This window comes from Emys orbicularis, chromosome 17 (assembly GCF_028017835.1).
Source record: "Emys orbicularis isolate rEmyOrb1 chromosome 17, rEmyOrb1.hap1, whole genome shotgun sequence".
In the NCBI taxonomy this organism is placed as follows: domain Eukaryota; kingdom Metazoa; phylum Chordata; order Testudines; family Emydidae; genus Emys; species Emys orbicularis.
The window spans coordinates 26,336,127-26,478,671 of NC_088699.1; the positions used below are offsets into that span (position 1 = coordinate 26,336,127).

The 142,545-nt window shown below is 51.9% G+C and overlaps 2 protein-coding genes across 2 annotated transcripts; both read right to left on the reverse strand.

The window, feature by feature from the left end:
- Positions 1-18,224: 18,224 nt before the first annotated feature.
- Positions 18,225-37,917, reverse strand: TBL2 (transducin beta like 2). Its single transcript, XM_065418302.1, has 7 exons — positions 37,800-37,917; positions 34,749-34,879; positions 33,160-33,344; positions 32,053-32,204; positions 20,570-20,696; positions 19,378-19,530; positions 18,225-18,795 (listed from the first exon to the last, which is right to left on the reverse strand). The coding sequence occupies exons 1-7, from the start codon at positions 37,915-37,917 to the stop codon at positions 18,339-18,341; spliced, it is 1,323 nt and encodes a 440-aa protein (XP_065274374.1). The 3' UTR covers positions 18,225-18,338.
- A 4,576-nt stretch (positions 37,918-42,493) lies between these two features.
- MLXIPL (MLX interacting protein like) lies at positions 42,494-107,979 on the reverse strand. The gene is made up of 17 exons (XM_065418402.1): positions 107,684-107,979; positions 87,628-87,734; positions 87,220-87,302; positions 86,039-86,128; positions 84,899-84,943; positions 80,802-81,000; positions 79,119-79,199; positions 66,282-66,481; positions 65,479-66,049; positions 56,633-56,706; positions 50,385-50,559; positions 48,990-49,102; positions 48,624-48,743; positions 48,024-48,151; positions 46,587-46,710; positions 43,559-43,688; positions 42,494-42,615 (listed from the first exon to the last, which is right to left on the reverse strand). The coding sequence occupies exons 1-17, from the start codon at positions 107,977-107,979 to the stop codon at positions 42,494-42,496; spliced, it is 2,658 nt and encodes an 885-aa protein (XP_065274474.1).
- Positions 107,980-142,545: the final 34,566 nt, after the last annotated feature.

Below are 142,545 nucleotides of genomic sequence, written 5' to 3' on the forward strand. Positions count from 1 at the left end.
CTTTGCGTGACGGAGAATCGCCCCGGGGGAAATCGGCTCCTCGCGGGGAGGGACGTGCCCCCCTCTCCGCGGCGGACAAGGTAGAGATACTGCTGAGGGTTGAAAGGTCAGAGGTCATCGCCCCACAGAGCTCCTACCCCAGCAGGCGGGCAAGGGGCTGGTGGCTGCTCTGAAGTGATCCAGCCTGGGCTGGGTGGCACCTGCTCCCCCGACGGGCCAGGCCGGCGGCTGCCGCCTACCCAGCCTGTCCCCTGTTGTGGGGCACGGAGCCCTGCGCGGCAGCCAGCCCTTCCCCGGCAGGGCAGGCCGTGCCCGTCTCCTAGCGCCCAGGCAGACACTCGGCAGCCTCCAGCCGAAAGCAGAGCTGTTTCTCCTGTGCAGGGCACCCTTCTCCAACAGAGGGGCTCCATAGCCCAGCAAGCGTCAGCTGCAGTCGACTCAGAGCAACCCATTTCCAACAACTTGCTTCCTTCCCGAGTCGGTTAGCAGGGCAGCCACAGCAAAATGCCCCCTTCGCACGGCCTTTCAATGTGTCTGCTCAGGGCACCGCCCAGGGCACTTTGACCATGTGGTGGCTGGGGCCAAAAGCTGTCACACACCTAGGAATACACCAATGGGAATCCATCGCTTCCTGCTAATAGGTCCCATCTAGTCCAGGGTCCTGCTAGCGATGTGTTGTTCTCTGATACCTTTGTCCAGTTTTATACCTCCCCGTAATACACTAAAATCACTTGTCAAGTTGTGGGGCTTGTTCAGACCACTTACTGAGATCACATTTCACAGACAGAGCAAGGTTCACATAATTAAATTCTACAGCAGTTATAGAGGTGCTGTTCTCTTACCTTCTATTTCAGCTCATGAGGAAATTAGACAGTCTCACTGACAAGTAGAGTCCTCTGAGCATGGAAGTAGGGAAATTTTTTACCAGGCTGCATCATCTTTTTTGGTCAATAAACACGGTATTGTCACTTCTTTCAAACAGTGTACTAACTCTATAGCTTCACATAAAATCCCAACTTTAGCTGCAAGCACTGTGGGTCTAAGGGTTGTATATTGCCAGCATCCTTAGGATCTTGCTATTTTTACATAAAACGGAGCAAATTGAAGCCACCCTAATTTTTAGTAGGACTCACCGAAACTATAGTTGCCAACCATTCCTCTATCAGCAAATATCTGTGAAACCCACTAGCAAAGAGTTCCATATCCCTTTACTGCTGGTCCACAGAGCCTACCACTGCTATCAGTCACTTACTAGCTCAAGTGGCAGAGGTTGGGATGGCAGCTGTAAAGGTTTAAATCCTGCTACTGGACAATATAGGTGTCAGTATGATGGCACATGATGGAATTTGTTTTTTTCACGTTGCTGTTTTTAAAAAACTAGGAAATTACACACAAAGAACTACATTAAAAACCATTTAGTTTGCAATGTCACATACCCCAAAGTTAAGAAATATCAAGAGTTAAGGTTGCATGCAGATGCACAAAGCACACTTAACTCTGGCATTTCCTAACTTTTGTATGCTTGACTTTGCAACCTTACTGTTCCTTTCATGTAGTGTGTGTGTAATTTCCTAGGTTTTTAAAAAAGCAAACTGAAAAAAAAAGTCCATCACATCATATTGACACCTACATAGTTCATCCTATTTCCTAATTTTTGAGTGCTTGACTTTGCAACTTTAATGTTCTTTCAGTGCTCTAGAAAACTGTGTGACTATGTGCCTTTTGCTCAAAGACTGCTTTGGTGATAAGGCACAGTAAGTAACGTAATAGTTAGGGCTGTCTGTAGGGGGGTGTGGGGCCTGGGGCGGAAGTGACGAATGCATCACTTCCGGGACTGATGTGTCACTTCTGCGACTGACTGCACTAGCCAATCGCACTGGCCCGTGGGGACCCCCAAAGCACGGGGCCCAGAGCGGTCACCCCGATTTGCCATACCCTAGGGCCGGCTCCGATAATAGTGACTACTTAGTTTCTCTCCGCTATTCTAGCGGCAACATTTACAAAGGAAGCTGCGAGAACACTTTCCGAAGCAGCTGAGTGCAAAGCTGCACAATTTAGGATTACACTGTTTACAAAGCCTCAATTCAGACTAGCTGCCATCTCATATCCAGTCTCCAGGATTATTGATTGCTGCTATTTCACATATTTAGCATGACAAGCATTTCTTCTGCGAGCAGGAGCTTTCTGTCCTTTAAGAGCTGCAGGAAACAGCTCTCTCAGACACTCTTTAGGCACAAGGCAATTCTCTAAAAAGTCATATTTTTGGAGTTTAATGTACCTACCCTACACACACCTACATCATGCATCATTTGAAAGCTTATTTTATGTATGCTTAGATGAGGAGTGATGACATAGAGTTGTCAAGGGGTGTTATAAGCCTGTAGGTGAGGTGAAACAACGGTACCCAAAATGAAAAAGTCATTTTTTGCCAAGGTCTAAAAACACTGCAACATGACTACAAGTACAGTTTTTACTGTTGAAGGTAATTTCAACACCTTAAGGTGGTGTTTGGTCAAAGTTATCAAACCACAATGTATTAAAAGCTTTTATTTGCAACCTCATTCTCTAAGTGTCCCTAAGCCTCTAACTGCCAGAAGCTGGGATTGGAAAAATTGCCGTTCTGTTCAGTTCATTCCCTCTGCAGCATCTGGCCCTGGGCACTGTCAAAAGACAAGATACTGAACTAGATGGACAATTGGTCTGACCAAATATGGCCATTCTTAATAATTTCTGAAAAGAAATTGCTTGTTTAGCATGTGTCAAAAATGGCAAATATCAACATTTTGCAATATTCTATTCTTAACTGTCAAAGTATCTCACAAGTGATATAATAGTTTTCTATATTTTCAATTGAAATTTGCTGACCAGATCAGTCTCACACTGTAGGTAGTGAACCAGTAGCAGTAGATTGCATGCCCATAGTTTGTACTGCATAGTGGGTAGATATAAATGTATGTTAATTCCTAATGCAGTGGTTCTCAAACTTTAGCAACCCGAGGACCCCCATTTTGATTTAAAAATTTTCAGACCCCCCAAGCCCCTCGCTCACCCCAGGCCCAGCCCCCAATCCACACCTTCTTCCAAAGCCCCACCTCACCTCTTCTCACCCCCACTCCACCCCTGCCCCCTCTTTGCACCCCTCTCCCTCCCTCCCAGCACCTCCTGCATGCCACTGAACAGCTGTTCCGCAGCATGCAGGAGGCAGTGGGAGGAAGAGGGAGGAGTTGATCAGTGGGACCAGCGGCCCCAGACATGATTCCATCCCCTCCCTCAAGCATGCCCCATCCCTGCTCCTCTCCCTCCTGCCCAGCACCTCCTGCATGCCGCTGAACAGCTGTTCCACAGCATGCAGGAGGTACTGGGAGAGGAGTTGATCAGCGGGGCCCACAGACCCCATGGAGTACCCTCGCGGACCCCAGTTTGAGAAACGCTGTCCTAATGTAATGCTTCTCTATTTGTAAGCTTTTGTACATACAAAACAGCATCTAGTGTGCCTGACAGAAGGTTTTGATTTGTAATTGTGTATGCATGCAGCACTAGCCTTTGAAATATTCTAGAAACTCTTTTAAATTCAGATACTTATGCATAGGTGCCGACTCCATGGGTGCTCTGGGGCTGGAGCACCCACAGGGAAAAATTGGTGGGTGCTCTGCACCCACCGGCAGCTCCCCGCCCCGCTCCTCCGCCCCAGCTAACCTCCGCCTCCGCTCCGCCTCCTCCCCTGAGCGCGCCGCTTCTCCCCCTAGCTCCCAGAGCTTCCCGCCGCAAAAAAAACGGTTACTTACCTTTCTGTAACTGTTGTTCTTCAAGAGGTGTTGCTCATATCTATTCCAGTTAGGTGTGTGTGCGCACCGTGTGCACGGATGTTGGAGACTTTTACCCTAGCAGCTACCCGTCGGGCCGGCTGGGGAGCCCCCTGGAGTGGCGCCGAAATGGCGATCTATATAAGCCCCTGCCGGCCCGACCCCCCTTCAGTTCCTTCTTGCCAGCTACTCCGACAAAGGGGAAGGTGGGGGGGAATGGAATAGATATGAGCAGCACATCTCGAAGAACAACAGTTACAGAAAGGTAAGTAACAGTTTTTTCTTCTTCGAGTGATTGCTCATATCAATTCCAGTTAGGTGACTCCCAAGCCTTATCTCGGAGGTGGGGTCGGAGTCAAGGAACCGCAGATTGAAGGATCGCTCTGCCAAAGGCTGCATCATCCCAAGAGTGCTGGACGATGGCATAGTGGGACGTGAAGGTATGAACCAAGGCCCACATGGCAGCCCTGCAGATTTCCTGGAGAGGAATGTGTCTAGAAAGGCAGCTGATGACGCCTGAGCTCTCGTGGAGTGAGCCATAACAGCAGGCGGAGGGACATTTGCCAGGTTATAGCAAGCATGAATGCACCCAGTGATCCACGAAGATATTCGTTGAGAGGAAACCGGGGCGCTTTTCATCTGCTCCGCAATGGCGACAAACATCTGGGTTGTTTTATGAAAGGGCTTTGTCCGGTCTAAATAGAAGGCGAGTGCCCTTCTAACGTCGAGAGAATGGAGGCGTTGTTCACGTAGGTCAGCATGCAATTTTGAGTAGAAAACCGGTAGGAAGATATCCTGGCTCACGTGGAAGCGGGACACCACTTTTGGTAGAAAGGCTGGATGAGGTCTTAGTTGGACTTTATCTTTATGAAAGATGGTACAGGGCGGCTCACACGTAAGAGCCCGTAGTTCGGAAACCCGGCGTGCGGAAGTGATGGCCACTAGGAAGACGACCTTCCAGGAGAGATAGAGAAGAGAGCAGGTGGCCAGTGGCTCGAAAGGAGGGCCCATAAGGCAGGAGAGGACCAAGTTAAGGTCCCATGCAGGCACGGGTGGCTTCGTTGGAGGATGGATTTTCTCCAGGCCTTTGAGGAAACGCCGCACGACCGGGTGTGCAAACACCGAGCGCCCCGCCGCGCCCGGGTGAAATGCAGAAATGGCCGCAAGGTGAACCTTAAGGGATCCAAAAGCTAGATGCTGGTCCTTTAAGGACATCAGGTAGTATAAGATGCACGGAATGGAAGCCTGGAGTGGGGGCACCTGCCGCTGAGCGCACCATCTGGAAAACCTCTTCCACTTAGCCTCGTAGGTAAGCCTAGTTGACGGCTTGCAACTTTCCAGAAGCACCCGCCTTACCGAGTCCGAACAGGTGCGTTCAGCCTGGTTCAGTCACGGATCCTCCAGGCCGTGAGGTGGAGCGACTGAAGGTCCGGGTGTAGGAGTCGACCGTGGTTCTGGGATATGAGGTCGGGGTCGAGAGGAAGACATGGGGAGCCTGAATTGACAGGTCCAGCAAAGTCGGGTACCAACACTGACGTGGCCAGGCAGGGGCTACCAGTATGACATCTGCCTTGTCCCGGCGGACCTTGAGGAGCACCTTATGAACTAGCGGGAATGGTGGGAAGGCATACAGCAACTGGCCTGACCAGGTGATCTGAAAAGCATCCGCTAAAGAGCCGGGCTGTGACTCCGGAAGGAACAGAAGGCTGGGCACTTTCTGTTGGTCTGCGAAGTGAACAAGTCAATTTGGGGAAACCCCCAGGTGCGGAAAACGGAATGAATGATATCTGGGCATATGGACCATTCGTGAGTCAGAAAACACCTGCTCAAAGTATCCGCCAGAACGTTTTGGACACCCGGCAGGTACGAGGCCTGAAGGTTGATGGAGTGGACTAAGCGGAAGTCCCACAGAAAGAGGGCTTCTTGGCAGAGCAGTGATGACCGGGCTCCGCCTTGCTTGTTCAGGTAGAACATGGCCGTGGTGTTGTCCGTTAGGATTGCTACGCAGTGGCCCCGCAAGTGGGGAAGAAAGGCTTGGCACGCAAGGCGGATCGCCCTGAGCTCTCTGATGTTGATGTGCAGCGACAGCTTGCTCTCATGCCATAAGCCCTGCATTGTCAGGCTGCCGAGGTGGGCTCCCCATCCCAGGGCAGATACGTCTGTAACCAGAGTCAGAGTGGGTTGGGGGGATGGAACGGGACCCCGGCACCCACCATCTGAGGGTCCAGCCACCACTGCAGGGAGTCGAGCGTGCACTTTGGGACCGTGAGGACCATCTCTAAGCTGTTGCGTCCTGGTCGATAGGCAGACGCCAACCACGTCTGAAGCGGCCTGAGCCTTAGCCTGGCATGTTGCACCACGTATGTACAGGACGCCATGTGACCCAGCAGCCTGAGACACTGCCTTGCTGTGGTGGTGGGAAACTTGCAGAGGCTGGTAATTATGCCTGCTATAGCCAGGCACCGTGCTTCTGGAAGGAAAGCCCTCGCTTGGTTTGCGTCTAGGACTGCTCCTATAAACTCTATTATTTGAGTAGGAGCGAGGACGGACTTGCTGAGGTTTACCACGATACCCAAGCGAGTGAACGTGTCCATGAGTAGGTTTACCTGCGACTGGACGTGATGGTGAGACCAGCCCCGTATAAGCCAGTCGTCTAGGTACGGGAAGACGTGTATGTGGTGTTGGCGAAGAAAGGCAGCCACGACCGCTATGCACTTGGTAAACACGCGGGGGGCTTTGCACAAGCCGAACAGGAGGGCTGTGAACTGATAGTGTGTCTTGCCCACCATGAAACGGAGGAAACGTCTGTGAGGCGGAATAATCTAAATGTGAAAGTACGCGTCTTTCATATCGAGGGCGGCATACCAGTCTCCCGGATCCAGTGAAGGGATGATAGTGGCTAAGGAGACCATACGGAACTTCAGGTTGACAGTGTACTTGTTGAGCTCCCTGAGGTCCAGAATAGGTCTTAGGCCTCCCTTTGCCTTGGGGACAAGGAAGTAGCGGGAGTAGAAACCGTTGCCCCTGAACTCCTGAGGAACTTCCTCCACTGCCCCTAGGGCAAGGAGGGATTGAACCTCCTGGATGAGGAGTTGCTTATGAGAAGGGTCCCTGAAGAGGGACGGGGAAGGGGGGTGGGAGGGAATGGAAATGGATAGAATATCCCATCTGCACCGTGCGGAGGACCCAACGGTCCGAGGTAATATGGGACCAGGCATGGTAGAAGCGGGATAGACGATTTAGAAAGGGATAACTGTCCGGGGTTAGAACTAGTAGTCTGTCCTCTGGCGCACCTTCAAAATGGGCGCTTAGGGCCCGGGAGTGGCTTAGACTGCCCTTGACCTTGTCCAGAGGGGGGGCAAGACTGTCTACATCGAGAGTATCTACCTCTGCGACAAGAAGGATCCTGCCTCGGTCTAGGAGGGAAAAGGACGTTGATGGGTGGTCTGTGGCCTAAAGGGCTTCCTCTGGTTAACCAGGGTATGCATACCTAAGGACTTAATGGTGTTTCTCGTGTCCTTTAAGGTATGCAGGCGGGAGTCAGTTTGAGCCACAAACAAGCCCTGGCCATCGAAAGGGAGGTCCTGGATGGTATGCTGAACCTTGGGCGGGAGGCCGGAGGACTGAAGCCAGGCATTCCGCTGCATAGCGATTCCCGACACCAGGGTGCGCGCAGCCGCGTCCGCAGCATCGAGGGAACCCTGGAGAGAGGTCCTGGCAACCAATTTACACTCCTCAGCAATGGCCCCCCAGTTCTGTACAAGCCTCTGCTGGGAGGAGATCTTGGAATTTGAGGACCGCAGATCAAGAGTTAAAATTGTACCTACTGAGGATCGCCAGCTGGTTAGCAATCTGCAGCGAGAGACCCCCAGTAGAATAAACCTTTCTCCCAAAAAAGGTCCAGCCGTTTTGCGTCTTTTGATTTGGGAGCAGGCCCTTGCTGGCCCTGTCTCTCCCTGGCATTTACCGCGTCTACCACAAGCGAACATGGGGCAGGGTGGGTAAAAAGGTATTTGTAACCCTGGTGGGGACAAAAGTACTTTGTTTCTACCCCCTTAGCTGTAGGGGGAATGGAGGCCGGGGTTTGCCAGAGAGTCTTTGCATTATTTTGGATGGTTTTATTCATGGGAAGGGCCACCCTGGAGGGCCCTGGAGGGCCTAGAATGTCCACCATGGGGTCCTCATCCTCCACAGCCTCCTCAATTTGGAGGTTCATATTGAGGGCCACGTGCCTCAACAATTCTTGGAGGACCCTAAAGTCCATCGGGGGGTGGCCCAGACGTGGACGTGCCAGCCACAGCCTCATCAGGGGAGGACAAGGACGACTCCACTGGGAGGGCCGGTGCGGATGTTGCAACCTGATCGGACATGGGTGGCTCCTCCTGGGGAGCTGGGGTAGCCTCTATCGCAGGCGCTGGCTCCACAGTTTGGTCTGGGTCAGGAGGAGGGCGGCTGAGAGTTGCCTCAGGAGGCCTGGCGCTTGAGCGAAACAGCAGCCGGGCAATGGGGAGAGCGCCCTGGGCTTGATGGTATGCCCCGGATGTCCAAAATTGCCACTGAGGTTGCCAGTGGGTCGCTGGTGGAACTTGGCCGAGGCTCCCTGGGCCAGAATGAGGGATTTCTGAGACCCCTGAGGCTCTCTCCGACCTGCCAGAAGGGGATCGGGACCGCGAAGGCCAAGGAGGGGCGGTGCGGGAGTGGATCAAAGCAGCACCGAGTCTCTTGGAAGGCGCAGGTCATGCAGGGATCGGCGCCGTGAGGCTGATCACGACCAGTGCCGTGTTGGGGAGCGGTGCCGCGATGGCGATCGGTGCCGATCGGTAGTGGACTGCGGACCGGTGCCATGGCGATCGTGACCTGGACCTCGAGCGGGACCATGTTCGCGCAGTTGAAAGCAACCCCGAGCGGGAGTGGCTCCGAGGTTTGAGACTGCAGGACCAGTACCGCGAGTCAGACCGAGACCTGGGGCGGTGCCAGGACTCAGAATGGCGCTGGGACTCTGAGCAGGAATGAGATGCTGGTCTGAGAGCTGACAGCCCGAACATTGCCGACTTGCCCTTGGATGGCACCGGGACCCATGCTGGGGCCGGTGCTGGGACCGGAGGCACCGGAGCCGTCATCTCTATGAGACCTCTCGCTGCCTCGAAGGTGTCCGGCATAGACGGTAGAATGATCTCTTCTACTTGCACCATCTCGTGTGGAGGGGTGGCCTGAAGAGATCTAGGTATGGTGGCCTGCTTAGAGGTCTGGCCAGGGTCTTGTTCCGTTCGGACCGTGGTAACTCTCTCGCTCCTAAGAGGGGGTCCTCCCACGGCTTCCTTCTTAGCAGCAACCGGGGAATGGGAACGGTGCCGAGGCGGGCATTTTTGGGGTCCGGGAGATCGCCAGTCCCAAGATGAGCGCGGGATCTTCTGCGGTGCCGGAGCCGGTACCGCTAGAGGGGCGCTCCGCACCAAGGCGCTCGGGCCCGTGTCTTGAGAGGGCCGCAGGGCCGACTCCATGAGGAGTTGCCTAAGACGAAACTCCCTCTCTTTCCGCGTCCAAGGTTTGAACGCTTTACAAATTCTGCACTTGTCTGCTTGATGGCCCTCCCCCAGACACCTGAGACAGGAATCGTGGGGGTCGCCCATAGGCATGGGCCTGTTGCAAGACCTGCAAGGCTTGAAGCCTGAGACGGCATGCCCCAGGGCCCCGCAGGGCAGTCGTTGACGAGACTGCCCTCAACAGCTAAACTACACTTAATACTATAGAAAAACAATTAACACTTACTAACTACTAACTATTTACAATGAAGATAAGAGAACGCTAGGGATAAGTGGAACACTTGAAAAGACAAGAGACCACTGTTCCAACAACGGTCACAGGCGGTAAGAAGGAACTGAAGGGGGGTCGGGCCGGCAGGGGCTTATATAGAGCGCCATTTCGGCGCCACTCCAGGGGGCTCCCCAGCCAGCTCGACGGGTAGCTGCTAGGGTAAAAGTTTCCAACATCCGTGCACGCAACATGCACACACACCTAAGTGGAATTGATATGAGCAATTAAAGAACAGCTGTTTCGTGGCGGCAAGCGCTGGGAGGAGGGGGAACGTGGTGCGCTCCCGGGGAAGAGGTGGGGCTGGGAAGAAGTTGGAATGGAGGCGGGGGGGGGGGGGGCGTGAGCACCCACCAGTGCCGGGAAAAGTTGGCGCCTATGCACAGGTCAGTATTAGTGTTAGAGATGACAATACACAGCTTCATATTGGACTTCAATCAAAGTGCTCACTAAAGAAAAATGGCGATTTTGATACATATAGTATCATATATATAGTGATACTAACATATCTAACTTTAGCACAAGACTGTATAGTTGTACAAAAAACAGTGAATGCTAACAACATTCTTTGAGAACTTTACCTCTAGAATGGAAGTTACAGTCTGAGATGACAAGCCCCTTAAAGCTTACATCAAAAAGAAAAACCTCTCCACAAACGTTGAAAAATATGTTATTTGTCAAGAAAATCAAAAGAATGCAAAACTGTAAAAAGGCCCCACTGGTGGACAGATTTCTGGGATGCTCGCAGCAAAAGCCAGGAGAGATGAATTATATTGGATATCTACTGGATGAATTTTCTAGTTCAGATGATGTGCCACCAATACCCTATCCCGGGGGTTGCTCTCAGAAATACATAAGCAAGTTGAATTTGGCACATGTCAGAGTTGTACTGAATCCAAGGAAGACAAGACTCTGAATCTGATCAGACAGCAACACGTTCACCTGCTTCTACAGCCACCAGAGCAGTCATGTCCTCCAGCAATTGACCCTGTTGCATTGTTTACTTGAGAAAAACAAGACCGACAAGAAACTTCATAAAATAGAAACATTTGAGAGAGCAACCAATCTAAGGGACGTAGCCCTTCAGAGAGGAGATGACATGTTGCGCAGACTAGCTGTGGAAGTCTTGATTGCTAAGGATCCAATTTATCACTCAACATGCCTTTCTTGCTGCTTGAGTAAAATAAATCTTAAAGCAAAACCATCTAGTTACACTGCAACAATAATCACCTTATGCCACTGCATTTTATCAGCTGATGGAAGATATAGACTATGATCTTGTACAGCAAGGTTTTTCTCCTGCCCAAGCTGCTACAAAGATATAAACACTACTCCCCTCAGATGTAGAAATTGCAAGCTTTTCCAAATTACAGGTAAGATTAAAAAACACCACTATGGTTCTACAATTTCATTCCATGCAGAGCATGGACAAGGCAAATCTACCATTGCTTCGTGCAGAAAAACATTAGCTGAGGCTATCCAAGTTGCTAGTAAGCAGAAGCAGGAACTTAAGTCATCCACATGTTTTGTGAATGTTCTTCTGGTGCATGAGCCTGATGAACAGCTTTCAAATGAACAAGTGGTTTTGTATAATGCTGCTTCAGTCCTTTGGTCTGAAATATCCAAAATGAAAGCCTTAGAATATTATCCAAAGCAGGTGATTGTAGCTTCCAGGGATCTGCTACTTTTGTCCCCCAGTTGGTACTGGAGTTTGTCCTTTGGTCAATAAAGAGGCATATAATTCAGACAGCAGAGATATCTTTCAGAAGATATTCAAAGAAGCTGACATGGCCATGGTCTATACTGCAATGCTGAAATATAAGCAAATGTCAGTGCTGTAGGACAGCAGCATGCCATTCAGAGCATGGATCAGCAGCTGTGTGCTGTTGCTCAGCAAGTGAAATGGACTCTCCCTAATGAACTCGGTACACAGCCTATGCTGTTTTATTGCACATATTGGAAAATTTTGGGGAGGTGCAAGCTTGTTAGACCTTTTTGTTGATTCTGATTGTCCCTCCCTTGCCAAACTTAAATTTGGTGGTCTTGGCCATGTCAGCAAATGTTTTGATGCCAGATTTCCTGATTGGGCTGAAGAAACTACATGTTCCATCAGAATCATAGAATATCAGGGTTGGAAGGTTCCTCAGGAGGTATCTAGTCCAACCCCCTGCTCATGGCAGGACCAACCCCAACTAAATCATCCCAGCCAGGGCTTTGTCAAGCCGGGCCTTAAAAACCTCTAAGGAAGGAGATTCCACCACCTCGCTAGGTAACCCATTCCAGTGCTTCACCACCCTCCTAGTGAAAAAGTTTTTCCTAATATCCAACCTAAACCTCCCCCACTGCAACTTGAGACCATTATTCCTTGTTCTGTCGTCTGCCACCACTGAGAACAGTCTAGCTCTATCCTCTTTGGAACCCCCCTTTCAGGTAGTTGAAAGCAACTATCAAATCCCCCCTCATTCTTCTCTTCTGCAGACTAAATAATCCCAGTTCCCTCAGCCTCTCCTCATAAGTCATGTGCTCCAGCGCCCTAATCAATTTTGTTGCCCTCCGCTGGACTCTCTCCAATTTTTCCACATCCTTCTTATAGTGTGGGGCCCAAAACTGGACACAGTACTCCAGATGAGGCCTCACCAATGCCAAATAGAAGGGAACGATCATGTCCCTCGATCTGCTCGCAATGCCCCTACTTATACAGCCCAAAATGCCATTAGCCTTCTTGGCAACAAGGGCACACTGTTGACTCATATCCAGCTTCTCGTTCACTGTAATCCCTAGGTCCTTTTCTGCAGAACTGCTGCCTAGCCATTCAGTCCCTAGTCTGAAGCAGTGCATGGGATTCTTCTGTCCTAAGTGCAGGACTCTTGTCCTTGTTGAACCTCATCAGCTTTTGGTCCGATCCTCTAATTTGTCTATGTCCCTCTGTATCCTATCCCTACCCTCCAGCCTATCTGCCAGTCCTCCCAGTTTAGTGTCATCTGCAAACTTGCTGAGGGTGCAGTCCACGCCATCCTCCAGATCATTAAGAAGATATTGAACAAAACCGGCCCCAGGACCAACCCTTGGGGCACTCTGCTTGATACCAGCTGCCAGCTAGACATGGAGCTATTGATCACTATCCATTGAGTCCGATGATCTAGCCAGCTTTCTACCCACCTTATAGTCCATTCATCCAGCCCATACTTCTTTAACTTTCTCCCACAGTATTCTTGCCAGCCTGTATCAAAAGCTTTGCTAAAGTTACGAAATAAAACACATCCACTGCTTTCCCCTCATCCATGGAGCCAGTTATCTCATCATATCAAGTGCACCTCTCACAAATCTCTCAATTTATTCTTTACCAATTTCTGCTATTTTCAGTAAAGACTCTTGTACACCTGATATTACATGCAATCCAGTAAACATGCTGGTAAGCACCTCTGGCTGTGATTCAGGACTGAATGGCTTTGTCATATTATTGATGACATGGTTGGTAAGACCAATAACATACTCTTCATCCCCATTCAGTGCAGAGGCAAGGAATTTTGTTGATTTTGTGTTCACTACTTGTTAGGCCACTTCTTTCTCTTGTAGCTTTTGCATATTTACTCAGGACTTTTCTGGCTTCTCTCTCATCAGTCCTACAGTCCCAGTGCGGACCTCTGAGTCTTTGAGGACAGTTTTCTCTAGTCCCATGTGACTCCAAAATTCCACTGAAAGAACCAGAAGTTGAACAGACAGCAAATTCCCAGATTCAGAGGCACTGTGTACTTCAGGCAGCTTTAACATATAAAGAATGTAGATTATTATCCACCTGGCACAGTTGTGCCTATTTGGACTAAAAAGTATGGAAACATGGCATGCTGTGTGTGTAGGTGAAGTTTCCAATCACACACACGCTCTGTATGAACATTCTTCTTAGCGTATGCGCAACATGCCTCAGGTGGCATGTGACCAGGACTCATCACTGAATTTGGTCAGCTGGTTGGATCATTAGCTTGCCGGGTACTGACAGGGAGCGCAACATGAATGCTGATCCATGCCCCCCTGCATGGACATTTAGAAGTAATATCTGCATAACTTGGCGAAAATAACCCCCAAACTTGAATGTAGGATACTGGACATACCCCCCATTTGAAATCCCGCAGTACTGGTAGCATATGCTGAGTTACATCATCATCAGACTCTTTAAGGACATGTAAGAACTTAATGTCTTCAAACGCCTTTTGAGTGATAGCTAATGTTTGCCAGACAAATGCTGGAACTACATGAGTACTGCTCACACCATTTAACAAATGATTAAAGTTTCAGAGCATTCAGAGCCTCAAATGCAGAGTTAAACTATGTAGAGTGAATTGCTTCCCAGTAAGCATTTGATCTGCACTGCATATTGACATGGCCAAGGCCACCAAATTTGTTTGGCAAGGGAGGGACAATCACAGCAGCTATCAGTCCAGAAACTGTTTTCCGCAGAGCCCTGTCCTTAGCGAGACAGAGATGATGTTTCAATGGCAACTGTTCTTAGTCACCCAATAGCACTTGTGTCTATGGTCCTCCTCCATGCTGATGGAACAGTTAGAAGAACAGACAGAGCTGAATTAGGGCATCAGCTGGAAGTTCAAGCTGAAAAGAATCCATGAGCTAAGAGCGTGTAACCAAGAAACCACAGTGTACATCTGAAATGCCATTGCTATCGTACAAATTATGGCTGGAGACAAATTCCACACATTTGATGAATTGGTTACTGAGTACTTGGAGGCAGGTCCTAAAATGACTCGACAAACTAATTCTTTAATTGAAGTTTTTGACAGATATGTTAACAGTAACTCTGTAAAAACTGCAGAAAGACAGCACCAGAGAAGATCTAAGGCTGGATGCAAGAAATGCCAAATGATTGGTAGATGCCCTGTGCCTCCACAGCAAAAGGTTTCTAAACATGATAGCCAACAAGCAGTCACTTGTAAAATTTCTCTGAATATACAGTTCAAAATGTATCTGAGCATACCAAACACAAACACTGTTTGCTGGAGGCTTTTCCAGTTGTGAAGTAGCAAAGTCCATCACCAGTAGAGGTGTTGAAGAGGCCCAAGATTTGCACAGTACTCAAGAGGAAACAGACACAAGGATGCTTCTGCATACTGTATGTGCCAATATGACTTTTTGGGTCTCTTGATGTCCAAGGAACAATAGTAATTCGATCACGTGATACAGATATTTTGGTCCTTGCTCTTCACTGCTTTCCAAAATGGAACACCCAGATGATAGGTGGACTGAAACAGGCACCATTACCAACACAACTGACAAGCATAGTTTCATACTGTGCATGCAATCTGTGATACACTCACTCTTGACTTTGCAACATACTTCCTGTTGTACGCACATTAATAGAATGTGACTGTCATCCCTGTTTGGTATTGGGAAAAAGTCTGTGTTTAGTGCTGTCAAAACAATGGGAGCTTACCGCTTCAGAGATCTTGCAAAATTGGCAGAGTGTGACAGCCAAGCCACTCTTTCTGTGGCAAGGAAGTTGGTAGCAGTGATGGATGAGTAGAACAAGGAAAAAAAAAAAAGAGCCACAAAGACCTGAATTACTTGTGCCTCTATCTACCATAAAAAAGGACAAGTCACTGGCCTAACTCCATCCATGTGAGGACAGTTTTGAAGAGTATGTCAAAAGACCATCTTGACAAACAAAGATTTGGATGTCTTCACACGTAGGTAAACCAGATATTGGATCACCAGTGCAGCTTGGATGGAAAAATGTAAAAGATGAACTACTTCCTGTATTCTTCAAGGATCCAGTGGCATCTGAGCATCTACCAGACCTTATCTGTGCCTGTCCAGTAGGGGTCATTGCACAATCAACTGTGTCTGTAGTCAGAACAATCTTCCCTGCACAGAACTGTGTACATGCCAAGGCATTGAAGACCGTGGTGACCCACACACTTTCAACAGAGATCATAATGATGAACAAGATCATGTTGACTAGAAATGTCATTGTGACATTCCCCTCTGGTGTCATCCGGACCGGTGACCTACTGGGTCACCCCAATCCTTGACTCTAGGAGCCAGCCTTACCCTGCTCTGCCGTGAGAACCCCCACTCCGGGGCTGTTCATGCACAGCCTCTGGCATGTAAGCTGCTCCCAGCTACTTGCAAGCAAATGACACTAGCCAATATCTCGGGTCCCAGACACAACCCTGGAACCTCCGTCTTGCAGGGTCCAGTTATGCTCACTGGACGCTGCAAGCTTATGAGAGTTCGTCAATTTAACAAAGAAATTGATATGTACTAAGCTTGTTATCCCAAGGGGAGCCTCTGACATGCTTCAAACCAAACGCACTGCTTCAGGTAGAACAAACAGATTTATTAACTATGAAGATAGATCTTAAGTGATTATAAGTCAAAGCATAAGAAGTCAGAGTGGTTACCAAAGGAAAATAAAATATAAGCATGCAATCTAAACTCTCAACCCTATTAGACTGGGAAGCAACTAGATTAAGCTGTTTTTCTCACCCCATTGGATATTGCAGTCCTTAATATACAGGTTTGTTCCTTAAACCTGGGCCAATCTCCTGTGTTGGAGTCTTGTCTTTTTCTCAGTGTCCTGGTTGCTTGCAGTAGAGGTGGGGGCAGGAGAAGGGCCTCATATGTGTCCACTCTGTTTTATACCCTCAGTCCATGTGCTTGTGGAACACAAGTCCAAGCATATCTGTGGGGTATTGCTGAGTCTCTCCCAGCAAAGTTGAGCAATTCCCCAGGTGAGGCCTCGTGCAGGTGAGTCATTGCATTGTAGCTCCCTTGCTGAACAGCTGTTCATGGGTTGTTTCACACCCCACCCGGGCTTTGGTTACTTTCCTTGCTGTTGCCTCTGGGGAGCTAATCTGGCTGATTCCCCCAATTTACAGCATGTTTTAGTGACAATCAATCATAGAATATCAGGGTTGAAAGGGACCTCAAGAGGTCTAGTCCAACCCCCTGCTCAAAGCAGGATCAATCCCCAGACAGATTTTTTTACCCCAGTTCCCTAAATGGCCCCCTCAAGGATTGAACTCGCAACCCTGGGTTTAGCAGGCCAATGCTCAAACCACTGAGCTATCCCTCCCCCCCCATAGAACTGGAAGGGACCCTGAAAGGTCATCAAGTCTAGCCCCCTGCCTTCACTAGGAGGACCAAGTACTGATTTTGCCCCAGATCCCTAAGTGGACCCCTCAAGGATTGAACTCACAACCCTGGGTTTAACAGGCCAATGCTCAAGCCACTGAGCTATGCCTCTCCCCCCCCCCCCCCACACAAATTCTTATAACTTCATATGCATTAATGATACACATCTATGGATAGAGAAATGACTTTCAGCAGATCATAATCTTTCCCCTGATATCTTACAAGGCATGCTTTATATGCAAGATCACGATTATATGAAAATGAGGAATATGGGGGTTACAGCATTCTCCCCCCCAAGGTATAGAACAGGGGTAGGCAACCTTTCAGAAGTGGTGTGCCGAGTCTTCATTTATTCACTTTAATTTAAGGTTTCGCATGCCGATAATACGTTAACGTTTTTTAGAAGGTCTCTCTAAGTCTGGGGGGTGTGTGGAGGTGCAGGGCAGAAGGCTGAGTGTTGGGGGGAGGTCAGGGCAGAGGGCTGGGTGTTGGGGGCGACTCGAGGTCAGGGCAGAGGGCTGGGGTGTGTGTGGGGGGTGCAGGGCAGAGGGCTGGGGTGCTCAGCTCGTGGGGGTGCTCCCAGCCCCCCGCCCACCGCTCTCCCCTGCGGGGGCAGGAGGCAGAAGCTTGGTCCTGCGGCAGCCAAGCTTCCCCCCTCCCTGTTTCTTCCCCCAGCGTGGCGCTTTCCGGCCCCTCCTCCTCCTCTCACCGGGCAGGCAGCGTGCCACTCAAAATTGGCACGCGTGCCGTAGGTTGCCGACCCCTGGTATAGAATGTCACAGTCACCCAATGCTATTACATTTCAATACTTGTACAAATTTATTCAATTTTGTTTGCCCTTTAAATTGTTTTTGTGAAGCTTAGAGGTCACAAAGAAATCCAATTTTATGTCTTGAAAGAATACATAGAGTCATTAAACTAACAGAAACAAATGCAAATGTCTATTAAATGCAGCTCCTCTCCATTCCCTCTCCCCCAGGAGAAAGCTGTATGCATAGCATGTGCGTGTGTGGGTTAGTTAGTGAGCTGTGTGTTGTTTGGGAAGACGAAGTCAAAGAAATGGGTCTTGCATTTGAACAACAGCTGTACACATTTCTAGTTCTTGTGAGAGTTCAACACAGTCTGGAGCAATCCCCTAAGAAGGCCCATCTCCTGCATGGACGAGCTTCACCTCCGACAGACAGTTCCATTGCTCCTGAGGAGTGGCACTGACAAGCCCCTTCTAACTTCCTCACACAAAACCAATCCTCCATTTGGCACAAAATCTCTCACGCTGTGGCTCAGGCTTGAGGTGCAGTTTATTAGTAGTCTTCCTTCTCTCAGTTCTCCTCCCCAGGCAGCTAATTCGCAGCACGGAGCCCCACTAACCCCCCCAGACGAAGTAAAAGGCACCAGCCACTCAGCTCTGTAACTCTCCATTCAACTCTGTACAGAAACAACACAAGGCAACCGCAAGGAGGGGTCAGGCTGTCAGTAAACTCTTTTATTACAACTCATTCAGTTATTAAAAACCCACCACGCAGAGCATGAGGCTCCCTGACCTGGAAGAGTCTGCACATACCCATTTCCCAGAGAAGTTTAGTCCTTCTTGGCATAGATACTGTCCAGCGCATTCTGGGCATCTGTGATCTGCTGCTGCAGTCTCTCTCTGGTAGCCTCATTAGTAGTTTTTTTCAGCATGCCTTTCATTTCTTCCACAACAGCCCGATAACCCGCCGTGTTATGGAACACCCGGATGGCCCGGTCCCCACAAGACACAAGGTAGCGACTGTTAATGTCGAAGGCTAAGTCCGTGATGTACTCTCCATGGACGTTGACAAAGTGCTCCTCCTTCTCCCCCCTCCGGGTGTTGTACACAGTGATGCTGGTGCTGCTAGAGATGGCCAGCACACGAGCATCAGGGGACAGGGCAATGCGACAAGGCTCCATCACTTCACATTTCCCTGTCAGGAGCAGATAAGGATCTTGTTGCTTCTTGTATTCTACATCTGTGTCCCACAGCTTCCACGTGCCATCCTTCGAAACGGTCACCATCCTATGGCAGGAGAGAGCACACACGTCACAGCTGCAAAGAGACTAGGCGGCACCATTCCTCTCTCCACCCTCACAAACCACAGCCCCTGTTATGGAACAGAAAGAAGGAACAACTCTCCTGAACAGTGCAGACTGCAAGTAGAGAGCAGCTGACCCCATTATCTGGGGAGAGGGGAAGGTTAGTGCTCATAAAAGCAATTCCCTTCAAACATGAGCATATGGGCCTGTCACCAATTGGGTCAAAACTGAAAGAACAGGAAATCTCAAATGTTAATATAAACGAGAGTTTTCATTCTCCATCCAAGTGGGGAAGAATGGCTATGTACCAAGGTTAGTGCAATCTGTCTGGAGTGGGGGAGGAAGAAGTGGGACCCTGCCTGGTGCAGTCTCCATGCTGGCTCAGAGATTTGCTGCCATGGATTCCTTTTCCCAAGCTTCCTATTTGTCAGGATGGACAGAGTTTTGGGGCACACTGCCGAGAAAGGGGAGTCCATACAGGCTTACTGCTCCTATACATTAGGAGGGGCCAGCTAACAAGCCACAAGGGCATGGGATACTGATATTTTTCAGGGTAGCTCCTTACCGTCTGGAGTCATTGGAGAAAGAGAAGGAGTACACGCCAGCAGTATGGCCCTTCAGCTCAAAGGCCCTGGTCACCTCCCGGAAGTCTCCTCCCTTGCCAAAGCACACCTCCCATACCTTCACATCAGGGGTGAAACCACATGATGCTACAAACCTGGGGAGGGGAGAGAGAGCATGTGTGTTCATCAGTTATGCCAGCCCAGTCACTAAGCATCTCCCAGGCCTGTGACAGCGCCAGCATGATTCCATTTTTGGATCCCTCCTAAACAAACTGAAGGAATAAAAAGCAACCAGCTGGGGGTGCCAAAAAGTGAGTGTGTATAAGAAAGCATTCAGGGTGCTGGCTGATCCTGTGTGGAGATGTGAATCACAGCTTGGGTCACACGGAAAATTAATTTCACCTGCCACCAAGAAGTCACTGCAGTGACAGGTGAATGGCAATCCCAAGGGGTCAGTATGGGACAGGACGATGCAGAGAGACTGCTCCAAATAAAGGAAATCCTGGCATTGCATGTTTCTAGCCCAGTGAAAGGGGAGCCCAAACACCTGCCCTCAGGGGTCAGGATCCTCTAGTGCCTAAGCTTGGAGGCTGATGAGCTCATGGCCTCACTGGTGAGAGATCATTACAGAGTGATCTTGGTTAATGGACAATGTCCACTACGAAAAATCACATTTCCATCAGAAGATTTGGTAAAAGTAACCCCTACAATGTTCTTAAACTTGAAAAAAAACCAGCAACACATCTGCACCTCTGACAGCACAAGTCTAGTCAGTCTCAGATCTGATGACATACTGCTAACTACGTTCTTGAAGACTGGGAAAGAGTGTAACAGCAGCAGCAATGCTGAAGGTGAACAGGCAGCAAGCAGGTGTAGAAAGGGAAGGAAAGATGAGCCAGAACATGCCTGGTGGTACCACTTTTAGACCTGCCCAAAGGCCCTTCTAAACAAGCAGGGGAACATAACCTTCCATAACTTCTCAAAAGGTTTTTAGGAGTAGGATGTACTGTTTAAAAGTGGATCTATTGAAATTTAAAAATTAATCAACTGCAAACAATTCAAGTTGATGATGCCCCTTTGGGGAAGGAGTGAGGCTCCTAGCCTGTTTTATTTCTTGTGCCCCTCACACTCCCCGATGGGAGCAGATAGCATCCTGATCCCCCATTCCCTTGGCAGCAGTCTTGTGTTCCTCACCGCCCACAAGGAGATACAGCTGCAAAGGCGTTGTTCATCTGGTTAGTGTTGATGTTGGCCAGGACTTCACCCTTCAGGTCCCAGATCAGGATGGTTGTGTCACTGGAAGCTGTCATGATGAACTTCCCTAGGGAATGAAGGACAAAGATTAGTAGTCTCCCAAGTCTAGTGTTAGTCTAGCCACACAGAAGAACATGCTAGCAGCCAAGCAGTCATATCACTCAAGCTTCCTGTGGGCTGTCCCACCAACCACCAGGAGAGGAATGTCTAGTCTAGAAAGTGATCCATTCCCAGACATCAGGGAGGGGAAGAAAAAAGCAAAAGAACTCCCCAATTCTGAGAGCTGTGGGGTGGGGGAGAGATCCACTCTGAGCTCCCCTCTTCCTGGATGCAATGGCAGAGAGAGGCACAAGGCTGGCAAATGCTCATTGAGAGGCAGTTTCAGCTGCTCTTGGACCAAAACTCTCCCCTCTGAGGAGGACCCCTGCACTTGACTGGGCTTAACATTTTTTTGGAGCGGGGGCAGGAGTTGTAAAGAACAGGGCAGGAACTAAAGGTCCCAAATGCTTCTGCCCCTGGGCATGCTCCTTTTTGTAGCTAAGCAGACCATGGGGTTTCTGCATTCAGCCAGATAAAGCTTTCCCATAGTGCACAGAATATGCCAACCAGAGTCTACAAGCTTCAGTGACATAAGGCTTTAAGTGTGTCCTCCTTGCTCATCAGTCTTGAAGATCACTTGCAAGAAGGCTCAGTCCCTGAGTCTGCATTGATACTCAGTCCCTTTAGTTTCCACAGGGTGCACCAGGCTAGGAAGGGTTGACTTTGAAATAAGACAGTTACCTTTGTCCATAACGTGTTCTTCGAGATGTGAAGAACTTAGGTGTGTGTGCTCGCCACATGCACCGGTGCCAGAAGTTTCCCCTCAGCAATATCCGTAGGGGACCGGCTCTGGCGCCCCCTGGAATGGCGCACACATGTCACAGTATATAGGGCGCTGCCAGCCCCTTCCACCTTCAGTTCCTTCTTTCTGGAAACTCCGACAGTGGGGAAGGAGGGCGGGTCATTGAACGGACATGAGCAACACATCTTGAAGAACACCAGTTGCGGAAAAAGGTAACTGTCTTTTCTTCTTTGAGTGATTGCTCACATCCATTCAACTTAGGTGACTCCAAGCAGTACCCCTGGAGGCGGGTAAGGAGTTCACGGACATGTAGATTGCAACACAGCTCTGCCAAACCCAGCATTGTCCTTGGCCTGCTGCGTGATGGCACAGTGGGCCGTGAACGTGTGTACCAAGGACCACGTCGCAGCTTTACAGATGTCCTGGATTGGAACACGTGCCAGGAAGACCTCTGAGGATGCCTGTGCTATAGTCGAGTGGGCTCTGACGATCGGCAGCAGCGGGGTCCCTGCCAGCTCGTAACAAGTCCTTATGCAAGAGGTAATCCAGTTAGAAATCCTCTTCATGGACACTGGGAGACCCTTCATCCTATCAACTGTAGAGATGAAAAGCTGAGTCAACCTACGGAAAGGCTTTGTCCGATCTAGGTAGAAAGTCAGGGCCCTTCTTATGTCCAAAGCATGGAGGTGCCTCTCTTCACTAGTCTCATGGGGCTTAGGGCAGAAGTCCGGAAGGAAGATGTCCTGGCACATGTGGAGAGTAGACACCACCTTGGGAAGGAAGGCCGGGTGGGGCCGGAGTTGGACCTTGTCCTTACAGAAGACCACGTACGGCAGTTCTGAGGTCAGGGCACGCAGCTCAGAAACTCACCGCGCTGACGTCACCAGGAAAGCTATCTTCCATGATAGGTGAGACAGGGAGCACAAGGCCAAAGGGTGGGCCCGTGAGCCTGGACAGAACCAAGCTGAGATCCCACTGAGGGACCGGGGACCGAACTTGAGGAAAAAGTCTCTCGAGATCTCTGAGGAACCTGAATGTCATGTCATGGGAGAACACCATCTGCCCCTGGACAGGTGGATGAAAGGCGGAAATGGCCGCCAGATGCACTTTGATAGAGGAGTGTGCCAGGCCCTGGTTCCTCAAATGAAGCAGGTAGCCTAAGATCGACTGCACTGAAGAATGCGAAGGAGAGATGCCCCGTTCAGCCGCCCAGTGGGAAAACCTCATCCATTTTGCTGGGTAGGTCTGTCTAGTCGAGGGTTTTCTACTCCCCAGGAGGACCTGCTGGACCCCCTCCGAACAGGTCCATTCTTCAGGGTTCAGCCACGCAGCATCAACTTGCCGGCAAGTTAAAGAAGTATGGGCTGGATTAATGGACTATAAGGTGGATAGAAAGCTGGCTAGATCGTTGGTCTCAATAGGTGATCAATGGCTCCATGTCTAGTTGGCAGCAGGTATCAAGCGGAGTGCCCCAAGGGTCGGTTTTGTTCAATAATTTCATTAATGATCTGGAGGATGGCGTGGACTGCACTCTCAGCAAATTTCCAGATGACACTAAACTGGAAGGAGTGGTAGATATGCTGGAGGTTAGGGATAGGATACAGAGGGGCCTAGACAAATTAGAGGATTGGGCCAAAAGAAATCTGATGAGGTTCAACAAGGACAAGTGCAGAGTCCTGCACTTAGGACGGAAGAATCCCATGCACAGCTACAGACTAGGGACCGAATGGCTAGGCAGCAGTTCTGCAGAACAGGACCTAGGGGTTACAGTGGACGAGAAGCTGGATATGAGTCGACAGTGTACCCTTGTTGCCAAGAAGGCTAACGGCATTTTGGGCTGTATAAGTAGGGGCATTGCCAGCAGATTGAGGGATGTGATCGTTCCCCTCTATTTGACATTGGTGAGGCCTCATCTGGAGTAGTGTGTCCAGTTTTGGGCCCCACACTATAAGAAGGATGTGGAAAAACTGGAAAGAGTCCAGCGGAGGGCAACAAAAATGATTAGGGGGCTGGAGCACATGACTTATGAGGAGAGGCTGAGGGAACTGGGATTGTTTAGTCTGCAGAAGAGAAGAATGAGAAGGGATTTGATAGCTGCTTTCAACTACCTAAAGGCGGTTCCAAAGAGGATGGATCTAGACTGTTCTCAGTGGTAGCAGATTACAGAACAAGGAGTAATGGTCTCAAGTTGCAGTGGGGGAGGTTTAGGTTGGATATTAGGAAAAACTTTTTCACTAGGAGGGAGGTAAAGCACTGGAATGGGTTACCTAGGGAAGTGGTGGAATCTCCTTCCTTAGAGGTTTTTAAGGCCCAGCTTGACAAAGCCCTGGCTGGGATGATGTAGTTGGGGATTGGTCCTGCTTTGGGCAGGGGGTTGGACTAGATGACCTCTTGAGGTCCCTTCCAACCGTGATATTCTATGATTCTATGACGCGAGGTCAGGGTGCAAGAGGCAACCGTGGTCCTGTAACAGCAAGTCTGGCCGGTCCAGAAGGGGCCACGGGAAGACCGCTGCCAAGCTCAACAGTGTGCCGAACCAATGTTGGCGCGGCCACGTTGGAGCAATCATAACTTGGGCCCTGTCTCTCTTGACTTTCGCCAGGACTCCGCTGACAAGCGGGATCGGAGGGAATGTGTACATCAGGCTTACCACCCAGGATAGGAGAAAGGCATCGGAGAGGGAGATCCCCACCTCTGGAAGATTGCGCAGGCTACCTCTGGGTGGAGCGCCCACTCGTGGTGAGAGAAGAAGTCCCTGCTTAGGTGATCCGCTAACATGTTCTTGACTCCCGGGAGATGACACGCTTCTAGATGGATTCCGTGGTTGATGCAGAAGTCCCAAAGATGGAGTGCCTCTTGGCATAGGGCTGAGGCTCAAGCTTCCCCCGTGTGTTGATATAGAACATCGAGGCTGTGTTGACTGTCAAGATTGTGACCACTCTGCCCAACAGGTGAGGAAGGAAGACTGCGCACGCCCTGCGGACCATCCTGAGCTCTTTGACATTTATGTGTAATGTCATCTCTTCTGGGGACCATGTACCCTGAGTCTGGAGATCGCTAAGGTGTGCCCCCCAACCAAGATCCAAGGCATCCGAGACCAACTTGGCCGAGTTGGGAGTGCTGTCGAAGGGGACTCCTTCCAGGACATTCCCGGGGTCGGACCACCATGGGAGCGAGGTGAGTATCGTTGCGGGAATGGTGACAGACTTTTCCAGGTGGTGCCTGGACTGGGAGTAGAAAGTTGCCAACCATTGCTGCAGGGGTCGCATCCGGAGCCTGGCATGGCGCACAACATACGTGCATGCCGCCATATGACCTAGGAGGCACAGGCAAACCCTGGCTGTGGTCAGGGGAAAACGCAGAGACTTCTGCAATGAGGTCCGCTAATGCCCTGAACCTCGCCAGCAGCAGGAACGCTCTGGGGGAGGCTGAGTCAAGCACCGCTCTGATGAACTGCGGTCTCTGTACCGGAACTGACGTGGATTTTGTGTTGTTCACCAACAGCCGAGGTGATGGCACGTGCCCACAGCACTGCAACGTCCCCTTGGACCTGGAGTTGCCCTTGAGAAGCCAGTTGTCGAGATGCAGGTAGATCTGGATATCCCAATGTCTGAAGTAAGCCGCCACCACTGGCAGGCACTTGGTAAATACCCACGGTGCTGTCACTAGGCCAAACGGAAGAACCGCGAATGGATAGTGATTGGGACCTACCATGAACCGAAGGAAGTGTCTGTGTCCCTCAAAGATGGCGATATGGAAGTATGCATCTTTCAGATCGAGAGCTGCGTACCATTCTCCCAGATCTAGGGAGGGGGATGATGGAGGCCAGGGAGACCATGCAGAACTTCAGTTTCGCTAAGTAGTGGTTCAAGCCCCACAGGTCTAGTATGGGCCACAGACCACCCTTGGCCTTGGGGATTAAAGTGTATCGGGAATAGAACCCCTTGTTCCTGTACTCCACAGGAACTACCTCCACCGCACCCAGCTGCAGTAGACCCTCTGCCTCCTGTGCGAGAAGACTCATGAGAAGGGTCCCTGAAGAGGGAGGGTAGAAAGTAACTGAAGGGTGTAACCCTGCACCACCATACTGAGGACCCATCAGTCCGATGTTATAGACGCCCATGCAGGGAGGAAGGAAGAAAACAGAGGGGAGGAAGGATCCGGGGAAACAGGCCGGAAGGTCGCCCTCAGGCATACCCTCAAAACGGGTACTTGCCCATCTGCTTACTGCGGGTCGAGCCTGACTGTGATGTAGACAATGGTTGGTGGCCAGGGCGCCTCTTGTAACCCCTGGATTTTTTTTACGGGGAGGCTCCTGGCAAGGGTGGCTCCCCTGGCTCTGAGGCTGCTGCGGCTTAAACCGCTTGTGGGCAGGGCCAGGGATGTAAAGGCCCAGTGTTTTCAGGGTCGTGCGGGAATCTTTCAGGCCATGAAGTTTATTGTCTGTCTGTCTTCTGCAAACAGGGTGTGCCCGTCGAAAGGGAGGTCTTGCATTGACTGCTGAGCCTCCGAGGAAAGACCAGAGAGGAGCAGCCAAGAAGCCCTGAACAATGAGATGGCCAATGCCATGGTACAGGCGGCGGTGTCCACTGTGTCCAACACCGTTTGGAGAGTTGCTCTGGCCACAGTCGAGCCCTAATCCAGGATCACCAGAAACTTCTTCCTCGAGGCCTCAGGAAGGGCGCTCTTGAAGTTGGTCATGGCCTGCCACATATTAAAATCATAGCGGTCTAGGAGGGCCTGATGGTTGGCCACCCGCAACTGTAGACTGGAGAACAAATAAACTTTACGCCCAAATAAGTCTAGTCTCCTTGAGTCTTTATTCTTAGGGGTAACCCCCGGTTGACCCTGTCTCTCCCTGTGGTTGACTGCCTCTACCACTAAAGAATTGGGAGTAGGGTGGGTATAAAGGTACTCGTGACCCTTGGTTGGCACAAAAGTACTTGTGCTCTGCCCTCTTGGAGATCGGAGGCAAGGAGGAGAGGGTTTGCCAGAGGGCATTTGTAATTTTTGCGACCCCCGGATGTAGGAGCAAAGCTACCCTGGCCGGGGCTATGGGGCAGAGAATATCAAAGAGGGAGTCTGCGGGTTCCTCTAACTTCTCTGCCTGGAGGCTCAAGTTGGCAGCGACCCTCTTTAACAGCTCCTGATGCATCTTAGCATCATCCTGGGGAACAGGTGGAGGGGGCCCCACTATAACCTCGTCTGGCGACGATGAGGAGGAAGCCAGTACCAAGGGTCCTCCGCAACCAGAGGTGGTCCAACAGCTTGCTCGCCCACTTCCTCCTGTGCCTTCGGGGTGCCTGCAGCCGAGGCCTCTTGAACTAGAGGGGAACGGGGGAGGGAGGTAGCCAGTCTCTCCAAAGCTCTGGATACCGAGCAGGCAGCCTGGGAGGGCTGAGTGAACCCCCATGAGTTCCATGGGTACCACTGTGCCGGCCACGGAGTCGGAGGCCACGGGGCCAGCTGTGGTGCTGTCAATGTAGTCTGCACCGTAGATATCGGAGCTTGTCCCGCAGCTAGGGAACCTTGCTCCGAACCTGAGCTAGAGCCGAGCGGTCGCACCCTGCGACCAAGACAGGGCTGAGAGGTGGCTCTGTCCCAATCGGTACCGGTCCCCCTCCCGGAGTTGGATCTGGCTGACTTCGACGAGCGCCTGGATCGGGGCCTCAGCGACCGGCAGCACTCGGTGGATCCGCAACGGCCCTGGGCTGGCAATCTACACCTCACGCTTGATGAGCGGTACCGGGAACCAGAGTGGGCTTGGCGTCGTGAAGATGCAGCCGCATGCAGTGATGCTGCCCTGGAGGATCAGCAACGGTCCAGAGAACGGTACCATCAGTCCCTCAAACTGTTCCTGGAGCAGTACCAGTGCTGCGGAGATTCTGGGCACTGACTCTGAAACTCCTGCTGTTGACGCGTGCCTCCAGAGGTCTGCACCCAGTCACTGGCGAGCTGCACCTCGAGTCTCTCTGCCCTTGTCCGAGGTCCGGAGACCAGATGGGGCTGGAAGCTTCTGCCTATCATGGTCAGAAGCGTGTCGGCTGCAATAGGGTGACCGTTGGCGGGATGTCCCCCGGGATGGGGAGTGTTGCCGTAGAGGTGGAGACTGTAGTGGTCCAAGCATGGGTTTTCCCTGTGACTGGGACCCCACAGGGGCCGGAGTGGGAAGCATGGGGAGGGACAATCTCTTGCACCGCTTGCAGGGCCTCCGGTGTGGATGGCACCTGGAGCTGACAAGGACCTCCGTCGCTATCCAGGGTAGCCAGCGGGAAGCGGGCTGGGGTACACCACTCGACCTGAGCTGGGGCCTGAGATCCCGAAAGGGGTGAAGAGGTGCCCGAGACAGGGCCTTGATCCACCCCAGACTTGTCCTTTCCATTGCGGGAAGCTGGAGACCTTCTTTGCCCCGTCTTCTTGGGCTTCTTGACTGGAGCCATGTAAGGGGACTGGTGCCGGCTCACAGATGGTACTGGCAGGGCACTGCACGCCGAGGTCATGGTGCTTGGTGCCGAATCGGAGCGCTACTTCAGCATTGGGGTAAGGGCAGACTCCATAAGGAGTGCTTTCAAGCAAATGTCATGCTCCTCCTTCATCCTGGGCTTGAAGGACTTGCAGATTCTGCACTTATCACTAATGTGACCTTTGCCCAAGCACTGTAAACAACTGTTATGTGGATCACTAATGGGCATGGGCCTTTTACAGCGATCACAGGGCTTAAAGCCTTAATGTCCCATCCCGAGGTGAAGTCCCGTTCGAGACCTACTAAGTCTCTAACTAACAAATAGGAAAACTAAAACTAGAGGGTAACTATATACAATAATATACAAGAGGTAAATGGGTTCAAACGAGAAGCAACAGCACTAGCTGAAGCAGCAATAGTTCTATGCACCGTCACTGGCGGCAAGGAGGAACTGAGGATGGAGGGACCCATGCTACTAATGCACTGCAGATTGCTGCTGATGCCATTTACTTTGTGTATTTCTCTCAGCTTGGACACAATGAATGTTTCCCATTTGTTCAGAGACAAAAGGTGGGTGACATAATCGCTTTTATTGGACCAACTTCTGTTGGTGAGAGAAATAAGCTTTTGAGTTTACACATAGCTCTTCTTCAGGTCTGGGAAACTTACTCAGGCCAGGTCTACACTTAGAACGCTGCATCAGCTCAGCTGCACCACTGTAGCACTTAAGTGAAGATGCTCCTACACCAATGGGAAAGAGCTCTCCCATCGGCGTAGTTAAACCGCCTCCCCGAGAGGAAGTAGCAGCTCTCCCATCGACATAGCACTGTCTACATGGAGGGTTAAGGCCAGTGTAACTATGTCACCCCCCTGAACAACTTAGTTATACTGACATAGCTCTGGAGTGTAGACCTGGCCTCAGAATATCGCAGCTAAATACATGGTGGAACACATTGTTTAGGGTTAAGTAGGTACTTAACCCAAGGGACCATTCAAGGTGAAGTGGCCCATTAACATCCCTCCAATCACAGGGAGGCAAGGAAGGGTGGGAAGAGCAGTGGGGCTGGGGGGTTTATTAGTGGTTTGGTTATAGATTGTTATAAGCAGCCATAATAGTGTCTAGTAGACTTATGATTTTAAGCTCACGTTTTCAAAGTGTTGTGTAGGTTTCCTTTGAGGATGAGGACTGACAGGTCAGACAGTGACTGCTTTGTGAAAAGTGTTCACCCATTGGTGAGAGGTTTTTTTTTTTTGTCTGTTACCATTTTCCCATGTGAGTTTATTTGAGAGCAGTGATTGTCTACTTTGCCCCAATAGCAACTATGTGGATGACTTAGTGCACTGGATGAGGTACACCGCGTGTTGTGATAGGCATGTATAGGACCATGGATCTTGAAAGGTGTGTTGTGGGGGGTTGTTGATCGCTGTAGCAGTGGAGATAGGTCTGCAGGTTTTGCATCTGTTGTTCTGGCAGGGTTTGGTGCTGCTCTGCGTTGGGAGTCCCCTGGGCTGGGGGGAGCTTGTGTCTGATGAGGAGCTTGGAGAGGTTATCTGAAGGCTAGAGGAGGGGGTTCAGGAAAGATTTCTTTCAGGATGGGGTCCCCATCGAGTATGGGTTTAGTTGTTTGACATGGATTCTAGTTTGGGGTGGTAGATGACAACTAGGGGGATGTGGTCAGAGGGGTTTTTATTTCTGTATTGAAGCAGGTTCTCTCAGAGTATTTGGGTGGCCCATTCCATGATGCTATCTATTTCAATGGCGGAGTGTCCTTGTTTGGTAAAGGCAGTTTTGTGTGTGTTAAGGTATTGGGAGCATTTTCTGTAGTCTCCGAGTGCCTGGCTGTAGATAACAGACAGCTTCACCTTGAATGGTCCCTTGAAATAGATGCTAACTACTTATGCTATTGTATTTAGCTCAGACACTCTGGGTATGGCTACACAGCAATGTAAGCCTAAGCCCCCTTGCATCCACCAATAACACCAATTGTTAATCTAAGGCTCAAACCTAGGGTCCCTGGACCCTACAGGGCTAGAGGGTCTCTGAGCCCTATTGCTTTCCTGTGTGTACGTGGCCCCAGAGGTCCTCTGGATATAGCCCAGAGTTCCTTGGGGCAACTTCCTTAGTCCTCTTCCTGCCATTGCACTCTATTGCAGCAGAAGCCACACCTCCCTCTGCAACTCAGATCAGTGTTCAGCAGACAATGGGTTAACACCAGTCTGCAAGCACACTGGCAGGGTTTTCAATGCAAAGAAGCTTTTAGCAAAGAGAGCTGCTCCCTGGTCACAAGAGCACAGCCAGATTTTGATGCATGACCTCAACACCCTGGCCCACTGTGGGGGTGGTGAGTAGGAGCCAGCCCAGAAACCTCCCTGCAGCCTCCTGTGGTGGTGGCTCCAGCTTCTCCTTGCTGCTGCACAGCGCTTGCTCGGATCAGGGAGCAAAGCTGACCGGTGGGAGATGGCTCCCAGCTGCCAAGGTACTGGGGGTCATCCCTCCCCCAGCATGCTCCTCCTTCTTGCAGGGCCGCTGCTTGGTGCCGCCTTGCTCCTGGGTCCCCCTACCCTCCCTGGGGCTATGTCCAAGGGCACCCACGCAGCGTACCCTGTGAGGGCGGTGAGTGGGAGCCAGTCCCAACACTTCCCCACAGCTTCCCAGGGATCCCTTATCCCTACCTCCCGGGGTGCGGCAGAGATAAGGGAACCCCGTGGGTGCTGGAGTACACTGCACCCGAAACCCTGGGAAAGCTCTTCACCTCTCTGACAGCAGAGAGGTGAAATCTACATTTTATGTCAAACTTGAAGACAGACAAAAATAAATAAAAAGCCAAACAAAAACAATTTCACTAGACATCCCATTTTAAAAATTAAGAATAGCAACGTTTCATTTTAATAGTTTGACAGCCCTGGAGATTGATATGCCAATTATCCCCAGACAGGTGCACACGGGCATTTTCCTGCCAATGTGACTCAGCCTAGAGCTGGAGAGCCCAGTTCTCACGTTAGATGGTAGCTCAGTATAAAGCCACCTCGAACTGCAGTCATTCTACTGAGACAGCCACCAAAGGAGCTAATTATGCAGTTATGTGCTCCTTATGGCACCAGAGTCCCATCAATAGCACCTCACAGTTAGGAAACAGGGTGGGCAGCAGAGTTTTCCCACAGTGAAACACATTCATAGGGATAGGGTTACTTTGACTTGGGTCTGTGCACTGCACAGCCCTCGGTTTGAGCATGGGACAGAAAATCCCTAGTTTAGGGTTAAAATACAGTGTAGATGCTCAATCCCAGAGTTCTCCGATACAGGTCAGCTGACTCGAGTCCCACTAACTCTAGGCTTTCATTGCTGTGTAGACATACCCTCTAAGTTTCCCAGACTTGAAGTAGAGCTCTGTATAAGCTTGCAAGTTTGTCTCTCTCACCAACAGAAGTTGGCCAGTGAAAGATATTACCTCACCAATGAAATCCAATGAAAATACTCATTTCACTCTGGAGTCACACACAGGTCAACAGTGTCCCTTGAAATGCTAGGGCTCCTACAAACAATGATGTGACCTTTCTTGCAGCCACAACTCTGAGCAGGGTCACAAGACATTCAGAGGTAAGTCTTAATCCATCAGGACCTGTGTGGATTAACAGTACAGCAGCTGAGGTCCCACCGTTGGGAACAATGTTTTGTTACATGGATCCCAGAAGCTCTCGGTGAGCACTCCCTTCCTCATCCTATCAACCTGCACTTGGAGAAATTCTTACCAGTTAAAAACACATCTGTGTGTCAGAACACAGCATGTACAGTGTTAGAGACCAGTCCTTATTAGAACCTCTTTGCAAGCAGAATCTCTGAAGAGTCAAGAAGGGAGAACATATGCAATGGGAAGTGAATTTGAATGTTCCTGGCTGTTATAGGAAGAACTCTCTTTGTGGACATTAAATATATCTACTTAACACATGAGAAGTGGAGACAAGTGTTAAGTGACTTCTCCAAGGTCACTCAGTCAGTTACTGGGCTGGAATTAGATCCGAGGTGTAACCAATGCTCAAACCAGCAGCTGTTGCTCTTCAGAAAGTACAGGGCAGATGGCTCACAAGCCCAGATGAAAGGGGGCAGCCCTGTCTCTGTACCTGTCTCGGCAATTCCGATGTTGATGATGGGGGCTTTGTGCTTCTTTGGGAAGTCCTCAGGGGCTGCAGTGAAAGTGAAGTTGCCATCCTCCTTCTTGGTCATTTTAAAGACACGAATGGTCTCTCCGTTTGCCAGCCAGGTGATGAAGGCTCTGAATGAAGGAAGGACAGTCATTTCCTGTAGCCAACTCCCTTTGTGAGAATGCAAAGTGTGACACCTAATGCCCATTTTGATAGTGGTTTTTTGGTGATGCAGGCACCTGCCCACTGGGTATTACACCAAGACCCCCAGCTCATTCCATACAGGTCAAACAGTCAGAAAATAACTTTTGATCCCTACAATCTGGGCTGGATTCAAACCAATAAGGCTACAGCTACATGTAATCAGGCACAACCTAGGAGAGATGGCTGGGGTCATTACTGCAGTTAAGGGGTTTGGCCAGTTTTTATATTTAAAGACCACAGCTTATCATGCTGACCAATATTCTCTTTGTTTCCTTGGGTACAGAGAGATGGGAATACACCTCGCGTCTCGTCTTGCACTTCGATTGTAAACCCCTTGAGGCAGAGACTGTCTTTTTGTTGTTTGTACTGCGCCCAGCACAATGGGGGCTGGGTCCATGGCTGGGGCTCCTAGGAGCTACATTAATACAAGTCAAAACAAAGACTCCAGGATCATTTGCCACTTTCTCAGCAGGTTTACATCACGCAAACAGCTGCAGCTCTGCTCACAGCACTGGCCTGAAAGCCTGGGAAGTGCTGCAGCTCGCCGGCCTGCACAGTTAACCTCCCACTCAAATCCATTTTCCTGTTGCCAGGCCCAGACGGTGGGGTGAGGGAGAAAGAACCTGAAATAGGAACAGGCCAATTCTGAACTCACTAAACCCTGTGAAAAGAGGAACTAATTTTCAGGTGAGGGAATTTACTTGTTCAGATCAGCAAGGATCTAATAAATCTTCAGGGGCAGTGTGCTGGACAAGATCCTGCTCCCCCACTTAGGCCTTTGTAATAAGAAGGGCTATCCTGTCAAGCTAGGAAAAGAAAACCCTTCCTTTGTAAGTCTCCTGCTTTGATTTCCCGGCCCCACCCACAGCAGTCACTTCTCACCTGGAATCTGGGCTGAAGCAGACCAGTGTGGCATGGTCCAGTTCCACATTGGCTCGCATGCAGCGGTGCTCACGCTCCAGGAAGTCTTTGGTGCTCCAGATCCGGACAGTGCGGTCATCAGCGCAGGACACCAAGTACTTGCCATTGCTACTGAAGTCGAGGCAGGTTACGCTCCCACTGTGACCCTGCGGAAAACCAACATGATTAGCACCAGCTTTCTGTGTGATGAATGGAACAGGTAATCTGCCTGTTCCATCCCAGGGTTCCAAGGCCTGCTGAAGGGACCACTGGCCACAGCTGAGACACAGAGAGAGAAAAACATGTACATGAATCCCATCTGCTTCAAGAGCAAAAACCCACAGGACAAAGACCCCCTTCCCGCCCAAACATAGCAACGACCATCCCTAGGTCCTCACACCCATTCTCCTTCCCCCTGCTCTTCTGCTGTTCCAGGGCATACCTTTCACAGCTGATTCTCCAGGGCACTGGGCAAGTGAGTCAGAGGGAATGGACACAGGATTGTGTGTGAAGAATGAGGTGGGCTACAATAGGAAGAATTATAATAATTCCTAGCACTTACACAACGCTAGATCTCAGAGCACTTCCAAAAGGAGTTCGGGATAATTATCCCCATTTTACAGATGGGGAAACTTAGGGTACGTCTTCACTACCCACCGTATCAGCAGGTAGCAATCGATTTATCCGGGATCGATATATCGCATCTCGTTAAGACGCGATATATCGATCCCCGGACACGCTCACCGTCGACTCCGGAACTCCACCAGAGCGAGCGGCGGTAGCGCAGTCGACGGGGAGCCGCGGCCGTCGATCCCGCGCCGTGTGGACCCCAGGTAATTCGATCCAAGATACTTCGACTTCAGCTACGCTATTCGCGTAGCTGAAGTTGCGTATCTTGGATCGATCCCCCCCCCCCCCCAGTGTAGACCAGCCCTTAGGCACAAGGAAGTCAAGATCACTAAGCAGGCCAGTGTTAGAACTGGAAACTGAACCCAGGTCTCCTGAGTCTCAATCCAGTGCCCTCTCCACTAGGCTATATTGCCTCCCAAAAATACCACCAAGCTGTTGTATAGCATTTTTCATATCATGTCATGCTACCCCTTGCCTGTGTGACTGCCTACAGCACCTTCCTGCAGCTTGATTTCAGGAGGCAGCTACTGACAAAAGGAGAGACATTACCCATCATTAAGAAACTCTCAGCATTTCAGTGGGGACTGAAGCAGCAGAGAAGAGCCCAGCAGAGGAATGCGGAGGCACTGAGCTCTGTGAGGAGCTGCAGCAATCACAGACTGGGATGGGGACAGGGACATGACAAGAAGTGTTCATTTTCCAAGTTCCCAGGAGGAGCTGCTCAGGGGTCGCAGACATTAAACAAAGCAATCCCAAAGAAGGCACATCCTGGAACGGGCAGGGAACTTGTGCCTCATGCTTGAATGGCAGATCTCTGAGCAGGTGTGTGCAGATGCATGGAAATCTGTTGGTACCTGTCCCCATGCATAATAGTAGGTCAATGTCCATTGCCAGGCAAAAAAAACCAGGTGCTGATGTTCACCAACTGATATGCCAGTTACCTTGAGAGCAGCAGCTAGGAGTGGATGTATGAAGTTGTGTTGCTGGGGCTTATCCTTGCGGCTTCGTTGGTGCTGCTTCTGTCTCTTTAGTCCCGATGTCTGTCTTACTGCTTCCCCATTTACTTTCTGGTCTAGATAAAAACAGGAGGAGGGGGAGAGGCATCAAGGTGATTTCCTGACGTCTGTATCTCATTAGGAAACAAAGACAGACAAATCGAGTAAACCAGACCCACCATGCACAGTGGGACACATGAAAGAGTTATGAAGCAGCTCTGATGCTAAGGCATTCCCTAGAAAGCCAGCTCCCTCCTCTTTGCTAAAAGATTCTCACCTGATAGATAGACAGCCCCTAAAAAGATATTCTCATGGTAAAGCAAAATAAATCAGTTGTTCCTGGGAAGGGTGTGGGAAATTAATTGCCCCCTTAACTTGCCCTGAGTTGTCTAGGTATGAAAGCTTGTACGTAACATAAGGAGCAATTGCTTGCACCACTTATTGTTAGAAACATAAAACTGAAACTAGTTAACATACCATGCTATATATATAATATGCTGGAGTTAGGGTTGAGAGTTTTTACCAGTAATTTACAGATGCAAAGCTGTAGAAGAACATTATAGTTATATGAAAAAAATCACCACTAGGAACTCAGCCTAGATTCCCCTTCCCATGCTGACTGTATTCCACCAGTCATCCTGCACTCATATCCCTGTCCTTCTCCACATGTGGTATGAGAAAAAAAAAAAAAGGGGGCTCTTGGATTTCTACTTGAAGCAAAAATATAACTAAACGAGTCTACTGGTCTCTTTTTATCCTGGACACTAAGGCTGTCCCTAAGCAACAAGAGCAGCGTGTATTTACTGAAGAAAAGAACACAAAACAGGATTATAATGTTAGCGAATTAAACATACACCACTATTCCTAAGAGTCACCTTGCTCCAGGGTGTGATGGAAACGATTTAACTCAGGTTTGCCTGGTACATTATCCTGCTCCACAAGCAGTGACTGAAGCTACATCAAGCTGACATACTGCATTCCCAATTATGAGGACTGACATTAATACTCAATAGCTTCTGGGGCCCAGACCCCAGAAACAGATAGAAGGCTTCTCTCCAGAAGGAAGAAAGCACTCACACCCAGGCCAGCAGATCTGGATCTTCCTACAGGTGGGTCATGACACCCAGGCCCAGCCACCATCAGTTCCTGGCAAACGTTTACTCTTTTAAGCAAAAGGATTTGGCTAGCGCCAGCAAAACTACAGATTCCCACCAGAGCAAGAATGCATTTTGGGGACCCCAGGAAAAGTACAATCCTACTAAGAGTGCAATCAGGAGAGGGCAGAGCTACAGTGTAAGGTGGTGTCTCAGAGGACTAAAACATCTGCACGTGATGCCCTTTTGCTATGAGGCTTGTTAATGTAGTGGGTTTAGGCCTTGTCTACACTTAGAAGTTTTGCTGTTTTAACTATAGTTAAAGCAGAAAACCCCCCATAATGTAGATGCAGCTACACTGGCAGTTAGTGGTATAGCTCATTCAGGTTTGGCAAAGCACAATATACCAGTATATCGGCATCTACACTAGCGGCATGCTTTGGTCTGAATGCTGCTGTTACCAATCAGGTGGACAACAGAAAGTGGATTTTTGAGTTCTGTTCTTCATCAAAATCTGCTGTCCGTTGTAGAGCAGTGGTTTTCAAACTGTGGGTCACGACCCAGTACTGGGTCACAGCAGCTCTGATCAGCACCGCAGACCAGGCCATTAAAAGTCCTGCGGCGGTGCCGCCTGACTAAGGCACCATGCTGTGTCCCGGAAGCAGCCAACAGGTCTAGCTCCTAGGCGGGGAGGATACAGGGCTCCGCATGTTGCCCCCACCCCAAGTACCGGCTCCACACTCCCACTGGCCGGGGGCACGGTGCCTGCAGGCGAGAGCCACAAGGGGCCACTTGCGTGCCTCTGCTTACGAGCCGGACGTGCTGCTGGTTGCTTACGGAGCACAGTGAGGTCTGTAGTGCCAGAATAGGCGGGAAGCTGCTGACTAGGAGCTGCTGGAGGTAAGCCTGCGCCCCAACCCCCTGCCCTGAGCCCCCCTCAAACCCAGAGCCCCTCCCTGCACCCTAAGCCCCTCATCCTCAGGCCAAAGCCCACACCCCCAGCCCAGAGCCTGACCCGCTCCAGCACCCCAACCCCCCACCCCAGCCCTGAGCCCCCTCCCACATCCTGAGCCTTCATTCCCAGCCCCACCCCACAGCCCTCACCCCAACCCTGAGCTCCTCCCACACTCCAACCACTCATCCTCAGCTCTGTTGGGCCACGGGCCTCAACAATTTTCTTAACTGGGTCGCTAGAAAAAAAAAGTTTGAAACCCCCTGTTCTAGAGAGCTTTCCTGACCTGGAGACCAGGCTTGTTTCACAGAGCAGGGTGATTTTAGGGCTATGGGTACACTGGCAGACAGACAGAACTTGGGGAGAAGGATGGCACTGGGGCTGAGGCACAGAGTTAGGGGGTCGGAAACTCTAGTGTCCCAATCCTGGGTGACTAGAAGAGCCCGTGTCTCTGGCTCCGGGCCGGAGGATACCCTGGCTCGGCCTGCCGGATGTCTGGGAAGCGCTGAGAGGACACAGCGCCCTGGCTTTACTCCCTGCAGCTCCCAGGCGGCCTTCGCCTCGCCATCCCGCTCTGGCTCTGCTTCCGAGCCGGGCGATCCCGCACGCCGGCCGGGCGTACCCAGTCCCGTTTCCCGGGCCGGTGCTGAGCAGACCGGGACCCGCACCCACCCCGGCAGCCCCGCGCTCCCCTCAGCGGGAGCTGGCTCCCCCGGGGGTCGCCCGGGTCCGCTGGCCCCCTCGGCAGCGCCTGGCCCGGGCCGCTCTCGCAGGCAGACCGCTGAGCTGGACGGACCCAGCCTGGCTGGGCATGGAGCCGCCTCCACCAGCCCGCCCCAGGCCCGCGGGCTCCCGGCCTTGCCGGGCTGGGGCGAGCCGCCCGCTGAGGGGCCGCGTCCCGCGGGGCTCCGGGCACGGGGCCCGATCGAGGGCGGCCCCAGCCCCGCTTACCGGCCGGCTCCCCGGTGCCCGGCTCCTGCGGCGAGCCCTGTCCCAGCGCCGCCAGCAGCAGCAGGACCAGGGCGCCCAGGAACAACGAGACCCCGATCAGCACCGCCGCCGCCTCCATCTTGCCGCCACCTCAGCGCACGGGGCCGAGCACGGCGCGGCGGTCACGTGCACGCTGAGACCACGCCGGCGGCATTGCGATTCAATGAACAGCAAGAGGCACGCGCAGTTCTCGCATAGTCTGGGAAGAGGCATGTCATCATCAGGGGAGTCGTATTTACGCATGCGCAGAGACGCTACTCTGGGTTGAGCCGCTCATCCCGACCAGTCCTTGCAAAGCAACCCCTGCTGAGGGAGAGCTGCATTGCAGGCAATCCCCTGTACGCATGCGCTCTGGAGGCAATGGGTAGCCGCTTGCTGCGCGGCTAGGCCCTGTGCGGGCCGAAGTTTGGAGCCCCGGGTTCGAATCCCAGCTCCGCCGCAGACTTCTGTGTGAACCTGGTTGGGCCTGTCCCCTATCTGCACCGATGGGGAAGGGTGTCGTGTGGTTCTTGGCAGCAGCGCCCTGCGCCCTTCCCTCACCGTCCTGCACAGCACTCTCCCTGGGAGGCTGGTTCCATTAGCCTTGTTTGGCAGATGGGGAAACTGAGGCACAAAAAGATGACATGACTAGCCACCAACCCAGGAACAGAACCCAGCACCCCTGTGTGCCAGACCAGTGTCACAGTGGGCCACCAGAGCCACTCTACTGCCTATTGTTTTCTAGCTTCATGCCCTTCCCTCTGCACACAGAGATGGTGGTAAAAACTGCAAACCCACGGTGATGTTGCACTCCATATGTTTTATGGAAATATGTTTATAAATGTGAATATAATTTAACTGGAATATGCTTTATGCAAAAGGTCTCATTATGTAGGTATCATTACAAAGTGTGTTCATCCTATTTGTATGAATGTATCTAAAACTAGAAATATGAAGTATTACTCTGAGGTCCTATTGTAAGTATGCAAAGTGTGGGCCATTAATGTGGTTTAGGATCTTGATGGCTCCCACTGACTAGGACAATTGGTTGTGAATGGGTTTATTTACCTGCAAGCCTTCCATGAGGTCTTACAGTGACATGTGACCATGTCACATGATACTGGAATCCATCTTAAACCTGGTGCTTTTCCATTTAGAAGGAGGGGTGGGGACCCAGAGAGACAAAGGATCCCCGCCTTGCATAAGTGCCGACTCCGTGAGTGCTCTGGGGCTGGAGAACCCGCGGGGAAAAATTAGTGGGTGCTCTGCACCCACTGGCAGCCAAGTGCCCCGCCCCACCTCACCTCCTCCGCCAAACAGCTGTAGCAAGCTCTGGGAGGGAGGGGGGAGGAGCGGGAACGTGGCACGCTCAGGGGAGGAGGCGGGGCCGGGGCGGGGATTTGGGGGAGTCGGAATAGGGGCAGGGAGGGGGTGGAGTTGGGGCGGGGACTTTGGGGATGGGGTTGGAATGAGGGTGGGAAGTGGCAGGGTAGGGGTGGAGTCAGGGCCTCTGCCGCCTTATGCCAAAGCTATAAAAGGGGGTGGAGCAGGACAAAGCAGTCCCAGTCATGAAAAAATCCCTGCTTTTCACCTAAGATGTCTGCTGGAACTAGCAAGGAATTACCAGGGGAAAGAATTGGGCCCAGACTAGGAAGGAGTCTAGTCTGTGAAAGAAGCTTATTGGAACATCTCTGAGGGTGAGATTTACCTGTATTCAGTTTCTTAATATATTAGGCTTAGACTTGCGTGTTTTTGCTTTATTTTGCTTGGTGACTTACTTTTTTCTGTCTGTCATCACTTGAAACCACTTAAATCCTACTTTTTATACTTAATAAAATCACTTTTGTTTATTAACAAACTCAGTGTATTTGATTAATACCTGGGGGAGCAAACAGCTGTGCATATCTCTCTATCAGTGTTATAGAGGGCAGACAATTCATGAGTTTACCCCGTATAAGCTGTATACAGAGTAAAATGGATTTATTTGGGGTTTGGATCCCATTGGGAACTGGGGTCTGGGTGCTGGAGATAGGTAACCTGCTGAGTGGTTTTCAATTAAAGCCTTCAGCTTTGGGGGGCATGGTTCAGACCTGGGTCTGTGTTGCAGCAAACTAGTGTGTCTGGCTCAACAAGGCAGGGTTCTGGAGTCCCAAGCCATCAGGGAAAATGGGCTCAGAGGTAATTTGAGCATGTAAAGTGACAGTCCCAAGGGGGTCTCTGTGACTGAGCCCATCACACCCACCCCGGGCTGTTCTCAGGAGACGCCGGGGGGAAACACCAACCCTGTAGGCAGCAGTGCCAAGCAAGGGGAGCTCTGGGGGCTCCAGCAGGGGGGTGGTGAGTGTGGGAATGAGGCACAGTCCAGGAGGGAGGGTGCAGGGGTGCATCACTACTGGCGGAGATGGCTCTGCTCTGGTGAGTGGCTTCCCCATCCTACTGCCCCGCGTGTGGCCTGCGTCCCTGGCTCCTCCCCTCCCAGAGCCCCTGTAGTTGGACTTTTCTCCCTTACATAATATGGGAGCATTTCCCCCACTTCTTACAGAGGTTGTGGCTCCAGCTCTTGGACCAGCAGGTCGTATGCAGGCACAGCAGCTGGAGACACCTGCATAGTCATAAGCACCTGAAACCTGCCTGGGGCTGGTGCAGGTTACTATGCACTGCTCCTTTGCAAACCATCTATTCACAGTATGTTTCCCTTGGTCTATTACAGAGCCCAGGGAAAGGAGGAATCCTTTGGTGTGGGCTTTTGGCAGCAGGAGCCCCTGTTGCTCAGTTCTGTGTATTTTTCCAGAGGCAGCAACAGGGTGAGAAATGCTGAAAAACTTAAGAAATACACTATCAAAATGGGAGGGAACAAAGTCTCTTTATCACAAAGGATCTGCCATTACTTACAGAGCCAGGGCATGCATGGGATATAGGAACAGGACATTCCTTTGGCAACATGACATCAAATAACGTTCATGGGAAAACTCCTGCATTCTAGAACATCCTAAAACTAAAAGACAGAACATTTGCTTGGGAAACACCCATGAAGGGGAAATCCAGCAGCTGCCTTTGAGCTACTGTTCCAAACATGAGAGACAAGAAGATACATTGCTCACATTACAGGAAAAGGAGCAAAAGGGCAACAAAATGCAGCAGGAGACAACCGAGCAGCCCAATTATTCAGCTGAGCACAACAATATGAACAAGAGCTTTCTGTTGATTTGTACAGTATTCTCCACTCCAGAAGCCAGCTTCTGAGTTCAAATTGGACTGAAAGGGAGGTGGGGATTCCACCAGAGATATGACCAGAACAACCACTGCTTAGAATTTAACACCCACCAGCCAGAGTAACCACTCAGACCTAGTGTGGACGTAGGAGCTATTAATGGGCTGGAGACTAAAGCAAACACTCAAAGTCTGGATAGAGTTGGTTATCCAGAGTCTAGGCCCTCCCATACTGAACGGAAGTAGCCATATTTGTGAAGATAAGGCTTGGGCAGTGAGAGATGCTGACCTTCTCATGGGGCATCTTCCATGGAACCACAAAGAGCTTCATGCACTAGCCTCATTGTTGGCAACTCTCCAGGGGCACTTCCATCCCTAGGACAGGTGGGGGATGAGGAACTAGCATCTTGTTGCTGAGGTGGGCTTTTCTGCAGCTCTTGTAGTCTCCCTGTCCCTTGATCTCCGGGGATGCAGTACCAGGTTCCATTGCTTGCTTCAGGGAGACTGAAGACCCAAATCCTTCTCCTCAGGAGCCAGAGGCAGCTGAGTGATTCCCTCCCATGGTCAGTGGTTGCTGCCTCTAGAGCTGAGCAGTGAGTTGGGGAAGGCTCTCTCCTCTCAGTGGGCACCCTGGGCTCCTCTGAACCCCTTGGGGCCCTGCTCTCACTGGTCATCATCATAGCTTGTCACTCCAAAACTGCAGCCAAGACCTGGTGTTCTCACTGATCTCAATAATTCCTTGGGAGTACAGGACATTGCCGGGGCACTGCATCAGCCAATGTTCAAATGTTTGCCTAAACTCTCCACATTCGGGGTTGTCCCTCAGCTTCCACTTAGAATAGAATCATAGAACATCAGGGATGGAAGGAACCTCAGGAGGTCATCTAGTCCAACCCCCTGCTCAAAGCAGGACCAATCCCCAGACAGATTTTTGCCCCAGATTCCTAAATGGCCCCCTCAAGGACTGAACTCACAACCCTGGGTTTAGCAGGCTAATGCTCAAACCACTGAGCTATCCCTCTCCCTAAAGTCACCAGCCTTTGCCACTTCGCCTCTTGTTCAAGTTAGAGTACACCAGTGTTTTAGTTCGAGGTCAGCATCTGGAGGGAGTCGTTGTGAAGGAACCAGGTTCTCCAAGACCATCGGCATTTCCCACCATTGTGTTACTCTGTAGCCTTGCACAGTGCTATTTTCAGGTAAGGGATTTTCCGAGGCAAAGCTCTTCTGGACATCAGCATCTTGGGTAGTGGAATGTGTCCATATAGCACGTGTCCTGGATCATGCACTGATTTTGTCTCTCCTTTTGCTGACGGCCTCCCACCACATGGATGGGGGTGCAGTCCCCGGGAGGCAGTATGGCGACGGCGGGACTGAGACTGCAATAGGAGACTCTTGCTGGTGAAGGTGAGTGGCTGTTCTGCAGCAATGGAGCATCTTACCAGGTGTGAGGGGCTCCTCCCTTGTAACTAGGAGGAGTTGTTGCTGGGGTCTGTCCCCATCACTGCCTGGGTGGCCTGCTCGGGTACGCAGGCTGGGTTGGTCAGGATAGAGGTGGAAATGCTCAGCTGGCGGAGAGAGCTCAGGACAGCTGGGGAGACAAAACCGAATGGGACGAGTCAGTGTCCTCTGCTGATAGGCTCTGAGCTGCGTCAGGCAGCCTGTCGGCTTGCCATAGGGCACAGGGACCGCCGTGCCTGGCCATCTAACCCATACCCCGGCTCTCACACTGGCCTGGGCCAGCTGCTGCACAGGAAGATCCCTGTTTATAGGCAGCTATGGCATAACCTGCCCCAGGGGAGGTGTCCTCCTAACCCCTGGCAGGGCTTAAATCCTGTCCCATGTACCCATGGCGCTTCTCATTATCTGCACCTTTGTCCGATCCCCTATTGAATCCTGCTAAGTTTCGCCTTGGGGAGCTCATGTGGACGGGAATTCCACAGGCTAATTGTGTGATGTGAAAAGTATTGCTCCTCCCTCTGGGTTTGCAATGCGCAGCCTTTCCCTTTGCCCACAGTATGAGACTGGGAAACCATCAATGTCTCTTGCTGCAGCTGCAGACCAGGAGACTGTACATCCAACAAGCCAGTCTTCCCCTCCCCATCCTTCCAATCCTGACCTTGCTCCCAGAACCACATCCCAGTTTGGCGGGTCCCTGCCCCTAAGCCCCATCTAATGTAGAGATTGGACCTCCCTCTGGCAAGCTCAGGAGCAGGAGAACCAGGGCGGAATTGAGCTAGGAAGTGAATCCCTTGCTGACCCCAAGGCAGGGGGGAAGAGCATTGCCAGAGCAGCTTTGGGCAACTCCAGAGCTGGCCCTGAGAGCGCCACTCCCCCGAGACAGCATCCCCCAATGCAAACACAGCCCCCTCACATGCCCCCATCACAGTGCAGTTCTCCTGATCACGGCACTGAGACGACCTCCCACCCAGCTCAGGCACGAACAGCAGGGGCTGCAAGCTGGGAGCACATGGCAGGCAGGGCCAGCCCCTGCCTTCTCCAGGGCAGGCAAGGGACGAAGTGGGACTACGTACTAGGCCGAAGTGCTGGGAGGGAGCAATACTGGTCCAGCCAGGCTAGTGACGTCTGGCTGAGGCTGTCCATGCTGGCTGTGGAGACCATGCCATTGAAGGATTCAAACAGAGGCCGGATGATGATGCTGAACTGATGCGAACAGAGCAGTTAAGGACTCCCCATCACAAGGCAGAACTGACTGACCAGCCCCCATGTCCCTCACTCTGCTGCTGCCCCTTTCCTGCTGGCTCCTGGCACTTGGGGAGCAACACAGCAGGCTGCAGAGTTAGTGCCACCCCACATGGTGCCAGACCAGGCCATGGCTCATCTGGAGGGCAGGAGCATGAGCTCTAAGCCCACAGCATCTTGCTGGGAACAAGGACAGGTGTCCTAAAACCAACACCGGGGGGACTACAGGGGATGTGGATACCAGGAGTGTGGGGGGTGTCAGGTGATACTCTGTACCCCATGTTCACCACTTTTGTTCTGATATATTTTGTACAAAGCATGCCTTGCGAAGTATCGTTTGAAAACTCATGATTTACTGAATATTGCTGTCCTGTTAACATGTGTATCATCATTGTGTAGGGAGTCGTGAGATTTTGCTATATGTTTGTTACTGAAACATGTTGTGAGTCTGGGGAATGCCCATAGACTAGGTCCTTAGAAATAACAAAAGGCCTTGCATGTCATCCCTGAAGATGCTTCAAACATCAAGAACACAGATGGAGTCAGCAAGAAATTTACAATCCACCTGAAAGGGGCTTTGAATCTCATGTACACCACAGAGTGATGATCTGAACCCCAGCCGGGGGTAGGTGTGCCTCACAGAGAGGAGGAGGATATAAAGAGTATAAGAGACAATGGCTTCCCCATTACCTTTCTTCTCCCACCTCCATACATGGAAGCAAGATCGTTTGAAAGTCTGAGATGTATCATTGAACTGTGGGAGGGGTCATAGGCACCGACTCCGTGGGTGCTCATGGGCTGGAGCAGCCAAGGGAAAAAAATGGTGGGTGCTGAGCACCCACTGGCAGCCCCCCCTACCAGAACCTCCCCATCCCACCCCAGCGCCTCCTGCCCACCGGCGGGCCCTGTCCATCAGCGCCTCCCCCTCCCTCCCAGTGCCTACCACCTGCCGCGGATCGGCTGTTTTGCGGCATCAGACTCAGGAGGCGCTGGGAGGATGGGGGGGAGGAGTGAGACGCAGCAGTCTCGGGGGAGGGGGTGGAACTGGGTGGGGAAGGGGCGGGGTGAGGGCGGGAAGAGGTGGGGCAGAGGTGGGAAGAAGCAGGGTGGGGGTGGGGCCTTGGGGGAAGGGGTGGAGTGGGGGCGGGGCCTGGGCAGATTAGAAACTCAGCGCCTATGGGAGGGGTTGTCCCAGGCTGAGAAGAAACAGCCTGTGAAATGTATTGCAGATTATGGTGAGACAACCATTTTTGCTTTTAGAACTATTAGCAGGGCCGGGTTAATGGAGGGGCTTTAGGGGCTGCAGTACAGGGCTGCGGGCTAAGGGGGGCCCTGCATGCCTGCAGGCCAGATGCGGCCTGCTGCTTCTTTTCATCTGGCCAGCAGCATGTCTCCGCACCGGCTGGAGCCGTGAGCGCCAGCTTGTCGATATGCCCCTGTGGCCCCTAGGCAAGGGGCGTTCAGGGAATCTCTGCTCTGCGCACTGTCCCCGCCCCCAGAACCATCTCTGCAGCTCCCATTGGCCTGGTACCGCAGCCAATGGGAGCTGCAGGGGCGGCGCCTGTAGGCACAGGCAGCGTGCACTGTGCAGAGGGGCCTGGCCCCTCTGCCTAGGGGCTGGACATGCCGGCCACCTCGGGGAGAAGAGCAGCACAGAGCCAGGGCCACCCGAGATAAGCGCCTTTTGGCCAGAACCTGCACACCGCACCCGCTCCTGCAGCACAACCCCCTACCCCAGCCCAGAGCCGCCGCCTGCACCCAAACTCCCTCCCAGAACCTGCACCCCAAACCTCTTGCTGAACCCCAACCCCCTGTCCCATCCCTGGCCCCACTCCAGAGCTCACCCACCCCCAGCTGGAGCTGCACCCCCTCCCGCATCCCAATCCCCTGCCCCAGGCTTGAGCCCAATCCCCCACTCTAAACCGCCAGGGGCCCCACAAAATCTAATAGCCCCGGGCCCACAGGAGAGTTAATCTGGCCCTGACTATTAGCCTTGGTAAAGCGTAGGAATTAGCTTGTGATTTTATCACTTTATTTCCTTTTGTAACCAATTCTGCTTTTATGCTTTTATCACTTAAAATCATTTACAATCTCTCTTTCCCTAGTTAATAAACTTGTTTTAATATTTTGTCCAAGACAGTGTGTTTTGACTGTAGTATCTGGGGAATCTCTACTCAGGTTAACAAAGGCTATGGCATGATCATTTCCTTTGATGAAATGATGAACTAATTAATGAGCTTACACTGGTCAAGGGGGTCTTAAGCAGTGTGAGATGCACATTTCTGAGGTGCAAGGCTGGGGCTGGGGGATTTGCGGGTGTCACCCTGTATACAGTTAATGAGTGGCTGTGGGAGCATTTGTGTAACTTTGCTGGGTGTGCCTTCACATGCTATTGGCTGTGTGAGCAGAGCCTGCAGGGGCTGCTTTTCACTAGCAGAGAAGTGTAAGAGACACCCTGGGCTGGAGCAGTAAGGGGACACTGCTGTTCAAAAGTCCAGCTTGGACCCTGGGGGCTGCAGAGGGGATCTGGAGACTAGCCTAGGGGAGCGGGCTTCAAAGTCTTAAAAACCTCCAGCTGGCTCCAGGGAGCAGGCTGATACCTGCGGTCCCAGTGCCTGGGGTGCGGGAGCAGGGCATAGAAGCCATGGACTCAGAGCCATTTCCCAGCAGCCAGGCTCTAGCAGGCACGGGTGTCCCTTGAGAGGTGATGGAAGAGGGGAGGGGCTGTGAGATGTCTGCCTCCAGGAGGCTGTCACCATGGTAACATCTTTGGCCCTCCTCAGCACCCCAATAAGCTGCAGGGGACCCCACGTGTTTGGGCAGGGGACAACGGGGTGGGGTGCCCGTCTCCAAGGATACAACCCAGAACTTCCAGTTCTGCAGCGTGCAGGAGCGGACGTACTCGTCAAACATGTCACGCATCTGGTCGAAGCGCTGGCGGGTGATGGGCACTCCTGTGGCGGGCAGCTGCTGCTGGCACAGGCTGCAGGGGCACAAGAAGATGGCATCTGCCTCGGTTGACAGGCACACACACAGGGAGATCGGCACTGGGGAGAACAGTCAATGTCCCACCCCCAGGCCCAGCTCTCCAGTCGCCTTCACCCCCTGCCGCGCCCCAGCCTTGTCCAGGAGGGATGCTGCGGCAGGGAGCGATGGACTGGCCCTAGGCATGGCCGAGCTGATCACCAGCGATTAGCGATTCCATGGCTGATGGTCACCTGAGGAAAGCCCCACTTCTGAGACGAGTCAACAAGAGGTGGTGGTGGGCAGCACCCCCATCCCGGGGGCAGCGAGCAGCTCCTGCCCACCTCCCTGTGCACTCTCTCCCGCTGAGGGCTGCCCCGTACTGATGACCATGCCAGGCTCTCTAAGAGGTGCCAGGCTCCTGGTGCCCCGCTCCACCTGGCCATGGGGGAGGAGATTGCCGGGGGCGGGCTATTGCTTGCATCCGGGTGAAGCTGGCTGGGGCCCACCCACTGCTCCCCATTCTGCCCCTGGAACCTGGGGCCCATTGGGGTGGGCTGGCAGGCTCCACAGTTCCCCTCAGGAGGGTGATCCTTCCCGAGACCCCTGTGTGTGGGCTCCAGGTTCTGCCCCGCTCTGGAGGGGCTGGCTCCCAGGACTGTAGCAGAGGCAGCCCCAAGCCCATTCCCTGCAGCCCCAGCCTCCCAGCATGACTACGTGGGGCATTTACAATCGAACCAGAGTGACTGAATTGTGGAGAGAGGAGCTGGGGCTGTATGGGGAACTGTGCCCACACGGGCTAATCCCCCCCCATTGGCACCATGGCAGGTTGGGCGCTTCATGGAAAGGGGCAGTGCGCCTCGGCTCCATTAATAATAACCCTGCATTGCTGGGGCACTCTCCATCTCCGGGTCCCAAAATGCATTACAAACATAGCGGGAAACCTCCTCCCACATGACTGATGTGCTGCTGCTTCTGGGGTGGAACACAGCAGCTGCTGATAGCACACACTGCACAGCAATGCTGCACCACCAGCCTCATGGGAAGGGCCCCCTTTTAGATGTGACATCTCATTCAGCAGACAGCAGCCCAGTGCCCCTTTGCATCATGCTGGGGGATTAAGTTCAACACTGTCAAGGGAAGAGCGCCCCCTACTGAGTGGTCACCCTTTGCAGCACACTCCCTGTCTGCTCCCCTCCCCTCCCTGCCTTTCCCCTCCCCAGCATGGCTCCCCTTCCCTCCCTGCCTTTCCCCTCCCCAGCATGGCTCCCCACCCCTCTCCGCCCTTCCCGTCACCTGACATGGCTCCCCTCCCCTCTCCCCCCATCCTACTTGATGGTTGCATTGAGCTCCTCGATCTGCTCCCGCAGCTGCTGCGCCTCGTCCTGCAGGGCGCCCCTCTCCTGCTGCAACTTGCAGATGTACTCTGCTGTCTTCTGCAGTGTGGTGGCCTTGCTGACCTGAGGGGCCAGATGTGGGGGCTGAGTGACGCTGATCTCCTGCGGCTGTCCCTCATCTCCCTCCCATCGCTCTGCCTCCCAGGAGGAAGGAGCTCCCCAGCAGGGGGCTGGGCCTATCAGGGTTTTGGGGAGACACGGCCTCCCCCAGCCGCCCCTACAGGGGCTCCGAGCTCTAGATGGTTGGTCAGCACAGAATGCCTGATTCCACAAGAGTCTGTAGCTGGGGAAAGGGCTGAGGGGGGCGGTTGGCTGGGGGCCTAGAGCCGCAGGGGCACCCAGGAGCTGCCTGGCCAGGGCAGAGCTGAATGACTGATGCAGCCCAAGCCTGGCACTCCCACTCCTAGCTCTGGGGACTCTCTGGGGGGGCTGGGGCACCGCGGTTGGTACTTTAGGCACTGGGTGTCCCCTGGGGAGCTGCCAGTCCCGCCCTCAGCGCCTGCTTTGGGGTTTGCTTCGCTACCCTCTCACTCACCTTGATGCTGGGCTGGGCACTCAGAGTGCTCACCAGCCCGTGCAGGGTGTCAAAGCCCAGCTTGATGTTGAAGCGTCTCTTCTGCTCGGCGGAGATGTGCGTGATGCGGCGGCTCTCTGTCTGCAGGGCAGGGGCAGAGTCAGGCACTGCAAGGGGTGGGGGGATACCCCCAGCACCCTCCACCTGAGCCAAGGCCAGGACAGACCCCTTGACATTGCAACAGGGGGAGCAGGTGCGATGCAATGGCAACACAAGGGGAGGGAAGCGGGCAGTCTGGAGCCCTGGAGGGGCGGGGAGGAGAGGGCTGTGCCCGTTGGGTGGGCAGAGAGGAGACAGTCTCCCTGGGAGCCCTGGACTGTTCCGTACCTTGCTGGACTCCAGCCTACCCCGGCTGGGGGTGGAGTGATGCAGCGAGATCCCGGCAGTCAGCACCCCAACCGGCACCGGGGAGACTCGTCCAGGCTTCAGCCAGTCACTGGCTGGAAGATAAAACGAGACTCTTTGGGTGGGGCTGAGTGGGCAGCACCTACTGTCAAAGCTCCCCGTGCTCCTTTCTGATCCCAACAGGCCTTGTCTTTTGACATGCTAACAGCATCGTATCCGTCGGTAGTGCTTTCCATCAGAGGAACCTCAGTGCTTTTACCGACTCTTCTCAATCCCACCAGGAGGCAGGCATGAGCTATTCTCATTAGGCAAGTTAAGTGATTCGCCCAAGTTCACACAGCAGGTCAGTAGTAGAGCCGGGAGAGACCCTACAAGCCTTGACACTAACCAGTAGTGGTGCCCCTAGTACTTTTCATTGCCCCTCGCTGCAATGGGTGACCTGATGTGGGCACGGGATCCCAGCAGGGGTGGGAAGATCCCCACCAATGTCAGAGCTGCTCAAAAAATGCCAGTTATGTTCCCTGAGTAATTTTGAACTTTTTTTTTTTTTCAAAAACTTCCAGCAAAAAAAATGTGGATTTTCAAGGAAAACCTGAAACAACGCAAAAAGGTTTGTTTAAAAAAAACAAACATTTCAGGCAAACATTTTTGGTTTTTGAAAACTAAACATTGAATTACTTTTTCCAAAAACCAAACATTTTAACCCAAGTTGATATTTTTACTGAAAGAATTGTGATTTCTTTTTTTTTTCCATTGTAAAAGCAGAACATTTCAAGCAGAATGAAGAGTTACTGCGAACATTTTCCATTTGGTGAAAGGCACATTTTTTGCAGAAAAAACATTGAGAAAAAGACTCCAACCAGCTGCCCTGGGTTGCCCTGTTGGCGACCAACCCTCCAGCATTTGGCACCAGTTCCCCCCGGAACTGCCCACTGACCCTGCATGCAGCTACCCACCAGGACCATGTCAGCTAAGTCAAGCTGGTTAAAGTTGTCCACATGGTTCTGCCCACTCTAGGACAACAGTACAGCAGCAGGGCTGGCTCTGGTGTCATGTCCCTGGTGTGGCTCCATGTCCTGGCTTTTCTGGATCTCTCTTTTCTCACCCGCCTGCCTAGTCTCTGCTAATCCCAATCACTCTGTATTGTCAACACCCACCCATCCATCTCTTGGGTTAATAAACAGAACTGAGGGGTGGATCTTCAAGAGGATCTCAGGGGGGCAGCACCAGCAGCCTGCTTGGCTCTGGCGATATAGGGGGGAGCCTTCTTCAGGTGGATTTCCCCCACTGAAAGGCTGCTGAGCCTGCATCACCTGCAGGGGCGTTTGTTCTCTCTGGTAATCAAAGAGGAGGTGTCAGAGACGCTGCACCGCTCACCACAGGCCGACGGGGGGGAGAGCTGCTCCGTCTTGGGAACAAGCAGGGATCCCGGCTGTGCCACAGCCAGTGTGATGGGGACAGACTGCGAAGGGCTGGAGCCAGGAGACAGCCCTGGACTCAGCTGGGCCATGCGGGGCAGGAAGCCAGAGGAGACTTCAGCAAGGCCCCCTGCCTGCAAAGAGAGAAGCCAGAGAGAAGGAGTTTGCACTCCAGCCGGCTCCCCGGCTGAAAGTCTCAGACCTGCAACCCAGGAGGCAAAGGGCGAGAAGGGGCCAGGGCCTTTCCCCAGCCAGCATACAGGAGACAGTCATTGAAGTACCTACAGCAGCTTGACTCTAGTAGACAAGGAGAGCTGGTCACTGCCCGTGAGGCTCACGGTCAAACTAGACCTGAGGGGACGGGGAGAAGGAAGGGCCCCCAACTCCTCACAAGGTTACAGCAACATGGCATGAGCCCTGGGGCTCCTAGGGACTGGACAAGGGACAGACCCTCTCCAGGGGAGCAGCGCCATGTGAGACGGCTCCCATTGGCAGCCAAGGGACTCTTTGCCAGCCCTGAGCCAGGCAGGGGGAAAAGGGATTTTCTTTAACCTCAGGAAATGCTCTCCACTTGGAAATACAGGGCGTAAAATATCATCCTGAGTGTCCCCTGAGCTTTGCCAGTGCCCCTCGCTCCTGCCCTAACCCACCCCCTGCTCGTCCAGCCCCAATTCCTCCCTGCTCCACCAATGCCCCTCGCTCCTGCCCTGATGGTGTCACCGCGCACTTTGGTTTCCTCGACCATGGAAGAAGGGCTGCTGAGCAGAGATGGGGTCCACCTGACTTGAAAGGGAAAGAGTGTCTTCAGACACAGACTGGCTAAGCTAGTGAGGGGCTTTAAACTAGGTCCAACAGGGGTAGCTGACAAAAGCCCACAGGTAAGTCTAGAACATGGAGACTTGGGTGAAGGATCTGAATCTGAGGGGAACATGGGAAATCACAGCATTGACAAAGGAGAGACCAGAGGGAATATAGAGGGGAAATGTAATAAATATCTCCGATGTAATAAATATCTCCAATGCAGGAAGTATGGGGAATAAACAGGAAGAACTAGAAATACTAGTGAATAATCATAAATAGAACAGAACTGGCATCACAGAAACTTGGTGGGATTGTTCACATGACTGGAATACTGGTACAGAAGGGTACAGCTTGTTCAGGAAGGCCAGGCAGGGGAGGAGGAATTACCTTGTATATCAAAGATAGCTACACTTGCACTGAGACTCAGACAACAGTGGGAGGCAGACCTGTTGAAAGTCTCCGAGAAAGGATAAAAGGGGTAAAAAACAAGGGTGATGTCATGGTAGGGGGTCTATTATAGAGCACCTCACCTGGAAGAAGAGGTGGATGAGACTGTTTTTTACACAACTAACAAAATCCAAAGCACAGGACTTGGTAGGGATGGGAGACTTCAACTACTCAGACATCTATTGGGAAAATAATACAGCAGGGCACAGATTATCCAACAAGTTCTAGGGATGCATTGGAGACAACTTTTTATTACAGAAGGTGGAGAAAGTGACTAGGGGAGAGGCTGTTTTGGATTTGATTCTGACAAACAAGGAGGAACTAGCTGAGAATCTGAAGGTGGAAGGCAGCTTGGGTGAAGGTGACCATGAAATGACAGAATTCATGGTTCTAAGGAATGGTAGGAGGGAAAACCGCAGAATAAAGACAATGGACTTTGAGAAGGCACTTTACCAGACTCAGAGAATCGGTAGGTAAGATCCCATGGGAAGCCAGTTTAAGGGAAAAAGAGTTCACGAGAGATGGCAATTTTTCAAAGGGACATCATTAAGGGCACAAAAGCAAACTATTCCACTGCGTAGGAAAGATAGGAAATATGATAAGAGGCCACCCTGGCTTAACCAGGAGATCTTCAATGACCTGAAACTCAAAAAAGTGTCATACAAGGAGTGGAAACTAGGTAAAATTACAAAGGATGAATATAAACAAACAACACAAGCATGTAGGGACAAAATTAGAAACGTAAATGCACAAAATAAGATTAAACTAGCTAGGGATATAAATGGTACCAGGAAAGTATTTTACAAATACATGAGAAGCAAGAGGAAGACCAGGGGCAGGGTAGGCCCATTATTAAATGAGGAGGGAAAGACAATAACAGAAAATGCAGCATTGGCTGAAGTGTTAAATGCCTTTTTTATTTCAGTTTTCACCAAAAAAGTTAGCAATGATTGGACGACTAACATAGAGAACATCAGTGTAAATGGGGCAGGATATGAGGCTAAAATAGGGAAAGAACAAGTTAAGAATTACTTAGACAAGTTAGAGGTCTTCAAACTTGATGAAATACATCCTAGAATACTCAAAGAACTGACTGAAGAGATCTTTGAGCCATTAGCAATTATATTTGAGAACTTGTGGAGGACGGGACAGATCCCAGAGGACAGGAAAGGGCAAATATAGTATCTGTCTATAAAAAGGGGAATAAGGAAAACCCAGGGAAATACATATCAGTCAGCTTAACATCTGTACCCGGAAAGATAATGGAGCAAATAATCAAACAATCAATTTGTTAAGCACCTAGAAGATAATAAGATGATAAGCAACAGTCAACATGGATTTGTAAAGAAAAAATCATGTCAAACCAATATAATATCCTTCTTTGACATGGTAACAAGACTTGTGGATGAGGGGAAACGATAGATGTGGTATATCTTGACTTTAAGTGAGGCTTCTGATACTGTCTCACATGACCTCATAAACAAAGTAGGGAAATACAACCTAGATGAACCTACTATAAGGTGGGTGCACAACTGGCTCCAAAACTGCGCATAGAGAGTGGTTATCAATGGCTCAAGTCACAATCAAGCTGGACGGGCATATCGAGTGGGGTCCCACAAGGATCTGTCCTGGTTCCGGTTCTATTCAATAGCTTCACAAATGATTTAGATAATGGCATAGAGATACACTTATAAAGTTTGCAAATGATACCAAGCTGGGAGGGGTTGCAAGTGCTTTGGAGGGTAGGATTATAATTCAAAATGATCTGGACAAACTGGAGAAATGGTCTAAAGTAAAGAGGAGGAAATTCAATAAGGACAAATGCAAAGTACTCCACTGAGGAAGGAACAATCAGTTGCACACATACAAACTGGGAAATGACTGCCTAGGAAGGAATTCTGCAGAAAAGGATCTGGGGGTTATAGTGGATCAAAACCTGAATGTGGGCCAACAAAAAAAGCGAACATTTTCTGGGCTGTATTAACTGGAGTGTTGTAAGCAAGACACAGGAAATAATTCTTTCACTCTACTCTGCATTGATTAGTCCTCACCTGAAGTATTGTGCCCAGTTCTGAGCACCATACTTTGGGAAAGATGTGGACTGGAGAAAATCCAGAGAAGAGCAACAAAAATGATTAAAGGTCTAGAAAACATGACCTATAAGGGAAGATTGAAAAAACTGGGTTTGTTTAGTCTTGAGAAGAGAAAACTGGGGGGGATATGATGAAACAAGGTGGGTGAGGTAATATCTTTTATTGGACAAACTTCTGTTGGTGAAAGAGACAAGCTTTCGAGCCACACAGAGCTCTTCTTCAGGTCTGGGAATGGGGGACATGATAGTCTGCAGGTACATAAAAGGTTGTTATAAACAGGAGGGTGATAAATTGTTCTCCTTAGCCACTGAAGAAAGGACAAGAAGCAATGGGCTTAAATTGCAGCAAGTGAGGTTTAGGTTGGACACTAGGAAGAAATTCCTGACTCTCAGGGTGGTTAAGCACTGGAACAAATTGCCTAGGGAAGTTGTGGAATCTCCATCACTGGAGCTTTCAAGAGGAACTGTCAGGGATGGTCTAGACAACCCCCGTCAGTGCAGGAGACAGACTAGAAGATGTCTCAAGGTGCCTTCATGCCCTACATTTCTGAGATCTATGATCTGATGTACCCCCTGTTCGTCCAGCCCCAATGCCCCCTCAGCTTCACCAGTGCCCCTCGCTCCTGCCCTGACCCACAACCTCCTCGTCCAGCCCCAATGCCCTTCCCGCTCCACCACTGACCCTGGCTCCTGCCCTGACCCACCCCCTGCTCGTCCAGCCACAATGCCCCCCCACCTCCACCAGTACCCCTCGCCCCTGCCCTGAAACACCCCCTGCTCGTCCAGCCCCAATGCCCCCCAGCTCCACCAGTGCCCCTCGCTTCTGCCCTGAGACACCCCCTGCTCGTCCAGCCCCAATGCCCCCCCAGCTCCACCAGTGCCCCTCGCTCCTGCCCTGAGACACCCCCTCCTCATCCAGCCCCAATGCCCCCCTGCTCCACAAGTGCCCCTCGCTCCCGCCCTGAGACACCCCCTGCTCGTCCAGCCTCAATGCCCCCCCAGCTCCACCAGTGCCCCTCGCTCCTGCCCTGAGACACCCCCTGCTCATCTAGCCCCAATGCCCCCCCGGCTCCACCAGTGCCCCTCGCTCCTGCCCTGAGACACCCCCTGCTCCTCCAGCCCCAATTCCGCCCCCAGCTCCACCAGTGCCCCTTGCTCCTGCCCTGAGACACCCCCTGCTCCTCCAGCCCCAATTCCGCCCCCAGCTCCACCAGTGCCGCTCGCTCCTGCCCTGAGAGAGCTCCTGCTCGTCCAGCCCCAATGCCACCCCCAGCTCCACCAGTGCCCCTCGCTCCTGCCCTGAGACACCCCCTGCTCGTCCAGCCCCAATGCCCCCCAGCTCCACCAGTGCCCCTCGCTCCTGCCCTGAGACACCCCCTGCTCGTCCAGCCCGAATGCGCCCCTCCTCCTCCAGGGCCCCTTGCTCCAGCCGTGAGAAACCCCCTGCTCGTCCAGCCCCAATGCCCGCCCCAGCTCCACCAGTGCCCCTCGCTCCTGCCCTGAGACACCCCCTGCTCGTTCAGCCCCAATGCCCCCCAGCTCCACTAGGGCCCCTCGCTCCTTCCCTGACCCACAACCTCCTCATCCAGCCCCAATGCCCCCCAGCTCCACCAGTGCCCCTCGCTTCTGCCCTGAGACACCCCCTGCTCGTCCAGCCCCAATGCCCCCCAGCTCCACCACTGCCCCTTGCTCCTGCCCTGAGACACCCCCTGCTCCTCCAGCCCCAATGCCCCCCCGATCCACCAGTGCCCCTCGCTCCTGCCCTGAGACACCCCCTGCTCCTCCAGCCCCAATTCCCACCGCAGCTCCACCAGTGCCGCTCACTCCTGCCCTCCAGCCCCAATTCCCCCCCTAGCTACACCAGTGCCCCTCACTCCTGTCCTGAGACACCCCCTGCTCCTCCAGCCCTAATGCCCCCGAGCTCCACCAGTGCCGCTCGCTCCTGCCCTGAGACACCCCCTGCTCCTCCAGCCCCAATGCCCCCCCCAGCTCCACCAGTGCCCCTCGCTCCTGTCCTGAGACACCCCCTGCTGGTCCAGCCCCAATGCCCCCCTCCTCCACCAGGGCCCCTCGCTCTGGCCCTGAGACACCCCCTGTTCGTCCAGCCCCAATGCCCCCCCAGCTCCATCAGTGCCCCTCGCTCCTGTCCTGAGACCCCCCTGCTCGTCCAGCCCCAATGCCCCCCTCCTCCACCAGGGCCCCTCGCTCCTGTCCTGAGACACCCCCTGCTCGTCCAGCCCCAATGCCCCCCTCCTCCACTAGTGCCCCTCGCTCCTGCCCTGAGACACCCCCTGCTTCTCCAGCCCCAATTCCCCCCCAGCTCCACCAATGCCGCTCGCTCCTGCCCTGAGAGAGCCCCTGCTCCTCCAGCCCCAATGCCCCCCCAGCTCCACCAGTGCCCCTCGCTCCTGCCCTGAGACACCCCCTGCTCATCCAGCCCCAATGCCACCCCAGCGCCACCAGTGCCCCTCGCTCCTGCCCTGAGACACACCCTGCTCGTACAGCCCCAATGCCCCCCCAGCTACACCAGTGCCTCTCGCTCCTGCCCTGAGACACCCCTTGCTCGTCCAGCCCCAATGCCCCCAGCTCCACCAGTGCCGCTCGCTCCTGCCCTGAGAGAGCCCATGCTCCTCCAGCCCCAATGCCCCCCCAGCTCCACCAGTGCCCCTCGCTCCTCCCCTGAGACACACCCTGCTCGTCCAGCTCTGCCTGTTGTTAGGACTGAGGCACACAGAAGCGACGTGTGATCTCACTGCCGTCCCCTGCGCACTGCTGCTTGCCAGAGCCCATGTCTGAACTCAGCATGCGGCGGTGAAAGGCCAATGCCCTCGGCTGCCCGGCAGAGGGTGTTGCTGGTGAGCTCTTACCGGGGAGGCTGGCGACGTGGGGATGAGGGTGGTACTGGGAGTGGACGGAGGGTCCAGGGCCAGCTCTGGTTTAGCTGCAAGACAGAAGGCAGCAGAAGGTGAGGACGCAGCATGAGAAGAGAGCCAGACTGGGGCTCCAGGACATCCCCTCCCACCAGAGTGAGCGGCCAGCACAAGGAAGCCTTGCAGGGAGATGCGGACTTACTCCTGCTGCCGCCTCCTGGTTCTCAGGGCAGAGGGTCCGGGCCCAACAGCCCCAGGGAGGTGCTGCAGGGACTGGCCAAGCCTGGGGAGTAGGGTGGGGCTGGAATGAAGGTTCCAGCCTTCGTTTCTTTGCAAATCAAGCCAAACAGCGAAGGGGCAGGGGGCTGAGTGCTGACACTCCACAGCTGATCTGGACTGTGTGGACCTACTCACAGGGACTCCCGGGACCAGGGTACCCGGTGTTACAGAGACAGAGATACAGGCCCAGGAAACTGCAGGGTTTGTCAGTAGAATGAGGCACAGCATCCAGGCAAGGCAGGGCTGGCGAGAGGTTTGACGTGATCACCAAATGTGGCAATCCGTGATCCCTCCCCATGCTGGCACAGAGCTTGTCATGTGCTCACAGACAGTCCCTGCGCTGTTAAGGAGGATGAAAGGCCCAGGGAAGGAGAGCAGTCAATGGGAGCAGAGGGAAACTTTCCCATAGTTGGGACCCTCCTTCCAGATTGTGTTAGGGTATCCCTGTTTTGCGAACAGGGGCTGCTAACAGGGAGTTTCACAAGGGAGTTCTCCAGGTGAAGGAGGAGCAATACAGCACCCTTTTGGGCGGACAGGGAGCTGCAGACGGGAGTTTGACAGAGGGAGGCTTACGATGGTTAGGAAGACCCGCAACACCTGTGCCAGCACTGCTTCTGTCTCCTCCACCTGCGCCTGTAGCCAGACAGAGCGCCTGAGCATGGATGCTTCTACCCAGATCCTGGTGTGGTTTTGCAGAGACTGTAACTTGCAATTTCCACTTACTGATATCCAGGCTGGGGGGACCATCCAATGTGAAAGGTGCCTGCTGGTGGAATCTCTCAGGCAGCAGGTGGGAGAGCTACAGGAGGAGGTGGCTAGGTTGAGAAGCATCCGAATCCACGAGCAATTCCTGGACAGTGTCCATGTGGAGACAGCTGAGGTAGCTGTCCCAGTACACAGGACTGCTGATACACCACTGGTGGAGGAGGAGATGGCTCAGGGTGGACACTGGCAGCTGGTTACTTCTGGCAGCAGGCAGTGCTCCACCTCTGCTCCGAACCCTCCCGCTGTGGTAATAGGTAACCGTTATGCTCTTCTTGATACAGGAAAGAAGGCATCACCCCCTACAGTAAAGGAGGAGAAGCCTCGTACCCCTAAGGCTGGGAGGTCTGCTGCCACCACTGCGAATAGGAAACGTAGGGTAGTGGTGGTCGGAGACTCTCTGCTGAGGGGGACGGAGGCGCCCATCTGTCGCCCTGACATTTCATCTCGGGAGGTATGCTGCCTGCCGGGAGCCCGTATCCGAGACGTTACGGAGGCATTGTCGAGGATTATCCAGCCCTCTGACTACTACCCCATGCTACTCATCCATGTGGGCACAAATGATACTGCGCGGTGTGACACTGAGCGGATCAAGAGTGACTACAGGGCTCTGGGAGTACGGGTGAAGGAGTTTGGAGCACAGGTGGTATTCTCTTCGATTCTTCCTGTCAAAGGTAGGGGCCCGGGCAGAGACAGATGCATCATGGAGGTGAATGCCTGGCTGCGAAGATGGTGTCGCCAGGAGGGCTTTGGCTTCCTAGACCACGGGATGCTATTTGAGGAAGGACTGCTAGGCAGAGATGGCGTTCACCTTTCGAGGAGGGGAAAGACCCTATTTGGACACAGACTGGCTAACCTAGTGAGGAGGGCTTTAAACTAGGTTCGACGGGGACAGGTGAGCAAAGCCCGCAGGTAAGTGGGGAACATGGAGACCTGGGAGATGGGTCGGAAACGAGAGGGAGTGTGGGCTATATTGGCAGAGAGAAAGGAGGGTCAGGACAAAACTGGGAGGAAAGATCAAACCAGTATCTTAGATGCCTATATACAAATGCGAGAAGTATGGGTAATAAGCAGGAAGAACTGGAAGTGCTAATAAATAAATACAACTATGACATTGTTGGCATCACTGAAACTTGGTGGGATAATACACATGATTGGAATGTTGGTGTGGATGGGTACAGCTTGCTCAGGAAGGATAGACAGGGGAAAAAGGGAGGAGGTGTTGCCTTATATATTAAAAATGTACACACTTGGACTGAGGTAGAGATGGACATAGGAGATGGAAGTGTTGAGAGTCTCTGGGTTATGCTAAAAGGGGTAAAAAAGGGTGATGTCATGCTAGGAGTCTACTACAGGCCACCTAACCAGGTGGAAGAGGTGGATGAGGCTTTTTTTTAAACAACTAACAAAATCATCCAAAGCCCAAGATTTGGTGGTGATGGGGGACTTCAACTATCCGGATATATGTTGGGAAAATAACACAGCGGGGCACAGACTATCCAACAAATTCTTGGACTGCATTGCAGACAACTTTTTATTTCAGAAGGTTGAAAAAGCTACTAGAGGGGAAGCTGTTCTAGACTTGATTTTAACAAATAGGGAGGAACTCGTTGAGAATTTGAAAGTAGAAGGCAGCTTGGGTAAAAGTGATCATGAAATCATAGAGTTTGCAATTCTAAGGAAGGGTAGAAGGGAGAACAGCAAAATAGAGACAATGGATTTCAGGAAGGCGGATTTTGGTAAGCTCAGAGAGCTGATAGGTAAGGTCCCATGGGAATCAAGACTGAGGGGAAAAACAACTGAGGAGAGTTGGCAGTTTTTCAAAGGGACACTATTAAGGGCCCAAAAGCAAGCTATTCCGCTGGTTAGGAAAGATAGAAAATGTGGCAAAAGACCACCTTGGCTTAACCACGAGATCTTGCAAGATCTAAAAAATAAAAAGGAGTCATATAAAAAATGGAAACTAGGACAGATTACAAAGGATGAATATAGGCAAACAACACAGGAATGCAGGGGCAAGATTAGAAAGGCAAAGGCACAAAATGAGCTCAAACTAGCTACGGGAATAAAGGGGAACAAGAAGACTTTTTATCAATACATTAGAAGCAAGAGGAAGACCAAAGACAGGGTAGGCCCACTGCTTAGTGAAGAGGGAGAAACAGTAACAGGAAACTTGGAAATGGCAGAGATGCTTAATGACTTCTTTGTTTCGGTCTTCACCGAGAAGTCTGAAGGAATGCCTAACATAGTGAATGCTAATGGGAAGGGGGTAGGTTTAGCAGATAAAATAAAAAAAGAACAAGTTAAAAATCACTTAGAAAAGTTAGATGCCTGCAAGTCACCAGGGCCTGATGAAATGCATCCTAGAATACTCAAGGAGCTAATAGAGGAGGTATCTGAGCCTCTAGCTATTATCTTTGGAAAATCATGGGAGACGGGAGAGATTCCAGAAGACTGGAAAAGGGCAAATATAGTGCCCATCTATAAAAAGGGAAATAAAATCAACCCAGGAAACTACAGACCAGTTAGTTTAACTTCTGTGCCAGGGAAGATAATGGAGCAAGTAATTAAGGAAATCATCTGCAAACACTTGGAAGGTGGTAAGGTGATAGGGAACAGCCAGCATGGATTTGTAAAGAACAAATCATGTCAAACCAATCTGATAGCTTTCTTCGATAGGATAACGAGTCTTGTGGATAAGGGAGAAGCTGTGGATGTGGTATACCTAGTCTTTAGTAAGGCATTTGATACGGTCTCGCATGATATTCTTATCGACAAACTAGTCAAATACAATTTAGATGGGGCTACTATAAGGTGGGTGCATAACTGGCTGGATAACCGTACTCAGAGAGTTGTTATTAATGGTTCCCAATCCTGCTGGAAAGGCATAACGAGTGGGGTTCCGCAGGGGTCTGTTTTGGGACCGGCTCTGTTCAATATCTTCATTAACGACTTAGATATTGACATAGAAAGTACGCTTATTAAGTTTGCGGATGATACCAAACTGGGAGGGATTGCAACTGCTTTGGAGGACAGGGTCATAATTCAAAATGATCTGGACAAATTGGAGAAATGGTCTGAGTTAAACAGGATGAAGTTTAACAAAGACAAATGCAAAGTGCTCCACTTAGGAAGAAAAAATCAGTTTCACACATACAGAATGGGAAGAGACTGTCTAGGAAGGAGTACGGCAGAAAGGGATCTAGGGATTATAGTGGACCACAAGCTAAATATGAGTCAACAGTGTGATGCTGTTGCAAAAAAAGCAAACATGATTCTGGGATGTATTAACAGGTGTGTTGTGAGCAAGACACGAGAAGTCATTCTTCCGCTCTACTCTGCTCTGGTTAGGCCTCAGCTGGAGTATTGTGTCCAGTTCTGGGCACCGCATTTCAAGAAAGATGTGGAGAAATTGGAAAGGGTCCAGAGAAGAGCAACAAGAATGATTAAAAGTCTTGAGAACATGACCTATGAAGGAAGGCTGAAAGAATTGGGTTTGTTTAGTTTGGAAAAGAGAAGACTGAGAGGGGACATGATAGCAGTTTTCAGGTATCTAAAAGGGTGTCATAAGGAGGAGGGAGAAAACTTGTTCACCTTAGCCTCTGAGGATAGAACAAGAAGCAATGGGCTTAAACTGCAGCAAGGGAGGTCTAGGTTGGACATTAGGAAAAAGTTCCTAACTGTCAGGGTGGTTAAACACTGGAATAAATTGCCTAGGGAGGTTGTGGAATCTCCATCTCTGGAGATATTTAAGAGTAGGTTAGATAAATGTCTATCAGGGATGGTCTAGACAGTATTTGGTCCTGCCATGCGGGCAGGGGATTGGACTCGATGACCTCTCGAGGTCCCTTCCAGTCCTAGAATCTATGAATCTATGAATCCTTTCACACTGAGGTTACCTCTGCGGGGCAGGGAACTCCAGTCACTAGGAAAAGGCAGGTGTTAGTAATGGGAGATTCGATCATTAGGAACATAGATAGCTGGGTTTGTGATGACCGGGATGTCGGAGAAAAACACAGTTCTCACTCTTTTGGTTGGGTACAGCAAAGTCAGATACTTCATTTTCTTAAGCAATTGCGTAGAGGGAGAGAGTGCTCCACCAGGGCCCACTTAGTCCTTAGTGAAGCACAGGAGCTGGTCCAAGAGGTAACTATAACAGAACTGCTTGGAAATAGTGACCATAATATAATAACATTTAACATCCCTGTGGTGAGAAGAACATCTCAACAGCCCAACACTGTGGCATTTAATTTCAGAAAGGGGAACTATGCAAAAATGAGGAGGTTAGTTAAACAGAAATTAAAAGGTACAGTGACTAAGGTGAAATCCCTGCAAGCTGCATGGACGCTTTTCAAAGACACCATAATAGAGGCCCAACTTAAATGTATACTCCAAATTAAAAAACACAGTAAAAGAACTAAAAAAGAGCCACCGTGGCTTAACAACCATGTAAAGAAGCAGTGAGAGATAAAAAGGCATCTTTTAAAAAGTGGAAGTCAAATCCTAGTGAGGTAAATAGAAAGGAGCATAAACACTGCCAATTAAGTGTAAAAATGTAATAAGAAAAGCCAAAGAGGAGTTTGAAGAACGGCTAGCCAAAAACTCAAAAGGTAATAACAAAATGTTTTTTAAGTACATCAGAAGTAGGAAGCCTGCTAAACAACCAGTGGGGCCCCTGGACGATCGAGATACAAAAGGAGCACTTAAAGACAATAAAGTCATTGCAGAGAAACTAAATGGATTCTTTGCTTCAGTCTTCATGGCTGAGGATGTTAGGGAGATTCCCAAACCTGAGCTGGCTTTTGTAGGTGACAAATTTGAGGAATTGTCACAGATTGAGGTGTCACTAGAGGAGGTTTTGGAATTAATTGATAAACTCAACATTAACAAGTCACCGGGACCAGAGGGCATTCACCCAAGAGTTCTGAAAGAACTCAAATGTGAAGTTGCGGAACTATTAACTATGGTTTGTAACCTGTCCTTTAAATCGGCTTCTGTACCCAATCACTGGAAGATAGCTAATGTAACGCCAATATTTAAAAAGGGCTCTAGAGATGATCCCGGAAATTACAGACCGGTAAGTCTAACATCAGTACCGGGCAAATTAGTTGAAACAATAGTAAAGAATAAAATTGTCCGACACATAGAAGAACATAAATTGTTGGGCAAAAGTCAACATGGTTTCTGTAAAGGGAAATCGTGTCTTACTAATCTATTAGAGTTCTTTGAAGGGGTCAACAAACATGTGGACAAGGGGGATCCAGTGGACATAGTATACTTAGATATCCAGAAAGTCTTTGACAAGGTCCCTCACCAAAGGCTCTTACGTAAATTAAGTTGTCATGGGATAAGAGGGAAGATCCTTTCATGGATTGAGAACTGGTTAAAAGACAAAGGGTAGGAATAAATGGTAAATTCTCAGAATGGAGAGGGGTAACTAGTGATGTTCCCCAAGGGTCAGTCCTCAGACCAATCCTATTCAACTTATTCATGAATGATCTGGAGAAAGGGGTAAACAGTGAGGTGGCAAAGTTTGCAGATGATACTAAACTGCTCAAGATAGTTAAGTCCAAAGCAGACGGTGGAGAACGTAAAAAAGATCTCACAAAACTAAGTGATTGGGCAACAAAATGGCAAATGAAATTAATGTGGATAAATGTAAAGTAATGCACATTGGAAAAAATAACCCCAACTATACATAAAATATGATGGGGGCTAATTTAGCTACAACTAATCAGGAAAAAGATCTTGGAGTCATCATGGATAGTTCTCTGAAGACGTCCACGCAGTGTGCAGAGGCGGTCAAAAAAGCAAACAGGATGCTAGGAATCATTAAAAAGGGGATAGAGAATAAGACGGAGAATATCTTATTGCCCTTATATAAATCCATGGTACGGCCACATCTTGAATACTGCGTACAGATGTGGTCTCCTCATCTCAAAAAAGATATACTGGCATTAGAAAAGGTTCAGAGAAGGGCAACTAAAATGATTAGGGGTTTGGAACGGGTCCCATATGAGGAGAGATTATAGAGGCTAGGACTTTTCAGCTTGGAAAAGAGGAGACTAAGGGGGGATATGATAGAGGTATATAAAATCATGAGTGATGTGTAGAAAGTAAATAAGGAAAAGTTATTTACTTATTCCCATAATACAAGAACTAGGGGCCACCAAATGAAATTAATGGGCAGCAGGTTTAAACAAATAAAGGGAAGTTCTTCACACAGCGCACAGTCAACTTGTGGAACTCCTTGCCTGAGGAGGTTGTGAAGGCTAGGACTATAACAGCGTTTAAAAGAGAACTGGATAAATTCATGGAGGTTAAGTCCATTAATGGCTATTAGCCAGGATGGGTAAGGAATGGTGTCCCTAGCCTCTGTTTGTCAGAGGTTGGAGATGGATGGCAGGAGAGAGATCACTTGATCATTACCTGTTAGTTTCACTCCCTCTGGGGCACCGGGCATTGGCCACTGTCGGTAGACAGGACACTGGGCTAGATGAACTTTTGTTCTGACCCAGTATGGCCATTCTAATGTTCTTATGTCCATCAATGGCTATTAGCCAGGACGGGCAGGGGTGGTGTCTCTAGCCTCTGTTTGCCAGAAACTGGCAATGGGCGACAGGATGGATCACTTGATGGTGACCTGTTCTGCTCATTCCCTCTGGGGCACCTGGCATTGGCCACTGTTGGAAGACAAGATACTGGGCTAGATGGACCTTTGGTCTGACCCACTATGGTCACTCTTATGTTCTTTTGAATGTCTAGCCCAGACTGTGCCTGCTGAGGTATTGCAGCCATTGAGTTCCCCCTCTCTTCCAGGTGGTCACCCAGAGCTGAGGGGCCGCGGTACCTGACCTGGGGCAGGGCAGCTGCCCCCAAACTGCTCAGCATGCAGGTCCCCTGGCTCTCCCGAGAGGGCGGTCACTGTCATGGGCTCCGGGGCCAGGGCACTGCACTGGGAGGTGAACGATCCCAGGGGGTAAAAGGGCAGAGCTAACCAATCTCCCAATCTGTGTGACTAGCATTGGGCCCAGGGTTCAGATCCTGCCCCACAGCCGGGCACTCACAGCACCCTATGGACAACTGCACCCATCCTGCCCTCGCCAGGGTTGCCAACGGCCTCCTCCGAGCCGAGGTGGAGTCACCCCCTGCCCTGTGCCCTTCTGGGGCTCCCTGCAGCCTCAGATACAGGTGCTGTGATCACCCGTCCTCACCTGCCTGCTGAGACACCGCTGCCCTGTTAGCACCTCACGCCCTTGGCCAGCGGCTCAAGGCTCTCACTCCCAGTGCCTCCTGCAGGCAGCGATTCCCAAACTCAAGCTCCCAGGTGACTCCTCCTACAGTTCAGCCACCATCTCAGACTCATTTCTCTGCACCCCTCCTCCTCTGCCAGGCCTCCTGCTCCCCCCCAGCTCTCTCCTGCCCTGGATGCTTCCTCCGCATCATGGCAGCCTGTGGATCAGCAGGTGAGGGAAAGAGCATCGCTGGCATGAAGAGAGGAGGCTAGGTGCCTGCAGCAACGCAGTGCCATGGAGAGTGGCATCGAATGAGATGAGTAATGATCCCAAAGAGGGGGCGCTACCAGCCCGTGCCCAGATATCAGCTCCCCTTCCCCTCTCTAGAACGCAGGGTCAGCCCATCTGCCACCGCGGGTGGGGGGGGGAAGACATCCTCCTGCCCAACAGCCTGGTACCAGCTTCCCACTCCAGCTGAATGAAGCCAGCTGGCCAGATGGGGGCAGTCCGATGCCCTCAGCCAGCGGCAAACGGCAACCCCTCCAAAGCAATCCCCCACCCTGTTACCTGCAGTCAGGAGCTGGGTCAGGCAGGGGTTGGGCACAGCCACACGAGTGGGCACAGGGAGTCCCATGGGTCTCTTTGTCTTGGGGCTGGCTGGCTTCACCATTGGCCTGCTGCCCCCAGGCGGCGACTGCTCTTTAGGGGTGGCAAACCTGGGGCCGCTCAGCATCACTGGGGGCAGGGTCTGGGCACTGGACAGAGCAGGGTATGCTGTTGGCAGAAGGTCCACGCTGTAGCTCAAGCCTGGTGCGTGCTGGGTAAAGCACGGTGTGCAGAGTGAAGAGCCACTAATGGAACCGGAGTAATGGAATTTGGATCTCGGTGCTGAAGCCGGTGGGTTCAGGGGGTCCTGGCCCAGCAGGAAGGCTCCTGGGGGGGCTGCTGGGGTGCAGTAGGAAGGGCCGAAGGGCTCCATGCTGAGACTCTTGCTGGGGAGCCCATAATGGAGCGGGGGCTTGTGCTTGAGGTCAGAGCACAGGCCGCTGCGGGGGTCCACGGGCCGCGGGGCTGGCTGGAAATCAGGGCTGAGGAAGGAGCCAGGCAGGCTGAGCCGGGAGGAGCAGTTGCTGGTAGACTGAAAGAGACAGAGGCAGATTACAGAGCGTTTGCCCCTGGACTGCTGGATTGGACCAGGACTCAGAGGGACAGGGATAACAGACAGCAAGGGAGACGGGGACAGAGCCCGCTGCGCAGCAGCACAGGGGCCTGGCACCATTGCCTCGGTGAAGCAAACACAGAGGGCAGAGCAATCCCAGGGCCAGAGAGAAGCAGACCAGGACGTGATCCCTGCCTGGAGACCTGCTCACCTGTAGGTGGCCATTGGGCGGGATTGGGGCATCAACGTAGCTGGCAGGCAGGGCTCTGGAGGCCATCAGTGGGTCTGCATGGCTGGCAGGTGGGGCACTGCTGCTGCCATATAGGGTGTCAGCCATGGGCATGAAGCAGGGCTGCTCTTGGTAGCTCAGATGCATTTGGTTAGGCAGTGGGCGGTGGCCGGTGAAGAGATCTGCAAGGCATAGCAGAGACATGGTGACCCCCATCTCCTGAGGCAGCCCAAGCCCATGCTACTCGGCCCCCTGGGCAGGTATAAGGTTTGCCCTCACAGCACAGTCCCAGCCAGAGCACTGGGCCATCTGGCCTGACACACAACCCTGGGTTTAGCAGGCCAATGCTCAAACCACTGAGCTATCCCTCCCCGCCATGAGCCTAGGCAGTTGTGTAAGAATTGACGTGGGGGAAAATCATTCCTCCCTGCCCCCTGCAGGCAGCTCACCCCTGCACCCCAGCAAGGGGCCATTATACTCTTGTGTCAGAGCCCAGCTCCGCACGTTTAAAGCCATGCAGGCCTCCAGCCCACCTTAACCCATCTACAGTATCGTACTCCCCAGGCTCCTGCCTGCCAGAGACCAGGCCCCTTCACCTCTCCTGCCCGGGAGTAGCCCCTGATGCTGGGGGGTGGTCTCAGGGGGAGGGGCTGCTTGGCTCACTCTCCCCTTCCCAGCACCATCCCTCCATCAGTCCCCCAAAGTGCCTCCCTCCCAGGCTGCATCAGCCAGGGCTTTGCACCCTCTCCTGGCCCAGCACAGTGGAGTGGGGTGTTACCGCAGGGGAGGGGGACTCTCTGCGGGGATGCTGGGAATGGGGAAGACACTCCTTAAAGCAAGGGGCGAGGCTGGCGTGCTGGGCCAGGTCCTGCCAGATACAGCCCGGCTTGTGGCAGGGCTCCGTGCCCAGCTCCCAACCAGTCCTGGTTAGCGTGCCTGGCCCAGGTTCGGCAGCATAACCCAGACACTGCTGGGGCTCACAGTCCAGGCCAGTCAGAGACAGCTGCTGCCCCACTTGCCCAGACTGGATGAGCAGTGTGCCCACCTGCCCCATGTTCAGACAGGCACAGCGGGTTGCTCCGACAGCTGCCTGTGCCCTGGCATTCCAAGCCTCCAATAACCAGGAGTTGCAACACCTGGCCCCAGACACCCTGGGCTTTTCCGCCCATAGTGCCCCCACTGGGAGCAAGGACCAGCTGCCCTGCTTCTCACTCACCCCACAGAACTTTCTTTCCCAAATTCAGAAGCAGCCTCGCCCTTCCCTCCCCCCTGCCCATGCTGGGGGAGGCTGATGATGGCAGAGGTGGGGGCCTTCCAGAGTATCCCAGGGAGACAGGGTTTTGCTCACCAATTTTTCTGCCTCTAGCCAGGGGCAGCTCCAGGCACCAGCGCACCAAGCGCGTGCCTGGGGTGGCAAGCCGCGGGGGGCGGCCTGCCGATCGCTGTGGGGGCGGCAGTCAGGGAGCCTTCAGCGGCATGCCTGCGGGAAGTCTGCCGGTCCCGCGGTTTCGGCGGCAATTGGCAGTGGGTACGCCGAAGGCGAGGGACCGGCGGACCTCCCGCAGGCATGCCGCCAAATCTGCGTTACCAGTGGACCGCCCACAGGCGCGCTGCCGAAAGCCGCCTGACTTCCGTGCTTGGGGCGGCAAAATACATAGAGCCGCCCCTGCCTCTAGCTGAGGTGAAGGGGTGTCAGTGTCCCCTGGCTCTCCCTCGTGGGTTCTGGGGGCTCGGGGCAGTGGGGTGGGGCTAAGGAAGTTCCTAGCTCCCCATGCTCTATCGTGGCAGCAGCAATTGTGAAATGCTGGAGTTTCTGGTGCAAAGAGGAAAGAGACAGCTCCATGCAGCCCCTATACCAGGAGCCCAACCGTGCTGCACACAGGGAGAGGGACACAGGAAAACCCTCCCACACCACAGGGAGCCACCGCCTGCAGCAGGGCGGGACCCTCCTTCCCTCGCCCATCCGTCCAGCCACGGCAAGTATGGTTCTCGGGGCGAGGCCAGCCTGCAGCACGGCTGAGCCTCTCCAGGCTCCATCCTGCACCAGCCTGAGCAGAGTGGGAAGCCCCTGGAGAACAGAAGGGAGACATCACCCAGATCTGCAGCCCAGCTCCAGCCTCCAATTCCACAGGTTGGTGGGGTCAGCATGTGCGCTGTTGAGTGGAGTGTAACCAGCTCAGCCAGCCCTGGGTTCCACGTGTGTCCCCTCCCTCAACCGTGGGTCCCAGGCATGTCCCCTCCCCCAGCTCAGCCAGGCCTGGGTCCCACATGTCTCATAGACTCATAGACTCATAGACTTTAAGGTCAGAAGGGACCATTATGATCATCTAGTCTGACCTACTGCCACAGAATATCACCCACCCAAATCCCTAACCTATGCCTGAGTTACTGAAGTCCTTAAATCGTGGTTTAAAGACCTCAAGGCGCAGAGAATCCTCCAGCAAGTGATCCGTGCCCCATGCTGCAGAGGAAGGTGAAAAACCTCCAGGGCCTCTGCAAATCTGCCCTGGAGGAAAATTCCTTCCCGACCCCAAATATGGCGATCAGTTAAACCCTGAGCATGTGGGCAAGACTCACCAGCCAGCACCCAGGAAAGAATTCTCTGTAGTAACTCAGATCCCACCCCATCTAACATCCCATCACAGACCATTGGGCATATTTACCGCTAATAGTCAAAGATCAATTAATTGCCCAAATTAGGCTATCCCATCATACCATCCCCTCCATAAACTTATCAAGCTTAGTCTTGAAGCCAGATATGTCTTTTGCCCCCATCCTTGGGTCCCATGTCTGTCATCTCCCCCAGCCCTGGGTCCCATGTGTCATCTCCCCCAGCCCTGGGTCCCACGTGTCCCCTTCCCCAGCTCGGCCAGCACTGAGTCCCACACATATAATCTCCCCCAGCCCCTGGGTCCCATGTGTGTCTCCACCCCCAGCCCTGGGTCCTACGTGTGTCCCCTCCCTTAGCTTTGGGTCCCATGTGTGTCCCTTCCCGCAGCTCGGCCAACCCGGGTCCCTCATGTGCTGGGTGCCATGTTAACTCCTGCAGACATTCCCCATCACCCCGGTGAGCTTTATCCCAATGAGGCTCTTGGCCTAAGAGCGGTGCTGGGGGATCGGGCCCTGCCTAGCATGGCAGTGCCAGGCTAACACCCCGCCGGCGGTCTGGGTGGAGGTTTATTTTCATTGTAGGCTCTGAGTCCCCCATGCCCGTGCTCTAACCTTGCGTGTGGCCTGTGGCTAACCACATCCTGCAGCCTTCCCGAAACCAGGCCCCGTGACCCTGCTGCGACTCCGCTCTCCCTTCCTGTCCCCATCTCCAACCCCACTCCTTCCGCAAGCTCAGACAGGCACAGCACAAAGTGCTGGGCGGGCAGTTTTGGGCCTGCCACCTCAGTACAGGGAATGACCTTCGCCCTGTAACCCCCCCTCTCTTCTAGGGCAGTGCCCAGCACATGGGGCTCCTGGGCTTCTAATGGACCTGGCTGAGCACCTAGCCCCAGCCACTGATGAGGCTAGTGCCTCATGCCCCTTGGGAAGGGGCCCTGTGCCACACGCTGCCCCCTGGGGCCCCGTTAGAGGCAGATCAGAGGACGGAGGGCCAGGGTGGAGTTGGCCTGGGTTATGCACTGTGCAAACCAGTGTGCTGAGGACATGTGCTCAGGTCTCCGGCAGGGGTCGGGGCGCTGCAAGCCCAACAACGGGTTTGCTGGAGAGGAGGCAGCCTTGTGCTCCGTGTGAAGGCAGGCGCGCAAGGGCAGCCAGCTGCCCAGGCGGGGTTGTGCCCAGGCACAGGGCCATGTCTGACACAAGCCCATGTCTGACACAAGCCCCTGGCAGTGGGTCTCACTAAGCTCAGCCTCTCCAGAAAAGGAGGGATTTGAGGGGCCTGGGCTCCACCAGGACTGTACCTCGGTCCTACAGCCAAGTCGCTGTCCCCCTGGGAGCTGACCGTCTGCCCACCCAGCCTGGCAGAGACGCCCCTCCCCCAGGAGATTTCCTCAGCCCCTTCACACGTACACCTGCAGCTCTTCAGCACCGGGTGCCCCTGGGCAGGCTGTTGGATGTCTGCTGCTTTCCTGCTTCCCCTTCCACTGCCCCGGGAGTGCTGTTTATAGCACAGCACTGCCTAGCATGAACCCTTGGCTGGGAGCCCAACCCCCGACCTCGTGCGGGTGCTGGTCCCCAGGAGCCTGCGGCAGGGTGTTCGCCATGTGCTGGATCCAGGGATGCTGTAGTCCCCGTCACAACCCAAGCCCCAGATCTCAGCACTGCCCTGGCTCGGGAGAGCTGATTGGTTCTCTCTAGGGTTCATCTACACTGGAGTTGGAGGTGCAATTCCCAGCTCGGGTAGATGTACATGGGCTAGCTCTGATGGAGCCGGCACGCTGAGAACAGCAGCGTAGCTGTGGCAGTGCAGGCCGGCTGCCTGATGACAACCCCATCTCAGGTCCCAGGTACATGCTCAGGTGTCTAGCCGCACCGCTGCTGCTACTCTGCTAGTTGTCTCATGTTAGCTCAGTCAAAGCACCAGTCAGTGCGTGTCTGTCTGAGATGGGACTTACACCTCTCCCTGCAGCGAAGCCGTAACCTAGAGACCAGAGTCTAGCAGGGAATGCACTAAGGAATGGGGATCCCAGTAGAGCCAAGAGCTTGTTTTGACACCAGCCACCCTGGGGGAGCCCCGGCATTAACCAGCCACAGGCCAACCCCACCACTAACTGACCTTCTCAGCCTCATGTCCATTGCAAACTCGTCAGCGCAGCAGTCTCTAGGGCTCAGCTCCCAGCAGCTGCGCAGATCATTCTGGATGGGCCTCCCTGGGCTCTGACGTTTCCTCAGGCTGAGGCCATCTGGGGAGTGAGCCCTGTGGTGCTGCCTCAGAAAACACTTCTCTTCTTTACGGAGCTGGTAACCCCGGAGGCCCCACTTTCACCTTTGTAAAGTCGCCTCCTTTAGGGACACTCTGGTGGGTGCAGGGGCCCAGGGAGAAGAGAGGAGAGACCCAGCTCTGCTCTGCCCACAGTGGGTGTTCAAGGCAGCCATTCTGCACCCACTTTGCACAGGTATGAGTAACTCACTGCAGGGCAGGGCAGAGTCAGGAGCCCAGCCCCTGCCTGTGCCACTCAGCCATGGTCGTGGGGTCGTGGGGGAGGTGTTGGGGTGGGCGTCTTGGGTTACTCGGTGCAGTATTCCAGGATCTCAGCCATACAAAGTGCGAAGCCCCACAATCACGCACAGAGACGGCAAAGCCAGCCTCCCCCATCTGGTCTTCCTTGGCAGAGGGGCTGGGCTGTTCCCATGGCCAAGGGAATGAGCTGCCGGCACAGCAGGGGGTTTTGTGTATTTTAGGCATTTCCCTGGTGCTCAATTCGATTCCTCAGAGGAGCTCTCCAAGTGCACGACAGCGACAGGCAGCAAGCCCTGCCCAATTGCTTCTCAGTGCAGAGACTGTATGTGCCCCCCTATCCTCTCCCCAGACCCCTCTGTCCCAGTCATGCCTCCCCTCCTCCCCTAGCACATGGTCCTGGGCACTGGCTGCTGCGTCCCACTGAGACACCCTGGGCTGGTGAAGGTAACCATGGTGGGCTGGAGTTCTAGCTTAGAGCAGGAGCTCATGCTGACAGCCCAATACCTGAGCTCCCAAACCCTTTGCCCCAGTGGCAAGAGTACTGGGGCTGTCCTCAGTAGAGTCCCGGGGGGCGGTACAGCTCCTTCTTGTGTCTTTTCCACCCTCCCCAGCTTCCAACTCAAAGCCCCTTCAGTGCCATCTCTGGGCTTTAACCCCCTCCCCCCCAGTCCGTGGAGAAGGGAGGGGCTGTCCTTCGGGACAGCCGGGGTAGCCCAGCCCCGCAACAAGTCCCAAGAGCAAAGAGCAGGGTCCTACCTGAAGAAGGATGCAGGCAGCGGTCAGACACCAGGCCCAGCTGCTCCCCTGGCTCTGCCATTAGGACTTCTCCATCTGACTCAGACCCCTCTCCCACACACCCTAAGGGCACGGGGTGGTTCCTCATTCCGGACTGGCTTCTGCTCCTTGACTGACAGGCACACGGCGCTGTGACAGGGCCCAGGCTTATCCTCGACTCAGGCTTTGGGTCTCCCTCTTGGGCTTTGCTTGTTTTATTCCGCTGCCTGACGCTTGCGATGGGGCCAACAACCCCCTAGGCCCACCTCACTCTCCCCACAGCCCACACTCTGCGCATTTCGGTCTCCCAGCACTTCCAGAGCAGCTCAGCTCCCACTTAGTCCGCTCAGCCAAGCGGCCAGATTGTCAAAAGCAGTGGGCACCCAGCAGCTCCAGTTGAGAACAGCGCTGAGCACCTGGAAGTCTGGCTCCAGCAGCCTTCCTGGCAATGGGGGTGTTGCGATGTCCCCTATCCCCAGCAGCCCCCCAACACACACCTCTGCGCACCCCACTACACACACACACACACGCACACACGCACTCACATTTCAGGTTTTTCCAGGGGCTGTGATCCTGGATTATAACGTTTTGGGGGAAAGGGATGCGTCATTCCCTTGCACTGGGTAGAGTCCTGGCTCTGAACAATTCTCTTCCTATTTGCATGCAGCGAGCTCCCGCACTACACCTTTGCCTCTCCCTCCATCCCAGGCCTAGGAGCACTGGCCAGGCGGGCGCTGGGCCTTTGGTGCCCACTAGAAATACAGCTTAAGCCAGCCAGCCCCTCCCAGCAGGAGGGTATTTTCCTCTCTGGCTGTGCTCAGCAGAAATGCTACGACTTCCTACAGTCTCCGTGCAAAAGTAGCAGCAGCAGCACAAGCCCAGAGAGAGTGAGCATGAAGGGACCAAACTGAACTGCTGCTTCAGCTCAGAGCCCTTGCTGGGCTGAGTGGTCACTCCACCCGTCCAGCATGACAGGCTCTCCCCAGGAAAGACAAGAAAGGAAACATCTTGGAGAGTATCAGAGGGATAGCCATGTTAGTCTGGATCTGTAAAAAGCGACAAAGAGTCCTGTGGCACCTTATAGACATATTTATACCTGCCTCTGGAAATTTCCACTACATGCGTCTGACGAAGTGGGTATTCACCCACGAAAGCTTATGCTCCAATACGTCTGTTAGTCTATAAGGTGCCACAGGACTCTTTGTTGCATCTTGGAGAGTGTTCCGTAGAGTCGCCCCTTCCCACTCATCACTGCCCCTCAATCACATAACCTCCGTGGGGCAGCTGCAGAGAACAGGAAAGGGAGCTTGTGCTTCCCTTTTAGCAGCTGGAAATAAGAACCACCGCATTCCCAGTCTGCCCTCCCCAGCCACATGCTCCATGGACCACAGACTAGGAATGGCTGATGTAGGTCACGGTTCAGGAGTGCTGGTTGTGGGGAGCTCCTAGCAGAGCGAGTTGGAAAATAGGGAAGTGGGGGTCATGGAAAATTTTGAGTTTTCAGCCAAATATTTTGGCTAAAAACTGAAATTTTTTATTCAAACTAGTGCCATGGTGCCTTATGGGAGTTGTAGTTTGGGTGCCTTATGCTAGCCTATTTAGCTACCTCTCCCATGAAGCACCCCTTTCTCCCTCTTGGTAGGGCTGTCAAGGAAAATGCAGAAACGGCAGAAGTGCTTAATATATATTGCTGTTCTGTATTTGGGAAAAAACACAGCCAGTGTAGTCATGTCAGAGATGATGTTGAGGATGAAGATGATGATGAAATACTTTCCATTCCCATAGCAACATAAGAGTATGTTAAAGAGAAACTACTAAAGTCAGATATTTTTAAATCAGCAGGATGGGATAAATAACGTAATCCAAGAGTTTTAAAGGCACAGGCCAAGAAACTCGCTGGACCATTACTGTTGATTTTCAATAACTCTAGGAGCCTTGGGGGAAGTTCCAGAGGACAGGAAGAAAGCGAATGTTGGGCCAATACACCTCTACCCCGATATAACGCTGTCCTCGGGAGCCAAAAAATCTTACCGCATTATAGGTGAAACCGCATTATATTGAACTTGCTTTGATCCACTGGAGCGCGCAGCCCCGCCGCCCCAGAGCGCTGCTTTACCGCGTTATATCCGAATTTGTGTTATATCAGGTCGCGTTATATCGGGGTAGAGGTGTATTTCAAAATGATAAACGGGATGATCTAGGTAATTACAGGCCTCTCAGTCTGACATCAATTCTGGGCAACATAATAGAATAGCTGATCTGGGACTCGATTAATATACAAGTAAATGAGGGTGATATAATTAATGCCAATCAGCACGGGTTTATGGAAAATAGCTCCCATCAAACTAATGACATCTTTTGATGAGATGACAAGTTTGGTTGATAAAAGTAATAGTGTTGATGTAGAATCATAGAATATCAGGGTTGGAAGGGACCTCAGGAGGTCATATAGTCCAACCCCCTGCTCAAAGCAGGACCAATCCCCAACTAAATCATCCCAGCCAGGGCTTTGTCAAGCCTGACCTTAAAAACCTCTAAGGAAGGAGATTCCACCACCTCCCTAGGTAACCCATTCCAGTGCTTCACCACCCTCCTAGTGAAAAAGTTTTCCCTAATATCTAACCTAAACTTCCCCCACTGCAACTTGAGACTATTACTCCTTGTTCTGTCATTTGGTACCACTGAGAACAGTCTAGATCCATCCTCTTTGGAACCCCCTTTCAGGTAGTTGAAAGCAGCTATCAAATCCCTCCTCTTTCTTCTCTTCTGCAGACTGAACAATCCCAATTCCCTCAGCCTCTCCTCATAAGTCATGTGCTCCAGCGCCCTAATCATTTTTGTTGCCCTCCACTGGACTCTTTCCAATTTTTCCACATCCTTCTTGTAGTGTGGGGCCCAAAACTGGACACAGTACTCCAGATGAGGCCTCAACAATGCCGAATAGAGGGGAATGATCACGTCCCTCGATCTGCTGGAAATGCCCCTACTTATACAGCCCAAAATGCTGTTAGCCTTCTTGGTAACAAGGGCACACTGTCGACTCATATCCAGCTTCTCATCCACTGTAACCCCTAGGTCCTTTTCTGCAGAACTGCTGCCTAGCCATTCGGTCCCTAGTCTGTAGCAGTGCATGGGATTCTTCTGTCCTAAGTGCAGGACTCTGCACTTGTCCTTGTTAAACCTCATCAGATTTCTTTTGGCCCAATCCTCTAATTTGTCTAGGTCCCTCTGTATCCTATCCCTAACCTCCAGCATATCTACCACTCCTTCCAGTTTAGTGTCATCTGCAAACTTGCTGAGGGTGCAGTCTACACCATCCTCCAGATCATTAATTAAGATATTGAACAAAACTGGCCCCAGGACCGACCCTTGGGGCACTCCGCTTGATGTAATATCCTTAGGGTCCTGTAAGGTGTTTGACTTGGAACTGCAAAGCATTTTGATTAAAAAATTAGAATATACAAAATTAACATGGCACACATTAAATGGATTAAAAACTGGCTAACTGATAGGGCTCAAAATGTAAATGTAAATGGGAAATCACCATCAAGCAGGTGTGTTTCCAGTGGGGTCCCGCAGGGACTGGTTCTTGGCCCTACACTATTTAACAGTTTTGTCAGTGACATGGAAGAAAACAAAATAATCCCTGATGAATTTTGCAGACAACACAAAGATAGAGGGGACGGTAAACAATGAAGAGGACAGGTCACCGATATGCAGTGATTTGGATCACTTGGTAAGCTGAATGCAGCAAACAATATGCAATTTAACTTGGCCAAATGTAAAGTCATACATCTAGGACCCCAGAATGTAGGCCATACTTTACAGGACAGGAGACTCTGAGAAGCAGTGACTCAGAAAAAGATGTGGGGGTCATGGTGGACAATCAGCTGAAGATGAGCTCCCAGTGCGCTGTGGCCAAAAGGGCTAATGTGATCCTGGGATGTACAAACAGGGGCATCTCGAGTATGAGTAGAGAGGTGATTTTACCTCTGCATTTGGCAGTGGTGGAATACTGTGTCCAGTTCTGACATCTACCACTCAAGAAGGATGTTGATAATTTGGAGAGGGTTCAGAGAAGAGCCATGAAAATGATTAAAGGTTTGGAAAACCTGCCTTCATTCAAGGAGTTTAATCTATCGACCATAGTTTTTAGGTACTTCTATGGGGAATAAAAGTTTGCTAGTGAGTTCTCCAATCTAGCAGACAAAGGCAGAACAAGATCAAATGACTGGAGGTGGAAGCTAGACAAATTCAGTCTAGACATAAAGTGCAAATGTTTAATAATGAGGGTAATTAACCTTTGGAACAATTTACCAGGGGTCATGGTGGATTCTCGAGCACTCACAATTGTTACATCTGGGATGTTTTTCTAAAAGCTCTGCTCTAGTTCAAACAGGAATTAATTCAGGGCAGGTCTCTGGCCTGTGTTATACAGGTCAGATCCCAGGGATCCCTTCTGGCCTTCTAATCTAGGAATCTCAGGTTCCCTGCCTATGGTGCAGCGTGAGCAATGGGGTCAGAATGGAAGTGTGAGGCATGCACACGACAATTCCCATGAGGCACCATGGCGCCATGTGTAACAGAGGTAATTCTGTTTCTCAGTGACGTGGGAATTTTCCATGGAAAGCAGACAGTCTTCAGGAGCATTCTGCTGAAAACCCGATTTTTCATCGAAAAACAATTTCAGCAGAAAATTTCCCACTAGCCCTAGCTCCTGGCTGCAGGAGCACTGGCCGTGGGGAGCTTCCAGCTGCTCCAGTCCTGACCTTTCCCCCCAGGGGGTGCTGTAGGAAATGAATTAGGGGGTGCTGGCCAGAGGTGGGGCATCCCCAGTGTCTCCAGCAAGCGGGGCTGCAGGAAGTGGTGTAAGAGTGCAGAATCTGCATTCACTTCCTCCATGTCTGGCTCGTCCAGAGGGCGGCCCAGGAATGCACCTACAGGCTGTGCTAACGTCTGCCGTCCCAGCCTAGCTTTCTGCCAGCATCTGGTCTTGCATCAGCCAGCAGCCAAATGATGCAAGGTCACTTGTTTCCTCCCAAGGAGGAAAGTGGGAAGTGGATACTGGCAGTGGAGCTCCAGGAGGCCCAGGCCAACCAGCCTCCGCAAAGGTCAGCCCTGAGCCCACATGAAGCTGCAGGCACAAGAGCTGTGGTGATGCCCAGGCCATTCCACTAGGACAGGACTCCCAGCCACCCCTGGTTTGCGAGATACGGTGCAGCCAAAGTGACTGGCCCTCTACATAGCTCCTTACCGACCTCTGCTGAGCTCAGCAGGTTGTGCTGGCTGGGCACCTTCCACGTTCACAGCTAGGGCACTCCCCTCAGCTGAAGCCCAAAGCTGCAGGTTGGTTTGGGGACAGGTTGGGCCCATCAAAGGCAAGGGGCCATGCTGGAGCCTTGGGTGGGGCTGCCCCACGGCCAAAAAAAGTACAGAGGGGCCTGAGCTGTATCTCTCATTTGTGTTCCTCCCTTGGCTCCCTGCCCCTCTCCTCAGTGCTGCTCAGCATCTCGCTCCAGCTCGGTTTGCAGTGCTGTGAGCAGGCGTCTCTGCTCTCCCTGACCAGTCTCTAGAGCTGGGTTTCCTTTAGCCCAACTTTCATGGTTTGACTCTGTCCCGATTCCCCCCTGCAAACTCTTTCCTGCATTTTCTCACCCCCCCACACTCTCTTAGCCTCCTCCGCATGACTCCTATCCCCTAGAAGCTCTTGCACCCCTGCTCTCAGGTTGGGCTGTTCCCCTTTGCAGAGCTGGTGGCGCAAGCATCTTGGGGCAGGGTCCACCATTTACTATTGCCCCATAGCCCAGTGGCCCAGTCTGGCCTCACCGTCCCTCCCTCTGGGGCAGAGTTGGGGGCTGAGCTGCTGGAGCGTGATGGAGAAGCCCAGCACCTAGTGGATGCGCCCCCTCCCCTTCCTTCTCCCTCCCTTGCACAGGTGGCCCATGACCCGCCTGCAAGCCCAACCCCCAGATGAGGAGGCTGGTTCCATGAGCAGCACTGGGAGGACGGCATTGCCCAGGGGACGCAGGAACAGCCCCCTGCGGGGTCAGCTACCATACGCATTAAGTCACCGCCCTCCCCTGGCAGCAAATCACTGCCCGGCCCCATCAGGACCTGATACCCTGGGGGCCACCATCAGGACCCCACTTCCTTTCCTCTCAGCTGCAAGGGGCAGCTGTCACAGGGCTGCACCTCTGTCCGGGCCCTGAGCCATGCATGGTGACCGGGAGTTCCCTGAGGGTCCTGCTGGGGGGACCCAGCCCCCATACAGCCAGACGTAGGCTGTTTCAATGGCCCAGGGGTGCAGGGGCAGACAGGGGAGTTACAGGGGCAACGAGGGGACCCCTCCGAAAGCTCCCTCCCATCCCCCCCAGGCTCCTTCCCCCATCCCGCCCCCAGCCCTGGCAGCACAGCAGAAAGCTGCTCGCCCCCTAGAGATTTCCTCTTTCTTGCGGGGAGAGTTTTCCTTCCTCTGTCTGCAGCCAAACCCCCTTGTGGTTTCACATTCCTGTAAAGAGAGCTACATTTGGAGAAATTCATTTCCCCAGGACCTGGCCTCCTGCCCTCCAGCCCCAGCGCAGCTCGGCTCCCCAGGACCGGCTGTATAATCCGTCCTTGTTCTGTTTGCAACTCCCCCCAGCTTAGTACCATTGGGTTGTTTCACCACAGTGCCACTGCTTCCCCTCCTTCAGCTCACTGGTGTGAAATCCCAGGGGCCCCGCAGATCCCTGTTCAGCTCTACCCACTGCCATTTGTCAGCCCCCTCTGTTGCCAGGCCAGGGGACAGCACTCAGCTCCAGCCCACTGTGGCTAAGCTCTCTGAGGCAGTGGGGAGATGGGCCACGCGTCCCCATCCCCGCTGCACAAATCCAGCTTTCGCAAACAGCTGGTCCTCTGCCAGGGCTGGCTCCTACCTGAGATTTCCATAAAATCATCGAGATTTGGCTGCAGTGGGGTCAGGCCTGGCTGGATCATGTCGGCGTTCCCAGTGTAGGCTGCAAAAGGGCAGAACAAGCCCATCAGTTCCCCCTTCCCTGGTCCCTGATTCCTGCTCCCCATAGTCCTTCACTTGTGCCCTACATTCCCTGGCTCACTGTTGCCAGCTTGTTAGCCCTCAAGTAGCCTCCTGCCCTGCCTCTCTGCCTCTGCCCCATTATCGGGCTCTCCTGGGAGACCATTCGCCTCATGGCCTTGCAGAGAATGTGCCACTAGCCAGTAGAAGGGGGGCAGCTGAGAACTCATCTGCTCCAGCGCTAATACTGGGCAGCCCCCCTCCCCCCAGAATCCTCTGCTGTTCCCCCCATGGCCTGAAGCCTCCATCATCTGCACAAGCGATGGGAGGCATTTCCCTGCCCTGGGGGCTGGATCCCCTCTTCCTGCTGGTTGGGGGAGCCAGAAGCCCAGGAGGGGGTGTTGCATTCTGGTGGGAGATTCTCCTTCCCTCAGGCAGGAGGGGAGGGCTGAGATGTCAGGGCCCCTGGAGCAGGAGGGAGAGAACCTGTCCTGCACAGGCCAGGGAGGGCTCAGCCAGGCAGAAGGATGTGGCAGGGGAGAACTGCCCTGGAAGGGGAGATATTAACAATAAACTCCAGCCCCTATCCAACACCTTTCAGCCATGGGTCTCAGCACATCTGAAAAGGAGGCCAGTGTCATTATACCCATTTTATAGATGGGAAAACCGAGGCATGAGAAGGGATGTGACTTGTCCAAGGTCACCCAGTGTAGAGGCGAGAATAGCACCCAGGGCTCCTGAGTCCCAGCCCAGTGTGCCAGCCTCTAGGCCACGCTGCCTCCCTACAGGGCCAGTAGTGACTTTGCTCCCTCCATTGTAAAGCACTGGCAGCTTGAAGCCCTCCCTGGGACTCTGCCCCACTGGGGCTCTTACAACAGCTGCTAGGGAACACTCCTGTCTCAGCCCCACCTCTCCCACTGACCTCCTGAGACACGCCCATGGCCCTGGCCACTGGGGGAGAGGGGGGCTACCAAAGAGGCTATCAATCAGCATGTTAGCCTGCTCCCACTCCAGGCTTTACACTGCGCCCACTTTCAGCAGGGCATGGCATTCTCCGCCTGTCATTCTAGCTTGCTGTGCAGTGGTACACAACGGCCACATTTCACCCCAGAGGGGGCTGCATGTCCGTGGTGACTGAGTGGAGCCCTGAGGTCCCCTGGCAGGAAGGTGCTCTGGAAGTGTATGTTGTTATTATTAGCGCTGGGCCATTGCTCCTGGGACTAGCACCCTGTATCGTTTACTCCACTGCACGCATGGGAAGTGCTGCCGCTGCCCCTGCCCCGTCTGAATGGCTCATGGGTTGCCGGGTGGGGGCAGGGCGCTGGAGGTAAGGGCGCGGGCACTGCCTGTGGCACCTCATTAACCTGACCTTGCTGCTTTGGGAGGAGCCGCCCTGGGGCGATCGCTCTGGAGACCGGGCCTGGCTAGTGCAGGGCAGGACCAGAGTGCCTCGTTTGGGGGGGTGGGTGCTAAGAAAACGTGAAGAAGCTAATGCAACTAGGGCAAGACCCCGCCCCCCATAACCCCTCAGCCACACACCCCCCCGGTGAGGTTCATGGGTGAGAACATGGTCCTAGGAACGTACCGTCTTCTGGGAGCGTCTGGTGGGAGCAGGGGGGCTGCGTCATGGTGAAGAGTGTGTCTGAGATGTCCGAGAGGAAGCTGTCCAAGTCAAAGAGCTGCCGCCCTCCGGCCTCCTCATTCTCATCCCCCAGCAGCATGGGCACAACGCTGGAGAACAGCTGGTTGCACCATTTCTCCGATGGCTTCCACACACCCTCATCCTGCACGAGACAGTTCATCAAAGGAGCCCCCCCAGATACCTCTCCCTGGGCACCCGCCCAGCCCCTCTCCCCTGGCAGCCCCCAGCCTCTCCCGGTCCCTCTCCCCGGGCACCCGCCCAGACCCTCTCCCCTGGCAGCCCCCGGCCTCCCCTGGTCCCTCTCCCCTGGCAGCCCCCTGGTCCCTCTCCCCTGGCAGCCCCCAGCCTCCCCCGGCCCCTCTCCCCGGGCACCCGCCCAGACCCTCTCCCCTGGCAGCCCCCGGCCTCCCCTGGTCCCTCTCCCCTGGCAGCCTCCAGCCTCCCCTGGCCCCTCTCCCCGGGCACCCGCCCAGCCCCTCTCCCCTGGCAGCCCCCAGCCTCCCCCGGCCCCTCTCCCCGGGCACCCGCCCAGACCCTCTCCCCTGGCAGCCCCCGACCTTCCCTGGTCCCTCTCCCCTGGCAGCCCCCTGGTCCCTCTCCCCTGGCAGCCCCCAGCCTCCCCTGGCCCCTCTCCCCGGGCACCCGCCCAGCCCCTCTCCCCTGGCAGCCCACGGCCTCCCCTGGCCCCTCTCCCCTGGCAGCCTCTGGCCTCCCCTGGTCCCTCTCCACCGGGCAGCCCCCTCTCCTGCCCTGGGGGCTGGATCCCCTCTTCCTGCTGGTTGGGGGAGCCAGAAGCCCAGGAGGGGGTGTTGCATTCTGGTGGGAGATTCTCCTTCCCTCAGGCAGGAGGGGAGGGCTGAGATGTCAGGGCCCCTGGAGCAGGAGGGAGAGAACCTGTCCTGCACAGGCCAGGGAGGGCTCAGCCAGGCAGAAGGATGTGGCAGGGGAGAACTGCCCTGGAAGGGGAGATATTAACAATAAACTCCAGCCCCTATCCAACACCTTTCAGCCATGGATCTCAGCACATCTGAAAAGGAGGCCAGTGTCATTATACCCATTTTATAGATGGGAAAACCGAGGCATGAGAAGGGATGTGACTTGTCCAAGGTCACCCAGTGGCAGAGGCGAGAATAGCACCCAGGGCTCCTGAGTCCCAGCCCAGTGTGCCAGCCTCTAGGCCACGCTGCCTCCCTACAGGGCCAGTAGTGACTTTGCTCCCTCCATTGTAAAGCACTGGCAGCTTGAAGCCCTCCCTGGGACTCTGCCCCACTGGGGCTCTTACAACAGCTGCTAGGGAACACTCCTGTCTCAGCCCCACCTCTCCCACTGACCTCCTGAGACACGCCCATGGCCCTGGCCACTGGGGGAGAGGGGGGCTACCAAAGAGGCTATCAATCAGCATGTTAGCCTGCTCCCACTCCAGGCTTTACACTGCGCCCACTTTCAGCAGGGCATGGCATTCTCCGCCTGTCATTCTAGCTTGCTGTGCAGTGGTACACAACGGCCACATTTCACCCCAGAGGGGGCTGCATGTCCGTGGTGACTGAGTGGAGCCCTGAGGTCCCCTGGCAGGAAGGTGCTCTGGAAGTGTATGTTGTTATTATTAGCGCTGGGCCATTGCTCCTGGGACTAGCACCCTGTATCGTTTGCTCCACTGCACGCATGGGAAGTGCTGCCGCTGCCCCTGCCCCGTCTGAATGGCTCATGGGTTGCCGGGTGGGGGCAGGGCGCTGGAGGTAAGGGCGCGGGCACTGCCTGTGGCACCTCATTAACCTGACCTTGCTGCTTTGGGAGGAGCCGCCCTGGGGCGATCGCTCTGGAGACCGGGCCTGGCTAGTGCAGGGCAGGACCAGAGTGCCCCCAGCCTCCCCCGGCCCCTCTCCCCGGGCACCCGCCCAGACCCTTTCCCCTGGTCCCTCTCCCCTGGCAGCCCCCTGGTCCCTCTCCCCTGGCAGCCCCCAGCCTCCCCTGGCCCCTCTCCCCGGGCACCCGCCCAGCCCCTCTCCCCTGGCAGCCCCCGGCCTCCCCTGGCCCCTCTCCCCTGGCAGCCTCTGGCCTCCCCTGGTCCCTCTCCACCAGGCAGCCCCCTCTCCTGCTCTGACAGAGCACCTTCTCTATAGTGCTGGGTGGCTGGTGCTGGTTCCAGGTCCTCTGCCCTCACAGCCATTGCAGTCCTCAGGGAGCCTTTAATCGGGGGGTGGGGGGCTGTTAACCTCCCTGCCCTGGCCACACACAAACTCTGGCAAGGACCTTCTGCCACTCTCCATCCCATCCCCCTGCAGTTTGATCTGACACCCGTCCTTTGCTGCCTGCCCGAGAGTGCCGTGGGGTGTAGCTACGCAGGGGAACAGTTGCCCTCGCCTAGCCCAGAAATGGCTGCATGTCGCGATGGGAAATGACTCTTGTACTAGAGCCTTCCCCAGCAGGTGGGGCTGCCACGGCTCCTGTACCCCAGACCCCTCTCTGAAGAAAGTTTTCCTGGTTCATTCAAGATCACATCCCCTGTCTCAACCCAGAGAGTCTGGGATAGTCAGAGCAAAATGCATCCAGCTGGAATTTTGGGGCATTGGGGGAATCCCACCATTTCCCCTCCCTTGCCTTAGTGAAGCCATCCAATGTGTGGGTCTGGCCAGCCACTGCCCTCCTGGAGGCAGCTGGGCTGCAGGGTGGGACGGGACAATCTGGACCTGCAGAGCTGGTTGCAGCGCCCTCCGGACCCAGAGGAATCAGTGCTGGAGTGAGGGTCACTCGACATTCGCCTGACTCCAGACACAGAAGGGCCCAAACTCAAACCACAGGGCCAAGTCCAGGAGATCTTGCAGCTCAGGCCCAGCTCTCATCCAACCATGGCAGCAAATGGAACAATATCACTCCTCTCCCCGCCCCCCAGCCTACAAACATACAGTCTGTCCGGCCTCTCCCGACCACATTTACAGACAAGGAGCAGCCCCTCTGACCCACAGCCAGCCAGTCTGGGGAACATAATTAGCCCATGTGTAGGGCTGTACGTCTGCATTTACCAACACAAGTCTCCTTTCATCCTCACAGCCCCACTTACAGATGGGGACGTGGCAGCCCAGGGAGGACACTTGTTGAATGCCACTGTGTCTCCCAGTCACACACTCAGGCCTCCAGCTCTCTCTGAGCCTGGCCTGAATCCCCTCTTTTGGGGGACACGATGGGGGTCTGCCATAGTTCTACCATTTCTCGCTCCAGCTCCCAGACCTGGCAGGTTTGTACAGCCAGCTGAGGGACGTCTCTTCCCTGCTTGTGGTGGCAAGGACGCCATGCTTGGAGACGCAGGGTGGAGCTGGGGGCAGGATGGCTGGAGTCTGGAACTGGACTCTTCTCTCCATTTCAGATCCCATTTCTTGGAGCTGAATTCAGCCCAGGCGGTGAAGCAGTGCTCCAGCTGGGTCCCGGGGGGCATGCTGGCCCCTGGGCGCTGGCCAGGCTTCAAACCATTCCCAAAGGCAGCTCTGAAGCTGCAGAAATGCTTCCCCTGCCAGCACCCCTGTGCTGTGTAGGGGGCTTAGCCGATCAAGCCAGCTCAGTGGTTTTAACCAAATGAATATTTACCTGCCCAGGACTTTATTTAACCCTTCATTGCCAGGAATCCTGTTAATTTCATACATTCCAACTCGGAAGATGAGGCGCCAGCATCTCCAGCCCCAAGAACTCCAAAGAGTTGGGTCCCAAAAAATCATGAGACTGGCTTAAAAGCCAGGAGTCCTTTAGAAAAGACCACTGCATTCAGGGCATGTGGTACCTGCCTTCTGGGATCTGAGCCTTCTGGAGGCACTTTCCGGCGTTTTCACACAGCCATGAGGGCTAGAAACTTACTTTTTAAAAGACACCAAGGCTGAGATGCTAGTGTAATCACCAGATTCCAGCAGCTGGGGCTTTAAGAAAACACCAAGTATCACAAGACAAGTGATCAAACCATGGGAGTTGGCAATGCTGGGGATCCGGAGCGAGTGCCACTCCTCCCACCACTTCCTCCTGCAGAAGGCCGTCCCTCACCCCTTTAGGGCACTCACCTGCTTCGGGCTGGAGATCTCACCCTCCCGGCTGGACTTTCGAAGCTGCACGAAAAACATGGCTTGTCAGCCCCTCCTCCTGATGGGGGAGCCAGGCTGGGGCGAGGTTGGCAGTGCACCCCAAGCAGCCAACAAGGGAGGTGAACAAGGGCACCATGGCTCTTCCCTTTGGGCAGGGCTGATGAGACTGCAGTGGTCTCCAGCCCAGGGGTGGGGTGCCCTGGGAGAGGGCAGTGCTGTAGGGTGGTATCTGGACCCTGGCACCCCAAAGTAGACACTCTGGCCACCCTCAGCATGGATAACCTCCCATTATTGGCCAGGACCATGACCCCACACACTGGCCAAGTGGCAGTGGCATTTTTATTTGTATTTATTTTATAAAGGCTCTGATCCTCCCTCCGCCAAACCCCAGCAGGATCATGAGAGGGCTGCCCGGGGAATAGAGGGGATATCACAGACGCCTGGCAGCGCCCTCCCCTTGTCTTGCTGGAACGCTGGCTCCAGTAGGTAAGCAGCAGGGAATGAGAGATCCTTCCCCCGGGAGAGCAGCTGCTCTTCCTGGTTTACGCAGCCAGCCACTGCAACACTTCAAAATGGGAGATTCTGGAGAGAGGTCACGTGCCAGGAACCTAAGACAACCACTAGGTGCCATCACCGCCCTGCCTGGTGCCAGCAGATTTCTGCAGAACCCTTTGGTTGCTGATTTTTCCTCCTTCACTCTGTCCCAGGTCACCTGCTCCTGGGGTGGCTGATGGGGGCAACGAGGCCCATCAGCGCCCAGCGAAGCGCAGCCCCGGGGATCCCGCTGTGGGTAGCCTGGCAAAGTGCAGCCCTGGGGATCCCGCTGCGGGCAAGCCAGGCCATGTGAGGTCTGGGGAGTGAGTTGTGCCAGGCTGCTGAGACCTGAGGCCTGCCCCCTATCAGAAACAAGGGGGCATCTGCAATCCGCCCTACACAGCGACAGGTGCAGCCCTCAGCCTCCCAACAAGCTGCCACCACTGTCTGTCAGGGGCCAGCTCAGGATCTGTGCATGTCAAGCATGCCCAGTGCTACAGTGTCTGGGCCCCGCCACCCACGAGTGCCCCGCTCTGGCCTCACAGCCCCAAAGCAATGAGCACCGCGGGAAAGGGAGATGCTGACCCGCTTCTTGTAGTAAATCCTCCACTTGTGATACTCCTTCATCACCACCTCGATACGTCGCTTCCAGTAGTTCCCCTCCAACACGACAGCCTAGCAAGGACACAGCCAGCACATAGGTCACGGGCACCCTCAGCAAGCACCTGGGTGTTAGCTCCCGCCACAACCAGTGCTCCTCCCCCATCCCCACAGCACCCCCTGCTGGGAGAGGCTGGGCTGGTGTAGCTGGGAGCTCCCCCCACAGCCAGCGCTCCTCCCCCACCTCCCCACAGCTGGGGGAAGCTGGGCTGGTGTAGCTGGGAGCTCCCCCCACAGCCAGCGATCCTCCCCCACCTCCCCACAGCACCCCCTGCTGGGGAAAGCTGGGCTGGCATAGCAGGGACCTCCCCCCACAGCCAGCGCTCCTCCCCCACCTCCCCACAGCACCCCCTGCTGGGGAAAGCTGGGCTGGCATAGCTGGGAGCTCCCCCCACTGCCAGCACTCCTCCCCCCTCCCCACAGCACCCCCTGCTGGGGAAAGCTGGGTTGGCATAGCTGGGAGCTCCCCCCACAGCCAGTGCTCCTCCCCCCTCCCCACAGGACCGCCTGCTGGAAGAGGCTGGGCTGGCGTAGCTGGGAGCTCCCCACACAGCCAGCGCTCCTGCCCCCTCCCCACAGCAACCCCTGTTGGGAGAGGCTGGGCTGGCGTAGCTGGGAGCTCCCCCCACAGCCAGCGCTCCTGCCCCCTCCCCACAGCGACCCCTGCTGGGAGAGGCTGGGCTGGCGTAGCTGGGAGCTCCCCCCACAGCCAGCGCTCCTGCCCCCTCCCCACAGCGACCCCTGCCGGGAGAGGCTGGGCTGGCGTAGCTGGGAGCTCCCCCCACAGCCAGCGCTCCTGCCCCCTCCCCACAGCGACCCCTGCTGGGAGAGGCCTGACACACACATATCCCCTTCCCCAGCTGCGGGAGTGCAATGTGGCTCCCATCTGGGCGCTTGGCCTCAGGGCTGGTTTTCCTCAGCCAAAAGAGAAGCCATTGAATACTGGACCCTGGGAACTGCAGAAACAACTCCCACCACCCCATCACTGCCCCCAGCCTGTCAGAGCCAAACCAGTAGAGACCCTCAGCCCAGACCCCAGCAAGCGGCTCCAGATCTATTCCCCCACCCCCCGCCAATGTGGCTGGGAAGAGCGCTTGTGTACGTACCTCGGGTTTCCGGTGCTCTTCCGCCTCGGAGCCCTCCAGGGGGGTCACAAACCCACACACGGGGCTCTTCCTCCGCTCCACATCTGCCCACAAGAGGCTAGAGTCAGGGTCTAGTCGCCCCTCCCCACGCCATCCAGGGACAGGCCTTGCCCCCACCTGGGGACAGGACTTGCCCCCTCCCTCACCTCATCCAGGGAGAGGACTTGCCCTTTTCACTCAGCCACCCACCGCCTCTGAGTCCCTCGGGGTGAATATCTGCCCCTCCCCTACCGTGGGAGAGAATTCTCCCCCTTCCCAGAGTCATTCCCCCTGGACCCCCAGACGAGGGCCAGGCTCTCGGAGCCATAGGTTTGCCTGCACAGGGAGGATTCAGGGCCCAGCCCCAGGGCAGCTGGGCTGTGTACTCACATTGGATGTACCAGGCTCTCCAGATAGCATTGTTGAGGCGGATTTTATCCCGGCAAAGCAGCCTCAGACCCTTGAAATTCTTCCACTTCGGAGACACCAGCTTCCCACTGAAACATACACAGGAGAGGGATGGGGTGAGATTGGTTTAAATTAAATTAATGGAGATATCCTATCTCCTAGAACTGGAAGGGACCTTGAAAGGTCATTGAGTCCAGCCCCCTGCCTTCACTAGCAGGACCAAGTACTGATTTTGCCCCAGATCCCTAAGTGGCTCCCTTAAGGATTGAGCTCTCAACCCTGGGTTTAGCAGGCCAATGCTCAAACCACTGAGCTATCCCTCCCCTGCTAGGTATCTAGTCCAACCCCCTGCTCAAAGCAGGAGATTGGTCCTGCTTTGAGCAGGGGGTTGGACTAGATACCTCCTGAGGTCCCTTCCAACCCTGAGATTCTATGATTCTATGATGGGAGATGGCTGGTCCTAGCAGCACTGTCCATCAGAGGAGTTCCCAGGGCTTTATAAACCAGCAGTAATGGTGCCTCACAAACCCTGGGAGTTGGGTAAGGGATGAATAGTATCGCCTCCTCCGGCCCTGAAATGCAGCCACTTCTGGGTGGGGCAGGACAGCTGTTAACAGCTCCCATGTACACTACTGCACAATGTGGGTACATAGTAGGGTGACCAGACGGCAAGCGTGAAAAATCGGGACGGGGGTGGGGGGTAATAGGAGCCTATATAAGAAAAAGACCCAAAAATCAGGACTGTCCCTATAAAATCGGGACATCTGGTCACCCTAGTACATAGCCAAAGGAAACTACAGGGCAGCCGGAGATTGCATACTGCTCTGGGGCTGAACACAGTACTGGGCTGTGTCACATTCAGTGCTGCCAAGGTCTGTGCAGCTCCATTGGTGGTGATCTGCAGATAGGATTTTTCAAAAGCTCCCCCTCATCTCCGCCTCCCCTGGGTCTAGGCCTGCTCTCTGCCTCCCTTCTCTTCCCCTCCCTGCTTCCAGGGCCTGGCCTGCACCCTCTCGCCCCGTATCCAGGCTCCCAGAGGCAGCCGTGTTTGTTTTACAGCTTGTTGTGGTGGCTGTGTGCCCCTAATGGGCCTGCAGTGCTGGCAGCCTCATTACACTAATCCATGCACCTGGGCTCAGGAGAGCACATCTCCTTCCAGCCCAGAGAGCAGCTGGGCGGCCACAGCCCTGGGAGACCATGTCTGGTAGCAGAGTTCAGGGCGGTTACCCCAAGTGTAACTTCAGTCAGGGGCTTCCAGGCTGCTTGTGCACAGCAAGAGTGTGCCAAGGCCCAGGGAGGGGCAGGCTCCGGGGCTGGGCGTATGGGACAGCTGGGTCTGGGGCAGAGCAGGCTTCTGGGCTGGGGGTATGGGACAGCTGGGGCAGGGCAGGCTTCAGGGCTGGGGTATGGTACAGCTGGGGCCAGGGCTCTTTAAACACATCAGCTGTCCCAGTCACAGGCCTGGCCCCCCAGTGGCTTTTTGCTCCTCCCTCCAGAGGGCTCGGGGCAGCTGCTCGTTGGCCATGTGAACCCCTGGCTGCAAGGAGAATCTGAGGCCTATGGGCAGCAGAGTGCCTGGGGCTGTTGCTGCTCAGCTCTGCAGCCCCTGCCTTGGGAGCCTGCAATTTGTTGTGTTTCTCCTCCCCCAGCCTCGGAGACTCAGAGTTGGCTGGGGCCAACCTCACAGCATCCCCGCTTGGAGAGGACTGGAAAGACGTAGGACTTGGGGCGACGGTGCATGCGTGGAGTGGCACAGCTGGAGAGCGCCGTGTCTGCCCCAGGTACTGAGCAGTTGTGCTGCCCTTTGCCAGAAGTGTTCACCCCTATCGGGTCTTAGTGGATCCCTGGCTGCTCCTGGATTATCACTTAGCAGCAGTTCCCCAAACTCCTTCCCAGCAATAGCTGCCCAATGGACTGACACCTTGCCCACTCTGCTGCTCTCCATTGCCTTGTCTAGCTCCTGGCTGGGTCACTGCACTGGCTTCAGTTTAGAGTTCCCCTGGAAAATCAGCTAGTGCCCATCCTAAATGGAGTGAGCTGCAGTGAGCACGTGATGCCAGGGATCTGAACTGGAATTCTTTTAGCTTCTGGATGTCATTCAGGATTCTGGGGACAAGCCCAGGAAAGGTCCCTTGCAAGAGAGGCTATGTTTTGTCTGGCATTGCAGCAGGAATTCTACAGCCATTTCTTGGGGGTGGAGCTCGGTTTCTCCAGAGACTCCTCCCATGCACAGGATGTAGAAGCAGGAGGCGTGGATCCTCTCTTTATACAACACACCCTGCTGTTCCCAGCATCCCCCTAGCTTTCTAGAGTTGCCCCCGCGTGCAGTACCCTGACGGGGCCTGAGAAGGCACCATCCTGGTGTGTCTCTATGGGAATGTCATGGGAGCAAAGTCTGTCCCGCCAGACACATTAAGATGGGAGCCCTGAGGCAGGCTGCTCCTGCAGCTCTCTCCTTTGTCCATTCAAATCTACAAAACTCTCCTCCTGCATGATCTCCCCTGAAATCTATTTCCTGTGACCTAGGCTCCTGGAGCCGAGTTTCAGAAGAGCTCAGCATCCAGCGTGCACCCACCATGCTGTGTCCTTCTGAACACCTGGCCTATGGTGTCTATGGTCAGTTCTGCATAGCGTCCCCAGGGCCATCGGCTGTGTCACTGACAGAGGGTGCGACAGGATCCTGCAAGAACCACATGCGTCTAGAACCCCTTCCTGGAGGGAGGCCTGGAGACCCCTGGGATTTCTGAGGCTCCAGCATACGGAGCTCCTGGCAGTGCACCCTTCCTGGAAGGCCAGGCACACTAGCGCTGCTCAGTCTCCGCTGGCTGCATGGTGGGGCTGCTCCCTGTGATTCCCCCTCCTCAGAGGTGCTGCCCAGTCCTGGCACAGTGAGGTGTCTGCCTGTGAGCCCCTAGGATGGTCTGTCACCATCGCCCCTGCTATGGGGAGGGGGAGGTTATAATGTACAGTTGGGACCCCCCCTCACTCTCTATGAACACACTAGGGAAGGGGTGGTGGGGTCTCTCCGTGTTCCATGCTGCTCCTCCCCACACAAGAACAAAAGACAGTGAGAAAGCAAACAGCTTATGGCCACCCCCAGCTCTGTCTGGGCCTTTCCTGGCCCAGGGTGTGATAAGCCGGGGCCCTGGCTGAGAAAGAGCAGGTGCACTAGGGAGGAGCAAATGGCCAGCGGCAGTGCAAAGCCGGTGGGACCCGTGCAGTGGGGTTATACTCCGGGGCAGCTCCTGTGCCGATGGTGCGAGTGCCACCTGCTCACCGGAGTGCCCATCAAGGGCTGTGGAGTTGGGGGTGGGGTGTCAGGCAGACAGGAGAGAGGTGCACAGAGGGGTGCATCTGCTATCACCAGGGAATTTGAACTTTCCCCAGAGTTACAAAGCAAACACCCTGCCAGTGCCAAGCGGGCGAGCCAATTGAGTTGCAGAATTTCCTGGGTGCTTGGCCAGTGCCAGCCGGCCAAGGTTACCCAGGCTCAGTCACTGCCAAAAGTGCTGAACTTTGACCCCTTAAAGAGACAGCAACTCACCCTTCCGCAAAAGGCTTTAAAGAATCCCCTATGCCCACACTGGACATGGTGCCAGTCTCTCTCCCCGTGGCAGGACACAGAGCCCCCCTTAGAAGCATGGAGAGAAGAGGGAGATGAATTTAGGGCTTAATTATCCTTATGTTGTTTCCCAACATTAATTATCACGTAATCATTTGTCAAGTTCATCAGGCTGATCTTTGCTCCCTGATCCACCCTTGAAGACGGCCCTACCCCTTCAGGAACAACTCCTGGAGGAGAGCGCAGCTGAGCTGGGGAGCGGGACTTGAAGAGACAGATGAGCCACTTGGCCGGCCACCCGAAACTCGGAAAGGGAAACCTCAGGTCCTGATCACAGGCATGTCATGGAGGGCCAGAGGCAGCTTCCCCTTCATGGCCCGGGCCTGAGATCAGAAATGGTTGGGATTCTTTTCAAGCCAGACAGTCAGTTCCCCATGATGTCGTTACCCTGCACTGAGAGTCAGTTCAGCCAGGCTGGGAAATGTATCTCGGTGCCTAGGTAGTGCCACAACAATAAGGCCATAATGGAAAAGGGAAGGAACTGGAACACAGGAGTCCTGGTTTCTATCCCTAGCTTTGCCACCGACTCACTGTGTGATGTAGGGCAAGTCACTTAACTTCCGTGCCTCAGTTTCCCACCTGTAAAATGGGGACCAACATACTTACAGAGGTGAGGAGCTTTGGGGTGGGGGGATCTATGGTCAAAAAGTGCCAACCCTGAGGATTATTCCTGAGTACAGCTCAGTGAAGGAGGGTCCTGGGTGGAGTTTGCAGCAATGTCACTGAGACCTAACACAGCACTAACTTCCGCTGTGCCCGGATCGATGCATGCGCCCCTCCCACCCTCCAAAATACCCCCAACCGCACAAGCACAACAGCCCCTGCCCACGCCACAGCCCTTTCCCAGGCACACACAGAGAATGTTGGTGCAGACGGCACAGCGTGGGAGGCAAGAGCAACAGAGAGACCAGAAACAGGGCCAGGAAACAGAACGAGATCCATTGTGACAAACATGAGTGAATCCCCCGGTGCAAGGCTGTAATCAGAGGGGGAGAGACCCTGGCCTGAGAATACAGGGTGAGAGCAGATAGCAATTAGAGGAAATGTAAGCGTGACCAGCCCAGGGAAAGGCCTGGAGGCATCACGTCACAGACCAGGTAGGGGACAGGTCAGTGGTTCTCTGTGGCTCTGGTTCAACTGCCACTGGAATATCGCATTCAAATCGGGACCTCCAAAACTAGATAAACACAGACAACTGGGAGGGAGCTCTGAGAAGAAGCAACAAAAATGGAGGGACTGCAGGAAGAGTGAAAAACTAGATTTGCAGATCTTAGCTAAATGACTTCACATGGGGTAGGGAATGTGATCTGTGCACACGTGACGGGGATAAATACCAGGGGGGCAGAAATTAATCAGGTTAGGGCTCAGGGCTGGACCAAGGAGAAGTGGGATGAAATGAAGAAAGGGAACATTTAGGCTGAATATCAGGAAAATCTTCCTTCCTGTCAGGGAGACCCAGGGACCTGGGGAACAATCCCCCGAGGGAAGCAGGAGCCCCAGGACTTGAGCCATTTAAATGAGACCAGACAAAGTACCCAGCAATGCACAGTAGAGACTATCCCGCTCTTGGGTCTCTGGGAGAATGGACAAGGTGGAGTTGCACAAGACTCCTCCAGGCCCTCCTGACTGCTTTCCTGGGATAAAACGCCACTTCAATTAAACATGATGCCAACCGCACATGCAGACACCCCAGCCTGGCCTGGCAGTAACAAGAATGGCTGTCAGGTCACATGATAAATCCTTGGCCTCAGAATTCAGCCTTCCACAGGCCTGTTCAACCGCTGAGCCTGATCCTTCACCTGAATCCTGTATTTGTTGCTCCTGAACCAGACACCCCACCAGTGCGTAACAAACGGGCACCCCTTCCATTAATACCTCATTTCCCCTTGCAGAGAGCGCCATGTCCAGGGCTCACATCCTGGTACTGGGGCATACTCCTCAAGGTGCATTGGGAGACCCAGAACACTAATGGTTGCCCTCCCCATGCGCCCCTGAGAGCACAGGCTCCATGGTGCATTTAGAACCCTGAAATACCCTGTAACTATGTCAGTAAACTGTTAACGTTCCTCATCAGGTCTCTGCTGGTGGTTCTCTGAGCTGCCTCTGCAGACCTGTCCCAGATCCTCGTCTTGTCCTCTTTCCCTGCCATATCCTCCAGCTAAGATAAACATAGCCACAACCCTGCTTTGCATTGTTTCCCCTAAAACTCTCTATTCGTCATTGCCACAGCAGACACCATCCTCCCTGGTTCTCAGGCTCACAACCTTGGATTCATCTTCAAACCCCCCTCCTCATGTACAGACATTCCCACTGCATTTCCCTCCATAGTGTAGGAAAAATCCAGCCCTTTCTTCCTGTCCACACAGCTACAACAGATGTTCATGCCCTAGTTATCTCCTGTTGTGACTACTGGCCCCTCCTCCTTGGCCTCCTCAACGCTTATATTTAGTATCCTACATAGAGAGGAAGTGTGGGCCAGTGTTAAATGTGCTGCACTGCCACAGACTTCCTGGGTGACCCTGGACAAGTTACTCAGGCCTGGTCTGCACTTAGAATTTAGTTTGCCGAAATCCACACCCCAAGTGCTGTAACTATGCCAACATAAACCCCAGTGTAGATGCAGCTAGACTGACAGAAGAATTGGTCAAACTAGCTACAGTCACTTGGGGAGGTGAAGCTCCTAAAATGATGGGAAAACCCCTTCCCTGGCTGTAGTCTGTGTCTACACTATGGGGTTACAGAGGCATAGCTACAGCACTGTAGCTATGCTGCTATAGCACCCCAGTGTATCATAGAAGATTAGGGCTCAAAGCAGGACCAACCCCAACTAAATCATCCCAGCCAGGGCTTTGTCAAGCCAGGCCTTAAAAACCTTGAAGGATGGAGATTCCACCACCTCCCTAGGGAACCCATTCCAGTGCTTCACCACTTCCTAGTTTTTCATAGAATATCAGGGGTGGACAGGACCTCAGGAGGTCATCTAGTCCACCAACCCCCTGCTCAAAGCAGGACCAATCCCCAGACAGATTTTTGCCCCAGATCCCTAAATGGCCCCCCTCAAGGCTTGAACTCACAACCCTGGGTTTAGCAGACCAATGCTCAAACCACTGAGCTATCGCTCCTCCAACAACATACTAAAGCTTGCACTTGAACCAGGGACTTCTAGATCTTCAGTCTAACGCACACCTGACTGAGCTATTTTGGCAGCTAATAGCCAAATATCCTATTCCTAATATCCAACCTAGACCTCCCCCACTGCAACTTGAGACCACTGCTCCTTGTTCTATCATCTGCCACCATTGAGAACAGCCTAGCTCCATCCTCTTTGGAATCCCCCTTCAGGTAGTTGAAGGCCCATATAAGAACCTATGTATGCCAGAGCTTTCCCTCTCCCTCTACGTTGTACACATAGAGCAATATGTTGTGTAAATATAGTTGGCCAAGCGAAGCGAGGCCTTACTCTCAATTCGATGGCATTTCTCTGTCTGAAATGTGATAACACTGCATCCAATACGTTCCAACATTTCAGGGACTGTTCAATGCATCTAAGAGCAGAGCCCTAGTGATTGTGGTGAAAATCAGAACACTAGAAGAGGGAATGGGGACACACATGGAATCCCTGGTGTCCCAGTTTCAGGATAAGTGCACCTGTATTCCCATATGGTGGGTGGCATAGATGCCAAATTATTTTCTCGCCTTAGGAGTGGGATGACCTGGGTGTGTTTCTAAATGCTTTTGAAATGGGGTGTGAATAGAACAAGGTGGGGCAGAAAGACATGGTCTGGTATCTGGCTCCACTGCTGTCAGGGACAAAGGTCTAAGGGCTTGTCTTCACTACCCGCCTGGATCGGCAGGTAGAAATCGATCTCTCGGGGATCGAATTATCGCGTCTCGTCGGGACGCGACAATCGATCCCCGAATTGACGCGTGTACTCCACCAGCCCAGGTAGGAGTAAGCACCGTCGACGGGGGAGCCGCGGCGGTCGATTTGCCACCGTCGTCACAGCGGGGTAAGTCGGCTCGGATACATCGAATTCAACTACGCTATTGGCGTAGCTGAATTTGCGTATCTTAACTCAATCACCCCCCCCCCCAGTGTAGACCTAGCCTTAGACATTTTCACCCTTTTGGATAGAGAGGACTATATAGATTATGAGCAATGTAAACAAGCTCTGTTGCAAAAGTTTAAACTGACCCCTGACGCATACAGGAAAAGGTTTCGGGGAGTTTAGAAAAAAGGGGACATGACCTATGCTGAGGTTTCAGCTCAAAATAGGGGTTACGTAAGAAAATGGGGAACTGGGTAAGGGGTTACCAGAGTCAATGAGGCCGGTGAATGAATGGGTTTAGAACAGTTCTATTGATTCTGCCCCTCTGGCCTGAAATCATGGTTAATAGACCAAGATCCTAGAGATATGACCATAGCTGGGAAATGGAACAAAAAATATACAGATAGCTGGCCTGGATCTGAGAGGAAAATCAAGGGAGATGGCCACAAAGTGGACCCCAATCCGGCCCTCCCAGAAGGGGACCTCCCAGGGAGGGAGAATGGGCTAGATCCAGACTTGGATGGTAGGCAAACCCTAAGAGGGGCCCAAAAAGGGAACCCAGGGAGCTAAGATGTTTTTATTGCCATAAGTCTGGCCATAAGGCGACACATTGCCCAGTGCTAGGGAGACCAGGGGCTAGTGGTAACCCACAGTGGGTCCAGGTAGCAATGACCTCACCACTGATGGAACCAGCCCCAATGGTCCCAGCAGAAACCTGACGTTGTCAGATCCCAAAGGGGAATCAGCTTCCCTGTGGCGGTGGATGGGGAAAGGCCCAGGGATGGAGGGATGCTGGGGCCCAGGTAACTCTGGCTCACAAAAGGGTGCTGGCCCCTTGAGCATCATCCCGGATAGCTTCCTGACCAGTCAGGGACTAGTGGGACCCCCTTTCCTTGGTGGCTCAGATCCATCTGAAATGGGGTGACTGTAAAGGGCCTAAGGATGTTGGGTTACACTCCCAACTGCCGAGAGAGGTTTTGCTGGGAAATGACAAACGGTCCTGGGCCCAGGTCACTTGTGTGGTCTCCTGGAGCCAAAAGCCGACAGCTGCAGCCCTAGGCTGTGACCCTGAGCTGCATGCTAGCAACTGAGGAGAAGCTCTGAGTGGCTGTCTGATAGTGTGAGTGTGTGACCACGGCCACGTAGAGTCCTGCTGATATGCTGACCTGAGGGGGACTGGGGATGGGCCACAGTGACCAGGCTGAGCAGAGAATCCCAGCTCCCAGTTTGGAATTGATTGCAATTGATTGACCCTTAGCTAGAAAAACCGAGGACTTCAACAGACTCCCTTGGCAGCCCTTGGAAACGTTTTCTGGGTCTCAGGGGCTGCTCCATAGAGAGTGGCTGCCCCCTGGGAAAGTTGAGCCATGGGGAATACAGAGACAACTGGTGGTACCACAAAAGTACTGCCTTAGATTTCTCAGCCTGGCCCGTGATATACCCTTCTCAGGGCACACGCATAGTGCGCCAAGCAGCACTTACTACACGTTTCATACTGGCCTGGGGTTTGTGAGGCAGTGCAAAAATAGTGTAAGTCCTGTAACCTCTGCCAGAAGGTGGCAAAGGGCCAGGATATGGGCAAGGCTGCCCTGAATCATAGACTATTTGGGTTGGAAGGGACCTCAGGAGGTCATCTACTCCAACCCCCTGACAGATTTTTGTCCCAGAGCCCTAAATGGCCTCCTCAAGGCTTGAACTCACAACCCTGGGTTTAGCAGGCCAATGCTCAAACCACTGAGCTATCCCTCCCCCATCCTAATGCCCTGATCCTCCTGCCCATCATAGTGGAACCCATTCAGACGGTCATTGTGGGGCCCCTTAGCAAAGTTAACCAGAAGGGGGAAAAGGCTATTCTGGTGGTAGTAGGTTACACCACCCACTATCCACAGGCAGCAGCTCCATCCTCCACAGAGGCAGAAAAGTTGGCTGACACTTTGCTGGCACTATTCAGCTGGGCAGAATTTCTGCAGGATATTTTGACTGACCAGGAGGCAAACTTTATGTCTGCCCTGCATAGAATAGAATATCAGGGTTGGAAGGGACCTCAAGAGGTCATCTAGTCCATCCCCCTGCTCAAAGCAGGACCAATCCCCAGACAGATTTTTGCACCAGCTCCCTAAATGGCCCCCTTAAGGATTGAACTCACAACCCTGGGTTTAGAAGGCCAATGCTCAAACCACTGAGCTATCTCTCCCATGCATATCAGTCTATTGGAGAAATGTGGAGTTCAGCACTTACCATCACCTCCTATCAACCCCAGGCTAATGAGCTGCTTGAAAGATTTAATAGGACCCTTAAAATGATGCTGAAAACTTTTGTGGACCAACCCCCTGTTGGCTGGGATAAATGTGACCTTACCAGCTGTTTGCCTATTGGGAGGTTCCCCAGGAATCCATAGGATTCTCCCCTTTTGAACTGCTCTATGGGAGGAGAGTATGGGGGCCCCTGAACCTAATGAGGGCAGAGTGGGAAGGTACGGCCTCTCCCAAGGGAAGTCCTTGCTGCAGTACGTGCTGGCCTTCTGGGAGTACTCACTGAACCACTGGGTTTTGCCCAGGAGAATCCAGCGAGCGCTCAGGAGAAACAGACAGCTTGATCTGACCACAACACATGCCTGGATGTATGGCACAGGGACTGAGTGCTGGTTCTCATCCCAGTGTGGTGGAATAAACTCCAGGCTGCCTGGGAAGGGCCCTTTAAAACCCTGAAACAGCTCAATGAGGGTGACCTGTGTGGTGGAGCCGCTAACCTCTCCCACTTCCACAGAGGGTAGCATGGGAACGTGATGAACCCCTGTTCTGACCAAGAGACTCCAGCGCTGGCCGGGTGCAAGCATTAGGAGGAGGAGGGAGAGGATCCTCTAAGAGATCTGGGGGCAGAAACAGAGGCCTGCCCCTCCCCTGACTCCACAGTCCTCTGTGATCACTGAACCCCACACAGCAAGCAGAGATCAGGGGTGTGCTGCAGGGTTAGCACCAGGTATTTTCCCGTAAGCCTGGACAGGCATTGCTTTGCTATCCACCGAGTGGAGACCGGCCCCTGTTAAAAGTCCACCCTTTGGGTTACTGGGAAAACAGAGCAGAGCCTGGAGGAGGAAATCACTGACATTCTGGAATTAAGGGTGATCCAACAGTCAGACACTCCATGGGCATGCCCCTGTGCGTTGGTGCCTAAGGATGGGTCAGTCAGATGCTGTGGGATTGTAGAAAGCTCGCTACAGTCACTGCGGTGGATGCATACCCCATGCCTAGAATGGACTGGTGTCCTACCAGACCAAGTGGGAAGGGTCAATTCCTGACCACAAGTGACCTCCCCCAGATGCCTTTGGATTCAGGTGCCAGGCTCAAATTGGCATTTGCCACCCCAACAGGGCTCTTTAAGTTCTTGGTGCTCCCTTTTGGCTTCAAGGGTGCCCTGATTCCCTTCCAGCAGCTGGTGGATCGGCGACTGGATAGGCTGGGGGAGTTTGGCCTGGCATATATCAATGATGTTTGTGTTTTCAGTCAGAGCTGGAAGGGCACGAGACCCAGGTAAGTATGGTGTTTCACAGCATTCAGACAGCAGGCCTGACTGTAAAGGCAGAGGAATGCAAGGTGGGGATGGTGGAAGTGGGTTGTCCCGGCCATAGAGTGGGGAGCGGCTGTCTAAAACCAGAGCCTGCCAAAGTGGAGGTGATTACGGACTGGCCCACTCCCAAGACAGGGAAATGGTACCATCCTTTCCTGGCATGGCAGAGTGTCACTGGAGGTTCATCTCTCCCTCTGCCTGCTCCCCTCATTGATCTGTGTAAAAACGGTCAGCCACACAAGGGTCCAAACAGTGCCAACAGGCCTTCTGCGAGAGGACGTATCACCCACAAGTTCAGGGTCTAACTGGTCGCCATATCTGGGATCAGGAAGGAATTTTCCCCCAGGTCAGATTGGCAGAGAACCTGGTGGGGTTTCACCTTCCCCTGCAGCATGGGCACGGGTCACTTGCAGGTTTAAATTAGTGTAAATGGTGGGTTCTCTGTAACTTAAAGTCTTTAAACCATGATTTGAGGCCTTCAGTAACACAGCCAGAGGTTAGGGGTCGATGTGCAGGAGGTCAGACCAGATGATCACGATGCTCCCTCCTGGCCTTAAGGTCTATGAGTCTATGAAGGAGGCCCTGAGCACAGACTCTGTTCTGGTAAGCCCAGACTTTGACAAGCTTTTTGTGGTGTTTGCAGATGCCTCTCACACAGGGTTTGCGGCAGTGCTGATGCAAACTGGTGAAAATGGGGAGAGACACCCCTTAGGCACCTAAGCAAGAAATTGCTTCCCTGAGAGAAAAATGAGGGACAGTGGAAAAATAATGTTTGGCTATGCTGTGAGCGCTCAGCAAATGACAGTCCTTGCTTACCACTTCACTGACCACTTCCCATGCACCCGGCTACAGGAAATGAAAGGGCCAGATGCCAAACTGCTAAAATGGAGCCTGGTACTCCAAGATTCTCTATAGACGTGACTCGTGTTAAAAGGAAAGCAAATTTGGTGCTGATGCTCTGTGCAGGAAACAAGTCAATAGGCCCCCCTATAATGCTACACTCTGTAACACTCATTTCTTTAGGCAGAGATGTGACAGACATGGCCATTTCCAGGATCTGATTGTATTAAGCGTACATATTATTATGGGCCGGGGTTGTGTGTAACCTCTCTAGGGTGAGAAATATAAGATCTGAGAGTTCAAAAGGTTATAGTGAAAATGTGCCAGACCAGAATGGAGTTTTGGGACAATAAGTGTGAAGTGGATTTCCTGGGGAATCCTATGGCAGAGGTTATGCAAAAACCCAGCCTTTTGAAGCTATGCTCTGAGGAGTGGGTCTTTGTCTGCTGATTACCTGTTACAGAAGAAAAATAGCAAAGGCCCAAGCTGCCTAAAGAAATGGCTGCTCTGCCCAGTTGTTGATTTGGTTCTGGGTCTAAGACAGATATGAACTTGTAACCAGGGGGAAAACCCAGTTGCGGTTTTGAAGGATTGACTGCCCCAGGCTGGATTTGGGGTGAGCTCTGGTGAGCTTTTTAGCATGCGTGTAGGTTCTTCTATTGTTTTAAAAGGTTTTCTCTGTAATGCTTTTATCTTAAGATTACACAGGCTTGCTTAGAAAGAGCTGGGTGGTAACTTCAGCTGTAGGCAATACCCAGGTCACCACCCTAGGAGAGAAAGCAAAGAGCAGGCACTGGCCTGTTTAGGCAGCCTGGCTTGCTGGGGATATCACAGAGTAAATCCAGGGAGCTATGCAGCCTTGCAACCCCTGATCAGGACAGAGCGAGACATGGGTCTCTGCCCAAGAGAGGTGATGGCTGGGAGCTGGAAACCTTTAACTGGGAGCCTTTGAGGGACCACGGAGGGGGCATACAGGTGCAGTAACCCTGAAACTGTGACAACTGGCAGTGGGTTAGCAGGGCCATCAGTTTCGTCCACCTCTGTAACTGTCTATAGATCAAAGAACCTGTGACGGCAGCAATTACCAGCTTCCACTATAACAACACCCCGTCTAGGCCTTGCCCGCCCAGCCACCCTCCCTCCCAATACAGTGTAAAATGGACTGAGCTCTCAGACAGAAATAAGAATAGAAGGGGGAAGAGAGACACATGGGGGCATACTCAGAGCCCCTGGGTAGGGGAGGAGTATGGGCGACACTAGTGCGGGGGGGGGGAATGGGGGGGGCACACAGAAATCCTGGCATGGAGTGAGGGGGCAAAATGAGGGGGTTTTCAGAGCCCCAGGCATGGAGGGAGAAAGGGGGACAATGGTAAGCGGAGGGGGAAATGGAGGGGTACACAGAGCCCCAGGCATGGGGAGGAAAAGGGGATCCTGGGATGGCAAATGGGGGCACACAGATCTCCTGGCATTGGGGGGCATTGCAGAAAGTCCCTAAAATAAAGTGGGATGGGAGATGGCACACAAGAAATTTGTGGGGGGGATGCAAGGAGCCCCTGATGTCTGGTGGCAGCTCGGCCAACAGAAGCTACAAAGCGTGTGACCCCCAAATTTTAGAGCTGGTTAAAAATGCCAGTGGGTTTGGGGGGGAAATTTTGAAAATAAATGGTGGGTTTCTTTTTAGCTGCTCATGAAAGATTTTTGCTTTTGTTTTATTTACATAAAAATGAAAAAGAAAAATGTTGGATTTCAAAAATGTTTTAAAAGTATTAAAAAAGTGAACCTGAACATTAAACATTTTTAACCAAAAATTGTCCAGAAAATTTCTTCATTTCTGGCTTTTCATCCCAAACTTGGAAAGCATCTACCAAACTGCAGCTTGTCAGTGCAAAGCCTCGTCCCGGGGAACAGAACAGGCTTCTCTTAAAAACTTGTTTTGATTAAAAGTGCTGACCATGACCTAGCGCTGTGCTGTTTACTGAGTCCATTCCTGGAAGTCACAGAGCTGAACTCTGGCAGTCTCGTTAGCAAAAGATGCTAAACATGTATCTAGGTGAGACGTGTGCCTGTGCTGATGGGACGTAAAGGCAGGGCCGCCCAGAGGATTCAGGGGGCCTGGGGCAAAGCAATTTCAGGGGCCCCTTCCATAAAAAAAAGTTGCAATACTATAGAATACTATATTCTCGTGGGGGCCCCTGTGGGGCCCGGGGCAAATTGCCCCACTTGCCCCCCCCCCCCAGGCTGCCCTGGGAAAAATAAACATTTTAAAACCTTCTGCATCTCGGCACAAACCCAGTTTTGAGAAAACTTCTTTTCAAGTCACCTTTACAAGGTATCACTGGTTCTCAGCATCTGCTGGTGCTAAAAGGCACTAAAGCTCATTAAAAGGGTTGAACAACTATTTTCCGTCAAAACTTTTTTTGGATCGAAAACTAGGGGTTTTTAAAAAGCAGAAAAAGTCACGGACAATGTCTGCTTTCCTTCAAAATTTGTTGTGGTTTTTTTAATTGAAAAGCTGAAATTAGTCTGCCAAAACCTGAACATGGTTTGGGGTTTCAGAAGCGTGTGGCCAAATATTTGCTGCTTGCTTTGTTTGATTGTTTAAAGAAACAATAAAAAAATTCTGCTTAAAAAAAATCCAAAACTTTTGAACCACCTCAGCTTGTGACCAAACGCCTGAGCCCATCCAGTCAGAGATTTTTCCAGGTTTCTGATACTCTGCTGGATTCCTTGACTCATATCTGTCTCCATAACTTTGGGTTCATTTAGGTTAGAACATAAGAATGGCCACACTGGGTCAGACCAAAGGTCCATCCAGCCCAGTATCCTGTCTACCGACAGTGGCCAATGCCAGGTGCCCCAGAGGGAGTGAACCTAACAGGTAATGATCAAGTGATCCCTCTCCTGCCGTCCATCTCTACCCTCTGACAAACAGAGGCTAGGGACACCATTCCTTACCTATCCTGGCTAATAGCCATTAATGGACTTAACCTCCATGAATTTATCTGTTTCCTAGAGACTGGCTCCATGGGGTCCCTCACAAACTGGAGATGGTTACTGTGGGTTTATCTTTAGTATAGCTTATGTACATACTCCACGAACTGAGCATTTGAGCTTGTTCCAGAATCTGGGATGTTGTGAAAACTGAAATGCTCAAAATAGCACATGCATGTGAATGGACACAGGGTGCTAAAATTAAATTAACCCAGGGGGTCTCAAACTGGGGGTCGGGACCCCTCAGGGGGTCATGAGGTTATTACTGGGGGTCATGAGCTGTCAGCCTCCACCTCAAACCCTGCTTTGCCTCCAGCATTTATAATAGTATTAAATATATTTAAAAGTGTTTTTAATTTATAAGGGGGGTCGCACTCAGAGGTTTGCTATGTGAAAGGGGTCACCAGTACAAACGTTTGAGAACCACTGAATTAACCCCTCTGGAGCCTCGGGGAATGCAGAGGAGGGGGGTCTCCCTTGGTAGGGTTGGGAAGGAGGTAGATGGTGTAGGATATTGCTCTTCTCATGTGATCCCTCCCCCATGGCTCTCTTGGCTCGATCATTGTTAATCTAAAGTGGCTAATTTTAAATGAAGCTACCCTCCCCTGACATGAATCTCCCTATGGCACTGAAATGAAATGTAGACTATAATTTGGCATGTGAGAAGTGAAAGGGATGGTAGCCCTAAGGGAAAAGATAACAGCTTGGCTCTTCCTGTTAAATAGCTGTCTGCAAGCCTCAAACTGCTGAATGAGCTTTAGGGTAGGGAAGGCTGTGCCTCCCCAAACAGCCTGGCCCTGCCCCCTATCTGACCCCCACCCACTTCCTGCCCCCCCGACTGCCCCCCTCAGAATCCCCAACCCATCCTGCTCCTTGTCCCCTGACCGCCCCCCCCCCGAGACCCCCCCAACCACCACCCCGGGACCCCACCCCCACAAACCTCCCTGTCCCCTGTCTGCCCCGACCCCTATCCACCCCCCCGCCGAGTCCTGACAAACCCATGATCCAACCCCCTGTTACCCGTCCCCTGACCGCCCCCCCCCTCCCTGTGCCCTGACTGTCCCTGGGACTCCCTGCCCCTTATCCAACCCGCCCAGCCCCCTTACCATGCCGCTTACCCCCGCCTCCCCCCTCTCCCGGAGCCTCGGCGCGCTGCGCCCAGGAGCGGCCCTGGACAGCGCTGCAGCGGTGTGGCTCCATCAGGACCTGAGCCCCCGCAGCTCGGCCGCAGCTCGCAGCCCCGCCCCCTTACCACGTGGCTCTGAGCGGGAGGAGCTCAGGCCCCGCTGGAGCCACGCCACGTTAGCTCTGTCCAGGGCCGCTCCTGGACGCGGCGCGCTGAGGCGCCAGGGGATGGGGGAAGGCGAAGGCAGGGGGAGCCTCCAACATTCTTGTGGGGGCCCCTGCAGGACCCGGGGCCTGGGGCAAATTGCCCCACTTGCCCCCCCCCCGGGCAGCCCTGCGTAAAGGCGTTAACGAAATGCATGTGAGAGATTAGGGGAACTCCATGGAAAGGGTTAGACACAAAGGCCTGGCTCTCCAGTGCACGGCCCCTTGTGCTGTCCTCACACCAGTGCAAAGGAAGTATAAAATGCTACCAGATCAGACTGGGAGCCCTTTACAGCCTGTGCTGGGCTTTTTACCTCACACACCCCGTGAAAGAGTTAATATGGACCTGAACAGCCACTTAACCTGTCTTCCTGCGCCTGGAAGGTGGGCCAGGCCTCATTAGAAGTACAGCCCAGCTGGGGGAGAGATGGCTCCCCCCATAAAGAGCTGGAGAGCCCAGCAGTAGGGCAGAGACCCAGAAGAGGTGAGGTAGATTGTTCCTCCAAGGTTCTCTGGGAGGCAGCCTGAAAGGCGGCTGAGAAGAGCAGACAGGCAGGCTGGCTCCTTCACGGTGAGTGGGGCCCTGTGGAGCTGTAGCTGCCTGAACCCCTGAGTGAGGGGAAGGTGTGCCAGCCCCAGGATGGGACACTGATTGAGGCACAGAAGTCTGTGGTCACACAGGTGGAGAGCCTAGAGCAGCGGAGGTGCGCCCACCATGAGATGGCTACCAGCCGAGCGGAAGGTTTCGTTTCTATGCATTTCTGTCAGGCTTTGGTAAGAGGCTCTGAAGCCCCAGCAGGGGCAGGCGTCTGTAACGTGGTCTGGCCAGAGTGCCAGGTTATTCCTGCCCCGGAGTCGGCATAGGAAGGTGGGAGAAACGGAGGCAAAAAATGCTGCAATGCCACATCCAGCCAGGAGGGGGGTGTTGGGGGGTAAATTTGCGCCCCCCCCCCCTGCACATGTGCACATCAGCACTCAAGGTGTAGGGCAACAGTGAATTGGACCCAATGAGTCCAGGCTGAGTTTGCCCCAGAGGGGTGGCTGCCGCAGTCACACCGCGATGTGCACTGAAGAATGGATTAAGCTCTCTTCTCTGGCTGGGGGCTAGCTGAGGAGTGTAGGAGTGAGAGCAAGCTGCTCACGAGGAGGCTTGGTGCCCAGGCCCACTTGAACTAGCCCACGCAGAGCGTTGCGAACATGAGTGCCATATGACTCCATAGCACCTAGGAAAAATGTCCAGGGCACCAGCAGGAAAGAGGAGAAGACAGTGTGTTCTAAAAGCAAAGGGACCAAGACAAAGGATGAGGGAAGGGGACTGCATCTTAGCATCAGGAGCAAAGACTCAGTGGGTCCATAGCTGGGGTTTCTGCAAGTGCAATTGCCTGGGTGCAGTTCTGGCCCCCTATGAAGGGAAACAGGATTTGGGGCAGTTGTGTAAACAGAAAATCACACCAGAAATGGCCAAGTCTGCATCACCAGTTTCTCTTTTAATAAGAAACTGACCCACTGCAAAGCCACAGAATCTGCTACCATTCTGCTGGGGGCTATGAGATCAGATTAGTACCACATGAGCATGTGATCATGGAGTTAAGGCCCACCCCACAGGGACACAAAAGGGGGGCAGTGTTAACATGCAAAGGTTTCTCCCTGCCAATTTCAACCTCAGCATGTTCAGTTGCAGGGCTCTTCTGAAAGAAAAACAAAAAGGCTGCTGGAGCTATTTTCTAACAGGAAAAGTGACTGTGGGGTAAACCGTGGCCAGAAGCACCTGTACTAGTTGTCTATTTTGATCTGTATCCGAAATGCAATAGATGTGCTTGACTCCTAAGCTGGTGCTGTAGGCCAGGTTTACACAGATTTTGCACGGGTATAACTATTTTGGTTAGGGGTGTGATTTTTTTTTAATTACCAAAATAGTTATAGCAGTACAACTGCTGGTGTGGCTGCAGCTATACCAGTATAAGGACACTGTACATTGTTATATGTCTTCCTGTAGAGAATAAGCAGAATTAGCTATACTGCTATAGGGCACTCTGACACCAGTATCAATGTGCCCGCACTAAGGGGTTGTACCACTTTAACTCCAGGGGTGTAAATAAAGCAATGCAGGTTTTGTGTGTAGACGAGGCCTGAGAGATGCACAGACAAGTGTGGGGAGAAGAACAAGAGGACATGCTGTGAATGGTCACCAGCATGGGTTACAGAAGCATCTGGGCTTGATAGGAGAACAGGAGTTGATTCTAGTCTCCTTCTGTAACCAAAGAGGAAAGCTGATCTCTGGGGTGGGGAAGTGTAGGAGTAAATATGTGCGTCAGCTGTTTGCTTTTATCATCTTTTTTCTCTAATGCTTTGTTCCAGTTACTAAGTAAAAATAATTGAAGAGGGCTGGTGATCAGTGTTACTGATTGCAGGTGTCCAAAACGCAGTGGGACCTGCAGGGTAGTAATGGTTGGTAGACGCAGGGCAGGGTAGTCGCGTCCCAGTCTAAGAGCGGAAGAATTGCAAGATTCTGCCAAGCTGTAGCAACCCCTGCCGTGCAGTATGTGGGCCCTGAGACAGGTAGGGGCAGGAGTCCTAAGACGTGAGGTGCGTGCACTGTGAGGGGCAGAGGCACAGCTAGCCCTGGAAAGGTTCCCACTCTCCTCCTCAAATGATCCAAGGTGAACAACCCCCCTGGGTCAGAGACCAGGCCTGGAAGTGCAGAGGGACTGTAAAGGGGTTAGAATGGGAGCTGGGCTGCAGCTTGAATAAGGCAAATGCAAAACAAGACCAAATTCTCCTCTGTCCCACTAGCCAGTGTGAGAAGGAGTGAGAGGGATTGGGAAAGGGGTAATGCCTGTTTGGTGTGGGTTTGTGGACTGCCCAGCTGGCTGAGGGCAGAGACGGGGAGGGGGAAAAGACTCAGGAGAAACACTAGGACTTTCTTTCCCCTGCACCTCTGCCCCATGCCCAGACTCCGGCTGCACTAACGGGAGCCTCAGGAGCCCAGTGTGAATGCTGGCTGAATCCAGCGCTGTGCAGAGTGCAGGCTGAAGCTTGCACCGCTCCATCCCAGAGCCGCCAGGGCTCTGGTCAGCCTCCTGCCCCAGGCACAGCTGAGGGCAGCCCTGAAATCTGCCCTACCCTGTACCTGGCTTTCCAAGGGTCCCTATGGAACTAGTGGCAGCCAGGATGTAGTTGCCACAGCCATATCCCTTTCTGCCTCTGGAACGCTCCTCACTCACCTAGAATGTGCCTGAGCCAGGGAGTGCTTGGGGGACGGGAGGGTCCAGAGCTAGCAGAGCCAGCTCTGCACTGGGCAGGGTGACCCTACTGCCCCAGGAGCATTCCCCAAGGGTTTGTGCAGCTGCTTTGCAGCTCCTTAGCACCAGTGTGTGCCCTGTAAAGGGCTGCAGGGTGACGGGACATCTGGTCAGCCAAATGGGGCTCCGTGGGCCTTTGCTGCTTCCTTTCTTGGTTAAGAGAGAGAAGGTTGGTCGGTTGTTTGGTTGGGGAAATTCCTAAGCAGACTCCCCAGTCTGTCCCCGCACCTCCGCAGCCCACGAGTTCTGGGCCAGGCGGCTTATCCCGGGGAAGGGGATCACTGATCCCAGGGGAGAGGGAAGCCAGGGGTCCCGGGCAAAAGGATCCTCAGACTCACCTGTAGGCCAGGCTCATGCACTCGAAGAGCCGAGTGAGGGTCAGGTCGATGGTGTGGGGATCAGCTGGCTCCGGCTCAGTACCATGGTGGCGCCGGCGGGGCACCGAGTCGCTGTGCGGCGAGGAGACCATGAAGTGGCCGCTGTGGATGACCTGCGAGTGGGGCAGGGAGCCTGAGCCTGGCCCAGCACTGCCCGTGCCCAGACCCTCTGAGTCTGAATCAGAGTCCGAGTCTGGGCCTGACCTGACCTGTGGGTCCGGGAATGGTCCGTGCAGCCCCACCTGCGTTCCAGCCATTGTGCCCGGTGTTGGTAGCAAATAGCCGCCTGCCAGTAAACCTCTCTGTCTGTCTGGGTACCTAGACAGCCCACATCACAGCAACCCCACACATGCCCATTAGCATAATGAGTGTGCACCACGCCCCCTGGTCAGCATGTTGCTTCCACACCCTTTCCCTCCCACACCCTGTCCCTTGCTTGCTTGCTCTGTCTCCTCTAAGACTCCCTGCTAAGCTTGCAGTTCCCCTGCTGTCTCCCCGTGAGTCCTATCTATAGGGTGTAATCCCGCCCCTGCCTCAGCCCTCAGCCTAGCTTCTTTACCCCAGCCATGCCCTTGGGTGGGGCTAGGGGTGGGCACAGGAGTCGAGCAGAGAGTTAACTCCTTGTCTGCTGGATCCGTGGAAAAGGTGGGACCTCTGGGTCACACTAGATTTTATTTCCATAACAAGCTACCTAAATTTAAAGGAGAAGCTGCGCCAGCTTCCTCCTGTTCCCAACCCCCCTAGCTGGGAAGCCAGAGACAGGACTCACAAGCAGCAGGTCCTCGCTCTGCTGCTAGAGAGCTCAGTCGGCTTTGTTTACCTTGGCTCGGTGGCTGCTCTGCCTGCGTGTGGGAGAAAAATACATGGTATTTACCTAGCGCCTCTGTACTAATGTATCCCCCAACACTTCCCGGGGAACAAATACAGATTAAGGGACAAAAACAGAGGAGATTATAGCAACCAGGGTCCAGCTCAGCACAAAGCAAGGAGCGACTCACTGAGCCATGCCCCAGGGCCCTGGAAACAGACGGGGTGAGAACCTGCTTTAAACTGGCTTCTCCAGGGTCTTTCTCTGAGTCAGGGAGAGGACAGAGGCAAAGATAGAGACAGTGTCTCCCCGGGGACCTCCGAGGAGGCAAGGACTCAGAGAAAGATCAGCAGACCTAGTCCATTCAGGGCCTGAAAAGTTCAAACAAAAGTCTTAGGGGGAGATTTTCAAAGATGGATCTCACCTGCCTCTGACTTTCAGTGGGAGTCAGGCAGCCAGCTCCATGGGTGCCAATGAGAATCTCTCCCTTAGACCCAGGAGGTGTCTACAGCCAATGAAGGTAGCAGTGGGCAGGCAGGACCCTCTGCCCAAGTCTCCATGCTCTGTGTTGGTTGTGGATGATGGTCTGTGTAGGGGGAAGTCTAAAGGATGGTGCGGTGCTGTGCTGTAGCCAGACCTCAACTGAATAATAATATTAATGAAAAGAGTTGCCCTGGCATCACAGAGCTGCAAACAGAAGCAGCTAACAGGAGTTTGGAGGAGTTTAGAGAGAGAGAGTGGGAGAGGTTTTCCTTCCAGGTTCAGCATCACATGTGATATCAAGATGGTCAGCGATGGAACGGATGTGCCTGTCATGCTTTCTTTCCTGTGCATGGAATGCAAGTTGGTGGCTGTGCTGGAGGAAAAGATCATTGGATTGGAGAGGCGAACAGAGATGCTGCTGAGAAGCAGAGAAGCTGAGATGTTCCTAGACTGCCAAGTTTGGGAAACACCAGTAGCTCAGGTTCAAAGAAGAATGGAGCTGACCACCAAGGAATTGGGGAGAGAGGAAGACAGAGAGAAGGCCCAGCAGTTCATAACCACCAGAGACAAGAGGTCACGGCAGCATTCTGCACATAGGAGGTAGGCAGGCTGTGGCCACCAGAGAGAAGGACTAAGCGGAATTCCACACAGCTAGAAGTTTCCAATCGACACCAGGGCCTCCATCTGGAAACTTTGGAAGGTGCTTGTCAAGATTCTGCAGGGGTAAGGGGAGGGAGAGATGTACGAGACACACCTGGGGATGGCAGCTTAGCCCAACCTGTAAAAAAAGCAAGCTTGCCCACAAAGAGGTCTCCAATCATCCAAGGAAGACAGACAATTCTTGTTGGAGATTCAATACTCAGAAGAATCAAAAGAAGATTCTGCAAGGGAGAGGCAGACCACAGGCTGGCCAAGACATGAGATGTCACTCTCCAATTGGCTAGGCTTCTGAAGTCAGTGGGTGATGGCTCATATTGGCAATGGTTCATATCAGCACTAATGACCCTGTGTCGTGGGCTATTTTACAGATAGTAGATGACTTCAGGGAACTTGGAAGCATGTTGAAGAAGAAGAGTGTCCAAATGATCTTCTCTGAGATCCTTCCAGTCCCACAAGTGGGTGGGTGAGGTTCTGTGACCTGCAATGTGCAGGAGATCAGACTAGATGGTCATGATGGTCCCATCTGACCTTAAAGTTTATGAGTCTATGCCAAGGAAGACAGGAGATTCTGGAAGTGAAGCGCTGGATGAGTAAACAGTGTAGGGTAGAGGGTTTTGTGGAACATTGGTCTACCCTCTATGTGGAGAGGGGGATGTATAGTTTGGATGGCCCCCACCTCAGTAGAAGGGGGACCAACCTCCTCAGGGACAGGCTGGCTAGAGTAGACAGGAGGGTGTTAAACTGATAGCAAAAGGGGAGGGAAGATATAAACAGCACAAAATTGAGATGTTGAGAACAAAATTACTCAAGGAATCAAAGGACGTGAAGAGAAGGAATTATTGAATTGCCTATACACCAGTGCTAGGAGACTGGATTACAAACAAGAGGAATTGCTCATTTAGGAGCCTACATTTGCTCTAGCTGGTACTATACACGCCCGTTTATCTGGAACCCTGTTAACTGAACCTCCGCACTATCCGAGTCCCTTCCTTGTCCCCCAGCTGGAGACAGATGCTGCAGAGGGTGTGGAGCTCATGCTGGGGGACAAGGAAGGGATTTGGACAACGCAGAAGCTCAGATAATACAGCAGAGACTGGGCTGTGAGGAGGAGGATGGGCCCCCGCTGAGGGGAGGCCACCCTGCAGCTGAATGGCTCTTGTGGCAGCGCAGGAAGCCCTCTCCACCCCTGCTGTCATGAGAGAGAGAGAGCAGGCTGAGCAGAGACCTCCGGCCAGGGCTGAGAGGAGAAGGAGGAGGAGGAGGAGGAGGCGGCGGCCCTGGCCAAGGGGAGGCCACCCTACTGCTGAATGGCTCAATGGCTCCTGCCCTCTCGATTATCCGAATAAAATCCATGTCCCCCAGGTCATTCAGATCATCGGGAGCATGCTGTATCTCTGACACCTGGTGGGATGATTTGCACGATTGGAATGTTGAAATCCATGGTTGTAACCTATGTAGGAAGGATCAAAAAGGCAAAAGGGGAGGGCGAGTGGCACTCTGTCAAAAATGCCATGACCTGTTTCCATGTCACTGATAACTCGGAAGAAAATGATCTGGAATGCTTATGGAGCAATGTCCTAACAGATAAAGCACAGACCAGGGTATTAATTGGTGTGTGCTACAGACCACCAAATCACACTAGGTGCTTCCTTACACACCTATCTATAATGTGTAGGGGAAAAGCTACATGATCATGGGGGACTTCAATCTTAGTGACACATGCTGGAGGTCTCATGCTGCCAGCACTAAAACATCCTTGGAATTTCAAACATTAGAAATGACAATTTCCTAACTCAAAAAATCTTGTAACCAACATGGGGGAATTCTCTATTAGACCTTGTCCTAACAGATAAAGAGAGATCACAGAACTAAAAAGTAATGGTTGCCTGCAAAAGAACCAGTATAGCTGTCCAATTTTTTTGAATATTAACATTTGACAGACATGTCTGATCTGATAAACATACATAAGGGGAGCAGTGGGTGCAAAAGACATATCTGGCTTCAAGACTAAGCTTGATAAGTTTATGGAGGGGATGGAATGATGAGATAGCCTAATTTTGGCTATTAATTGATCTTTGACTATTAGCGGTAAATATGCCCAATGGCCTGTGATGGGATGTTAGATCGGGTGGGATCTGAGTTACTACAGAGAATTCTTTCCTGGGTGCTGGCTGGTGAGTCTTGCCCACATGCTCAGGGTTTAACTGATCACCATATTTGGGGTCGGGAAGGAATTTTCCTCCAGGGCAGATTGGCAGAGGCCCTGGGGGGTTTTCGCCTTCCTCTGCAGCATGGGGCACGGGTCACTTGCTGGAGGATTCTCTGCACCTTGAAGTCTTTAAACCATGATTTGAGGACTTCAACAGCTCAGACGTAGGTTAGGGGTTTATTACAGGAGTGGGTGGGTGAGATTCTGTGGCCTGCATTGTACAGGAGGTCAGACTAGATGATCATAATGGTCCCTTCTGACCTTAAAGTCTATGACTCTATTTCACTCATTTTTTGACAAACTCACTAGAAACAACAAAGGTGTTGAAATGGTGCTGTCGTGGAAAGAATCACCCACGCAGTGATTTTAGTTCACAGACTCAGAGCCTGAGGCCTTTATTGCAATACATACCAAACGCGTTTGGGGTGCAGTTTCTAAACTGGCACCCCGAGCAGCAGCTCGCAGGCTTCTTATAGAATCATAGAATCATAGAATATCAGGGTTGGAAGGGACCTCAAGAGGTCATCTAGTCCAACCCCCTGCTCAAAGCAGGACCAATTCCCAACTAAATCATCCCAGCCAGGGCTTTGTCAAGCCGGGCCTTAAAAACCTCCAAGGAAGGAGACTCCACCACCTCCCTAGGTAACGCATTCCAGTGCTTCACCACCCTCCTAGTGAAATAGTGTTTCCTAATATCCAACCTGGACCTCCCCCACTGCAACTTGAGACCATTGCTCCTTGTTCTGTCATCTGCCACCACTGAGAACAGCCGAGCTCCATCCTCTTTGGAACCCCCCTTCAGGTAGTTGAAGGCTGCTATCAAATCCCCCCTCATTCTTCTCTTCTGGAGACTAAACAATCCCAGTTCCCTCAGCCTCTCCTCATAAGTCATGTGCTCCAGACCCCTAATCATTTTTGTTGCCCTCCGCTGGACTCTTTCCAATTTTTCCACATCCTTCTTGTAGTGTGGGGCCCAAAATTGGACACAGTATTCCAGATGAGGCCTCACCAATGTCGAATAAAGGGGAACGATCACTTTTATTTCATTAAACCACAAGCAAGGTACAAACAACACGTCATGAATTAAGAAATTGGGGGTTAGTCACAAGCTGGGCATGGGTTGATCACGAGCTGATCACGAGCTAAGAAGCTGGGGTTGGGGGTCAATCCTCCCCCCCCCCCCCCGCTTTCCTAATTTTTCCGAGAAGTGGGTGTTTATTTGGGTAGAGGGGCGCTTGGTGGTTTCCGCAGGGGTGGTGCTCGGCCCTAGCTTGGGTACATTTCTCAAGGCTTGGTATATGTCATTTTCCGGGGGATTTCGGTAAGGGTTTAAGGGGGGTTTCCAGGGGACGCTTAAAGGAGAGCTATCATTGGTTAATTTGCAGATAGCTGGAATTGGAAAATGTTGCAAATAGTTATAGCAGCAAGGATAATTAACTTTCTGCAAAAACAATTTCTTAATGTCAAGCAACTTTATAAACTTGCGGTTTATATTTCTAAAGCCTTCCGGTTATTATATTTTATCAGTTATGAACATATTTTATTAGTACTGCTGCGGGGGGGGGGGGGGGTTATTCTTCCATTCCCTCCTCTGGACATGACCCTTGACCGAGTTTGGCAGAAAACTGTGCAGTTTAGTCTAGTTTAGGCCCTGACCTGGGCCCTGCTTTGTGTAAGGGTAGTTAGCATAACAGATCTTTGTTGGAGGGTTTATTTTGGGGCCTTCGGATTCAAAGCTCTGGCTATTAAAAAGAAACCCCCCCTCTCTATTTCCCCACAGTGCTCACACTGTAGTATGGTAACATCCTGTTAAATAGAAAGATCTGATGACTATATTCCTGTATAACATCTCTTTAAACAAAAGCTAATTGTTGTAATGATTGTTTTGTTTCTGATATTTACATGGCAAGGATTTGTAAACTTGTTAAAACTTCCCAAATAAATAGTTTAAAAAAAATTAATGGTAGCTTAAGTACAAGTGATCATGACTTGATCACATTTGTAATGTGCAAGCAGAATAAACTCCAGACCAGTAATATATATACTTGGTACTTTAACAGCACCAGTTTCACAAAGCCAATAACAATTATGAGCCAAATCAGCTAGGAGGAAGAATTTAAGCAGAAAAATATGAATGATAATTGGAAATTGTTTAAGAACACCTTCTAGACACACAAAAAGCCACAATCCCACAACTGAGGAAGAAAGCTGTGCTGGTTAAAAAACCAACCTGATTTAGAGGGGAACTGAAGGCAGCTATAAAAAATAAAAAAATAATATATAACAAATGGAAGAAAAAGGAAATTGATAGTAATGAATATAAATCAGAAGTTATGAACTGTAGAAGATTAATAAGGGACACAAGGAGAAATCTATGGTCAACAAAGCAAAGGACAATAGGAAGGAGTTTTTAAAATATATTAGGAACAAAAAGAATCCTGACAATATAAAATGAACATGGCACACATTAAATGGACTAAAAACTGGCTTACTGATAGGTCTCAGCAGGTAATTATACATTATCGAGCAGGTGTGTTTCTAGTGGGGTAGTTCTTGGCCCTAGGCTATTTAACATTTTTATCAATGACCTGGAAGGAAACATAAAATCATTAGTGATAATGTTTGCAGATGACACAAAGATTGGAGGAGTGGTAAATGAATAAGAGGACAGGTCACTGATTCAGAGTGATCTGGATCACTTGGTAAATTGGGCACAAGCAAACAATATGAATTTTAATACAGCTATCAGAGTAGCAGCCGTCTGGGTACTCGTCTGGCTCTGTCAATCTGTTTTTTCACTTCAGCAGGTGGGTATTGTAGTTTTAAGAATGCTTGATAGAGATCTTGTAGGTGCTTGTCTCTATCTGAGGGATTGGAGCAAATGCGGTTGTATCTTAGAGCTTGGCTGTAGACAATGGATCGTGTGGTGTGTCCTGGATGGAAGCTGGAGGCATGTAGGTAAGTGTAGCGGTCAGTAGGTTTCCGGTATAGGGTGGTATTTATGTGACCATCGCTTATTAGCACAGTAGTGTCCAGGAAATGGACCGCTTGTGTGGATTGATCTAGGCTGAGGTTGATGGTGGGATGGAAATTATTGAAATCATGGTGGAATTCCTCAAGGGCTTCTTTTCCATGGGTCCAGATGATGAAGATGTCATCAATGTAGCGCAAGTAGAGTAGGGGCGTAAGGGGTCGAGAGCTAAGGAAGCGTTGTTCTAAGTCAGCCATAAAAATGTTGGCATACTGTGGGGCCATGCGGGTACCCATAGCAGTGCCGCTGACTTGAAGGTATATATTGTCCCCAAATGTGAAATAGTTGTGGGTGAGGACAAAGTCACAGAGTTCAGCCACCAGGTTAGCTGTGACATTATCGGGGATACTGTTCCTGATAGCTTGTAGTCCATCTTTGTGTGGAATATTGGTGTAGAGGGCTTCTACGTCCATAGTGGCCAGGATATATATATATATATATATATATATATATATATAGCTATGTAACCCTTCTGCCCATCTAAGTTGGCAGCAACAAGGGCCGGGTTCTGTATCTAGGGGTTCCGTTTCAATAACGCAATGCAAAACCGGCTCGAGCCCCCACCCAGTGACCTGGGACAATTACATACCACCCCCTGGGTGCCTCTAAGAGGCAATACTTCCCCTCTCGCAAGCACGGAGTCTGAGTGTAGCAGAAAATGTTTAATAACATGAGGTAAACGACATCAGCATTAAATTGGAAAAACACCACAAAACAGGATTCATAACACAAACCATGAGCAAAAAAAAAAAAAAACCCACCCCAGCAAATTGGGCTGTGTCCTTTCCCTTTGGTTCTTGAATCCAGCAACCCAAAAATCACCCAGAGTCCCCAAAGTCTCTTGGGTCCAGCAACCACCCAAAGTCCCAAAAGTCCAACAAACCCCAAAGTCTCTGTCCCTGGTCAGTGCAGCCCCAGAGTAAAAGGCGGGGCACGCAGGGTGTTAAGGGGCACCTTACATAATCCGAGGCCAGCCGGCCGTCTCTCCGTGGGGTTCCGCCGCAGCCTTCACCACGAGCCAGTCCACTTCCTGCTGTCCCACAAACCGCTCCGCTCACCGACCTGTGAGCCGCTCCAGCCGTCCCTGCAAACAGCTCCGCTCGCCATTCCTTGGGCCGCTCCAACCGGCTCCGCAAGGCTCCACACCGCTCGCTGCTCCTCCAGTCGTCCCCACAAATTGCTCCGCCAGCTGCTTAGCAATATAGCTTCAGGCTCCCCCACTAGTTAACACAGCACTCAGTGATCTCAGCTCTTAATAACTTTAGCTCTTTTGTGATTTCAGCTTTTAGCAATTTCAGCTCATAGTAGGGGAGCCGCAGTGCTGGTGCACCATTGGCCCAAAGTGAATTCAGCTCAGCAGCCTGTAACTAGACTCCTAATGGAATCAAAGTTAGCTCTGACATTCAACAGTGGAGAGGGGAGGTAATGCAATTGGTGTTTCAAACCCTCAGAGGGGGCCCATACCATCCAGTATAAATACCTATCCCCATCCTCTCTCAATTCACTGGGTTTTGTAACCCATGCCCCTTGTCAAGCAAGTGCTACTTAGGTAATGGTGAAGGACTCACTCAGTCCTTCTGTCATACAACAGTTCCACTGGCCTTGATTCACAGAATCAGGGTAACAAAACTTTATTCTTCCTGCCCCAATAACAGAGAAACTGGGGATCCCACACCAGCCAAAGTAACCACTTTCAGTTGCTGTTGTTTCATGCCAGGCGAGTGGGTGTGCCTATGCAAACAAGATCAGCCCCTGGAGTTCTTTTCCACACTCGCCATAATTCACCACCAGATGTCAGGGTAGAGCTCATCCTGACTCTGCTTACAGCTAAATATAAATGTATACATTTAGGAACAAAGAATGTCGGCCACACTTACACAATAAGGGACTTTATCCTGAGAAGCAGTGACTCTGAAAAAGATCTGGGGGTCATGGTGGATAATCAGCTGAACATGAGCTCCCAGTGTGATGCTGTGGCCAAAAACAGATAATGTAATCCTGGGATGTTTAAACCAGGAATCCTGAGTAGGAACAGAGAGGTTATTTTATCTCTGTATTTGACACTAGTGCGACCGTTGCTGGAATCCTGTGTCCAGTTCTAGTGCCTACAATTCAAGAAGGATGTTGGTAAATTGGAGAGGGATCAGAGAAGATCCACAAGAGTGATTAAAAGATTAGAAAACCTTCTTAATAGTGATGGACTCAAGGAGATCGGTCTACTTAGCTTACCAAAGAGAAGGTTAAGGGTGACTTTATTACAGTCTATAAGTATATACAGGGGGAACTAATATTTAATAATGAGCTATTCAGTCTAGCAGAGAAAGGTCTAACAATCCAAAGGCTCGAAGATGAAGCTCCACAAATTCAGACTGGAAAAAAGTTATACATTTTAACAGTGAGGGTAATTAACCATTGGAACAATTTACCAAGGGTTGTGATGGATTCTCCATCACTGGCCATTTAAAAATCAATATTGGCTGTTTTTCTATAAGATCTGCTCTAGGAATTATTTAGGGTCAGGTCTCTGGCCTATGCTATACAGGAGGTCAGACTAGATGATCACAGTGGTCCCTGCTGGGCTTGGAATCTATGAATCTATTAATTTTCCTGGCGCCATGCGGACTTGAACGAATGTCACTATGGCCTCATAAGAACGGCCATACTGGGTCAGACCAAAGGTCCATCTAGTCCAGTATCCTGTCTTCCGACAGTGGCCAATGCCAGGTGCTTCAGAGGGAATGAACAAAACAGGTGATCCATCAAGTGATCCATCCCCTGTCGCCCATTCCCAGCTTTTGGCAAACAGAGGCTAAGGACACTCAGAGCATGGTTTTGAATCCCTGCGCATCCTGGCTAATAGTCATTGGTGGACCCATCCTCCATGAACTTATCTAGTTCATTTTTGAACCCTGTTAGTGTCTTGGCCTTCACAACATCCTCTGGCAAAGAGTTCCACAGGTTGACTGTGCGTTGTGTGAAGAAATACTTCCTTTTGTTTGCTTTAAACCTGCTGCTTATCAATTTCATTTGGTGACCCCTAGTTCTTGTGTTACGAGAAGGAGTAAATAACACTTCCTTATTTCCTTCTCCACACCATTCATGATTTTATAGACCTCTACCATATCCCCCCCTTAGTCGTCTCTTTTCCAAGCTGAAAAGTCCCAGTCTTATTAATCTCTCCTCATATGGCAGCTGTTCCATACCCCTAATCATTTTTGTTGCCCTTTTCTGAAGGGCAGGTGGGGGGGGGGACTTGGGGCTTCAGCCAGCATGGGTGAGGGGGTCTTGGGGCTCTGGCCGTGGGTGAAAGGGGCAGAGCCAGGGGCTAGCCTCCCTGAAGCGGGGGCTCCACCTGCCACCCATGTCTACCTATCACCCATTTACGGGTGGGAGCTGGGAGCCCATCTGCACGTGGATTGCAGAAGCTGAGTATCCGCTCTAAATGCTGATACTGAAGAGTAAGGTTTTGTGGTATATACCGAGGACCATGTTGCTGCTCTACAGTTTTAGATGATTGGGAGTCTACTGAAGCCTGCTGCTGAGGTAACTTGGGCCTGGTAGAATGAGCAATTGCTTGATCTGGTAGCTGGAACAAATTTTGAAAGAGAAAGTGGTTAAGGACGTAGACGTAAACGGTAATTGGGATAAAATACAGCAGGGTTTTACAAAAGGTAAATCATGCCAGACCAACCTGATCTCCTTCTTTAAGAAGATAACCAATTTTTTTGACAAAGGAAATGCAGTAGATCTAATCTACTCAATTCCAGTAAGGCCCAGTTTGACCCAGTTCCACATGGAAAATTATTAGTTACATTGGAGAAGATGGGGATTAACATGAGAATTGAAAGGAGGATAAGGGCCTGGTTAAAGGAAGACTACAACGGGTCATACTGAAAGGTGAACTGTCAGGCTGGAGGGAGGTTACTAGTGGCGTTCCTCAGGGATCCAGCTTGGGACCAATCTCATTTAACATTTTCATTCATGACCTTGGCATAACAAGTGGGATTGCGCTAATAAAATTTGGGGATGACACAAAGTTGGGAGGTATTGCCAATATGGAGGGGAACCGGAATATCGTACAAGAAGATCTGGATGACCTTGAAAACTGGAGTAATAGAAATAGAATGAAATTTAATAGTGCAAAGTGCAAGATCATACACTTAGGGACTAACAACAATAATTTTTTGCTGCAAACTGGGGACATATCAGTTGAAAGTGACAGTAGAGGAGAAAGACCTGGGTGCATTGGTCGCTCACAGGATGACTATGAGCTGCCAATGTGATGCAGCCATGAAAAAGGCTAATGCAGTCCAAGGATGCATCAGGTGAGGTAATTCCAGTAGAGACAGGGAAGTATTAGTACCATTATACAAGACACTGGTGAGATCTCATCTGGAATACTGTGTGCAATTCTGTTCTCCCAAGAAAGATTAATTCAAACTGGGACAGGTGCAGAGAAAGGCTCATAGGATGATCTGAGGAATGGAAAACCTACTTTACGGGAAGAGATTCAATGAGCCTGGCTGGTTTAGCCTAACCAAACTAAGGCTAAGGGGAGATATGATTGCTCTCTATAAATACATCCAAGGATAAATGGCACGGATGGAGAAGAGTTAAGTGCCAATGTGGACACAAGAACAAATGGTTATAACTGGCCATCAACAAATTTAGGCTTTGAAATTAGGCAAATATTTCTAAGCAGCAGAGGAGTAAAGTTCTGGAACAGCCTTCCAAGGGGGTAGTGGGGGTAAAAAACCTAACTGGCTTCAAGTCTGAGTTTTATAAGTTTATGGCGGGGCTCGTATGATGAGACTGCCTACAATGGCATGTGGCCCATCTGCAACTGCTAGCAGCAAATATCTCCAGTGGCTTGTGATGGTGATGGGACACTGGATGGGGAGTTATTACAGAAAGAACAGGAGTACTTGTGGCACCTTAGAGACTAACAAATTTATTTATTTAAATTTATTAGTCTCTAAGGTGCCACAAGTACTCCTGTTCTTTTTGCGGATACAGACTAACACGGCTGCTACTCTGAAACCAGTTATTACAGAGAATTCTTTCCCAGGTTTCTGGCTGGTGGATCTTGCCCACATGCTCAAGGTCCTACTGATCACTGTATTTGGTGTTCAGGAAGGAATTTCCCCCAGGGTCAGATTGACAGAGACCTTGGCGGTTTTTGCCTTCCACAGCCTAGAGCATGGGTCACTTGCAGGTTTAAATTAGTGTAACTGGTGGATTCTCCGTAACTTGAAGTCTTTAAATCATGAATTGAGGACTTCAGTAACTCAGCCAGAGGTTAGGAGATCTATCACAGGAGGGGTGAGTGAGGTTCTATGGCCTGCAATGTGCACGATGATCCCTTCTGGCCTTAAAGTCTATGAGTTGTAATTTATTAATGATGTTAGAAATCTTGATGGAATCCACAATCCATGTGGATAAATTCTGAGAGCAGGTTGGTTTACCCTTTAATGCACTGCCATATGCTGCAAAGAGTCTAGGAGATTTTCTAACTGCTCTTATTCTAGGGTGCATAACCTTGTCTCATCCAGGGACAGGTGAGGCCTTGGACAAAATACCAGTAAGTGTATGTATTGATTAATATGAAAGTTTGAGACAATCTTAGGGATAAACCGAGGGTGAGGTTACATAGTTACTCTGTTTGCAAGGAATACTGCTTATGGAGGAGCAGGCATAAATGCCTGGATCTCACTTACTATACATGCCAAAATGATTGCCATGACAAATGCCACTTTAATTGATAAATGACAATAAGAACAGTGGGCCAGAGCTTCCAAAGGGAGCTCCACAAGTGAAGGGAGAACTAAGTTTAAGTCCCAAGAAGGTGGCATTTCTCTTATTGGCAGATACATGAGCAATAAGTCTGTAAGGAATCCTATGACTGGTGCCTGAGAAAAACCCAAGGAACCTTGACTAGGAGGATGAAAGACCGAAATCTCAGGTAGGTGCACTCATCAAATTAAGTGAAAGTCCTGACTGGTTTAGCAACAGAAGATGGTCCAGGATTGGTGGAATAGATGATTGAAGAGGAGCGGAATGCATCCATAGGGAAAAACTCCTCAGTTTAGCCAAATCTGCTCTGTAGTCAAAGGTTTTCTACTTTCCATGATAATGCTCTGTATGTCATGAGAACAGCCCTTACACAGTAATGATAACCAGAGGGTTCCCAGGTCCAGCAGTGAACAGGGATGCAGAGGGAGGTTGCACCCTGCGCGGTTAAGTCTGGCAGAGGCGGAAGAGTTATGAATTGATGATTGGATAGACGCAGTAGGTCTGGATAGCAGAAGTGATAAGGCCACGCTGGGGCCACCAGGATCAGCTGAGCCCTCTCCGACCTCTCTGTCTGTAGCATCCTGGGAATTGGAGACATGGGTGAAATGTCAGCCCTGAAGCCTGAACCTACCAGAGGAGGGAGGTATCGGTGAGCTCTCTGAAGGCACCCATGGGAGAGCAAGGGGAATTAAATGAGTGAGGCAGCACCTCATTTAAATATCAGCTGTGTTCTCTAGTGCCATCTATTGGAGAGCACGGGGAGTGGACTGAGAGAGGCAGTACCTTATTTGCCTATTACTGTAACTGCGGGTAGTTTGGGGACTTTGGGTATAATTGCACTAAGTTTTGTGTTTGGGGCCCATATTTTCGAGATGATCCTGTTGGGAACCCACCTGGGCAAAGCCTGGCCAATGACTGGGTGTGGCGTCACCCTAACAATCGCTGATGTTTGCCGAGGGAGAGGGTGGTAAGAGGCCCTGGACAAAACTAGAGGGCAAAGAGCAGGAATTTGCATCATTCTTGGGTTGTTGCTGGGACCACCTCTCCGGGGGGTGACAGGGACTCCGATGGGTACCCAAGCCCACTGATCCCCTGTTATCTGAAAAAGCTGAGCCATGAGCTGTCCCTGCTGTATGCGGGCAGAGCTCACCAAGGGGCCAGTTGTCTAGCCAGCGGGACAGAGGCCAGAGCCCAGCAGCAGTTCTGTTCACCTGAGCAGCAGGCAGAGCCAGGCAGCCATTGGGCACAACCACAGCCCCCAGCAGGCAGCGCAAAGCGCAGTGGGATTCAGCCACAGGCCACAGCCTCCAGCAGATGGAGCATCGGAGTGAGAGCAGTTGGGTGCACGCCAGCGGGAGCAGAGGAATCCATAGCGACTGTCTACATCAGCCTAGTGACTCTGGTGAGGCCTCCCTGTCCTAGCTGCTGACATCATTATAGCAGGGCAGGAGGTAGAGCCCCAACTGTCTATGAAACCGGGCCCTTGATTTTGCTGGACTCTTGGAACCACAGACTGTGAGTGAGGAAGCTGGGGTACCCACAAACTGAGAGTCGGAGGCCGAAAACTGCACCAGCCATTCAGGGTCCAACTGGTTTATCTGCCAGAACCTTCGATTCCCTGGGAGATGGCTCACTATGGGATATATGTGGAGACTGAGGCGCCATTCCCAGAGTAGAATGTCTTCTTGACAGAGAGGGTCTGATCTGGCTCCTCCCTGTCTCTTTATATAATACATTGCTGTGGCATTGTCTGTTTAATATTGTCACTGCTTGGTTTCTCGACAGTGGTAGGAATGATTTGCAGGCGTAACAAATCACCCTCAGCTCCAATACTGCGAGCTGATGGATCTTCAGAGGTCCACAGGCTGTGACTGTGGAATTGAGCCAGATATGCACCCAAGCTGCTTGTGGATGCATTGGTGACTAGTGTCTGGGTGGGAGAGATCAGACAGCTATTCCTTGACAAACGTAGTCCTAATCTAACCACCAACAAAGGGACAAAAGAATCAACTGAGGAATCCCAATACATTGGTTCAGGCTCAGATGTTATCCAGGACTGAAGAGATCTGTCCCAATCTGGCAAAGAGGGTCACCTGAGAGGAAAAGGCCATGCAACCTAGTAACCTCAAACCAGTTCTTATCAGTGTTTGTGGGTGTGAGAGGTGAGAGAGATGAGCCCTTGCCAGCCTGGAATCCAGGAGTGCCTATAAACTCTATGGATTGGGATGGGCTCAAATGTGATTTCTTTAGGTTGATGGGAGGGAGAGAGAATGATATGACATTGTCGGGCAAACCTCTATTGAATGACCTGCAAGTCCCAAGGATCTGAGGTTCTTGCAGTTCAGGCCTCCCTGAAGAGAGGGGGGAACCAAACGGGGGTGGGGTGGGATGGGGGAGAAAGGTGCAGATCCACATAGGCTGGCTTGGTATCCTCAACTGAAGCCTCAAATTTGTTGTTTCTGCTATTGGGATGCTTGAGAAGTGAATGGAGAAGTTGGTTTTCACATTAAGAACCTCTGTCCCTTCCTGAACCAAACTGGTTGTTTTGGTGATACCAGGAGGAAGACGAATGAGATTGCTGACAAGCGGTATAATGAGGTTTATACTGTTTATTTTAAAGTTGGAAGGACAAAAGCCCAGAGATCAAAGCGTGGCCCAAGAATCTTTTGGGAGTGCAGCGTGTCATCTGTTTTAGTACATAAAAACATAAGAACATAAGAGCGGCCATACTGGGTCAGACCAAAGGTCCATCTAGCCCAGTATCCTGTCTTCCAACAGTGCCCAATGCCAGGTGCCCCAGAGGGAATGAACAGAACAGGTAATCATCAAGTGATCCATCCCCTGCCGCCCATTACCAGCTTCTGGCAAACAGAGGCTAGGGACACCATCCCTGCCCATCCTGGCTAATAGCCATTGATGGACCAATCCTCCATGAACTTATCTAGTTCTTTTTTTGCCTTCACAACATCCTCTGGCAAAGAGTTCCACAGACTGGTAATCTGTGTGAAGAAATACTTCCTTTTGTTTGTTTTAAACCTGATGCCTATTAATTTCATTTGGTGACCCCTAGTTCTTGTGTTATGAGAAGGAGTAAATAACACTTCCTTCTTTCCTTTCTCCACAGCAGTCATGATTTTATAGACCTCTACCATATCCCCCCTTAGTCATCTCTTTAGTAACCTAGTCTCTTCCATCAAGCATTAAAACCTGTACTACATGCTGTAGCTCTTTTGATAATCCTGAAGCAGCTAATCAAGAGCCTCTCTTTATGGCAATCCCAGTTGCCACTGATCTAGCCAAGTCTAAGGCTATGTCTACACTACAAAGCTAAGTCAACTTAAATTACGTTGACATACAGCCACCTCTGTAATTAAGCTGCTGTTGCATGTCCACACTAGCTCCTTGTGTTGGCTGAGCGCTTCCACAGTAGCAGCTCTTGCATGGACACAGAGAGCAGAGCACTGTGGGTAGCTATCCCACTGTGCAACTGGCTGCAGGAAGTTTTGGGAAGGGTTTGCAATGCCTCATGGGGGTAGGTCAGCGTCACATGATGCAGGTTTCTCAATCCCATTGTTCCATGGGTTTCCTACTAGGTTTCCAGCTGCTTTTCAACTGCTCTGGTAACCTCTGAGCCAGCCATCAGTGTCAGAAAGCATGGATCCTGCACTGCTCTTCAGTCACGTGCTGTGTGTTATGAACACAAGGTGATAGGAGGAGCTCCATGGGGGCACATTCACTGCCATCCTGACCCCAGCCCCCTCCTCATAGAAGCAGCATGTCTGCGGCTCCGCCCCAGAGCGACTATTTGCCTCCCTTGCCCTTCCCCTCCATGCCCTAAGCAAGTCCCTGCAGCTGGAGTGGAACTGTGCCTGCAAAGCCTCCTCTCCCCACAGACCCAGAAGATCCACCACCACCTCCCGTGTACTCCAGGTAGGAACACGTTTGCTGCACGGAGCCCAGGCTCAGCTGGGCAGTTGCTATGTGAGCTCTCTACACCGAGCAAACAGGAAGAGCAAGTTCTAAACTTCCTGGGGCTTTAACAGGGAAGGGGCATTCACCTGTGTACCTGGCTTCTGGACAGCGGAGTTTGAACTGGTGACCAGAGCGGTCACGGAGGGCATTGTGGGATACCTCCTGGAGGCCATTTAGGTCAATGTAAATAACGCAAGGTCTACACTGACACTGTGTCGCTCTAACTACATCACCCTAGGCTCTCTGCCTCTCGTCGAGGTGGTTTTACGTCATCAGCGTAGCAGGAGGAGCACTGCAGTGTGTACAAGCTGCCTTATGTCGACGAAACTGTGTAGTGTGGACATGGCCTACAGCTGCTTGAAGAGAGGTTCTGGCAATGAGCTGACCTGAGCAAATTGAATTCAACTCATCCATTAAGTCAGGGGGCAGTTTGCTAGAAAAACACGCTGCTGTGTCCCACTGACTGTAACTATATTTGGTCAGCGTGCAGCTCACAATTCTAACCAGAAGAGAAGCTGAAGGATACACCTTATGACCCAAACATCTAATGCAGGGGTCTCAAACTCAATTAACCTTAGGGCCACCCCAGCTGACTCTGCCCTCACAGAGACAGGTGCTAAATACTATGAGGAGTTTTCCCAGTTGTCCAAAGGCAGATCCATGAACTGGGATGTCTTCATCTGTTCTTTATCCGGCTACATGGGCATGGGGCACAGGCTACACCCACCACGCTCACAGCTTCAGGACACGTGAAGAATCACACATGTTCATTTCAGCCACAGTAGAAGAAGCTAGCAAGAAACCCTTGGGAAACCCATCCTGTCTCTTCTATTCTTTACCTTGTTTTACCGTGACTCCTTCTCCTTCATTTGCACTCACGTCCCCCTGTCCCAGGGTTTACAGAGTGCCTGGAGCGCAATCCTGACAGTCCCGAGCTCTAGAGGAGACCACAAGGAGGCTGTCCCTTCCTGTGGATGGGTAGAGCTGAAGCAAGAACCAGTGCCAGGCTCAGGAGAGCTGTGGTGTGCCGCTGCAACTGCGCCTTCCCTCCTACTTCCCTTTCCTCCTGTTGAGGAGAAGCAGCTGTTTGCAGAGACAGCACCAGATTTAACCAGCTGGGGAGCTGGGGCAAGAGCCAGGCTTCCCCCTCACCCATGTGGAGGAGGTGCTGCCCCCCACATGCCTGGGCTCCGTGGGGAGGGCTGCCAGGTGTCACACACCTTGCATGACAGTGACACACTTGGCAGGGCGGTCATGCCAACCTGCTGCTCAGCCACCATTTCACTGCAGCATCCAGCTGCACTGGGACAGGACCTAGAGGCTGCAGAGCCTGGCTTCGAACTGTCAGGACTCAGGCAGCCTGCTCAGCTCTCCTCTGGCTGTGTTCCCTGCTGGGCTCAAGCAGGGAAGAAGCAGTCGAGAGAGGGTGTGAGGTAGCCGCAGTGGCTAGTTGATTGGAAGGGAGGGCGATGAGGTGAGAGGGCTCAGTACTAGCAAAGGGCTCCTCAGTCAGCCCCCACTGTGACCCCTGCTCCACCAATCTCCAGTGAGCTCCCTGCTTTCAGACAGACCCCAAACCTACCCACCCCTAGTCAGACCCCTAGCTAGACCCCTGACTCCCAGAGCGCTTCCAGATTCCCAGAGAGAACCCAGCCAGACCCCAAACCTCTACCACACAGAGACCCAGACACATCCTAGTCCCCTGCCCTCAGAAATGACCCCAGCTGCCCTCCCCACTTCATATACTCCAGCACCCACCCCAGCTAATACTGGCAGCATGCCAAGGCCTATACCCTCCCAGCTACCCCAGACACCCTCTGGCATCCCCGAACCCAAGCACTCCAGAACCAACCCACCTAACCAAATGCAGTGATCCCAGGCACTCACCAGCATCCTTGAACCACCCCATCTTCCTGCCTGCCCGAACGTCAGAGCTGCCCTACCCCCACCACTGCTAGGGAAAGGATGTATTGAACATTGCCTGAAGTTTATAGTCATATGCAACTGATCTGAAAATATGCATATTAGCACATTGAATAATATACATAAAGTGTCACACGTGAGGCTGCACAAAACGTAGCAGCTAGGAGAGCGGGGGGGGGGGGGAAGGACTAGAGGAACTAGAGGACACCTGCCAGCCATCTCCCGATTTGGGAGAGGGAGTCTGGTGGGTTGGGTCAGAGGAGATCTGGGGGAAGAAAGAGGCTGGGAGGAGAGAGAGAGGTGGAGAAGACAAAGGTTTTGCTGGGGATAGGGTGGGGGGAGGTAGAGGAGACCTTGGGGTGAGAAGGAGGAAAAAGGCAGGGCAGAGGAGGCCAAGTATCAGTTTGCTGGGCAGGGATGGGGGCATCCCCAAATAGGTCATTCCTTTGAAAGGGGTTACAAAAACGTTGGGAGAGTCTGGTCTAGCAGGAGGAGATGGTACTACACCCCCCACCACCTCCGGTAGGGATGTTTCCAGTACCTAGGCTCATACCTCTTCCTTGCCTCTTTGACATCTCTCTTCTAATGCCCAGGCCTGAGTCACTTTTCCATGAGGCAGTAGCAGGCCTGCTTTGCATCCTCCTGGCGAAGGGGGTATTGACATTGTCTGAGGGACCTGGGGGGATACCTCAGCAGGGGAGGGGAGTGTTGGGAAGAACAGGGAGAAGCCAATAGCCAGCTCACCCATCACGACTCCAGAGCAGTGGGAGCTACAACCCTTTTGTATATTTCTCCTGGGATGGTCTCTTTCCCAATTAGCCAATGGAAACTATTCCCACAGGGCAGTAACATCGTCTGCTCCCTGCAGTGGAGGGGGCATGTGGAGAGCGTGCTAAAGAAACATGAATTGACATTTTAGGCAGCACCTGTAGAACCCTGACCTAAAGGACAACACCCCCCTCTAGCACATTCATGAGCAGGGTGAGGGGTCCGGGGTTAGCCCCCGCAGTACCGGTTCATTTCACAACCAAATGCTGCTTGACCAATCCTGGGACAAGATCGCCATCTAGCGGCCATTACCAATGTAACCAACATCAATCATATTTACAAAGACAAGTTCCTGTGATGGGTTGGGTCACAGAAACCCCCTTGGGACTGCCACCTGATGTGCTGGGACTACCTCTGAGCCTGTTTTCCCTGCCAGCTTGGGACTTCAGTGCCTTGTTTTGTTTGAGCCAGACATGCTTGCCTGCTGCAAACGCAGATCCAAGTCTGAACCATGTCCCCGACAAGTGCAGGCTAAACTGAAAACAGCTTAAGAAGTGCTCCTGTCGCCAGCACTCAGATACCCAGCTCCCAATGAGGTCCAAACCCCAAATAAATCCGTTTTACCTTGTAGACAGCTTATCCAGGGTAAACTCATAAATTGTTCACCCTCTATGACACTGAAAGAGAGATATGCACAGCTGTTTGCCCCCCCCCCCCCCGTATTAATACTTACTCTGGGTTAATTAATAAGTAAAAAGTGATTTTATTAAATATAAAAAGTAGGATTTAAGTAGTTCCAAGTAAAGACAGACAGAACAAAGTAAATTAACAAGCAAAATAAAACAAAAACAAGCAAGTCTAAGGCCTGGTCTACACTAGGAGTTTATGTCGAATTTAGCAGCGTTACATCGAATTAACTCTGCACCTGTCCACACAACGAAGGTATTTAGTTCGACATAGAGGTCTCTTAAATTCAACTTCTGTACTCCTCCCCAACGAGGGGAGTAGCGCTAAATTCGACATGGCCATGTCGAATTAGGCTAGGTGTGGATGGAAATTGACGGTAATAGCTCCGGGAGCTATCCCACAGTGCACCACTCTGTGGACGCTCTGGACAGCAGTCCGAGCTCGGATGCTCTGACCAGCCACACAGGAAAAGCCCCGGGAAAATTTGAATTCCTTTTCCTGTCTGGGCAGTTTGAATCTCACTTCCTGTTTGGACATCGTGGCGAGCTCAGCAGCACTGGCAACGATGCAGAGCTCTCCAGCAGAGATGGCCATGCAATCTCAGAATAGAAAGAGGGCCCCAGCATGGACTGATCGGGAAGTCTTGGATCTGATCGCTGTGTGGGGCAATGAGTCCGTGCTTTCCGAGCTGCGATCGAAAAAACGGAATGCAAAGATCTACAAGAAGATCTCAAAAGCCATGGCAGAGAGAGGATACAGCCGGGATGCAACGCAGTGCCACGTGAAAATCAAGGAGCTGAGACAAGGCTACCAGAAGACCAAAGAGGCAAACGGACGCTCCGGATCCCAGCCCCAGACATCCCGTTTCTATGAGGCACTGCATTCCATCCTAGGTGCGGCCGCCACCACTACCCCACCACTGACCGTGGACTCTGAGGATGGGATATTGTCGACGGCCGGTTCCTCGGAGACGTTAGCGGACGGGGAAGATGAGGAAGGAGATGAGGAGGACGAGGCAGTCGACAGCGCTTACAACGCTGATTTCCCCGACAGCCAGGATCTCTTCATCACCCTTACAGAGATCCCCTACCAACCGTCCCCAGGCGTTAACCCGGACACAGAATCAGGGGAAGGATCAGTCGGTAAGTGTTTTAAACATGTAAACATTTATTTTTAACAGAACAGGAATATTAACAATATTAACAATGGGTTTTTCATGATTACTTTGCCCTAGGCACTTAAAGTTTCAGTCCTTGGCAGTGCAACTACTGAAAAAAAATCTAACAATGTCCGGTTTAGCATGATTGGTTTGCCCTAGGCGCTCTACTGTTTAGTCCCTGCCAGTGCAGCTACAGTAAAATCCGGTCTATATGTCCGGGGATAGAGCAGAAATCCTCCTGGGACATCTCCACAAAGCTCTCCTGGAGGTAATTGGAAAGCCTTTGCATCAGGTTCCTGGGGAGAGCGGCCTTATTGGGTCCTCCGTGGTAGGAAACGTTTCCGCACCAGGAGACAAGCAAGTACTCGGGGATCATTGCCTTGCAGAGCATGGCGGCATACGGCCCTGGTCTTTGCAGGCTTTCCCGAAACATCCTTTCTTTCTCGATCTCTGAAATCCTCATCAGAGTGATGTCGCTCATGGTGACCTGCTTTGAATTAGGTAGGGGAATGTTAGTATTGGGACTGCTTGCCTGTTCCTTTACAGAACTGAAACCGGTGGTTTACAGCCACGTGGTGGAGGCGGGAGAGGGGCAGCATACAGGGATCTTTCCCTGGGACAGCCGCGAGGGGGTGGGACAGGGGCAGAGTTCATGCTTGCCGGATTGCTGGCAGCAGGGACTGGCATTGCTTTCAACGTGAAAGGAGGCCAGTGCTATTATTAAAGTTTTAAGCAGCCACAAGTCTACGGCTTACCATGTCTGCCTGCTACACAAATTCCGGTGTCCTGCCCCGCTTCTCTGATCTGCACTGCAAGACCCCAGGCACTGAATGCGAAGGCCGAAAATTCGACCTTGTCCTGAGTGCGCATGTGATAGGTGCTGTGCATGGTCTTGTTCACAGAGAAAGACTATGTTCTTTGTTCACAACTAAATTTATCTTTCTGAGGAATTCACTCCCTTTTTCCCATCCCACAGCTGCGACTGTCTCCCGACCTAGCCTGGCATCACACTCCCAGAGGCTAGCGCAGATTAGGCGTAGGAAGAAGAGGACACGGGAGGACATGTTCTCGGAACTTATGGTCTGCTCCCGAGCCCAGGCAGCCCAGCAGACCCAGTGGAGGGAGAACTTGTCCCAAATCCACCGATCACACATTGAACGGGAGGAGAGGTGGCGGCAGGAAGACCAGCAGGCGACTCAAACGCTGCTTGGACTAATGAGGGAGCAAACGGACACGCTCCGGCGCCTTGTGGATGTTCTGCAGGACCGGAGGCAGGAGGACAGAGCCCCGCTGCAGTCTATCTCTAACCGCCCTCCCCCGCCACAAAGTCCCATACCCCCCTCACCCAAAGTCCCAAGAAGGAGGGGCGGCAGAGTCCGTGAAAACTCTCACTCCACCCCTGCAGACTGCTCGAGTACCAGAAGGCTGTCATTCCCCAAAATTTGATACGTCCTTTCCTTCCCGCCTCACCCAAGCCCCCGACCCAGTTTCATCCCCCAGTTTCATGTGTAGTTGCTAATAAAAAATACGTTTCTGTTAATTACTGTTTCCATCATGTTCTTTTAGAGGAGAGTCTGTCTGAAGGGGGGGAAGGGGGTTGGTAATTGGACAGGACAGTCACCTTTACCAGGGTACAGACGCGGGGGCAGGTTCAGCAGCAAAGCACACACACATTGCAGTCACTAGTTACCCTGGTCAGTCTGGGAGGTGGTTTTCATGTTCTGTGTGTGTGTGTGTGTGTGGGGGGGGGGCTATGCGACTTTGTGGCGGGGGAGGGCGGTTAGAGATCTTATGCAGCGGTCCTTATCCTGGATCACAGAGCCACGCAGCAGGGGATCTGTAACCGTCCTCCCCCTGCCACAAAGTCACATAGCCCCCGCACACAGAGTCCCGAACAGGAGGGGTGGCAGGCTCCGTTGAAACAACCAGTCCACCAGTGCGGAGCCTGTCATTCCTCAAGTTTAGAAGCGTCCTTTGCATCACTACAGTACACCCGCTCCCCACCACAGTCTGCGTCCCAGGTTCAACACTTTACCACGAAAACAGTAATAAAGAAAACGGTGTTCATTAACAAATTTCAAGTGATTTTATTTTTAAACGTGTGTTGGAAGGGGGGGAACGGGGGGAACGGGTATGTAACTGGAGAGGATAGTGAACATTAACCGGGTAAAGAAACGGGGGCAGGTTCAGCTTCTCTGTAAACAAACTTAATAGTCACAGGTTACCCTGCTCACTCAGGAACCTAGCTTTCAAAGCCTCCCGGATGCACAGCGCGTCCCGCTGGGCTCTTCTAATCGCACGGCTGTCTGGCTGGGCGTAATCAGCAGCCAGGCTATTTGCCTCAACCTCCCACCCCGCCATAAAGGTCTCCCCCTTGCTCTCACAGAGATTGTGGAGCACACAGCAAGCTGCAATAACAATGGGGATATTGGTTTCGCTGAGATCAGAGCGAGTCAGTAAGCTTCTCCATCTCCCCTTGAGACGTCCAAAAGCACACTCCACCACCATTCTGCACTTGCTCAGCCGGTAGTTGAAGAGTTCTTTTTCAGTGTCCAGGGCGCCTGTATAGGGCTTCATGAGCCAGGGCATTAGCGGGTAGGCTGGGTCCCCGAGGATGACTATAGGCATCTCCACATCCCCAAGAGTTATTTTGTGGTCCGGGAAGTAAATACCTTCCTGCAGCCGTCTAAACAGACCAGAGTTCCTGAAAACACGAGCGTCATGAACCTTGCCCGGCCATCCGACGTTGATGTTTGTAAAACGTCCCCTATGGTCCACCAGTGCTTGCAGCACCATTGAAAAGTAGCCCTTTCGGTTATTGTACTGGCTTGCCTGGTGGTCCAGTCCCAGGATAGGGATGTGAGTTCCATCTATAGCCCCACCGCAGTTTGGGAATCCCATCGCAGTTTGGGAATCCCATCGCGGCGAAGCCATCTATGATGACCTCCACGTTTCCCAGGGTCACTACCTTTGACAGCAGTACCTCAACGATTGCGTTGGCTACTTGCATCACAACAACCCCCACGGTAGATTTGCCCACGCCAAAGTGGTTCGCGACTGACCGGTAGCTGTCTGGCGTTGCAAGCTTCCAGAGGGCTATGGCCACTCGCTTCTGGACAGTCAGGGCTGCTCGCATCCGGGTGTCCTTGCGCTTCAGGGCAGGGGACAGCAACTCACAAAGTTCCAGAAAAGTTCCCTTCCGCATGCGAAAGTTTCGCAGCCACTGTGATTCATCCCAGACCTGCAGCACTATGCGGTCCCACCAGTCCGTGCTTGTTTCCCGGGCCCAGAATCGCCGTTCCACAACATCAACATGACCCATTGCCACCATGATGTCCTCGGCGCGGGGTCCCGTGCTTTGTGACAGGTCTGTGCCACTCTCAGACTTCAGGTCCTCACCGCGCTGCCGTAGCCTCCTCGCCCGATTTCTCAGCATCTGCCTCTGGGAAAGGTGGATGATAAGGTGCGAGGTGTTGACAACGGCCATAACTGCAGCGATGGTCGCAGCGGGCTCCATGCTCGCAGTGCTGTGGCGTCCGCGCTGTCACTGACCAGAAAAGTGCGCGAACTGATTTCCCGCCGGCGCTTTCAGGGAGGGAGGGCAGGAGTGACTGTTGGATGACGACAGTTACCCAAAACCACCCTCGACACATTTTTTTCCCCAGAAGGCATTGGTGGCTCAACCCAGAATTCCAATGGGCAGCGGGGACTGCAGGAACTGTGGGATAGCTGCCCACAGTGCACCGCTTCCAATGTCGACGCTTGCCCCGTTAGTGTGGACTCACAAAGTCGAATTACTGTCCTTAGTGTGGATACACACGTTCGACTTTGTAATATCGATTCCACATATTCGATTTAAGTAAAATCGAACTACTCTTGTAGTGTAGACATACCCTAAGCCTAATATAATAGGAAACTAAATGCAAGTAAATCTCAGTCTCAGAGATGTTCCAATAAGCTTCTTTGACAGACTAGCCTCCTTCTAGTCTGGGTCCAGCAATCCCTCAAACCCCTGTAGTTACTGTAGTTACTGTTACAGTTTCTTTCAGGCATCTCTTTGGGGTGGAGAGGCTATCTCTTGAGCCAGCTGAAGACAAAACAGAGGGATTTCCCAGGGCTTAAATAGACTTTCTCTTGTGGGTGGAAACCCCTCCTCCTCTCCTATGCAGTATCCAGCTCCAAGCTGCAGTTTTGGAGTCACATGGGCAAGTCACATTTCCATGCGTGACTCAGTTCTTTACAGGAGGTTCCCAGGAAAGCTCAGGTGTGGATTGGCGTCTATCAAGGTCCATTGTTAGCCAAGTACTCCCAATTACTTGAATAACACCTTGTCAGGGTTCCCTCCCCACTCTGAACTCTGGGGTACAGATGTGGGGACCCACATGAAAGACCCCCTAAGCTTATATTCCACCAGCTTAGGTTAAAAACTTCCTCCAGGCCCAAATTCCTTTCCTTGTCCTTGGACGGTATTGCTGTCACCACCAAGTGATTTAAACAAACATTCAGGAGGGGCCACTTGGAGCCCTATCCCCCCAAAATATCCCCCCAAGCCCCTTCACCCCCTTTCCTGGGGAGGCTTGAGAATAAACTACCAACCAAATAGGTTAACAAGGTGAGCACAGACCAGACCCTTGGGTTTTTAGGACACTAAAAACCAATCAGGTTCTTAAAAGAAGAACTTTATTATAAAAAAAAAAAGTAAAAGAAGCACCTCTGTAAAATCAGAATGGAAGGTAATTTTACAGGGTAATAAAAAGATTTAAAACACAAAGGATTCCCCTCTAGTCTCAGCTTCAAAGTTACAAAACAGGAATAAACCTCCCTCTTGGCATAGGGAAAATTCACAAGCTAAAACAAAAGATAATCTAATGCATTTCCTTGCTATTACTTACAATTTCTGTAATTTTAGATGTATCATTTCAGTAGGAGCTGGATTAACTGCTTGGTCTCTCTCTTTGTCTCAAGAGGGAACACATACAAAAGAGCACAAACAAAACCCCAGATTTGAAAGTATCTTCTTTCCCCATTGGTCCTTCTGGTCAGGTGCCAACTAGGTTAATTGAACTGATTAACCCCTTACAGCTAAGTGATTCTGTACCTCTGTCCAAGAGGGATTTTATATTACTGCATACATAAAGGTTGTTACCCTTCCCTTTATATTTATGACACGCCCCCCAAATCACAGACGGTGCTGGAGAGCCTGCTCCACTCTGGCTGTGATTTCTTCCTGGAGCTTTAGGAGAAAACAGAGTTAATAAGACACATGCACCTCTAGATATACTGCACACCTGGGGAAGTGAGGAAACAGATTGACAGAGCAAGACGGGTACCCAGAAATCACCTACTACAGGACAGGCCCAACAAGGACAATAACAGAACACCACTGGCCATCACATACAGCCCCCAGCTAAAACCTCTCCAGCGCATTATCCACGATCTACAACCTATCCTGGAAAATGATCCCTCACTCTCACAGACCTTGGGAGGCAGGCCAGTCCTCGCTTACAGACAACCCCCCAACCTGAAGCAAATACTCACCAGCAACTACACACCACACCACAGAAACACCAACCCAGGAACCAATCCCTGTAGCAAACCTCGTTGCCTACTCTGTCCCCATATCTACTCTGGCGACATCATCAGAGGACCCAACCACATCAGCCACACCATCAAGGGCTCATTCACCTACACATCTACTAATGTTATATATGCCATCATGTGCCAGCAATGCCCCTCTGCCATGTACATTGGCCAAACCGGACAGTCCCTCCGCAAAAGAATAAATGGACACAAATCGGACATCAGGAATGGTAACATACAAAAGCCAGTAAGTGAACACTTCTGTCAAGGCTGTATCCCCACTTTGAACTTTAGGGTACAAGTGTGGGGGCCTGCATGAGGACTTCTAAGCTTAACTACCAGCTTAGTTCTGGTCCGCTGCCACCATTCCCTTCCCTGGGAAGCTTTTAGAAACTTTTCACCAATTCCCTAGTGAATACAGATCCAAACTCCTTGGATCTTAAAACAAGGAGAATTTGACCCTTCCCCCCTCCTTCCTTTCACCAACTCCTGGTGAATACAGATCCAAACCCCCTTGGATCTTAAAACAAGGAGAATTTGACCCTTCCCCCCCCCTCCTTCCTTTCACCAACTCCTGGTGAATACAGATCCAACCCCCCTTGGATCTTAAAACAAGGAGAAATCAATCAGGTTCTTAAAAAGAAGGCTTTTAATTAAAGAAAAAGGTAAAAATCATCTCTGTAAAATCAGTATGGAAAATAACTTTACAGGGTAATCAAACTTAAAGAGCTCAGAGGACCCCCCTCTGTCTTAGGTTCAAAGTACAGCAAACAAAGATAAACACTCTAGTAAAAGGTACATTTACAAGTTGAGAAAACAAAGTAAAACTAAGACGCCTTGCCTGGCTTTTTTACTTACAAGTTTGAAATATGAGAGACTTGTTTAGAAAGATGGGGAGAACCTGGATTGATGTCTGGTCCCTCTCAGTCCCAAGAGCGAACAACCCCTTAAAACAAAGAGCACACACAAAAGCCTTTCCCCCCCCCAAGATTTGAAAGTATCTTGTCCCCTTATTGGTCCTTTGGGTCAGGTGTCAGCCAGGTTACCCGAGCTTCTTAACCCTTTACAGGTAAAAGGATTTTGGAGTCTCTGGCCAGGAGGGATTTTAGTACTGTACACAGGAGAGCTGTTACCCTTCCCTTTATAGTTATGACACGCCCCCCAAATCACAGATAGTGTTGGACGTCCGGTTCCACACTGGCTGTGATTTTTTTCCTGGAGCTCTAGGAGAAAACAGAGTTAATAAGACACATGTACCTTTAGACATACTACTAATTATATAAAAACTAACAATATGTTTTATTTTAAGAACAATTGTTAACCAGTTAACTCTGGGAAACTTTTCCCGGGAGAGTGCATCAACCACTTTGTTAGAAGCTCCCGAAATGTGTTGTATTTCAAAATCAAAATCTTGGAGAGCTAAACTCCACCGAAGAAGTTTTTTGTTATTCCCCTTGGCGGTATGAAGCCACTGTAGCGCAGCATGGTCTGTTTGTAGTTGGAAACGCCGTCCCCAAACATATGGGCGTAGCTTTTCCAGCGCATACACAATGGCGTAGCATTCCTTTTCGCTGATTGACCAGTGGCTTTCCCTCTCAGACAGTTTCTTGCTGAGAAACACGACAGGATGGAATTCTTGATCTGGTCCTTCCTGCATTAAAACTGCTCCCACGCCTCGCTCGGAAGCATCTGTGGTTACTAGGAATGGTTTGTCAAAGTCATGGTTTGACTTTGGTTTGTCAAAGTTTGTCAAACATATGGACATAGCCTTTCCAGAGCGTACATAATGGCGTAACATTCCTTTTCGCTGATTGACCAGTGGCTTTCCCTCTCAGACAGTATTTTGCTGAGAAACATGACAGGATGGAATTCTTGATCCAGTCCTTCCTGCATTAAAACTGCTCCCACTCCACGCTCAGACGCATCTGTGGGAAAGGTTTGTCAAAGTCTGGGGCCCTTAGCACAGAGTCAGACATGAGTGTCACTTTAAGCTGGTTAAAGGCCTTTTGACACTCTTCAGTCCACTGAACGTCATTTGGCTGTTTCTTTTTGGTCAGGTCTGTCAGTGGGGCGGCGATTTGGCTGTAGTGCGGTACAAATGGCCTGTAATATCTAGCCAAGCCTAAGAAGGACTGCACCTGTTTCTCTGACTTTGGGACAGGCCACTTTTGGATAGCATTCACTTTGGCCTGTAGGGGGTTGATAGTTTCTTGACCCACCTGGTGTCCAAGTTTCAGAGTAGCAGCCATGTTTAGTCTGTATCCGCAAAAAGAACAGGAGTACTTGTGGCACCTTAGAGACTAACAAATTTATTAGAGCATAAGCTTTCGTGGGCTGTAGCTATGAGCTGTAGCCCACAAAAAGCTTATGCTCTAATAAATTTGTTAGTCTCTAAGGTGCCACAAGTACTCCTGTTCTTTTTGCTGGTGTCCAAGGTAAGTCACTCTGTTTAGGCCTATTTGACACTTTTTAGCCTTAACAGTTAGTCCTGCCTCCCTTATGCGCTCAAAGACTTTTTGTAGATGCTCCAGGTGTTCTGCCCATGAATCAGAAAAGATGGCCACATAATCAAGGTAAGGCGACTGCAGATTCTCCCAATCCCTCTAGACCACCATCTACAAGTTTCTGGAAGGTGGCGAGTGCATTTCGCAGCCCAAAGGGGAGCACATCAAATTCATACAGCCCTGCGTGGGTGATGAAGGCTGACCTTTCCTTGGCGGATTAATCTGGCAGTACTTGCCAGTACCCCTTGGTTAAGTCTAAGGTAGAGGTGAACTGGGCACGTCTCAGTTTCTCCAATAGCTCATCTGTGCGTGGCATTGGATAGTTGTCTGGGTGAGTCACAGCATTTAGCTTACGGTAGTCCACGCAAAAGCGTATTTCCCCATCTGGTTTGGGAACTAGAACCTCTGGAGATGCCCATGCACTGTTAGAGCAGCGGATTACCCCCATCTGCAGCATGTCCTGGATCTCCCATTCTATAGCAGTTTTGGCTTGAGGAGACACCCGGTAAGGTTGGGCTCTAATTGGGTGAGCATTACCTGTGTCAATGGAGTGGTATGCCCGTTCGGTCTGTCCTGGGGTTGCTGAGAACATCGGCGCGAAGCTAGTGCACAGCTCCTTGATCTGCTGTCGCTGCATATGTCCGAGGGTCATTGAGAGGTTCACCTCTTCCTCACCACCATCACTTTTTCCTTTGTAGTAGACACCTTCAGGCCACTCAGTGTCATCTCCTCCCTGGGCTGTAAACTGACAAACTGTTAATTCTCTGGAATAAAAGGGCTTTAGAGAATTAACATGGTACACTTTAGGCTTTGGGTTTGAGGTGGGGGGTGCTGTGAGATAGTTAACAGCTCCCAGGTGCTCTTGGACCATGAATGGCCCTTCCCACGATGCTTCCATTTTATGGGCCTGGAGCTACTTCAGGACCGTGACTTGGTCCTCTACTTTGAAGGAACACTCTCTGGAATGTTTATCATACCAGGCCTTTTGCTCTTCCTGAGCATCTTTTAGGTTTTCTCTAACTAGGGCTAAAGCGGCTCAGAGGGTGTTTTGCAGGTTGTTTACAAAGTCCAGAATCAGAGGGGTAGCCGTGTTAGTCTGGATATGTAAAAAGCAACAAAGAGTCCTGTGGCACCTTAAAGACTAACAGATGTATTGGAGCATAAGCTTTCGTGGGTGAATACCCACTTCATCAGACGCCATGCGTCTGACGAAGTGGGTATTCACCCACGAAAGCTTATGTTCCAAAGTCCAGAATGTTAGTTCCTGGAGAAGGCATAAACCCCTCCCATTGCTGCTTCACCAAAAGTAATGGTCCCTTAACCTCACGGCCATACACCAGTTCAAACGGTGAAAACCCTAAACTGGGATATGGTACAGCCCTGTAGGCAAAGAGCAACTGCTGAAACACTAGGTCCCAATCATTGGAGTACTCATTTACGAATTTACATATCATGGCCCCCAAAGTTCCATTAAACTTCTCCACCAGGCCATTGGTTTGATGGTGGTAAAGGGTGGCAACCAAGTGGTTCACTCCATGAGCTTCCCACAGGCTTTTCATGGTCCCTGCCAGGAAATTAGTTCCCGAATCCGTAAGGATGTCGGAGGGCCAACCTACCCTGGCAAAAATGTCTGTTAATGCCTGGCACACGCTTTTAGCCCTGGTGTTGCTTAGAGCTACTGCTTCCAGCCATCGGGTGGCAAAATCCATGAAAGTTAGTGTGATGTTGCACTCTATATGATTTTATGAAAATATGCTAATTATAACTGGAATATGCTTTACGCAAAAGGTCTCTTGTAAGGTATCATTACAAAGCTTATAATCTACTGAGTGTGATCATCCTATTTGTATAAATGTACCACTTCTGTAAGCTGCTCTCAGGTTAAGCCTGCAGCTGTGGGGTGAGTAATTCAAACCCTGGGTCTGTGTTGGAGCAGATGGGCGTGTCTGGCTCAGCAAGACAGGGTGCTGGGGTCCTGAGCTGACAGGGAAAGCAAGAGCAGAGGTAGTCTTGGCACATCAGTTGGCAGCTCCCAAGGGGGTTTCTGTGATTCAACCAGTCACAGTCAGTATGTACTGCTTTCCTCTTTTTTGGAAAAGGACCCAGAATATCCACTGCTACTCGCTGAAATGGAACCTCAATTATGGGGAGTGGCTGGAGAGGGGCTTTGACCTGGACTTGGGGTTTTCCCACTCTCTGGCACACCTCACAAGACCGGACATAAGTAGAAACGTCCTTGCTCATTCCCTCCCAGTGGACTTCCCCAAACGGTCTTTGGTTCTATTCACCCCAGCATGGCCACTAGGATGATCGTGGGCTAAGCTCAAGAGCTTTACCAGGTACTTAGTTGGAACTACCAACTGTCTTTGAGGATGTCAGTCTTCCTGGTGCCCACCAGAAAGAGTTTCCTTGTATAAAAGTCCTCTTTCTACAACAAACCGGGATCAATTAGAAGAGCTGAGAGGTGGTGGGTTGCTCTGTGCCACCATCCAAGCTCCTTGGAGGCTTTCATCTGCTTCCTGCTTGGCCTGGAACTGTTCCCTTGATGCTGGAGACATCAGTTCCTCACTGGATTGTGGACTTGGACTTGGTCCCTCTGGAAGCGATGTAGGTGATGGGGCTGTTTCTGTTGACTGTGAACCGCTCTCCACTGGTGCACTAGGTTGTGTTTCAGGCTCCGGTTGAGCCTCTTGCGTAGGTTTATCTGATGCTGCCAGTACAGGCTCGGAGGTGCCCTCTGGTGTTGGAGTTGTAGACGGGGTTGCAAGCGCTGGATTCAGTGCTGGCAATGGTTCTGGTGCTGGTTGCTCCGCCAGTTCTGGTTCTGAGACTGGCTCTGTCTGGGTTGCTGCCACTGGATCCACTACTGCTGTCGCAGACCTTGGCATGGGGTCCGGTTCCACCACCTCAATCTGGGTCTCTGGTAACACAGACTGGGCCCTTGTAGAAGGCTCAGGAACAGAGCTAGGTGTGAAGGCTTGCTTAGCCTGGCTGCGGGTGACCATTCCCACCCTCTTGGCTAGCTTCACATGGTGGGCCAAGTCTTCCCCCAGCAGCATGGGAATGGGATAATCATCATAGACTGACCACATTCCTGACCAGCCCTTGTACTGGACAGGCAAGTTGGCTGTAGGCAAGTCAAAAGAGTTTGACTTGAAGGGTTGAATCGTCACTTGGGCCTCTGGGTTGATGAATTTGGGGTCCACTAAGGATTGGTGGATAGCTGACACCTGTGCTCCAGTGTCCCTCATGCGATAACCTTCTTCCCGCCCACACTCACAGTTTCCCTTCGCTCTGAGGGTATCTGGGAGGCATCTGGGCCTGAGGACCTTTGGTGTGACCCCAGTGCAATGAACTGTAATCTGTTGGGGTTCTTGGGACAGTTGGTCTTTACATGCCCCAGCTCATTACATTTAAAACACTGCCCAGCTGACTGGTCATTGGGGTGAGGTGGGTTGCTGGAGAATGGTGTGGTGGAACAATAAGGTGTCTGGGTTTTCCTTGGGGTGTAGATGGGGCCTTGGTCTGCCCCCGGTGGTATGGTGTGGTCTTGGGGTGTCCCTTCTGGTATCCGCCCAAACTGCGACCAGGGTTGTTCCTCTCTGCTACCTCCACCCGTTTTGTTCCGATTTGCCCCACCTCTGTGGCAGTCTGGGACTGCTCATATTGATCAGCATAAGAAGCAAGACTTTCTGCTGAGTCTATTTTCTTATCCCATAAGCACTGTTTTACATCATCATTGGTCATTATCAGGAACTGCTCCTGTACAACCAAATCACACATTCCTTCAGAGCTAGTTACACCCCTTCCTTTGACCCATTTATCTAACAGATCCTTTATCTGGTTTACATAAGCCACATTACTTCGTCCAGCCCCTCTCTTAAGGGCACTAAATTTTACGCTGTAAGTTTCAGGTGTAATTTGAAATTGTTTCAAAACCAAATCCTTAAATTTACCATAGTCAGAAGCATCCTCAATAGGCATCTTGTTGAATATGTCCAGAGCTTTTCCAGTCAATTTTGCTACCAGTGTGGTCATCTTGTGATCTTCAGGAATTGCATGGAGGGTGCACAGTCTCTCCAAGGTGATGAAGTATTCAGCAGTATCACTGGATTCGTCATACTTTGGACATAGTCGCTCCCATTTGTGGATTTTTGTGGAAGTGGAGCCAGCTGCTGAAGGGTTCTGTCTTTTCAACTTCATAACAGCCAGTTCATGCTTTTGGGCCTCAATCGGGGCCTGTATTTCTTTGTCTTTTAACTCCAGGGCTCTTTTATGGGCAGCCTCCTCCCTAACTGTTTCTGCCTCCAACTCCAAGAGCTTTAAGGCTATTTGTCTTTCATGTTCTTTCTGTCTCTCTTCAGTTTCCAATCTGGCTAATTCTAGTTTCTCTTGGACCTCACTTTCCGTCATCCTAGCCTCCCTGTGCTTAGCCTAGCCTAACCTGAAAGCTAGAAAGAAAAAAATAACAGCTTGTGAATTCCCTTGCAGGAACTTAGCTACTCTGCATCCAGGCAAAGAAAGAAAAACAACGCCAGCTACTCTCAGCTAAAAAAAAAAAAAAGTCCTTTTAAAAAAAACCATCCCTGGTTTTCAATCAGCCAAAAGAAAACATGTTTTTAAAATCCTGAGGTCTGTGCTTCTGGTTCAAAATGATCCCACCTCACTGCCACCATGTCAGGGTTCCCTCCCCACTCTGAACTCTGGGGTACAGATGTGGGGACCCGCATGAAAGACCCCCTAAGCTTATATTCCACCAGCTTAGGTTAAAAACTTCCTCCAGGCCCAAATTCCTTTCCTTGTCCTTGGACGGTATTGCTGTCACCACCAAGTGATTTAAACAAACATTCAGGAGGGGCCACTTGGAGCCCTATCCCCCCAAAATATCCCCCCAAGCCCCTTCACCCCCTTTCCTGGGGAGGCTTGAGAATAATATACCAACCAAATAAGTTAACAAGGTGAGCACAGACCAGACTCTTGGGTTTTTAGGACACTAAAAACCAATCAGGTTCTTAAAAGAAGAACATTACTATAAAAAAAAAAAAAGTAAAAGAAGCACCTCTGTAAAATCAGGATGGAAGGTAATTTTACAGGGTAATAAAAAGATTTAAAACACAGAGGATTCCCCTCTAGTCTCAGCTTCAAAGTTACAAAACAGGAATACACCTCCCTCTTGGCATAGGGAAAATTCACAAGCTAAAACAAAAGTTAATATAATGCATTTCCTTGCTATTACTTACAATTTC

Coding starts and splice junctions, on each gene's coding strand:
- MLXIPL (XM_065418402.1), bottom strand. CDS start 107,979: ATGGCTGGAACGCAGGTGGGGCTGCACGGACCATTCCCGGACCCACAG. Junction 81,001..84,898: donor AGATCTCCAGCCCGAAGCAG/GTGAGTGCCCTA, acceptor TGTCTCGTGCAG/GATGAGGGTGTGTGGAAGCC. Junction 43,689..46,586: donor AGAACTGGAAGTTCTGGGTT/GTATCCTTGGAG, acceptor TGTTCGCATCAG/TTCAGCATCATCATCCGGCC.
- TBL2 (XM_065418302.1), bottom strand. CDS start 37,917: ATGGAGGCGGCGGCGGTGCTGATCGGGGTCTCGTTGTTCCTGGGCGCC. Junction 32,205..33,159: donor TGCTTCAGCCCAGATTCCAG/GTGAGAAGTGAC, acceptor TCCTTCATTCAG/AGCCTTCATCACCTGGCTGG. Junction 20,697..32,052: donor CATCGGAATTGCCGAGACAG/GTACAGAGACAG, acceptor TTCATTCCCTAG/GGAAGTTCATCATGACAGCT.